Genomic DNA, 144,179 nt, shown 5'->3' on the forward strand with positions numbered 1-144,179 from the left:
CCCAAGAAACAGTCGCTTTTCCTTTCAATCACACCTGGAGAAGCAGCATGGAGCTTCCCAGAGTCCTCATCCTGCCCCAGTCACAGGAAAATGAAAGAGGAGGGGAGAAGGCCGAGAAAAACTATGAAGGTGAAGCAAGGGCCCAGAGAGGTGTCTGTTGTTCTTGAAGCGGCTCTTCTGTCAGATGAGACAACCACCAAAGGAAAGACAAGCTGTGCCATGAGCTGAGAGTATGGGGTGCCCACAGTCCTGCACGAGCCTGCTGCCTCCCAGGCAGTTATTTGGACTGCATCATGACTCCTGACACACATCCCTTCCCATCAAGAAGAACAAAAACATCCCCAGTTCTGAACAAGGTCTGTGATCCCGTGGTCCCAAGGACTGTCACTGAGAAATTCCCAACATTGCATCTCTATTTTAGGGACAACACTCATGGCTTATGGGATGCGTTTTCAGATGACCAGTAAGACTTTTTCAAGATTTGCATAATGTGAAGTCCAACACAGGCAAATAACTTTCAGGGAGTTTCATTTGACAAGAACTTTAGGGCTTTCATCCACAGCGTTGTTCGGAACTGTACACCAAAACTCATTATACATTTTGTGCAAACTCCTCCAAATGTCATGTTTTTCCAACTGTCTTGGGCTATGGCCCCCACTTCCTGACTCTGTGAACAGGATGTGACCCAACAGGATATAAAATTCCCTTGTTTTCTGCTCTGAAAGACTGATGTCTGAGTTTGAGGACTGGATTGTTGACCTCTGTCTGGTGAGCACAGACGACAAGAGGAAAATCCAACGACTTGGGCCAAAAAGCCTCTGCCAAGGCTAGACTTCCCCTTCCTTCTGACGTGAGTGGTCGTGTCCTTCCCTCTGATAGGTCCGTTCAGTGAGGGGTGGAGCCTCATAGCAGATCTGTCCTTCACCTCTGCCCAGTGAGCACTTTACGGTGGATAAGGTGGCCGGGGCTACAGGCCGCTGCCCTCACAGCGTATCCGCTGGGTCTTCTGAGAGCCTGGGTGTTGGTCCGCATGGATGTATGAGGGTGTCTCTTTCCAGCAGCCCTGTCATGTATGCAGTGCTGGGTCAGGACCCTCCGGTGTGCTGGCACTCGTCACTCCTACAATAATGTTGATGTTCTCACTATGAGCCGCCAGAGGTGTAAAAGGATAGCTCATTGGTCAAAGCGTTTTCTTCCTCATCACACATCTGAAGGAACCACAGCAGAGGAACCTGGAGGCTAAGGAATTGCCAGGTATGGCCCATAGCTGACTAAAGATAAATGCAGTGGAAATGCAGGAGTAGCCCCCTTCTACTCAACGCGAGGCCCACTGAGGCATACATCGTGCATCGATTTCCTCAATCCTTTTGCAGCTCATCTCCATCTGTCAGCTCTCCTGCTGCTTGAGATAGCCACTGGATGCAGACGGACTGCTCTGCTAGCTTTGCTTCTCCAGGACAGTCCTGTGACACACGCCAGTGCTCTGAGAGCCTCTGGTGACTGCCCCTCCTGTCCACACACAACAGTGAAGCAAAAAAAAAAAAAAAAAGGGAGAGGGAAAAATGAGCACTCTATTTCAAGTTGGTCTTCTTGAGCTTTGGGGACAGACGTCTCACAGGTCCGGCCAGCAGACCACTGCCCATCCCCACCCACATTCCCCAATTTCTTTTGTAATGTAAGCATTACACAGATCTCTAATTTACAATAACCATCTAGAACGTTTTTTTCTCAACTTTGGCCATGCATGGACTCATGATTTTAACCCAAGAATTTTGAGATACTGAGGCAAGAGATAGCATGTCTTTCACCTGAGCTATGTAGTGAGTTCAAAGCCAACCTGAGCTTTGCTACGAGCTGTTTTCTTTAAAGGGGGGAAGGGAAGGGGGGTAATCCAGGAGTAGTGATGGACACACCTTTAATCCCAGCACTCAGGAGGAAGAGGCAGACCGACCTTTGAGTTCAAGATCAGTCTGATCTACATAGTGAGTTCCTGGACAGCTAGAGCTACACACAGTGAGACTCTGTCTCAAAAGAAAGGACATGGAGGGGAGAAAGAAAGAAACAACACACACACACACACACACACACACACACACACACACACACACACACACGCGCGCGCACGCACACTAAAAAGGTGGGAGGGGTCTGGAGAAGTGGTTCATCAATTAAGAGCACTTTTTCCTGTAGCGGAGGACCTGGATTCAGGTCTCGGCACCCACACAGCTGCTCTCAACTGTGAAAGTAAAATCCCAGGAGATCTGACATCCCCTTCTGTTCTCTGCGTGTAACTGGCACACACGAGGTGTGTCTACATACATGCTTGCAGCCAAAACACTAATAGCATAAATATAAAAATAAATGGAAGGAAAAAAGCAAATAAAGTATCCATGTAACAAAATACAATGCAGTCATTTAAAAATCAAGATAGGTTTGTAGCTATTGCCTTAAATGACTGTCGGCTCAATTGAAGAGAAGAAGCCGGGACCAGATGGCCGTGCAGGGCAATCTCACCTCAGTGAATCCGTATTTGTGACTGTTTTGACATTGTGGAAAAAAGAGGTTAAGCCCTACCCCCTGAGCTCACATTGTTGAGGAATATTAGTTGAAGATGTGTTACATTCATTTATGCTGTGGAATATTTGTGTAATGATGCAAAGATGTGTTGCATTCTTTTATGTTACATTTGCTTAACTCTGTGAAGCTGTGTTACTTTGCTTGCCTAAAACACTTGATTGGTCTAATAAAGAGCTGGACGGCCAATAGTTAGGCAAGAGAGAGAAATAGGCGGGGCTGCCAGGCAGAGAAGATAAAATGAAGAACAAGAAGAGGAAGGATGCAGAAAAGGAGAAGGAGAGGAGGGTGCTAGGAGCCAGCTACAGAGTAGGAAGTAAAGAGAGGTGTACAGAAATAGAGAAAAGCAAAAGCAAAAACTCAGAGGCAAAAGGTAGACAGGATAATTTTAAGAAAAGCTGCCTAGAAACAAGCCAAGCTAAGGCCAGGCATTCAAAAGTAAAAATAAGTTTCCATGTATTTATTTGGGAGTTGGGTGGCGGGCCCCCAAAGAGTAAAGATAAACCAACTCTATCGCATGTCCTGACTTTGCCACTTTCCTTGGTAAAGAAACTTAAGTTCATCAGAAAATGATTTTTCTGAAACAAGCCAAGTTAACACATGTAAAATCTTCTCCAGAAATTGTAGCTCTAGCAACACCAGAGAGAGAGAGGAGAATTCCCATCACAAACGGCAGGCATGGGCACTCTGTGGAACCCAGGTCTTCCCTCATATAGTATAATAATAACAATAAAATCAGCCTTGCCGGGCGGTGGTGGCGCACGCCTTTAATCCCAGCACTCGGGAGGCAGAGCCAGGCGGATCTCTGTGAGTTCGAGGCCAGCCTGGGCTACCAAGTGAGTCCCAGGAAAGGCACAAAGCTACACAGAGAAACCCTGTCTCGAAAAAAACCAAAAATAAATAAATAAATAAATAAATAAATAAATAAATAAATAAATAAATAAAGTCAGCCTAAAATTTCAAAGTCTATGATTCTTTCTTAGGGTTCTAACATTGTTTTAATTTAGTCATTGAATGGCTTTGGGTTAAGACAAATAATACAAAATCAAGAATAACAGTAGAGGCCTATTCTAGCCAGATTTCACTCACTTCTTTAAAGAGATAAGGTCTGTGGGATTTTTGCCCGGTTAAATAGTGGCCTCTGCTCTGAAATCCATTGCCCTGATTCTGGAATTTCTGTGACCTTGGCAACTCCCACCAAGAGCCAGCTTCCCCTCTTCTCTGAGATGCTCTGTCTAAGGTGCTCTGTTTGCCCTCACTCTATCATCTAGGCTAGCACCAAGGCCCATCTACATTAAACTGTGCCCTTGCACAGGCTCAGAGCCACCCCGAGTGCTTGTATGAGACGTTACATGAATGATAATGACATTCTGTCCAAAGAAAACAGTTCAGACTGAGCTGTTCTGTTGATCTGTGAATTACAAACTGGGACCTTAGATGGCATTGTGTGTGGGTGGGGAGACTCATTATCAAAGATGACGGGGAATTACAGAAATGAATGGAGAAGGATTTTTAGATCTCCTATTGTTTCTCCATTCAGAATCCATTATTAACATGTTAGTAAGTTTCCTTCCAGGTTTTTTCTTATAGTGTTATTTTAGGTTGTGGTAGTCATGTTATAGACACAAGTGAGCAAGTTGTTATTTCACTGGTACTGGATCATAACCATGTATCATACTATCATATTTTCAAAAACATGGAAGTACCTAAATAACGTCTTTGTGAGTAACTTATATTTTTGAAGACGTTCATAGGGTTTTCAAGTTTTAGCTATCGTGACTAGAGATTTATAATTCTAAACATTTTATGAATAAAATCTGCCTGGTGTGTATGGAGGGGTTGGTGTGTACACAAGCACATACGTGTGGGCAGGCTGTGGAGGAGGACAGAGGTGAACCTCAAGCTTCCTAAGGGGGCTCGATGGACTGGCCAACACACCCCGAGACCCGGCTGCCTCCCTTCCCCGTGCCGTGACTGCAAGCGTGCGCTCTGGACCTGCTCTCCCATGTGGTCTGCGAACCAAACTCAGGTCTTGATGCTTGCAAGGCACTTTACTGATTGAGCAATCTCCTCAGCCCAAAATGTTTGTGCATATAAAATTACTTCAGCTTTTTCATGTGTAGAATTAAAAAAAAAAAAAAAGAAAGAAATGTGTCCAAAATCATTAAATGAATGTGGGGGTTTTTTACATTTATTTTATTCTATTTTTAGGTTTTTTTATAGATGAGTAATATATTTGGATCATTTCCATTGCACCATCTCCTCACTCCAATTCCTCCTGTGTACCCACCCAATTCCTTCTCAAGTTCATGACCTCTTGTTCTTACTATTATTGTTTCATGCGTGTCTGTGTGTCTGTGTGTCTGTGTGTGTGTGTGTGTGTGTGTGTGTGTGTGTGTGTGTGAGAGAGAGAGAGAGAGAGAGAGAGAGAGAGAGAGAGAGAGAGAGAGAGAGTAATACAACCTGATGAGTTCGTTTAGTGATGAGACGATTGTTGGTATGTATGTACATCTGACTCCATTTTGCAGTTATCTATCTCCACCGGGGCATCGTGAATTAATGTATTTTTATAATAATATTTGTATTAATTCTTTGAGAGTTTGGATGTATTGATGACATCTCCTCGCCCCCCAGCTCCCCGCAGAGCCCCTCCTGCTCCCCTAACCCCTCGACTTCACATTCTGTCTCTCACTCTGACTCTCTAGACCCATCGGGTCCAGTCTGCGTTGCTCAGACGCTCTTTGGTGTGCGGCCTGTGCTGTGGTGCCGCCAACTCCCCAGGGGCCACACCCTGAAAGAGAACTGACCCTTCCTCTCCCCTAAGCTAGCAAATGCCAGTAGCTCCCCAGCCAGGCGTGGACTTCACGCCCACTCACACTGTGTATTCATTCAGCTGTAGTCACATTCCAAAATGAGGTAAAGCGGTTTATAAGAATTATAAGCTAAATTTTATTTTGTGTTTATTTATAGCTTTATATATAACAAATAATGAGCCGGGCGTTGGTGGCGCACGCCTTTAATCCCAGCACTCGGGAGGCAGAGCCAGGCGGATCTCTGTGAGTTCGAGGCCAGCCTGGGCTACCAAGTGAGCTCCAGGAAAGGCGCAAAGCTACACAGAGAAACCCTGTCTCGAAAAACCAAAAAAAAAAAAAAAAAAAAAAAAAAAAAAAAAAAAAAAAAAAAAAAAAACAAATAATATAGAAATATTTTACATTTCTATTTGTAACTTATAATTTTACACATAAAAGTTACAAGTTAAATTATAAGTTAATTGTAAGTTAAACAATTATAATTAGAAAATTTAGGTTAGAATGGGAAAGTAAGAAAAACATCTACTGAACACTTGGTGTGTATCAGCAGTAAGTCCATTACAGATAACTTCATTTAACTCCCTCAGCAAAGCATTAGGTACTATTATATCAATTTATAGATAAGAAAACTGAGGACCAGAGAGCTAATTAGTGGTCGAATTTCATGAAACCAGTAAAGAACAGAGCAGATATTCCATCCTGTAGAGGTGAACTGCTTCCTACTGGTCTATGAGGAGAGAGAGGAAGTTGTGGAGACGCACATTATTTGTAAGAGAAACGAAACAGTCCCTTCCAGACTTCGGCATGCCTGTTCCTCACACTGTCTCCGACATTTGGATCACCTGGTTGGAAATGTCATGGTTAAAGTGTTTGTGTCAATGAGTGTGCTGTCCCTGTGATCTTCATTTAACATCTGGAGTTGAAGCCAGGGTGCAGTGGGGAACATCTGGAATCTCAGCTGCTTGCCCACTGAGGCAGGGAGATCTCACACTGGGGCCAGCCTGAGCAAACTAGCAAGATCCCATCTCCAAAATAAAGCGAACAAATCTGGGGTTGGGTGCTTCAATGCTTACAGCTTCTACAAGTTCATGTGTCTTTTGTGAAGTGGACAGTTACGTCTATTGCCCATTTTTCTGTCCCCCCCCACTACAGCTTTTGAAATCATACTTTAGAATAAAGATACAAGAATCTTGGAAATATTTATAGAAAATACAACAATATCTTACTTAATTTTGAACTCAGATGTATTAATGTCCCTGTGAATTTATGTCCCATAATCATGTGTTTCCTGTGAGGCTTCACGTCCTTGGGAAGCTCAGCCATGATCTTCTAGGAACTTAACAGACATTACTATTTATAGCCATGATGCTTTTCTTTGAATGAGTAATGCTTTGGGGGCTATGATTTGAACTGGAAATGTGTAGAGACTCTCTTTGTTTACAGCTGTTGTCTACAATTTATTTAATTTACTGTTTGCTATTAATTTATTCTACTTGTGTCTTTATGTGAAAATTGGCTCTAACAATAATGAATTTCATATCCTTTCACTTTTCAGCACATTCTGAATTCCTGCATGTGTGATACACAGTATCTCGAGGCCCCTGAATCGGCTCCCCCAAACTGTACCTTGTCCTCATTATAGCTCTAATAGAACTGCTGACCTAATATTCCCTTTCAGGTTTGATTATCCACACAACAGGTTGAGCTCTGAGCAAACACTTAGGGTGTCTGAAGCCATGGGTTCAATCCCCAGCACCAAAACAAGGAGACAAATCAATGAGGCTTTGCCTAAACACACTTAGAAACAGTTCAAGTTGCCAAGGCTTCTGCCCAACAGAATGCTCCATTCGATTTAGTTTGAAGCCAATAAATTAAATTTGAAAGAAGTCACACTTTGACAAGGCTCATCTTTCCGGGCCCGGTGGGGGCTTCTTTTTCCCAGAACTTGTTATAACCTGGAATTGCATTTCTACACATTGGTTCTCTCTTCCTTTACTCCTCCCGTGGTTTCTCTTTGGATCCCGTTTTCCTAGAGAAAACACTCTCAGACATAAGACAGGATGACTTTTATTTAGCGTTGCCGGGAAATGGCGGCTCAGCTCTCGTCAATCAAACAATCAGCAGCAGCTTTACCCAGGAGGCCGAGGGTTCTTGCTGGCAGGGCAGAGTTCACCAACCACTTACTTTATCTGATAAATAACTACTTAGAATATGAGGCCCCGTGTGCTCTGCTTAAAGTTATCTGGCTCCATCTTCTGGGTTAAACTGTAAGTATTTGGAGGAAGAACTGGGTCAAAGTCCACGGAGCAGGGCTGGGGGACTTCAGTGAGCGAAATCAGGAGCCTGGGGTCAGCGGTCCAGGATGCCTGGCTTCCTTTCCTGTCTCACCTGGGCCCAGCCCACCTGCGGAGACCTGCTGTCAGGTGCCAGCTAGTGCTGAGTGTGAAGCTGAGGGGGGGACTCCTCCCCACGACTTCCACCCGGAGCACTCAGCTTGGCCTGACAGAGCGCAACCCCTCCTTCCTTCTCTGGGATGCTTTTGCATTTGCAGACGATCTGCAAAGCTACAGCAGTCCTGGCAGCAAAAGGCCGTGCGGATGTCCCTACCGCCTCCCTAAAGCCAGCCTATGCCAACTGAAGGAAGAGTCTGTCTGTCTGTCCGATCAGTCAGTGGGATCATGACCTGCACCCTAGCTCTGCTGTTGTTCACTGCCAGACTTACAGTCCGCTGTCCTCCACCAGTTCAGAGGGGCCCACCAAAGCCTCAGCACAAGGGCCGTCACAGTATCCAGGAGGAGCTGAAAGTAACGGGGGAAAGCAACTGCCCCCAAAATAGACTACAAATCATTCATAGAGAAAAGGCTTCGCGTGCGCGAGATTTCATTCTAACATCTTTGTGTGCAATGCTAAGAGGCAGAGAAACTATTCTGTCTTTGTGCTGTTTATATTTAGGAGGTCTTTCGATATCTTGGTGTGTTTTTAAATTTCTAGATACAAGCTTTTAAAAACAAATCTACAAATCATCAAAATATGAAGAAAGGGTCGGGGTGGGGAGTCTGTTAATTGTCTCAGTTCACAGAAGGGGAGAGAGTGTCCCTGTTGAGAAATGGTTCTGAGGAGGCAAGAGAGATGCTGTGTGGGTAAAAGAACTTGCTTGATTCTCTTCCAGAGGACCCAAGGTCATTTATCAACACCCACATGGTGCCTCACAATCTTCTGTAACTCCAGTTCCAGAGGATCTGACCCCTTCTTCTGACCCTCAAGGTCACCAGGCATGCACACGGTGCATACACATACATACAGGCAAAATACTCTATATATGAGGCAAAAACAAACACTCAAAAAAATGAAATAGCTCAGCCAGGCATGGTGGCACACACCCTTAATCCCAGCACTCAGGAGGCAGAGGCAGGTGGATCTCTGTCAGTTCGAGGCCAGCCTGGTCTACAGAGTGAGTTCTGGAGCTCCACAGAAAAGCCCTGTCTCAAAAAACAAAAACAAAAAACTTATCTCCAAATGCTGAGGCGCTAGGGACTGGGATGTCTAAGTGTGAATTTCAGGGAGGGACATAATTCAGTTCCTAGACTTCAGTTATCTGGAATGGCTGCTCACCAGCCTGGAACTCTCACTATTCTGCACGGCACAGATGCACTTCCTCCCTGGCAATGGAGGTGGAAGCTACTGCAAAGGGAAGCTGTCTGGCAGTCTGGGAAGCAGAAAGGAAAGGACAGGTCTTTTTCCACGACCCAATAGCTAAAATCCACCACTTTACAAGCACTGCAGGACTGAGCCAACTAATGCAACCTCAAGCACAATTTAGAGGAAGCTATTTTAGATCAGAATTTTTCACATTGGTAAGTCTAGGTAGCCCTGGAATATTCCTATTTAATGTCATTCCAGAAGTCACAGCATTTAAAATGAAGAACAGGCCCTTTGGGGTCTGTGTGCCCCCAAAAAAGACTCATATGAACACAGCGTCCCACCAGTGAACAAGCTAATTCACTAAACAGCATAGACACACTTTCCCATTTACTATAAATTAAAAGTGTTTGTTTGCTATCTTAGTTAACCAAGTCTTTCAAAAAGTACTCAACCCCAGCAGGAAGTTGATGAACTTGCTTAGGGCCACTTACATAGTGGATGTAGACCGAGACTGTGGTGATATACCGTGTACCCTAATAAACTTTGCCTGAAGATCAGAGAACAGAAAAGCCACTAGATTAGACATAGAGGCCAGGCAGTGGTGGCACACACCTTTAATCCTAGTACTCAGGAGGCAGAGATCCATCTGGATCTCTGTGAGTTTAAAGCCACCCTGTACTACATGAGATTGACTAAGTCTAGAAGAGAAACAGAGCCAGGCAGTGGTGGCACACACCTTCAGTCCCAGTACTTGGGAGTCACACACCTTTAATCCCAGCGCTAGGAAGGAAGTAATATGGATGGGCAGAGAAATGTACATAAAGCGTGGGGAGACAGAAACTAAAGCCCTTTCAGCTAAAGGCTTTTCAGTTGGACCCCTTTCAGCTAAGGACTCAGAGGCTTTGAGTCAGAGGATTCGTGGAGTTGGCAAGGTGAGACATGGCAGCGGCTTGTTCCTTTGTCTCTCTGATCTTTCAGCATTGACCTCAATATCTGGCACCAGTTTTTTATTATAAGACCTATTAGAATTTGTGTTACATGAGACTCATCTAGTTGGCCATTTTAGGGACAAAGAAACAAGTGGATGAAAGCTTTCATGATGGTTGAATTTGCCTAAACTCATATCCTCCTAGACAATGAGGTAAGGCATCACTTCTCTAATCCCAAATAGTGCCGAGTGTCATAATATATTAAATATGCTAGACAACTTAAAGGATTTATAAGAAGTTACTATAATAGTCTATAATAGCTTTTGACAGAGCATTCAACATTGAAGTAAATAGCTATATACTATAAAAGCAGCCTCGATTGTTTTGAGTTATTAATATTTAATATGTAATTAACAGAAATATAGATATCTAGCTCAGAATCCATGAAAAAACTTAACGTTCCGGTTTTTTTTTTTTTTTAACACAGTCACTGGCTTATAGTGCCATCTGCTGTTAGGAAGTGGTAATTACATGAGCCCTCCCTGACAGGGTTTTCCAAGGCTCTCAGAGGATAGTGGATGCTAGTCTATGAAAAAAACCTGGCAGGGCGGTGGTGGCAGATCGGGGGCTCAGATGGAACAAAAGGGGAGGAGGAGAAAGCCCTGACTTTCTCTTGGCTCTCTGTCCAGCATAGAGAGCTCTTCTGCTCAATAAACCCTCCAGCCATGATGGATTGAAGCCTCTAAAACCATAAGTCCTAATAGATCTTTCCTACGCTAAGTTGATGTCTGTGTGGGTGTTTATCACGGCAATGAAAAGCTCACCAAAACATAACCAAATGCAAGAAAGCGTTAGGAAATAAAATGTGTGTTGTTTTTCTAGAAACATCTGCATATATTAATTAAGACTATTGAGACAAATGGTTTCTCAAGATCGGTGTGTACCATCACCAGCTTTGACCTGGAAGTTCCAACCCCCATTGAGGCTTAGGTAACTGTCACACCTACAAGGCGGGGCTGAGAGAGGACCCTGAAGACCCGAGATCCGGATGCACCAGCTCTCTTGGTTCCTGGACCCTGGACGCTGGAGGTAGACCGAGCAGAGTTCTCCAGAGAACACCGCTGGACTGTGCTACACTTTTCCCAGACCCTGTAACCTATCCCTTCACTTGTGAGTTACCCCACAAAATAAACCTCCCTTTTAACTACGTGGAGTGGCGGTAATAATTTCACCAATAATTGAGATTTATATGAGATATTTGGTAAGAAACAAAAGCAGATGGTATGCTTGTTTTTTAATAACCATCATGAAATGCAAATGTCTCACATTTCAGAGTAAACAAAGGGACTCTGCCAGCCATGACATTTATCTCACTGGACAAGGAAAGTACTGGCCTGAATTCAGCAAAAGCTGACGCTGGACCAGTAGATCTCAGTCCCGTCCTCTTGGCCGTTTCCCATCTTCAAAAACCCTGCTCTTCCTCCCCACCAAGGCCTCCGATTGGGATAGGGTCTGGGAGTGGACAGTCATAGCTAGTGATGGCATTGTCAGTCACGAGTCCTCTTTCAGGGTCATTTGTATTTTAGGTTTTCCTTCAATGTGGGTTCTTTGTCTGTTTAGGAAATTATAGACGGGGTTAATCAATGGGGAAGACACGGGGGGGGGGGGGGTCTCCACGTGACTTGGAGATTATTTCTCCCACTCTAACACTGCATATTTCATAAGAAAGGGCACTGAAGCTGTCCTCCAGTAGCACTTTCTAGTGTCAATAATTGTATTAGATGTGCCAAAATTAGATGTGTCTGCCACAGTGTGTGTTCTCTGGTAAGCATCTTCAGATCTAACGCCCCTCAGGACCAGGTCGCGGGAACCACTTTCTCAAGCTTTCTGTTAGAACTCTCAGTATACACTCAAGAAGAAACAAATGGTTTCTCAAGATCGGTGTGTACAATCAAAAACTTGAGTAAGAGACGTCTAAGAGACAGGTATAATTACTTGGTGAATGAAAGTAGGAAATTTCCTCAGGTCATTCATACATCCATAGGCCATTCATGTGTATGAGACAAGAGAGGTGATTGTAACACAAATACTGCATCTCCTCCAGTCAGCCACTCATCTTCAGCCTTATCTCTCCTACTGCTTCTTCCACACTGTTACTATATAGTGCCAATAAGCATTCATTCCAACCGCCACATTCTCCATGCCTAATAGAACTTTCTGTTCTGGTTTCATTATTTTTTTTTCCATCTTCATTGTTACTACCATACTCATCTCTGTAAATATAAATATACATATTGTGTGTATTTAAACCTCTCTGTATGGTGGTATTGTGTTTCCCAAAATATTGTGTACCTTAATAAACTTATCTGGGGTCAGAGAACAGAAAAACCACTAGTTAGGCAGAGATAGCACACGCCTTTAATCCTAGCATTCCAGAGGCAGAAATCCATCTGGGATCTCTGTGAGTTCAAGGCCACATTGGAAACAGACAGGCATGGTGACTCTCGCCTTTAATCCCAGGAAGCAAGCCTTTAATCCTAGGGAGTGATGGCAGAAAGCAGAAAGGTATATAAGGCGTGAGGACCAGAAACTAGAAGCATTTGGCTGGCTAAGCATTCAGGCTTTTAAGCAGCAGTTCAGCTGAGAGCCATTGGGATGAGGACACAGAAGCTTCCAGTCTGAGGAAACAGGACCAGCTGAGGAATTGGCAAGGTGAGATAGCTGTGGCTTGTTCTGTCTCTGATCTACCAGCATTGACCCCAATAACTGGCCTCGGGTTTGATTTTATTAATAAGAACTTTTAAGATTCCTGCTACATCTCTGTCCATCCGTTCTAGTCCTAATTTGTTTCGGATGCTGTGATTCAACTGTGGTCTTTCTGTAATTATACACTGTCTACTTGGGGAGTGCTGGGGGCGGGTAGTGAATTCAGGGTCCCCTGGAGTTCCAGCTACTCACTCTGAGAAGCATGCATTCAGGAAGATCCTGAGAGTTAGGAGGGTGATTAGCCTAGAAGGAATTCTACCCCCACACACCAGAGAGCCACTAACTGCTATTCCCCTGTACTCACCCCCTGGTTTTTTAAAATATAATATTTGTATTATTGTTTTAGATTTGTATGCATGCATGCAAAACATTTTGATGATATTCACCCCCAATTCTTCCTCCTAACTACTCCCACAAGGCTCAGGGAACATTCCGGAAGAGGAGTCAGGAAGACTGTGAGAGCCAGAGGTCAGGGAGGACTAGGGTAAAATATCTCCTGAAACATGGCGGGACCACTGCACTTAGGAATCAGAGTGGTTGTGCTTGCCTGCTCCTAACCTGCACAAGAACAGCCAACTGCCATCTGGACGGAAGAAAGACTCCCTAGCCCCAGTTGAGGAACTATTGACAATCGATGGCTTCTGGGCAGGAGAAAGAGTGTGGGTGAGCCCTGGTAGGTTGATCAGGCTTCGGTGGATGGCCTCACACCCATAAGCACACGCGATGTTCAAACTGTACTCGCTCCCCTTTCTATTGCTCAAATCCGGTTTCTACCCCTGGGGAGAAGCAGTGAGCTAGCAGCCTGAGGGCCTGGAGGGACAGCAGGTGAGCTGGAGCAGGGGAAGCAGACCGAGAAAGAGGGTCCTCTGCTGTTTTGTTTTGTTTTTTTCCTTCTTTTTTATTTTACAGTACCATTCAGTTCTACATATCAGCCACGGCTGTTGTTTTTTAACTCCTCACCTCAGCAGCGCTTTCGTACCCACCTGATTGTTGAAGATAAAACTGTTGTCACCTGGGACATACACACCCGGTGTGCTTCAAAGGATGCCCACTGTACAGTCAGGTGATGATGCACAGTAGGAGAGAAGTGAGCCAGCGCCCCCTCTTCCCCCGCCCGAGAGAGAGAGAGAGAGAGAGAGAGAGAGAGAGAGAGAGAGAGAGAGAGAGAGAGATTAAGTCAGTCCTTGGTCTCTGGGGGCTTTGTCCTTGTTGAGTTCCTGAGACTCAAGTTTCTGAAAGGTACTCTGTGGGCGAAAGGATGCAGTCTTGTAGAAATGGTAGCTGGAACGGTAGACACGGAACCCCTTGACAGCGTGTGTCCCCCTGAGCACCACTTCTGTCCCATGCCTCCATCTCCCTTGGTCAGTAGCTCAAGGACAATCACAACAGCTTGCCGCTTGATGCTTGTCGCGGAAAAGCTGGTGAAACTCTCGGGGCAGGATTCTGCACACCGAAAGCGCCAGTTACCTGTGTGTGACACACCCCTGCAAGCTCCCCGCCCTCCCTCGGGAGTGATCCCTGGGGCCTTACTTCCTACTCCTCCAGGCGCTGACAGCCCGCCGCCGCTGGCGCACAGTAGTCAGGTGCACTTCCTAGGAGCCGGGGACTGCGTGGGTGGCACCCCAGCTCCCAGGCGGCCAAAGCCACAGCGCAGAGGGCGGGCCTAGGGGATTAGCGCCCCCGGCCGCTAGGCGGCGCTGCGCCCTGCCCGCCCTGCCGGGGCCACCTGGGCCGGCCGCTGCACCTCTGGGCCCGTGTGCACGGCGGCCACCACGGCGGCTGCCAATCCCTGACCTCGCTACCGAGTGTACCATGCAGTGCCTGGGCGCCGAGTACTTGGTAAGGGCGACAACCTGGACCCTGAGGGAAGCGGCCTCTGCGGGCACCTGCACAGGCAGGACGCTTCCGCCTCCCATGTCCCTTGGCGATCAAGCCATCTGCTCCGCGACACCGCTCCTTTAAGGACACCTGGACCGACCGGAGGGAGTGTGTTGGGCCCAGGTCAGGAAGACGCAAGGGACTAGGGGGAGGAGGGTGCTCTTACCTCCAGTAAGAACTAGGCACCCAGAGGACTTCACATCCCACCCTGCAGAGAGCAGGTCTCCCCCAGGAGAAAGAGTCGGGTGACAAAGTTGAGTTACTTTAAGCAGCCTTTGGATAGGTTTGGGTTGGGCTGATTTCACCTGTTTTCTCCTTATTTTCTCAACTCTCCATTTTTATTTATTTATTTATTTTCCTGGAAGGTTTCTGAAGAGAAAACACCTAGACAGAGAGAGTGGCGACCCCAGATTTACAGGAAATGCACAGATACGGCGTGGCTAGCTCTGTTCTTTCTCTTTTGGACTGGTTTGGTAAGTACGGCCGCTTGGCAGGCACAAGGCCCCGTTGTGTGTGTCCAGACACAAATGTGTCTTAAATGTGAGTCGTTTAAAGTTTATGCTGCAAGGACATTGGCCCAGAAGGAGCCTGAGTTAGGAAATTCTTCTTCTGGGATTTCACAATCTCCTCAGCTCCCTGAGGAGGCTGTCTTCTTGCAGCAGACTGAGATTTATCGGGTCCCCATTAGGAAATGGAGAATCCGTGTCTTTCCTTTGGTAAGGGTGAGGTGAATTCCTTTACTATCCAAGCTCTCAGAGTAGAAGTCAAATACTCCTCAACAACAGCCTAGAGATTGCTTTTTTCCTGGGTGCATGCAGAGACACACACGTACACATGTGCACCTCCTTGGCCTGCTGTGTTTAGTAACGTGCTGCAAACCCTCTCCTTACATACTTGATTGGTGGTACACATGATTGGTGGTTATACCCCATCAGACCCTGGTGAGTCAACCCTGAGAGTCTCTTGGAACTGAATCTTGATTCTCTTAGTCCTGGAGCCTCAGTCACCCTTTTCAAAGGCTGTGCTAAGGAAGTCACCCATGCCAGCTGGGGCATGCTATGTGCTGCATAGTAAATGGTTAACTCACAGTGCCCTATATCGACCTAGTAGTAATTACCTTCGTTGAAAAGACTTTATTTGAACTCACCCTAAAATACCATGCTTGTTCTACCCAAGTAAAGAAGGCATGTATTCGATTTTTAATTGTCCAGCTTTGTGTAGATAGACTTGATAGGACACACAGTGGAAGGCTGGGCCTGGAGGGGATTGCTGCTGCTGCTGCTGCTGCTCTAGCTGAGGCCTCTCCTCAAGGAGCCCAAAGAAGTCTGCGTACCTACTATGTCTTATACCTCCCCTATCCACGGTCTGTTCTCCTCCACTTCCGCTGCTCTGTAAATCTAGGGAGCAGCTGTCCCTCCTGAGGACTCTGCAACTTTGACCTTGGGCTGTTACTGTCATTTAATGGTCCTCCCTGGCCCCTCCACCCCTCAAACTCTCAGGCGGGCAGCTGCCTAGGGAGCCGATCATAGATGGCCCTTCACAGCCTGAAGAATTATGAGCTGGCCGAGACACTGCACGCACTGAGCTGGAAACTGCAGAGAAAGCACACTTTGTTTGTAGGATAAATCTAAAGGTTTCCATATGCCCAGATTCTCTTCACTACATCTAGTCATAAGAGTTCTCTCTTAGCTGACTAGCATCTTTCCTCTTCTGCAAAATCTTTAGCTACAGATACCTATCCAAAGCAGAACAAAGTGTGTGTGTGTGTGTGTGTGTGTGTGTGTGTGTGTGTGTGTTTTCATCCACTGTTCCACTTCTGGGTCCTGTCATCACATCATAGACCAACTGTCCAAAGTGAAGGATTGATGTCGCTGCCCTCAGTCAGGGCTGGACAAAGCAGCTCGGTTGAGGATGCCAGACTTGTAAGCAGGGCTGGTCCCCTGCAAACAGAAAGAGCACCAGCCTGTGCTGATGCTTGTATTAAATACCTGAACAGAAAGCAAGCCTGAAGCTCTGAATGATCCCTGCCTCTCCTTGCCCACCAGTGTCCTCTCCCACATCACCCTTTCCTAGTTATCTTTCCAGACTCCCATTTCCCAGACCCAGCTTGGAGCAACTTCATTTGAAGCCACAGCACACTAACACGTACACTTCCTAGACTGCTGATACTGGAGTCTGGGCTCTGAGGCCCGGAGCTCACCAGCCTTACCTTGACAAAAGAAAATCAGGCCACAGGAGCTGGAGAAACGAAGTGCATTCATTTACAGTCTGGGGCAGAACTAGAGGCCAAAAAGTTGTTAGTTTTTCTCCACCTTTTCTGTTGGAGTCTTAAAATGAGGAAAACAAAGCCAGGAAATATTCCTGTTCCGACTGAGCTGTGTGATCGATATCAGTACTGTTTGCTGCCTCTTCTTGATGCATGTGGAATCCCTCCTCCCGTGGGAGGGAGTGTCTGGGACCCCTAGGAAAAGTTTAGTTCCCTGAGGTCTGTTTTTCAAGGGCCCTGTTACACTGCTCACCACCTCTCCTCATGTGGAATTAAAATTGTGGTGATGGTTCACAGTGGTGTGAAGGGAACCCAAGAAAACCAAATCCCTCACCTCCCCATGAACTTCCCAAGGGAGGCATCGCACAGGAAGTCGGGGCACAGAGAAACTATCATGTTGTGATTAGATAAGTCTCTGGTAAGACAGGCAAAAGCAGACACACACAAGTGCAGATGACATCAGGACTCACATCCCAAGCCAGGACAGAAGATGGACATGCCAAGGCCATTTAGGCACACAGACTCACCCTTTAGTGCCCTGCCTTGAAGAGAAGAAAGGGTGACCCTGACTGTTAGCAAAGGTGACCGATATATCCTAAAACTCTCATTAGCTAAACTGAGAAGGAACTTGGGAAGGGACAAGGGTCCCCTCCCCCACGCGGTCTGCAGTTGATAAGTCCTGTTCCTTTGGGGGCTGTGTCTTCCCCTAAGCCTCTTGGTCCAATCCCAGCCCAGGGCAGTGCCATCAATAATAATAATCCTGGGAAGTGAATTTCAAGGGTTGTCACCCGGCTTTGTTTGTCTTTGTGTCCTCTAGTGAAGTCTCTAGTATCCACTGAGCACTCGAATATTTAATACTTTGGTTTTGTCTTTTTGAGACAGGGTCTTGTGTAGCCTGGGGTTGGCCTTGAACCCATTTTGTCACCAAGGCTGGTCTTGAATTCCCCCTGATCCTCCATCCTCTGCCTCCTGAGAGCTGGGGTTTCAGGTATGCACCACCTGCTCAGATTATTACTTTTATTTCAAAACTGTCAATGAATGCAGAGCCTTGGAAGTTCACTGACTTCAAGGCAGGGTACCTTTGGAGCATATGGCTACCGCCATTAGTGGACAGTATCCCACAGCCTCTGTCCCTGAAGAAGCTTGCTAGCACCACATTCTTTTAGATGGCCTTCTGCATGTAGTAGATCGGGAGACTTACCCCAACCTAAGTGTGTATTATGAGAAGAAATCTCGGCAGTGGACAGACAGGTGTGTACGAGTGCAGTGGTTTGGGCTGAAGTTTCAAATGTTCCACATTCACTATAAAAGTGGATTTATGAAATAACAACAACAAAATAACAAAAAAAACACTGATTGACTGCAAGATGCCCTTGCAAAGCAGAATCCTGAGATCGTTTTTTTTTTTCCTCATAAGTTCTTTATTTTGTAGATTTTAAGCAAGTAGCCCAAATACTGCTTCAGACTTGTGTGTTGATACGTATCGACTGTGTAGCCTTGATAGAGTTCCCTATAAGTCATATGAAAAGCACATTTCTAAGGAAAGACGGGATGCCTGATAGCTCAGGCAGTAAGTGTTGGCATTGCAGGTGAAAGGACTGAATTTGACCGGAGGAGGAGACAGATGAAGACAGATAATGGTTGGGGCTCACTGGCTAGCCAGCCTAACCTACTTGGTGAGTTTCAAGCCTGGAGAGAAACTGTGTCTCAAAAAACCAACGTGGATGCTATTGGTGAAATTATTAAGGCCACTCCACGTAGTTAAAAGGAAGATTTATTTAGTGGGTGACTTACAAATGAAGGGATAGGTAGATCGAGGGGGCCTGGGGAAGGTGTATCGCAGTCCAGCGGTGTTCTCTGGAGCTCTGCTCAGTCAACCTCCACCTTCCAGGGTCCAGGAACAGAGACAGTGCTCGCCCATCCAGGTCTCGGGTCTCCAGACGCCTCCCTTGGCCCCGCCTCGTAGGCGTGACAGTTGCCAGAGTCTCAATGGGGTTTGGGTTGGAACTTCCAGATCCAAGCTGGAATGGCTACCCACTACAGGATGCTGTCTGCGGAGCAACAGCCAAAGTTGTCCTCTGACCTCCACGTATGCATACGTGCACACATGTGCACCCACACGTGAATACATGTGCACCCACACATGCACACGCAGGAAATATTATGTGCACTTGATACACTTAGATAACCCAGACGTGCTGAAGGGATGAAATGAAATTATCCCAGTCAAGTTTGGCTGAAAAAAATCACAAAGTGATGGCTTCTTGAAGAAGAGAAAGAAGAGGAGAGAGCAGAGCAGAATCTGAGAGCTCTAGGACCCACCCCACCCCACCCCCACCCCGCGCGCGCGCGCGCGCGTGCGCACCTGCTACACCAGCTTCACAAAGCTGGACCTTACCTGGGTAGGTGGAATTGCTAAGGGAGGGAAGGGCTGTGGAACATCCTTGTTCTTGTGTTTCACACCTTCCTCTTCGGGATGTGAGGGGCTGTGGTTTGCTCCCCGGCCAGGCAGTCATCCCATGCCCCTGGGTCTTGCCAGGTGTTCATCATGGGCTATTCGGTGGTGGCTGGAGCAGCGGGAAGACTCCTCTTCGGCTATGACAGCTTCGGCAATGTGTGTGGCAAGAGGAACTCCCCGGTGGAAGGGGCCCCCCTCTCAGGGCAGGACATGACTCTCAGAAAGTAAGTCTTGTGACTTAGGTCTCCAATCTACAGAGGGGCTGGGGCTGTATTTCAAAACCTCGCCTTCATCTAAGAGCTCAGCAACATTTCCTATCTGAAAAGGAGGCTGCGCGTGCCTGTAAGGGGGCAAGCAGCTGTAGAATCAACCAGTCCCGGGTTCACATTCAGCCTCCACTATTTCTCAGCTCTGTGACCTGGGGGCAGAGTCCCTAGCCTCTCTGAGGCCAGTTTTCGTCTTTTTAAACTGGTAATTATACCTCTCTTTCCAGGGTGTTTTAACGCTCCCCTGAGACTCTGCATGAACTAAGCTTAGCAGATGCTCAGTGTTCCTTCCCATGACAAGGTCTCAGAATCAGACAGGTAGTGTGCATTCTGCATTCTGCCTGGGGTGTGGAAGGGAGTGAACTGGCCGTTTCCTGGGTTGGGGGTGGGTGGGTGGGTGATGAGGAGCTTGTCTATTGGAACTGTTTCCACAGGCTGGTGATGGGGTCAGTTGTACAGATCTGTCCAGTGCCCTGAACTGTGTGCTGGAAATGATTCAGGAGGCAAACTGGATGTGTATTTTAACAGAATTTTGAATTTCTAAACAAAACGAGGTCTGCGTGTGTCGTTCACCCCGGGAAATGTGTCCCGCCGTTTCTCTCGCATCCTTCCTCCCATCCCCGGTGGAGGGAGAGAGGCTTCGAGACCCCTTTGCCAGGTGTTCCCCTCACAGTCAGCCCCCCAGGGCTCTTCCCCTGCGTTCCTGTGGCTTTGGCAGCCTGTATCAGCCTTGGGTTGGGGGGGGGAGGGCGCAGCTGCCCCTGACAGCGCATGACCAGCGCGCTGAGGGCGACAGCCTACTTTGGGGCCGAGTAGCTGAAGGCAGCCTGGCTGTCCTGGCTCTTAGGCTGCCTTAAATCCCCAACCTCAGCCCCTCCTCCCACTTGTCACCTCCCTGAGCTCCACTGTCCTCTGAAATTTAGAGCAGTCTCCATTACGTCGTTTATATGCCAGTTTGAAGCACATCATACACAGTTTGATCGGCCCTTCTCTTCCTCCGTGGCGTCTCGGGTAACTCTTGCTAGATCCCTCACTTCTCAGATGCAGACCCTAGAAAAAGGAGAGGCTTGTTCCCATTTGAATACGGTTCCAAGATGCCGCCAGTTGGTGTGATAAGTGTTCGGTTATTCGATGCATTTGGCTACAAAAGTTTGTCTTAGTCATTCCCCTTGTGATGGTACAGGATACATTTCCAGAGCCACAGTTAAACAATGAGTCTCCGTGGCTGCGATGGGCTTTGTTTCCCCCATCTATAGACACGTGTTCTTTATGAATGCTGCGATCTGGACGTCGAGGACAGGTGGCTTGGCCCCACGGCCTCTGTGTATCCAGCTGTCCTGAGAAGCAGCTGGACACCCTGGAAGAGTCCAGCACTTTGCCGACACCAATGGTAAGCGTTAAGGGCCTACTTTTCCCCCAGATCACCTGGTAGAGCAACCTGTAGGGTCCCAGATAGGTAGTGTAACTTACCCTGAAGCTACTTTCTTTGAAAAGGTAGGAAGTATGCCCCTTTGCGGGCGTCTCTTAGTGGAAAGGACCAGGAGTATTTTCTCAGGAACCTGTTCAGTGTCATTGAGGCTTTCTGCGCTTATTTGAACCCCCTGGGTGTGGTCCCTGCTCACAGGTCTACCTCAGAGGCTAAGAAGGGGACAGTAGACACAGGGCCCCGAGGTTCCCGTTCAAATCACCCACGTGGGGGGCTTTTTTAATGTTGTCAGAGACCTTGAATACTTTCACTGACAGAAAAAGGTCAGAAGTTGTACTAAAACCACCTGGTCCAGACAGTTCAGATGCACTTTAATTAAAAAAGGAAAGGAAAAAAAAATGAAGCAACTTGATGGTGAATTTTATCTGTCTGAAAAAAATAGAGTGTGAGATCTTAAAAAATATTTTCAAAGCTGGGTGAAAAATCTCAAGCTTCTACAATAAATCATCTTCAAATAACCTTCAAATCATTTTAATGACAATCCTGTGATTTATGATGTCAAATTTGGGGGTTTGGAAAGAAAGAGAACCCAAGTCATCCTCAGATGACACACCTGTTCTTTCTATGTGCAGGCCACCTGTTTTCCAAGGCTGGTAATACATTCTAATTCCTTCGTGATTTGGGAAAACAGCCGTGGCTTCTTTACTGGCTCCCCAAGGAAGATGGCTGCAATACATTTTTTTAAAAAAAAAAAATAGCCTAGTGTATGTGTGTTCTGCTTTCAGGGTCTTTCCTGTGTGTCTATAGTTTGAATTCCTTCAACTATACTCAGAGTCCAAATGCAGATACACTGTGTCCAGGCTCCCCGTTCCTCCAAGGTAAGAGCTTATGTACAAAAGGCATTTGGTGCTTGATGCTGTCTATACACTGCGAAAAATGAAAGGGAGATTCAGAGTGTAGCTCACAATCAGGGACAGAGAGGGACTGTTTCATATATATAATAGCCAATAGCTAAATATGGAGAAAAACATCAAACAATAAGAGTACACACACAGTCTTCAAACACCAGTGCTGGACTGGCGAGGTGGCCCACTTGAAAGCGCTTGCCACAAAGCCTGGTGCCCTGAGTTTCATGCCAGGACCCACATGATGTGAGGAGAGAACCCACTCCTGAAGATCACCCCCAGCTTCTACCTGTATACCAGGGTGCACATGCACATGCATACACACAATAAAGTGTGATAATTTTTTAGAGACAGTGAAAACAAACATATACACTGTTACCAAATGAATGGTTTTTATGAAGCGGCTCACATTCACTTTTCCTTCCCCAGTTCTTTGTTATCGTTAAGGAGAAATCATCAACATTCACTTTTTCACTACAACCAACATGGTTAGTTTTTATTGTTCAAGACTATGCCATAAGAAGTAGCCTGGGTGTCTGGAGAGATGTCTCAGAGGTTAAGGGCACTTGTTCTCTTGCAGAGGACCTGGGTTCTAGTCTCAGGATTCACATGGTGACCTGGACCAGCACCAGGCACACATGTGGTGCACATACATACAACAAGGCAAAACCCACAAATAATGCTTTAAAAAGTTCAGTGTAGGGACTGGAGAGATGGCTCAGCGGTTAAGAGCACTGACTGCTCTTCCAGAGGACCCAGGTTCGATTCCTGGCACCCGCATGCAGCTCACAACTGTCTGTAACCAGTTCCAGGAGATCCGACACCCTAATACAGACATAAATGCGGGCAAACACCAATGCAATGAAATAAAAGTAAATAAAAATTCATGTATTCAGATGAAATGTATTAGAATTTTACATAAAGTTGTACATTAAGCTTAAAAAGCTGACTATATATATTTTAAAGCAAGAACGAGGCTGGAAGGGGAAGGTCAAGCAGGCTCCACACTTGTCTTGTCCAGCCCAGGTCCTTCTGAACATCCTGGGTGAGCTCCTCGGGGTCTTTCTCACCCTGGCTTGCAGCCGGCAGCTTCTAAGCCCTTCCCGAGTGGCAGTGATGCAGTGCTGGCGTGGGTGGCCCACATTTGCCCCTTGGAAAAGGCCAAGGCCATGGCAGGGCGCTCTGCTGTGCTAAAGAAAGCTTGTTGACTTTGTATTGCCCTTCTTTTGGAAAAAATGAATAAGTACTCCTAAAAAGAATCCCTGAGGAACAGTAATTTAAGTAAAACAAGACATTGTCTTGAGCAACCCATACAGTGTGGATGAAACTTTTGCTTGGGACTCTCAAAATAAAGTCTATTCTGTCACAGCCTAGCACATACATACCTTCATATGTAGGTGTAAAATAGACAGAAATGTCACAAAAAGACCTCCTCTTATTATATATGAGTCATGTGATGGTTCCTATTCCAGTGAAGTTTTTAAATATATATATGCGCATGCATGGCTAGTCAGCATTCGAGCATGGAGAGGCGAGGTACTCAAAGGCCCCCACTCCTAGCTGGGAGCTGTTCACAACTGACAGCTTCTGGAAGAGGGAGAGTCGGTTTTCTTTAGGGGCGTGGCTCCTGGTAGATGGGCTACACTTCAGTGGGTGGTCCCATGCCTAGAAATACATGATCAGCACAAATTGAACCTGGAGGATTTTTTTTAAAAAAAAGGACACATAGTTAAGTATGGAGGTGGGGAACGGATCTTGGAGGAGCTGGAGGAGGAGTGGAGGGGATGTGACCAAATCCATCGTATGAAATCCATGAAGAATTAATAAAAATATTGTATTAAAAATAATCACTGCCAGGCGGTGGTGATGCATGCCTTTAATCCCAGCACTCAGAAGGCAGATGGCAGGTGGACCTCTGAGTTCAAGTCCAAGCTGGTCTGTAGAGTGAGTTCTAAAGGACAGCCAGGGCTATACAGAGAAACCCTGTCTCAGGAAAAAAAAAAATCAGCACAATCTGTAACTGGCTGTAAATACAACTTGAAAAAAATATCAATCTCTCAAGACCTAAAGGCAACAAGCAGGGTCGAACTTATAGGAGTCAGGGTGTAATCCATCATCTTATAGCACTCTTTTCTAAAATTTGCAATTTGAAAGCTTATTCAATCTGCTTTCCTACAGTATCTTATTTTTTTAATATGGTTATTCTTGCTTATCTTAATGAACTATAACTGAACAGGAAAAACAACTGGAACATTTGAGTGGGCTAAAGTAAGATTATGTAATGCTTGGACAGAGAATATTAGTGATTAGGAACAATATAAGTGTGCCTGCATAAAGAATAAAAAAAAGAGTGTGTGTGTGTGTGTGTGTGTGTGTGTGTGTGTGTGTGTGTGTGTGTACATGCATGTGCAAGTGAGCATGGGGAGGCCAGAGAACCCCTCTGGGCTTATACTGAGAAATACCATCGACCTTTTAGAGACAGAGTCCTGTTGGCTTGGAGCTCACCAGTTAGGCACTGTCTCTGTCTCTCCTGTGCTGGGATTACAAGGTGTGCCAACACACCAGCATTTTTGCACAAATCCGGGCAACCCAGCCTCTTACTTACAAGGCAAACTCTTTCCTGTAAACTAAGCATCTCCACTCCCACCCCTAGTCCTGAGAATGAAATTTTTTAAGGTTTCCATTTAAAGAGTCCAATCAACTGTCCTCTTTCTGTAACTGGGATGACAGCCATGATTCCATGGGAAATTTATATGGTGCTACTGAAAAACAGCACATTTGTGGGGCTCCTAGTCCGTTCCTTTTCTAAGCCTCTGACATGTACTCGCCCACTGGGGCTCACAGAGTGTCTGTGCTGTAGGTATCATTTTATAGACGAGAAAACCGATCAGAGAAAGGCTGAGCCATATGATGAGCATGTAGAAAAACAGGCATCCAACCAAGCAGCAGTGTCCATACTGGGTTCTGTAACCAGCGTATGCAATCAAGGCTAGATCGGACAACCTGGTAAATGACTCCTTAGGCTCACAGCAAGCTAGAAGGGGAAAAAAATATCTCATGATCACATGACCTGGAGCCACCACCTCTTCTACCTCTGAAGCCAGCCCCAACCTTTTCACCCTGCAGCTCAAATCTTGCCAATGCTAACTTTCAAGTGCAGACAGAAGTATTGATTGACTAGCCTTTTTTGGACAAAGCCAGGAGACAAAAATAGGCTTGAGGCACCATTTCCTTTCCTACACAAGAAAGCGTTTGTTTAAGATGGAAATTATCATATTTATCCTGGAAGAGCTGTGCCAAGCCTTAAAAGCTACAGAACATGAGAAGTGTGGCCGTAGAGCCAAAGAACATTTTCCAAATACTTCTTTTGACTACATCAATTGTTTCTTCTGCTTGTGGCGATCGCTTAAGGTATAACTCACCCTTTAGAGCAGTGGCTGAATTTCAAAAAGGCATGGGCACCTGTGCACGAGCTTTGATGAGCAATGAAAAAGTACTAAGGAAGATAATGCTCAAAACTGTCTTTTTTCCTTTGGTGCCTAGCACAGTACTTCATTTTGAGTCTCCCATGCATTTGAAATCTAAAAGGCCTGGGATTCTCCGCCACACTCTCACCTCCCACTCAATTCTAGTTCTGGCCTCCTGCTCGTCAACACTGTGTTGTTTACTTGGGTGAAATCCACATACAGATGTCTATACATCTTTCTTGCGGCCCTCCAGACTCCTTTCTGCAAGCTGGAATGGTTTTGCTAGTGGCGATGAAATGTAGACTGTGGAAGAAACCTCAGGCTGTGGACTAATGCACCTCTGGCCCAGTGAATGACGGGCATTTTCAGTGGACTGCTAGGCAGCCTGTCTCACCTGGAAAGTTAGTATTGGCAAGGTCTGCACTTGAGGTGAAAGGCTGGGGCTGGCTGCAGAGGCAGAGAGGAGGAGGAGGAGGAGGAGGAGGAGGAGAGGAGGAGGAGGCGGTGTCTCCAGGACACGTGGTATGGCATGTTTTCCCTTCCTAGCTCAGTGTGAGCCTAAGGAGGCCACTCATAGAGATCCAAACTTCACATGTTTCTCTGTGTCCCTTTCAGGGTAAGATGGGTCATTCTTGTCATTCTTTATCAGCACAGGATTAGTGAATCTCACACACACACACACACACACACTCACGCACACACACACACGCGCACACACGTTAGTAAAGCCACATGCATAAAATTACGAATAATGTTTAGATCAAAGGAATAAAAGAGCATTAAGTCTGTGTTTGCTCTTAGCTTTTAGAAACCCTGGTGAAACTTCAGAATACATTTGCTTTGAAAACACTTGCAATTTATTGGTGTTGTGAAACCGTTTAGTGTCAGAAAAGCAAAAGAAATTAGAGGTTTGGAAATCGGAAATCGGGAGCTAATTGCTGCTCAAGAAAGGTATGATTAATAGACGTGGAAGGCAGGATAAGTGCCTGGGAAGTCCTGTGTGCAATAAAGAGAACTCATGTAGGTGCGTGTGTGATCAGCTAGTATTTTGAAATCTGCCACATTCGTGGGTTTTAAAAAAAATACTTATTTACTACAGCAGGAACAAAGATCCCATATAAAGAACACCAAAATCAGTTTAAAAAGAACTATATGAGAACCAGGGAGGAAAACACCAGCGCCATTTTAGGTACAATGAAAAAACAAAAACAAATTCAAAGTTACTCTGGTGTTAACCATACAGTCCAGCATGAAAAGACTTTATTCCTCTCTATTGGTCTATTAAACTTATCATTATGGCAATGGGCAGATTCAACAGGATTAAATCCAAATATGGTAATGTATTGCATGATAAAAAGTGGCATTGTCAATCAATGGGGAAATGTGAATTATTTGATAAACTGGTTATTAGGCGCAACCAGGGAGACAGCCAATGATGGTTTTCATATAGAAAATGAAACCAGAAGGTATTTAGAAGCTTACAAGGATTCTTTCACATCCTGAAAGTGGGGAAGGCTTCTAACTCCTACTGAAATTCACTAAGACAAGCCCTCAGAAGGCTGAGAGCAGGGGAATTGCCAATGAATCTGAGACCAGCACAAAACAGATAAAAATGTGATTTGAAAAAACCTAAGAAATCTAGTTAATACTATAACTTGATGATAGCAGTTCACACTTTATAGCTAAGACTAGAAACAAGCAATATAGCAGGAATCCTAATTGATCCTAATAATAAAAACCTGAGCCAGATATCGAGGTAAATGCTCAAGAGATCAGTGAAAGGAGCCAGCAACTAGAGAGAATTTCTTACCTCTATCAAATCTTCAGCCTAAAGGGGGAGAATCCTGTCTTTTATGAATCCTCCCCGTGCTGGGTCCTAGGCTTGACCAGCAATTCTGAAGCTTTGCACTAGGGTTGAGGATGGAAGGGTCTAAATGAGTGACACCCCATCATCAGGGAGCAAATCCAACAACCAGCTCCTGGCTTCTAATTGACCTTTTACAAAGGATTCCTAGACAAATAGCTGGCTGATGAGGTCTCAGATGAGGAAAATGCCAGCTAATTCTGGTATCATCTTGTACAGCCAGAATATAAAGAAATGATGGAGAGAGGGAGAGAGAGGAAGAAGGGGGAGGAGGAGGAGGAAGTAGGCTGATAATATAAATACTTCTCTCCGTAAGAGATAGAGCCTGAGTTCCCTCCCCTTGATAGGAAGTGAGGCTCTGACTCATTTTTAAAATGTGTATTCTGGCCAGGTGGTGGTGGCACATGCCTTTAATCCAGCACTCGAGATGCAGAGGCAGAGACAGGTGGATCTCTGTGAGTTCGAGGCCAGCCTGGACTACAGAGGGAGTTCCAGGAAAGGCGCAAAGCTACACCACTCAAAGGAAGAATTTTCCTGTTGAGTTTCCATTAAATCACTACTGGGTCGACTCAGGGACTCTTTTTATAATATTGTGATCACCCAAGGAAGGTTCTTTCAGATGTCCATGTTGTACTTCAGTAGGAGTTTCAGAAGCAATTTCTTCTTTCTTCTCCATTTCCTCTTTAATACAGTTCACAAAATGGCGGCTGTCTGGCTTTCAACAGTTTTGTTAGATAATCCAGCCCTTCTTAAACTGGGAGTTTTAGCCCCACTGTTTGGAGCCCATGGAGTGATGGGAGACCCTGTGATGATATCTGTGGTTGTGAAGATTCTTTAGAATGTCTATTCCCGGGTGTGTTTACATTTTAGATAGGAGCCCAGAAAAGGTTAGCTTTCACACGGACTGACGGCAACAGTCACACAGCTTAGCTTCGCTTTCTGAGAGGACTGAAGAGAATCATTACTGTCATCAGTGCAGCTTCTGATCGACCCAGTCCATCCCCCCTACCTGTTCCTTAAAGAAATGTGATGCTTACTGGGTGGTGGTGGCAGATGACTTTAATCCCAGCATTTGGAAGGCAGAGGCAGGCAGATCTTTATGAGTCGAGGCCAACCTGGTCTATACAGCAAGATCCAGAACAGGCTCCAAAGCTACACAGAGAGACCCTGTCTTGAAAAAAAAGAAAAGAAAATTGAAAAGAAATGTGATTCTTGGTATGGGGAGAGGGTTCAGTATGAGTTCAAATCCCCAGCACCCATATAAAGGATGGCCACAGGGGTTGCATATATTATTACCCTGAGGTGGGAGACAAAGATCCTGCACTTACTGGCCAGCTAGTCAAGACAGTTGGTGAGCTCCAGGTTCAGTGAAGACACCCTGTCTCAAAAACAAGGTAGAATGAGAGGAGACAACTAGTACTGGCCACAGACCTACACACACATATGCACACATGTGTGCATGCCCATACACATGTGAACATACACACAACCATGTACAGACAACACAAACACACACACACATACACACAGAGAGAGGGAGGGAGGGAGAGAAGGAGAGAGAGAGATTTTATTTTTGTACTGGAGATGATAGTCTAAGGACCAAAACATAATCCAAAATGTTCCCATTTATTTACTTTTAAAAGGTGGTGTATAGATATTCCATGGGATGTCATTCAGCCTCTAAACAACCAAAAGGAAGAGCAGTTTCAAGAGTCTATTGTTTCCCTTAATCAGTTTCTCAACATGAGTATCAACTAAAATCACTGTAGCAGAGCAGGGTTGCCTATCTTTCTAAGGCATGCTTTGAAAGCAGGATGCTAAACTTTTTTTACTATTTAAATTGTGTGTGTGTGTGTGTGTGTGTGTGTGTGTGTGTGTGTGTGTGTGTGTGTGTTTGAGCATGTATAATTGGGTCAGGGGCTGATGCTATCACACAGATGTGGAGGTCAAGGGCCAACATCCAGATTGAACTCGGGTCATCAGGCTTTAGAAGCAGGTGTCTTTATCTGCGGAGCCATCTCATTGGTCATAAAGTCCTTTTTATAGATGCTGAGCTTCTGGTTTGGGGGTGTTGGAATTCTAAACATTTTTAAAGATAAATGACTGATCATTTCACCATTGACTCTGGCCTCTTCTTTTCAGCAAGTCCTTCCCCTTATTTAACCGGTGCATCGCCTCAGACCCCGAGTGCTATTCCTTATTTGCATCAGTCTTGATAAATGATGCTGACGCTCTCCATCGGATTCTAAGTGGAATAATGGCGGGAAGAGACACCATCCTCGGCTTGTGTGTCTTCACATTCGGGTAATTCTTGATTAATTTTATTTAGTAACTGTTTATGGTATGCCAAATTTCTCGACATTCGAGTACCTTGTGTAATGAAAACCAGCATCTTTGACTTAAATATAGAGCTTATGTATTTTCTTCACAGATTTGTTCAAAGGTTCAAGTGTGGACAGGGGCAGTAAGAATCGAGACTAGTTGGCTCTCAGCTGGGAAGCAGTCCTGCATAGAATTGAGTTAATATATTGGTCTGGCTCCTGTCTTTTGTTAACTCTGCATACAAGATGGGCAAATAAAACACTGCCACCTTTTGTATTGGCTATGAAAAATGTAAGCATCAGGGGCACCAGACCCCAGTTCTGCTCGTCAGTGTGCTTTCCTGGCACACTTATAGACTGGTCAGTCTATGCGATCAGAAGGCTGCTGGCTGGGGAAAGGAAGGAGTGTGTGTCATGATATTGTCCTAGTCCTGATGAGCCCTACCTGCTCTGAGCGAAGGCCTGCTCCCTCGTATCTTTGGGGAAGCAGCTGCCCATCCTTGAGCCTGTGGCTTCAATGCTGTGTTTCACCTTGCTAAGACTAAGCCAATTTTCTGTCTGAAGAGGTTAAGACATGCTGCTTTGGACAAATATTGTAGCTCACTGCTCTTTCCAGCAGCAGGCCTCCCACCTCCAAGCTGAAGGAGACTTTTTGGTCAGCCATCAACATATTTCTGCCTGTTTAAAAAAATTACGTATTAGCTGAGAAGTAGTGTTGCAGGCCTTTAATCCCCAGCACTTAGGAGGCTTGCAGAGCTGAGACCCTAACCCAGGTCTGATTCCAAACCCTGTGTTAGTACCCACTGTACTGGAACGTCTATAAGCAATCCCAGTTGCTTTATTTGTGAGAACTAGTGTTCCTAGTCACAGAAATATTCAGAAAAGTCACAATCCTAAAAACCCAAGTGTTAGAAAATAAAATGCAACATCTTACATATACAGTTTATTTAATAATTATAATAATTGATTTGTTGGATGTTGGTAGTGCATGCCTTTAATCCCAGCATTTGGAGACAGAGGCAGGCGGATCTCTGAGTTCAAGACCAATCTGGTCTATAGAGCAAGTTCCAGGACAGCCAGGGCTACACAGAGAAACCCTGTCTCAAAAAAAAAAAAAAAAAAAAAAAGTAAGTTTAATTGTTTTTCATTGTCAAGACATTATTCTTTGAGATTTCAAAGCATATCCAAGAACATTAAGAGTTAGAACTGGTCCAGCAGTGGTGGCGCACACCTTTAAGCCCAGCATCAGGAAGGCAGAGGCAGGCGAATCTCTGAGTATAAGACCAGCATGGTCTACAGAGTGAGTTCCAGGACAGCCAGGGCTACACAGGGAAACCCTGTCTTGAAAAACTAAACAACAACAACAAAAAAAAAAAGTTAGAACTTCACATAGCCCAGCATAAAAGACAAAAGACTTAAATATGGTAAAAATTTAAATAGTTAATTTGGACTTTTAAAAAAAGTATGATTTCTTTTTTTACATTTACATTTTACACTTATTTTAATACATTATTTATTTATTCATTACTCATCTATCGTTATATTTAAACTTGAGAAGAATGCTGGCATTTTCAGACCTCCTTACCACAGCTGACTTGTGTCGGAGGCCTAGGAGGGTATCCTGGGTATTTGTATTTAGTATTTGCTGTTTCCCAGGATGCTTGGAAATTGAGTAAACCCATCAGCCCTCACTTTGCTGGGCCTGACCAGCAATCACAGTTTTATGCTGACCACCCTTTCTACCCACTGCCCTCCCCTGCCGCCTTGTTGCCCTGGAGCATCATGTTTACCTCTGTTTACCTTTCCAGCCTTGTCTCTGGCCATGATGTTCACTTTCCGATTCATCTCCACACTTCTGGTCCACATCATCATTTCGCTGGTTATTTTGGGATGCTGTGTAAGTATTTCCATTCTTTTTGAGTAAATGGAACAACTTTCCAGTAAGCACAGAGTTTAAAGGTTGGGGGTTTGTTTTGGTTTGGTTTGTTTTTTAACTAACTGGAATCTTAGAAGGGGATGCAATCCAGCCCATCTTCTCACATATGAGGAAAACCAGGCCTAGGGAGGCCGTGGGAGTTGCTCCTGCCTCCCAAAGAAAGCTGATGTCCACTCTATCCTTGAGTCTACCTGTTGTGCAGCTTCTGAGACAAGCCTACCAACTGGGTGACCCTGGAGCCCTAACACTGGGCCGAGGACAGATCTCAGTGCTAGAGTCCTGCCAAGCCTGCACATGGCCCTACATTCAATCCCCTGCACGGCAAACAAGCAACAACACACAAAATTAAATTTTACTGATACTTAAATACATCATCAGGAAGAATTCCAGCTGGCCATGTTGGTGCACACCTTTAGTCCCAGCACTTGGGAGGCAGAGTCAGGTAGATGAACATCTGTGAGTTCAAGGCCTGCCTGGTCTACATAGCAAGTTCCAAGACAACCAGGGCTGCATAAAGAGACTTTGCCTCAAAGAAAAAAAAATTTTTTTAAAAGAAGAAAAAAGAAAGGAATTTCTATCTTTCTTTTTGTTCATTTTGAAGGATTTATTCTGTGTTACACTTACTCTGTGGGCCTGTGAGAACCTATGATTGTCACACAAAGGCTCTGGTCAGTCTGAAGAGCAAGGCTGAGAAGGAGCAGAGACCAGGGGAACCTGTGTTGACCCCTCTTTTCCTTACAATGGATTGTGACTATCCTAGGAGTTTTGAGGAAAGAGGTAGAGGCCTCGTTTTCCAACTGAAATAGGCCATTTTAATTTTGAATGATCAATGTGACTGTAATGTTTTATCCCTTTGAATATTTAATTCTGCTCTCAGGCAGCCACACAGAGGCCTGGTGTCAGTCACCTTTCTGACTCTGTGACAAAACGCCTGAGTAAATCACTTAGAGAGATTTACTGGCTTGGCTCACAGTTCCAGAGGCTTCACTCCACAGTCACTGGCTCCCTTGTTCTGAGCCTGTAGCGTTATTCTCCTGCCGGAAGCCTGTGATAGCCTAAGACTGATTACTACTACCTCATGGCCACTAAGATGCAGAGAGTTCAGGTCCCCGTAGGCCTTCCAAGCACATCTCCAGTAACCCACTTCCTTCAAGTAGATCCTACCTCCTACAGTTTCTTCTGCTTCCCAAGAATGCCAAGACTCGATCCAGCTGGGGATCTAGCCTTCAATACATGAGCTTCTAGGGAGCATTTCGGTTCTAAATCACAGCAAGCTCTGTATTGGAGAATGGCCATTGTGACCAGTGAAGGCTGTGGCATCCATCTCTCCATCTATGATCGGCAGACAACTATGACCTCCCTGGAGTTACAACAGTGATGGTTTATAGTCATGTTTTTATCTAGATGCAGAGTATTTGCAGTGCCGCTGTATCTTCCCAGTGCACCTCTGATAACGTGATCTCCGTGGGCTGTGTAAATGACCCACCTTTGTGGGTAAGAAGCCAACATCCAGCCAGACATAGTGGCACATGTTTTTAATCCCAGCACTCAGGAGGCAAAAGCAGGTGGATCTCTGTGAGTTCAAGGCCAACCTGGTCTACAGAGTGAGATCCAGTACAAGCAGGGATACACAAAGAAACCCTGTCTTAAAAAACCAAAAAAAAAAAAAAAAAAAAAAAAAAAAAAGAAGCAGCAGCCAACATCCAGTCCCCCACGCCCAGGAGCTATCACCAGCAGACCTTCTGTGAATACTTTAGACTTTAGACTCGAATGCTCTTCCTCTGCTCACACTCATCCTGTGGACTAGGTTCCTGTGTCTCCAGAGACCAGTAGCAAGATTGACAGGTTCTCTGCAGACCTGGCTTTGTCCAGATCACCCAGAGAGAAGTGATGGGCTCCAAAACATCTGGGAATTTAGAACCTACTGTTTGAACAGGATCACTGGGTCAGAAGTGGCTAGACTGTGTGTGTGTGTGTGTGTGTGTGTGTAAAAGAGGAGTGGGTAATCTCAGGACACATGCCAAGCCTCCTATCACTTTGTTTTCTAGTTGTCTGCGGAGTCTTATGGTGGTTGTATTATGACTACACCAACGACCTCAGCACAGAATTGGACACGGAAAGGGAGAACATGAAGTGCATGCTGGCCTTTGCCATCGTCGCTACGGTCACGACGGTAAGACAAGCCCTTCCGAACGCTGGTTGAGTAGCCACCATCAGCTCTGAATCCAAGTTTCTGAATTCCAGCCAAAAACAACTTGGATGTTCTAGAAGGCTTAACACTCCAGAGGTCACAAGATGCAGCCTTAGGGAGAACAGTGTCAGGAATGTTGAGGTCAAGGAGTTTGTAGTAGATAAAGAGATACTTAGATGTGGGAGATTGGCCGTAACAAAGACAAACCAAGATGCTTGACCAGGAAGAGAATATTGGAGAAGGCTGAATGGTATGGGGGTAAAGGATTCTGGTTTCCCTAATTTGGGAGACTTATAACTATTTCTATGTGGAGGAGAAACCCAGTCAAGAAGGCACAGCAAGTAGCTTTGAGACATTGTCATTTTACGGCACATTCATATTCTCTCGCCTGTTGGCAGCCCATCTCTGGTGTGTGGCATGGAGGTGGGAAAAAATAGAAGGTGTTTTCCTTGACCTTTCAAGAGCCTTATTCTCACCTTGAACTCTGACTTATGGTGATATTTTATTTTGTACTAAAATGTTAATTGTATGTTAATAAATCAAGTTGCCCGGGGGTCAGAGCTATTAGAGCCATAGCAAGAGCGTGGTGGTGGTGATGCACGCCTTTAATCTCAATACCATAGAAGACATGGAAGTCTCTACAGACAGGCAGTGACGAGGCAGTCATGTGTTTGGATTTACAGCCAATGAGAAGGCAGAACAGAAAGTCTAATATAAAGTCAAACAGACAGGAAGTAGCTCTCTTTCAAAGAGGTCTCTGGCGGAAGAGCTAGCTACAGCAGGAAGGGCAAGGCTCTTAGCTCTGATCTCTTGACTTTCTTCTTTGCATTGGTTCTGTGTTCATTATTTAACAAGACAGTTGGTTACATCTACACTGACTGGCTCCTTTAGGCAGGGACTCAGCCTTGTTCGCCATTGTGACTGTGGGATCTCACACAGAGGCCAGTACATAGTAAGGTCTGAGTCAGTGCTTGGGAGTTGATCTTTTCAGTTACAACAGAAGTAATAAGTATCTTCCAAGAGAGCGCTTGAGCCAGTTAGACACTTCCGTTTCCAGCCCCACCAGCCCTTCTCCGCTCTGCAGTGGTTTGCTCTGGCCTCTCTCTCAACAGGCGGTTCTCCTCGTCTTGATCTTCACACTCAGAAAAAGAATGAAATCGGCAGTGGAGCTTCTCCAGGTGACAAACAAAGCCATCAGCCGCTGTCCTTTCCTGCTCTTCCAACCACTGTGGACATTCGCCATCCTCATTTCCTTCTGGGTCCTCTGGGTGGCTGTGCTGCTGAGCCTGGGAACTGCCGGTAAGTGGCGCCGTTTTAGAACTGAGCCGGTTCCTGGGAGCCCCAAAGCTCTTCTGGAACCAGGGGCTCTGTCACGGGGGACACTTTTGACTGGCCTTGGGGAAGCTGGCTTTTATGAGTTAATGAATTCAGTCAGGCTTGAAAACTTAGGTGAAACTATAATATGAACCAAAGCTCACAGGGAGACGACTGTTAAATGTCTTCAGGTTTAAAGCTGGAGAATATAGCTCAGTGGGTCGAGACCTTCCCTAGCAAGCATAAAACCCTGAGTGAAATGGCACATGCTTATAATATCAGCATTACAGAAGTGGGGACAGGAAAATCACAAGTCCACAGTCATCCTTGGCTACTTAGTAAGTTTGAGCCAGCCTGGGCTGCATGAAACCCTGTCTCAAAACAAACAACAACAAAAAGTCTCCAGGTTTAAATCTTCTCCAAGGTAATTTGCCAGCTCCTGACAAATCAATACTTCACAGATGGCACAGACTCCAGGGAAGATTCTGCTAAGTGAGTTGATTCCAGTAAGGCCAGCTTAAGCTTAAAACAAGTACATGTGGCCGTTCAGATTGCTTTGGTTTTGAAAGGCCACGCTGTAGCCTTCATTCTCCTGGCGTATCCCAAGGCTGCGTCTCCACCAGGGGTCTTCCTCACAATCAGTTTCACTACTTTACCACACCCATATGTGGACCCCACCTGCAGGGATTCTGATCTTATTTGATTTGGGGGTAGGACAAAGTAGGTGGATGGATGGATGAATGGATGAATGGATGGATGGATGGATGGACGGACGGATAGATGAATGGATGGATGGACAGATTTGGTATGGATATTTTTTGCTGGGTGGTCATGGCATTCTCCATTAATCCTAGCACTTGGGAGGCAGAGGCATGCAGATCTCCATTTGAGGCAGCTTGGTCTACAGAGTGAGTTCCAGGATAGTTATGGCTATACAGAGAAAGCCTATCTTGAAAACAAACAAATATATAAACAATATATATATATATATTTATCATGCTAGTGGGGCATTAAGATTCTACATCAGTGTCATTCAAAGTGCTGTCTACAACGGTGCCGAAAGCCTAGGCCTAGGTATATCACCCCATTGGTGCCTTCACTGAGAACTTCCTGTTATGAGAAAAAAATGGAGGGGACCCTGAAAAGATAGTACTTTCTTGCAACCACAAGGACCTGAGTTTGATCACCAGAACCCAACAGGTAGAGAGAGTCAGATCAGAGGGTCACTGGTTGGGGGATAGCCTGGCCTACTGGTCAAGTTCTACTGGTCAATCCCAGACCAATGAGAGGCACTGTCTCAATAATGAATTAGATGCTGCCTGGAGAGTAACACCTGAGGTTGTCCTCTAGCTTCTACACACACCTGCACACATGAGCTCCTTCATAAACATGTATACACACACACACACACACACACACACACACACACACACACACACACACGTCAGCTGGAAGAAATAACATGCTCAGTGGTGACCTTCATTCAACTGAAGCCAACTGAAGTATCCTTGCAGAATGGTACCAACCAGTGTGAGGACCAGCAGCTGGTCGGCGGCCCACAGTCCTGAAAATGCTTTGACTTTGCTCTTTCGATTTGGTGATGGCCCAGATTCACACTCTGTGGCAAGTACAAGCAGTGAGTTACTTTACGAGACTGTTCCCAGGCAGACAAAAGCAGGAACAGACGTCACATCAATGAGGCTGGTGCAGTTCCCTAATACGTTATCAAGTGTATCTTCTCCATTCAGTGAGGCAAAAATACATGCTCTTGCATGATGTCTACAATACAGATGCAGGCCCACGTCACAGAACAACTTCAGAGTAGTAGCTTCTTCTAAACTCAGTCCCCTTCCCTCTCCTCTGGAATTAAGTGATCCTACAGAATTAAGATGCTCACAGGTCCTTGGAAGCCACAGCCCCGGGAGACCCACGTGTCCAGCTCTGGGGATGCTGGAGGAGCAGCCTCTTCTTCTGGAGGTCTCTGAAGGCCTCTAGGGAATGTCCAATAACCACCCAGAGAGGAACCTGGGTCAAGCAGATAGACTATGATCATCAGAATGAGCTTTGTCTAGAAAGGAAAGAAAACTGAAAGATGTAAGGTAACGTGCACAAGATCCCAATGCCTTCTTCCTCCACAACCTCTGCTCTTCCTTGCCATGTCATAGTTGAGAGGACCGCGTGGGCTCCCACCGTGGTGTCTCACTTCAGCCTTTAGAAAAGTGGCAGGAAGGAAGATGAGCACCCTTCCTCAGAAGTCACAGGCAGCACAGAACTCTACCCAACCCCAGGGGCCAGCCCCAAGGGACACGCTAACACCTACCTGCTAAGGAGGTCGGGAAATGAAGTTTCCATTTGCCCAGCCATGCATAGTGCAAAACTTAGAGGTCTATGACCCAGAAGGGAGGAGAACCTCTACTACAGTGGCACCTGAGAGGAATGCACACTGAGAGCCTTCCTCTAGCTCACTAGCTCAAGGTAGGCTCAGTGATGTCAGAAGACAGAGCAGGGGCTGTGTGTGTTGAAAGGCCCCCAGCTGTCTCCACACCAGGTGGTTCTCCTCCTCCAGCCCTACAGTCCCCTTGTAACTTGTCTGCCATTCTGGAGTTTAAAGCGAGAAAATTAAAGACCCAGAAAGTCACCTGTTGATCTTCATGCAGCGAGGATGAGCCACGGCTCTCTGCTTCAAAGCTCTCTCGAATGGCGTCTCCACACTTTCCACTACTGACCTCACTTTCCGAGTGAAGCACCGACCCCACGGTGCAAGTGGATAGGCTGGAAATTGCCAGAATATCTGAAACAGATGGAGCAAATATAGACTCAGTGCAGGTCGAGAGAATCCCAGGAGAAGGGCCTGGTCTCAGGCAAGAAGGAAACAACCCAGTCCTGAGAGTTGCCGGTGGCACTGTAGAGTTTCTGCTCCAAAGCTGACTTGAGATTGAACTGCTAACTTGGTGCCTTGTGACATTCTCCTCCTTGGATCCAACAACAGTGCATTGACAGCCTCGGTCACAAGGACCCAGAGCGAAGAAGGCAGGGAGGCAGGAGGCCATTTGGTTTGACTGTAGCCTGTTTTTCCACAGCCACCTCATAAGACCATGTGTCAGAGTGTGATAGTTCTCTGTTAGTGCAAGAGCTCAGGGGGCATGCATGAGAGGAGCCTGGGGAAAGAAAAAAATGAGCTGAGAGTCTAGAACCGAATGTAGCTCTCCGGGTAAGCTGGGCTTTGCCTTCCCAGCAGAGCAGGCACTACAAAGAGTTACCCTTGCCCTCACAGCTGTAGTCCAGGATCATGGACTCCCTCCGGCCACCTGACCCTCCTTTCTACACACTCATGGGCTGTCCAAGAGCACAAAGTCCCTTTTGTTCCCCAAGACCTCTTCATTCAGTGTCAGTGGCTTGGCTCTGGGCCAAGCAGGCCAGCAACTGCATCGATGTTTGACTCTAGGAAGATGCCCCCGCTGTGCCTGTGAGAACTGGGAGCAGCTTCCACGTCTTGGGAAAGGATGCTTTGCCAGAGGACGCAGGTGGATAGTGCCCGGTGTCTCTCTGTGTCATTTAATGTCCTCTCGGGCAGTGATATGAGAGGACAGGATCTCTCTGTGTGTCCTACAGTGAAGGTGTGTGTGTGTGTGTGTGTGTGTGTGTGTGTGTGTGTGTGTGTGTGTGTTGTGGGGGTATCCTCACCAGGTAAATATTTATGAGTTTTCTTTAGGGGCTGGTGGTTGAATAAGTTAATAATTTAATGTGCAAAAAATACAGTGAACTTTGGTGGGTCGTGTTTCCTCATGTGAGCTGTTTCTCTAGTGACTTCATTCATCTGTTCACTAGTTCACAAGTTGTGGCATTTTGGAGATCATCTCAGCAGAGCCTATGAACATCTTGACAGCAGTAACATCTCGTAGTCGTCTGTTAGGACCTGTCTTCTAACTAATCCAATGACGTAAAGAGCCTGCTGTGATGGTGCACACCTGTCACTCCAGGAGGGACACTCAGGAGGCTACAGCTGGGGGATCAGAAATTCAAGGCCTGGGCTATAAGGAGAGACCCTGCCTTTAAAAACCAAAGTCAAAACCAAACAAAAAGCAAAAGTCGTAGTTACCTTAGGAATCCAGCACACGCTGTTGGTGAGCAGAAAAGAGCCCAGATGATCTGGGTGGCAAGAGATCACTACGGTGACCTAGAAGTCCAGAGTGGAGAACAATAGAAAAGGGTGTGTGTGTGTGGGGGGGGTATTTCCAGGTCCACGCGGTGCCTGAAAGGGCAGTCACAGCCATGTACACAGTGCACTTGGAACAGGCACTCAGCTACGCTTGGAGAGGAGGCAGCAGGCTCAAACAGAGTTCCCATCAGAGGCGCCAGGGGCCAGGCTGCTTCAGATTTCCTGGGGAATCAGTTCTCTGTGCTATGTCCATGGGAGGCTGAGCTGGAGGAGAGCTTTGCCTTGCAATTGAAGGGCCGTATGTTGTGGCTGTTGTTGTTGTTGTTGTTGTTGTTGTTAGGAATTAACATTGACTAAGGAATATCTCACACTGGTCTCAGCCACACTCATTATTTGTTCCCCTCTGCTGTGCCTGGTGGATTTGAGAACACAGTATCTAAGAAAATTATCAGAGATCTAGAAGATGATTCAAGTTATTTCACTGAGCCTGCCGATGGCCAGCCTTGTCTTGGGAACAGAGCGAGGAAGAGAAGAGAGTCTGCAGGGGCTTCCAGAAGTTCAGGTCATTTCACTGCTGCAGAGAAAAGCCGTCCTCATGGGCCACTCTGTGCCTTGCTCCAGTGTGATCTGACCTAGAACCCACTCCCCTTCCCGACTCTCACCCCAGCTCCCCACCGCCAACTGCTTCAGAAGCTAGGCATTCTTAAATTTGTTTCCAGTGTTCTGTTTCGTGGATGATAGTCTACAAATTTCTTGGGCATGTAAACTTGAGTATTTCTTGTGTATTGTTTTCATATTCTTCCTTCTTTCAGCAAATACTGATTGTCTGCCTAGTATGTGCTCATCTCTGGAGATGTATTATGTGTGCCTACTATGTGCTTTGGGTACTTGAAATAGAGCAGTGAGTCAATAGTCCCTTTCTCCAGCAAGAGGAGTAAATATCGTGTGTCTCAAGGTGCTCGTTACTATGAAAAAGATGTGTTGTTGCCTTAGTTAAGGTGTCTATTGCTATGATAAAACCCATGACCAAAAGCAACTTAGGGAGGAAGGGGTTTATTTGGCTTATGCTTCCACATCACTGTCCAATATTGAAGGAAGTCAGGACAGGAACTCAAACAGGGCAGAAACCTGGAGCTGATACAGAGGCCGTGGAGGAGTGCTGCTTACTGGCTTATTCAGCCTGCTTTCCTAGAGTACCCTGGGTCACCCAGCCAGGGTGGTACCTCCCATGGTGAGGTAGACCCTCACACATGAATCATCGATCAAGAAAATGCACCCACAGGCCAATCTGGCGGGGGCATTTTCTCAGTTGAAATTCCCCTTTTAAGATGAGTCTATCTTGTCATCATCCACAAGATATAAGAACATTAAGGAGAGGGGAACTCTCTTACTACACATCTTACTAATGTGTAGTTGGCTTTTTTTTTTCTTTTGGGGGAGCCACACCCAGCTCCCAAATAAAGATTTAGAGGCTTCATATTCTTTGTTACAAATGCCTGTCCTCGCACTTAGGCTTGTTTCTAGCCAGCTTTTCTGACTTAACTAATTATCCTGTTTCTCTTTATCTATGTATTTCCCTTGGAACTTTTTATCTTTCTTTCCTTCTTTCTGCATGTCTTACTTCCTGCTTCCTCTGTGGCTGTTAGCTGGGTAGCTCAGTGGCTGGCCCTGGTGTCCCAGTCCTCATTTCCTTCTCCTTTTCTCCTCCACTCTTTCTTCTCCCTCATTCTTTCTCTTGCCTAGATTTCTCCTCCTATATTTATTCTCTCTGCCCACCAGCCCTGCCTATCCTTTCTCTGCCTAGCTATTGGCCATTCAGCTCTTTATTAGACCAATCAGGTGCCTTAGGCAGGCAAGGTGAAACAAATGCAACACATCTTTACATCATTAAACAAATGCCACGTGAACAAAAGTAACATACCTCTACACAGTTAAAATAACAGTCTGCAGCATAGACAAATACAACACATCTTTGCCTGGTTATAATATCCCACAGCAGACATGTTTGTTCTTTCTCTGTCTCTGGCTCAGTGTGCTACATCAGAATGGACATTAATGGACATTTTCCTCTTATTTTCCCTAATTTTCCTACAGCCAGAGCAGAGGCAGAAGCTAGGCTGGGGGGCTCAGAAGGCCACAGAGTCAGTAAGACCTGTAGGCCAGTTTTCTAGAAAAGCTGCAAGAAAAATACACAGAACATTTTAGAAAACTGAGCCTTTTGAATTGTGTCTGCTCCTTTGGGGAACCTGTCCTGTCTGGTTGTTGGTCTGTCTTTCTTACAAGTCTGCCATTTACAATGATCAGTTTACCACTACAGTCTCTTAAAATGCTTTAAAACTTGCCAATAACATCAAGGCTACAGCTAGGTATATAATGAATTCTACTCAGGTTATTCTAGTGTGTTGCAGAGAGATCTAGAAAGTTGCCTCAAACATCTTCAATAGAATATCTTGTGGATTGGAATAATGTCTCCGCTCTTCCAGAGGACCTAGGTTCAATTCCTAGCACCCAGATGTCAACTCACAGCCATCTGTAATTCAGTTGCAGGGGATATGATACCTTCTTGTGGCCTCCCATACCTTCTGTGTATACACACAGACACAAATGCAGGCAAGACACCCACACACATAAAATTGAAGTTAAAAAATAGAACATGTCCTTTGAAGAGTGTCCACCAATCTCTATGTCCATCCACTAATTCAACGTTTACTGTGAGCTAAAAATCCTGAGCTGAGCAGTGGTGGTGCACACCTTTAATCCCAGCCCTTGGGAGGCGGTGGCAGGCAGATCTTTGAGGTGTAAGCCAGCCTGGTCTACAAAGTAAGTTCCAGAACATCCAGGGCTATAGAGAGAGAAACTCTGTCTTGAAAAAAAATTCTATTAAAACATGTGGAAATGTAGCTTTCCTTCTCAGTTAGAAGACAGGAAAACACACAGTGAGTAAAGCAAGCAAATGACGGGATAATTGGTGAGAGGTATGGAGAAAAGCGAATCAGAGAAAAAAAACCGTAAATGCCTGAGGAGACAGGAGCTCATTTTTAATTTGGCCATAGGGTTAGGGTTAGGGTTAGGGTTGAGCAAAAGAACATACTTGAACAAAGACTGAAAGCAGTGTAGACAGGGCCACAAGGCAGACCTAGGGAAGGAAGAATGTCTCAAGTAGACGACCGTAAAGAAGACAGGTTCTGGGGCACAGGAAGGAAGCACATTCAGCTAGAATGGTGTCATTAAGACAGCAGACCGAAGTCAGAGAAGGCATGAGGTCAAATCCTGGGGATGTGTGGTGGGAAGTTCAGAGAACAGGAACATGACACGATGTTCTTTTTAATGCATTTACAGGATGGAGAGAGATGGCGGTGCCGGCTACCAGGTCTTTGTGTTGCAGTGTCACATACTGGGCTCTGCAACGACTTCAGAATGAGTAGCATTTGCTGGTGCAGTAGATGAAGGAGGAAGGCCAAAGAGCTGGCCATGGCTTTGTGTTGTTTTGTCTTTTCTCTAACTTTAGCCGCTGGAAGATGAGATGGGAATTAACAGAGATGGGGCAGAAAGTTCAGAGGGGCATTTCATAAGTAGAAATTAATTTAGGGAGTTATTTTTTTTAACAACTAGATGGATGTTTCTAATAAGCAATGAGTCTGAAGTTCAGAAGGAACGTACAAACAGTATTTGGGAGGAGATAGAGGATTGTGCTTTGAGACATTTCAGTGTTGAGACATCCTAGAAGGCTGGGGCTCAGCTCGGTGGTAGAGCACTTGCCTAGATTTGCTCTTGAAAATAAATAGCCAGGCGGTGGTGTCACATGCCTTTAATCCCAGCACTCGGGAAGCAGAGCCAGGCGGATCTCTGAGTTTGAGGCCAGCCTGGGCTACCAAGTGAGTTCTAGGAAAGGCTCAAAGCTACACAGAGAAACCCTGTCTTGAAAAACCAAAATAAATAAATAAATAAGTGGGTTCTGGAGAAAAGGAGGGACAGCAAGGGGGGCTGAAAGTGAAGGCTGGGGGTAGGTGACGAGAGTGGTATTCTGGAAAAAGGTTTCCAGGGCCTGTGAGTGGTTCCGTGTCTAAGCTAGGAATGGAGATCTCAGCATTGATTTCTTACAGCACCTCGGAGGTCAGTCTATTGTAATTGTTGTAGATAAGGGGGAAGGGGGCCATGATTGGAGCCTCATGAAGGGAGGATAGGAATTGGAAAGATCTAGTATATGGTCAGTCGGGACGGATTGGACTGTGAAAGAGCCAAGGAAGCAGTCCAGAGTTGATTTGTTTTCATGGAGAGGAGTTGAGAATGGCCCAGGAAAGGGAGTATTTTGATGGAGAAGAGCAGAATTGTGAAGATGACTTTTCAAGGGTGTGGGAAAGAGTAGGATCTAATGGCAGGGTTGGCCTCGGGCTCAAGGGCAGCTTGCCCTTTCAAGGGCCGAGGTTAAATTCTGGACATGTTGATAAGTATGCGTGGGGAGCAGGCAGGAGTGAGGTCTTCCGATTGCCTCATTTTTCTTAGAGCAACAGGAAGTGAAGTTATCGGCTCTGTGGCTGGAGGAGAGATTATAAAGCAGTTGTCGAGAAAACTAGATGAGCAAACCAACATGGCCACCTGTTAAGTCCTCAGAGTCTCAGAGGAGGCATCTTCTGGTTTTCTTTCGCATATTCCATTTTCCTGCTAATAGCTAATGTCCATCAAAATGCCAGCATGCGGTAGGTGTTCAATAAGTGTTTAATTTCAGCATTGAGATCATATTACCCATAACTCCTTTGTAGTTAACCATGCATCACACTTTATTCTTAGCACCTTATCAGTTTATTACATGTGCAGGTGGTGGCTACTTGTGTCACATTTAGATTCAGGAAGCGATGCAGTCAAGTCACGAGGGAATGCGAAGCAGCTATTGCAATCCTTAGTGATAAGTGAAAACACAGATTTGCTTGTGGTTGGTCAGCTCCCCAACAGGATCTTGCCCGCACCTCCAAGGCCCATCCAGGAGAGGGCAGTCCCGCATGCATAAGCATTCCTGCCCCACCCTCAGGCTCTGGAACACGGTGAAGGTTCCCAGGCTTTCAAGCCACAGTGCCTGATCCTTTGAGAGATTTATTTGCTTAAAGCAGTGGTTCTCTTGTAGTGATTTCCCCCCGAGTGGCATTTGGCATCATCTGGAGGTATTTTGAATCATCATAAATGGGGAGTAGAGCAAAGTGTACTCCTAAACACCCACAAATGGATCAAACAATCGCTACGCTCTACAGGGAGATAATCTGCTCCAAAGTGCCAGCCGGTGCACTGAGAAGCTGAATAATCCTCTCTCAATGAACATCTGTAAACAACTCAGTAAAACTGAGACAGAGGAAGAAATGAAAGGCACTCAGGGAGATGCAGAGATGGCTCCCTGGGTAAAAGCACTTGGTGTTTGAGCCTGACAACCTGTGTTTGGATCCCCAAAACCTCCATAAAAGCTGGACCTGGTAGTGCAAGCCTCCACAATCCCAGCACGCTATAGAGAAAGGGGAGACGGGTGGAGCTCCAGGATTTTGTCAGCCAGCTAACATGGCTTATGCAGCAGTAAAGAGACCGTCTCAAACAAGACGAGAAGGCAAAGACTAAAGCCTGAAGGCTGTCCTCTGATGGCCACATGCATGGCATGGCATGCATGCCCACACCCTCACACCTGAGCACGCCCAATTGCCGGCACACATGGGGTGAGTGGAGGAGATTCAGCACTTCGGCCCACAGAAATCTGTCAGAAAGACCCTCTGGACTTTGCTTCTTTGGAAGATATCAAGTCTTTGAGGGCCAAGTGGATCGATTTATCACTTCAGACGCTCCACGCTCCACGTGCTGGCTGTTGTCACCAGTGTGACAAGCTAGGAAATGGTAGCAGTGACCATGCAGGGTAGCCAAGAGGGCAGATTGTCTTCTTAGCATCCATATCTGTGTGAGAAAAGTGATGCCACAAACCCCCTTTATGTAAATATTCTCCACTTCCAAAACGTAATTTGCTGCTGGGACTCACGGTCTTGCTGCTTGTTCTCAGGCCCTGTGTGCTTCAGATGGCTCAGTGTGCTGTCCTCAAAGCCTGCCGGCCTGATTCATCTAAAGGACTTTGTCATCATGAGGGGCAACTTCCTTGCATTTTGGAACGCTTTTCTGAAACACACCAGCTTTGGAAAAAACATAGGCATATTTCTGAATATGTGCCTCACCGGAAACACATTTCTTTCCAAGCCATAACGAGCTCAGCATTCAGTAGCCCAGTGTGGCTGGATCTCTGTAAAGCAAGCTACCCCAGGGCCTCTCGCAGTAGGAATCTTGTTCGGCAGAATTTAGAGAGGAAGGAGTGAAGATCAATCTCCTTCTGTGATTTCGCTTCACGAGTGACTGTCTTCATCCTTCCCTTTGTGCATGAACTCTGTTGTGAATATCTAAAGGTGAAGGAATGGATGAACTGATCGTCTGTGTGTAGCTGTGACAAGAAGCACAAAGACATGTTTAAATCACAGGCAGGCTGCAGGTTTCACCAAAGACCAAAGTGCCTGCTTTCTTTATTTAGTAGTTTATTTAAAGAGCTTATGAGAGAACATATAGAAATCAAGCATGGTCACGGAGCTGGGAGCTAGTTTTCCAGTATCTGCAAAGCTAATCTAAAGGATTCTTTAGGTTGGAGGAGAAAGGAGCAGTGGAACATTATTAATACGCCCTTACTGAACTTAATTTAATACAGTATTATACTCCTGAAATACAAGATAACAATAATACGATATCAATGAAGATAATGATAATTGTTATCACCCATGAAGGATACTTCTGTGGACCAGGCTTTATCTCAGAAGCGATCTAAATTATATCACTTCATGCTCAAACTACCTAGAGGAAGTTAGTGCCCAGGCAAGACTAAGACTCCAAGAAACAACATGTGTCCCATCCTTCCAAACACTAAGCTCCAAATCAAGGACCTCAGGCATCTTACATGTGCTAAGAGAGTTTGCTCTTGCAACAAACTCTAAATGGAATCCCTTTGAGTAAAGGAAGGCTCTCCATAGTCTCTCTCATGGAGTCTAAGTTCTTTGGTGAAGAGTTCTATAATACAGCCATAATATTTTCGTGTGTTTTTGTCAATGTAACCTATTTGGCCCACATCATACACGGTGATGTAACAGAAAGTATACAGGGCAAGATGTCCTTCTATCAATCATAAGACACCCCTAAAGTTAGACTCTTTGGAACCCATTTTCACACCTTCAAAGTTAGAATGAATTTTAGAGTGTATGTCAAGTGTCTATCAAACTCCCCACAGTCACTGTCAATACTGCTGTTCGTTCTATTTAAATTCTCAAATTTTAGTGTTTGCTATATGAAATTAACTGTTACTTTGACATCTGCATTTTGCATAGTGCCAAAGACCAAGCATGAAGAAACATGGCCCGTTGACGCATCTTCCAAGATCAGGGAAATATTGGTGTAAAGCATGTTTGTATTTTAAATTTTAGGCACTGCCCAGGTGATGGAAGGCGGCCAAGTGGAATACAAGCCTCTTTCGGGCATTCGGTACATGTGGTGGTACCATCTAATTGGCCTCGTGTGGACTAGCGAATTCATCCTTGCATGCCAGCGGCTAACAATAGCGGGAGCAACTGTCACTTGCTATTTCAACAGGTGAGGCCAGTCCTTGACCCTGTGGTCTGTCTGCATGCTTCGGGTTGTATATGCATCTCTGAAGATATTTGGGAGTTTCCACTCAGCTCTTTAAAAGAGAGTAACAAGAATTAGAAAAACAAACCAACAAAAAGATTAAGCTAAAATTTGGCCTAAATGCTCACGGATGAGTCCGAAGAAGTAGTCGGCCTTAAATCTCACACATTCCCAGGCTCTTTTGCTTATACTAGAAACTATAGAAAGAAATCAAACAGCAAAGTAATCTTATCACCTAGAACTAACAAATACCTAAAAGAAAGGTTATATTCTCCGTTCCTACCAACTTCAGACTTTAAACATTATTGATCTATTTTAAATACACTCCAGTAGCTCTATCAACTATTTTACCTCTGTGAAATCAGAAGAATATTTACTGCAAACCATAATTCATTTCCTTAGCATTAAGTACTAGTGAATTGATTACTCACTTCTGTCTCTATATATAGGTAATACCTCCCACCCCACCCCCACCTCACATATACCTGAGCTCTTTGTATCTCTCGTGTTTAACTCTCCAGAGATTGTAGCCAGAAGAGCAGGCTCGGGACAATGACAGGGTTGGACTTGGAACAGGAAGTTTACTCCTGGTAGAGCTGACCCTCCTCTAGCCTCTCAGACCAAATGAGTAGATAAACATGAGCTTTTTGGGGTGAGAAAGCCAAGCAGCCATGATTCATGCCACTGAACAGTTGCCTCCGGACGATAAAGAGCACTGTGGGTTTTTAATTCGGTGGTACCCTTTGGGAACCACATCATTAGAGACTCTGAAGGATCCCAAAGGGGCTGCTGCCCTCGGTTGTCATTGAGAGCCTCCAGCAGTGGAGGTGGGAGCTGCTTGGCCTCCAGCAGGAAAACATATCTGTCCAGCCAAATTGGCCAGCAGGTAACATCTGTCTGACAGATTTATGTTATCATAGCATAAACCAGACGAAGGCATTTACAGTAAGGGCTTGGATGCAGAGGTCCAGCGGTTCACGGGCATTGATCCCAGCCCTCCCTTCTCTCCACACTCCATCATGAAAGAAGTACAAAGGAGTAAATACACAGACGGTGGAAATAGGCAAGCAATGGCAACAGATGAGAACCATCAGCCTTGAAACACGTGACTTTGGACGCTAACGTCAAAAAATGAAATTCAGTCACGTGATGAAAACTGAAGACAGGATCCGCCCCAGCGGGAAAAGCTAGGTCGGCTTGTGGGCTTGTGCGTGCAGGCTGTGTGCAGACACGCAAAGAAGATGCTGGCTGGACACAGAAGCCAGAGGCAGGAAGTCAAGTATGAAATGTGCTTCCAGCCCAGCCAGATGGCTCCGCCGGTGACAGCGCCTGCCGTGAAAGCCTGGTGACCTGAGTTTGATCCCCAGAATCCATGCTAGAAAGAGACACCTGACTTCCGGAAGCTGTCCTCCAACTTCTACCAGGACATTCCCCGGCCCTCACGCTTTCATGAACACAGCATGTGGATAGACGCACAACAATAATAAGTACAAATTTAAAAGCAAATAAATACACAATAAAATGTGCTTCCAAAGATGCTAAGTCTTCAACCCCTAGACGCTTCCTCCATAGAGAGAGAGGACGCCTTTACTGTCCAGGACTATAACCCAGAGAGGGTCTGCTCATGAGGTGTCCAGCACAGCTGAGGCTGGGGCAATGCTGTGTGCTGAACCAGGGAGAGCAAGTAGACGCCTATGCACTGATTAGTGAGGACCCCCTCACCATCACACCCCACATTCCACAGCTCAGTTCCCAGGATCTTGGCAGCCAGGTTGGTGCTCTAAAGGGGGGAAGCTTTCTAATCCAAGTCAGGAGCCACAGGAGCCCCTGGTGAAGCTGACTTCCAGACTCCTACCCCAGCACGGGCGCTCCCCCGGCGATAAGCAGTCTCTCTCGCACGGAGCATCCAAGGGGGTGTGAACTGCTTGTTAGTGCTTACGGTGCGTCCGAAGAACGTGAACAAGATTAGACACCAAACCAAAGGAATTTAGGGGAAACAGACACAGTGCAAGCTGCAAAGGAACCCGGGGACAGGGACCATAATACAGAGAACAAAGAATGTGAGCCCATTAACTAAGACTCCACACATAAAAATGAATATGGAGAGAACAAGGAAGACCTTTTGATAATCAGCTATTTCAAAACTAGGAATTTTCTATTGAATGCTTAAACTATGAAGCTGAAGAATTCTTCTAGAAAGTTGAACAAAAAGACAAATGGGAAAATAGGAGGAGGGATAACATGTTAGGGTTATTTAGGAGATCCACCACCTCACTAATACAGTTTTAAAAAGAGCAAACAAAAAAAATATTTTTGAGGCAGGGTCTCATGTAACCCAAACATCGAACTCGCTGTGTTACTGAGGGTCACGTTGATCTCCCAATCCTCTTGCCTGCTCCCCTGAAGGTCTGAGAATTTCAGGCATACACTACCACACTGAATTGTAGCATATGCCGGGTGTGGTGGCGCACGCCTTTAATCCCAACATTCGAGAGGCAGAGGCAGGCGGATCTCTGAGTTCCTGGCCAGCCTGGTCTACAGAGCTAGTTCCAGGACAGCCAGGGCAACACAGAGAAACCCTGTCTCAAGAAAACAGCAACTATTAAAGAATGAAATTTTCAAAGAAACTTGGTCAGAACTGAGGACATAAGTTAGATATCTCCAGAAGCTTCGCAAAGAGGGAAAAAAAGATCAGACAGGAACTTGAGCATCAGAATCAAATGTGACCTTTGACATTCAGCAGCAACTCTGAACCCAAAAACAGCAGAGCAGACCTGTCCAAACGTGTGTGCTCCCAAGTCCCTGACCTAGAGTTCTATACCCATTCCCACCATCGATCAATTAAAGGTCACAAAATCCCCAAAGATTTCCCCGGGCACATCCCTTCCAGGAAGGATGTTTCCACTGAATGTCATGAGTAAGCCAGGGTGGGAAAGGGGTTTCCGAAAATGAGCAGCCTGTAGAAAGAAGATGGGGGAGTGCCTGGGAAGGTAACAGTGTTGCAAGTGTTAAAACAAGAAGTCGAGCGGAAGGCTGAGTGGGAGACCAGTGACCTGCAAGAGGCTGTCTCTGGGCAAAGACAGGGCAGAGCGAGGAACAGATGTGCTTAGACACGTTGAGATTTACACTCTGGCTCAGTGTTGAGTGAAGCCCAAGGGAAACAGAGCAAATAAAAAAATGTCATACAAGTATGAACACCAGGAAAACCCTACAGTTGTACAGAAGAGGAAATAGAGCTGGACGGTGCTACTTGATCAGTTGGGAATATTCTTCACAGTACATTTATTTTATTTATGTACTAATGATATGAACGCTAAATATTAACTAAAAAAAGAAACAGTGCAATTGAGGAAGAGTGGGGGGATGAGGGCATGGAGCGGGGAGGTTAGGCTGAACAAGAAAAAAAAACTGAATCTGCTGCACGGGACATCAGTAGGCAATATACAAAGCTGAGAAATTAAGAGGGCCTGAATGGATGGCTCAATGGAAGAGCACTTGCCTGGCATCCCTAAGGCCTCAAGTTCAATCCTCAACACCAGAGAAGAAAATGGACAGGATGCCATAGGAAAAAAGCAAGTCTTAAGAACCTACAGTTTTAAATCAGGGAGGAATGTTCCAGAAGAAACAGCCAAACTAGCATCCCTAGGGAGGGAGGATTAAGGACAGGTGAAGCAAACGGCTGTTTTCTTTAAGCCTGCCAGCACTATTTAGTTTTTTAATTATTATTTTTATTAAAAACTAATTTAAAATGAAATATGTAAGTGAGTTGAAGACATGGCTGGGTGGTTATAAGAATTTGCTGCTCTTGCAGAGAACCCAGGTTTGACTCCCCAAGCTCACATCCAGCAGCTCACAACAGCCAGCCCTCTTTTATTCTCCAGTAGGCATCTACATACATGTGGCAGACATGCGTAGACATACGCATAAATTAAAAATACAAATCTAAAATAAAATGCATGATTTTTATTTTAGCACCACAGTTACTTAATTATTAGTCTTCTCAGCCAGGCATGGTGGCACACTCCGAAGGCAGAGGCAGGAGGATCACCACATCTGAGGCCAGCCTGGTTTACAGAACAAATTCTAGACCAACGTGGACTATATAGAGAAACCCTGTCTCAAAACAGACAGGAAGCGTGGACCGTCTGCTTCACTGTGACACCAACAGGTCTGTCCTCGTCGGCAGTTCACAGTTCTTCCAGGCTGTGTTTTGACTGACATAACCACTTGCATTGACGGTGGTCGTGTTTTCAGCTTCAAGTGGGCTGAAGAGTTTATAAAGGGGCCACTATGTACCAATCTGTGCACAACCCTAAAACCCACCTTTAAAGATCATTTTGTGGAATGTAGAAACAGCTTAGCGGTTAAGAGCACTTGTTGCTCTTGCAGAGGACCCAGGTTCGGTTCCCAGCACCCTCATGGCAGTTCACAATTGCCCGTAACTCCAGTTCCAGGAGATCCTACGCACTTTCTGGCCTCCTCCGGGCATACACTTGATAGGCGTGTATGCAGGCAAACACTCATACACATAAATAAACATAAATACATATTTGAAATACAAACAAACAAGCATTTGGGAAGCCAAGAGCACATGCCTGGGCTCTCAGCACTGGGCAAGATGGGGAGTTTACACCCTTAGTCAAGGAGGAGCTTGAGGCTGCATAGTTTGAGGCTCACCTGGGCACGAGACCCCGTTTCAGAGAAGGCAGTGGGTGGGAAGAGTGGGGAGCCAGGGAGACGACTCAGCAGATAAAGTGCTAGCTGGGCCTTCATGAGGACCTGAGTTTAAGCCCCAGGACCCACACAATAAAGGCAGACATGCCAGGTGGTGGTGGCATGCACCTTTAATCCCAGCACTTGGGAGGCAGAGGCAGGCGGATCTCTGTGAGTTCGAGGCCAGCCTGATCTCCAAAGCAAGTTCCAGGAAAGGCGCAAAGCTACACAGAAAAACCCTGTCTCAAAAAAAACAAACAAACAAAAAAAAAAGGCAGACATAGTGTCCCACCATTTGTTTTTTAATTTTAATGTTGTTTACATTTATTTGGGGGGTGTGCCTGTACACACCTGAGTGTGAAGGTCAGTTGATACTTTGCTGGGGTTTGTTCCTTCACTGTGGGTCCCAAGAGTGGAAGTCAGGTCATTAGCCTTGGCTGTAAGCACATTTACCCACTGACCTTCTCTCTAGTCCTGTGGTGTAGACTTGTGACCCAGTGCTAAGAAGGTACAGATAGGCAGATCCTTGGATTGCAGGTCAGCCAACCAAGCCACTGACAGACCCTGAGTCAGAAAACAAGGTTTGGATGGCACCTAAGAAACAATGTCCTACCCTGCAACCGCAGGTTGACCTCTGGATTCCACATGTAGGAACACAGACACACACACACACACACACACACACACACACACACACACACCCCTAATAAAGACAGTTTGTATTGCTTGTGGAATCGGAAAGAAGACCTTTACCACCACCTCACTGTCTTCTCATTCCATCCCGCAGGTTTTGCTAGACAAACACAAGGAAGGGACGAGGTCTTTGCAATGGCCACACTGTTCCCAGTCACTGACGGCTTTGTTGGGAGCCAGGCACCCCATGCAGCCCAGACTTTATTCAGGGACTACAGCACAAAATTGGCTTTGCATGACGTTGGAGGAGTTTCTAGAGAATGCCAGGCTGAACTGAACTATTGTTCTTAGAGCCCTGAGGTTGTTGGTGTGGCTGTTAAGCATTATACGTACCTTGACTTAAAGGTATTCTCCATCTTCCCCAGACTCCTATTAAAGATATCACTTGGTTACCCAGCACGCCTAGCACCACAATGTCAGTTCTCAAAACTGTGGTTAGGGGCAGAGATTAGTATTATTTTCTGCTTCCTGGGAAAATAATCAGATCCTCTTTCTAAAGGCAGGTTGTGCTGACTGGGAGGGAGGCTGAGCTGACGGCCCGGGCCACTTGTGCATTGGGGAGGGATGGCAGGCTGCTGTCCCTGGTGACTGTGGGAATGGGCGGTGACTCAGTGACTCTACTCAGCCTCATCTTTTGCAGGACTGTTTCTAGTCTGAAAGCAGGTATTGAGTGACGCTTGGCTTGGGTTAAAAGGGCCTTTGAAAGTCCCCTCGCCTGTCATGTGATAACCTAGCTTCTGGGGCCTCCGTATCTTCCTCCAGCCAAGGCCTGCAGAGCCCAGCACGGTGACTTGGGAGGGAAGGCAGGGCAGGCACGCCTCTGTCCCAAATGGTTTGTCCTGCTGCAGTAAGACCTGCCCAGAAATCTGATGCCTAAACCAGACTTCAGCACCTGGAGGGCCAAACCTGGAGGCCCCATTCGCAGTGGTCTGTGAGTCATTTCTCTCCCAAGCAGATGGGAAGCAGGTGTCCCCTCTGCAGCTTTCTCTTAAGTGGTAGAGTAAGTTCTAAGGCTTATAAATTTCAGTGGAAAAGTAAACATCCTTCCTTTAGAAAAAAAAATTTTTAAAAACAAGGAGATGGGGGAAAATGTGTCAGAATTTCCTGGCCTGCTCCACTCTTCAGTATCAGATCAAAATGACAAAATGGATTTCCATCAGTGAAAGCCCTGGTCTGTCCTCCAACACCACGGCCCCACCCCCTGGATCTCCGGTAGCCTTGGCTGGCTTCAGAGTCAGTGTCTAGGGCAGAAGGACACTGAAGTTTTGGCCCTCCTGCCTCTGCCTCCTTTTGAGTGCTGGAATTATAGACAGCACCACCACTCGGGGCTCATACATGGCGGGGGATTGAACCCAAGGCTTTGGGCATGCTAGGCAAGTACTCTACTGAGTGAGCCATGGTCAAACATACAGCACCTTTGGGTAAGCAACCAGGCTGCAGCTCTGCCTCAGTCTCCCTGCCACGCTCCCTTCTCCTCCTGGATGATTTAAGGGAGAGCAAATTGCAGCAGTTGCCAGCTCTTGAGACCTTGCTGGCCATGGGCCTCCTCCTCCCTTGGATCCCAGGCCATTGTCCAAACCTGAATTCATAGTGACTTAGCAGGCCAAGCCAGTAGTAGGGGAATGTTTTCTAAAGAAAGCAAGCTTCCCTTGGAGCCTGTGAAGTTACTTCTGGGAAAGTCGGCCTCCTTTTCTAGAATGGCATCCCTGAGAACTCAGGGTCACAGTCGGAAGGTCACCAGCCCGGGGGTGACATCAGCTCTCCTCTCTTCTAGCTTTCAGGTTTGGGGGAGAGGGAGGATCATTCCCATTCTGTCCTTTCTGTCTCTCTGTGAAGCTGACTGGCACACATTCCTGGGACCTGTGTCATTACAAGCCCAGTAAATGATTCACACTGAAGTGACCTCTAGGGAACACAGAAGAAATCAGCTGGTTTCGGGGAGCCCAAAACTGTCCAGAAGCCAGACGGCCCAACGCTGCTGTGTCTTCCTTTCAAACCTGAGCTCCACATTACCCTTGCTGGCCCTGGTCCTGATCATGTGACTTGATGATTGCTCTAATCACCAGGTTAATCACACATGTCCCTCTGCCACGTAAGCGGTGAGCACGGTGAAGGACTCAGTCTATTGCAAATGAAAATAATATCAACGGGCCCCTGGAAGGGTGGGTCAAAGGACCAAGAACAATAAGAAAGAAACGTGTGTATTTTGGCGCATAGATATTTTTTTCTGTTTTGCATTTCTTTACACATGAATGCCACCAAAAAAATGTAAAATTAGCCCAGGATGTAAGGTAACCTTGGCTACCAAGGAGGATAAAAAATCTTGCCCCGTGCCTAATGCGTCACCAGAGCCAATGAGGATCTGAACCAGAGAGAAGGTTCTTGTTGCTTTTTAAATAGTGAGTTTTGAATGTTCTTCTTCCCTCTTCCCAGGAATCAAAATGACCCTCCTGCCCATCCAATCCTTTCGTCTCTCTCCATACTATTCTGCTACCATCAAGGAACTGCGGTGAAAGGGTCATTTTTAATCACTGTGACAAGAATCCCAAGAGTCGTTCTCATGCACGCATATAATACTCTGAAAGAGCCGGTAAGACAACCCCCTAAAGCTGACGGGTTGAGGGCCGGCCCCCATGCAAGGACTCTGCAGCCCCGGCTCCCAAGCTCTGCTCTGTGTCGGGCTGAGGGAGGAGAGGCTCTGTGTTAGCTGGAGTCCTTCTAGTTAAAATGCGGAGCCAAGGGCTGGAGTCTGATGGTGGAGTTTCAGTTAGTGTTTGTGCCTCTGTCTCAGGTTTGTTTGTTGATACATTATAAAGTAGGAATAATAGTTGTTTTGTTTGGATGCCAGCATACTGCCTGCCCGCTGTGTTTCTAGAGGGTGCCATGGGAAGTGATTGGTGTGGGCCAGGAGGAAAAGTCAGAACGCCTGTGTGTGTGTGTGGGGGGGGGTCTGTCTGTCTGTCTGTTTATGTGTGTGCACAGGCACGCGTGTGTGCGCATGTGTACATGCTCACCCGCACTTGAGAGAGAGAAATGGATAAGCTGACCCACATCTCAGCTCCAAGGACAGAAAACTGTAGGGCTTTTGTGCCGAGAGGCTTCTCCTCCTCGGGTTTTATTTCCATGCGCATTTAGTTATGAAAGCCAGTGGAAACCAGAACACCAGGAAAACAGCTGTTCTCATGGTGTCTCTAAGCTGCCACACAAGGGAGGCTTGGACTTCCCCAACTTTCCTGTTCTCATACAATGCTGATCCTTCTCCGCCTCCGTTTCCACCTTGGGGGTTTGTGACTTGCTCTGAGTTTCACAAACCTACCTGATTCCAGCCCTTTGGGTCTGGTTACACGGCCTTAGTAAATCGGGAAGTTTCGTGCCCTGGTTCACGTTGTTCACAATTAATTGTGTTTGCTTTTAAAAACAGAACTCTAAATTGTCATTATTTTAAAATCCACAATCAAGGTTTCAGCTTGGCATACCAATTAGGAACAACAGAGTTGAACTGCACCTGGGATTATCTGGCTTTCTTATCTTGCCGCATTGAGCAGTTGACTATGAAATGTTTTCCTATGGCTCCTTGCCTGGCTGCATTTTGGACACTTAAAACAGGTGGTTGTACCTGGCCCAGGGCAAATCTAAGCTACTGCAGTATAAAAGGTTTCTCCCTCCCTCCCTCCCTCCCTCCCTCCCTCCCTTTCTTTCTCCCTCCCTCCCTCCCTTCCTTCCTAACATTTATTTGTTTGTTTTTTGTATATGTGTGAGCCTGCATGACTATGTACCAGAAGAGGGCATCAGATTCTGTGGAACTGAAGTTACAGGTAGTTGTGAGCTGCCATGTGGGTGCTGGGAATCGAACCTGGGTCCTCTTTAAGAGCAGCCAGTGTTTTTAACCACTGAGCTATCACTCCATCCCCAGTGCAGGGTTTCCTGAAGTACAGACTCGCTCTTGATTTTCAATATACTTAGTTCAGGTGAGTATTTTGTACCTATGCAGCACACATCTGAATATATGTTTTATTAATATGTATTTTACAGGCACGTATATGTACTAATATATTGGCCACACACACACACACACACATATATATATATGTAATTAATTAACATGTGAATTAGTTATTGATAATCATAAATCAATGAGCAGCTGAGAGCTTGCTGTCCCCTACTGAGCAAGGCATTTTAAGCCCTTTGGGAAAATAGCTTCCATAAACCCAAAGAGAAACTGGTGGAAGACAGAGGTCTCTCTGACTCCATCACTCCTCAGATTCCACAACGTGCCAGGAAACCAAACTCCCATTTAGTGATGCCACCAAGGTAAAATATGACCTCTCGTAGGTCTTCTGCCGCAGCCTTACAGCTCGGTCCTGTATCTACAGGGTCAGTCCACACCTCTCATAGCCGTGCGTGATCTCTCCTACATTAAACAGTCTCATTCCCAGCAGCCACCAAGCTAAAACCTGTCCAGCTCGAGTTTTATCCAGTTGAATTAACATTGGGATGAGAAAATGTCTCTATAAGGCCGAGTTGTTCAGGGGTCCATGAAATAGGCTAGTTGAGATTTGTTAGCTGGTTTGGAGTTTTTGTTTTGTTATCTCTGGGTGGTAGGTGGGATACGGCAGCTACCCCTTGCCCTGTTAGTTCATTCAGTTTTCATTTTTAAATCTTAAAAATGTTCTTTCTATTTACTTACTGGGATGTTTTTACAATAGGTGGTAGGTAGAACTCGGTCATCCACCCTTCCCCAGCCAGTTCATTCTCAAGTTACACACTCAAGTTAGATTTCAGAAGATCCACTGAATCTTTGAAATTTAGTCTGAAAACCTTACAATAGGATCTATTACCCCCCATGTTAAAGTTGATTAGTTATGTAGGCATGTGACTAGTCTCTACACTATATGGTTTGGATTTCTAGTCAGTGACAAAAACCTCACAAACTTCAAATTCAAAAGTCAAGGTGTTCAAGGCATGGTGCTATACGCCTATTGTCTCAGTGCTGGGGAGGTTGAAGCAGGGGAAATGGGAGCTTGGGGCTCGTCTGGGCTATGCAGCAACACCTTGTCTCAAAAATAAAAATAAAATAATCCAGCCAGGGCAGTGTGACCCATACCTGTAATACACACATTTGGGAAGCAGAAGCAGGAGAATCAGGAGGAGGGCAAGACTGGCCTCAGCTACATCATAAGTTTAAGGCCAGTATGGGCTACGAAAGACCCTGTCTTTAAAAAAAAAACAACACACACACAAATTGTGCATACCATTTGACACACTTAAACTAAAAGGTCAGCTTTTCCTTAGATGTTGAATACTGGTCACCCCATTTCTCTTTCTGCTGAGGTTAACTGAACCATGACAGTGAAGGCCATGAGTGAACGCTAATTCATCCGCAGTGGTAGCAATTAGTTGAGTTGCTGGTATAGGAACGAGAATCACTCCAGGGGTTCCCCCAGCACATAGATCTGCCAATGGAAACTATTCTCCCATCAGAGACAAGCTGCTTACCTTCTCTCTGTATCTCCCACTCTGTCTTTGTGGCCTGAACCTCCCTACCTGATCCCAGCAGCGCGGTACGTGGTCAAGAGGTGCGTTCAGATGCAGCTGCTGTGGGCGCTGGTGTCTCACCAGATACCTGTACCATCTCAACCAGGTATGTGCCTTTCCTGTACCCAGGAGTCTGAGGGTGGCTTCTGTCACGTAGATCATCAAATTCTTCAGGGCGGGTTGTGTGATTCCTTCAGTTTTCCAACCATGTAATGTGTCAAGTCCACTGAACTCCGCCATCAAATCCAGGAAAGCAGCCACAGACAAAATGTGAAGAAACGCACATGGCTGTGTTTCAATAAAACTTTACTGGTGGACTCTGAAATTCTAATTTCGTGTGATTTCACATGCCAAGAAGTATTTTTTCTTTTGCTTCTCCACTCATTTTAATGTTGTAGACATCATTCTTAGCTCCAGCCTGAGGAAGGCAGGGCAGGAGTCTGTCAGACTGACCACACCCCCTCAGCAGGGCTGTGGTTTGTAGACCCCTTACCTGGAAACTGTATTACTGCTATTACAACTGCTCTTCAAATTCTGCAGAAATGAGTTTCTTTCTTTCTTTTTTTTTCTAAAATGAAAAGTGGCACGCGTCTGTTCACGTTTGAGTATGATGACTAGCTGTCAGTGAGAGCAAATGTCAGTGCCGTAACAGGCTGCCATAACCGGCGTAGTTCTCCTACAGTAGGAGAATTTTCTACCACTTTTTTTTCCCTACATTTCCTCAGCCCTTTCTTTTCAAGCTACAAATATTCTCCTTAAAAATCTTTCAAATTGACAGAGGCTTAAATCAATGTGTTCTCTTTCTGTAGCTCGTTTAGGAAAGTTTAATAGCCCTTAGTCACATTTATACAAAGCAGTGTTTTTGTAAGGCAGCGGGCTGTTTTAGAATTGAAGTGTGTGCAGAGATCTCACTTAGAAAAGTCGTTCTTCTTATGGCCCATCTTTCTAGCAGATGCTCTGGAGAAGTGAAGGGGTTCATTAGGCCGTCCATGTTTGATGTCTCCTAAGTGGTATTTGAAATACCTTTCATTATTCAGGGAAAGTGTAGCATTCTTTTTTTTTTTTTTTCTTAAGCCCTGCTCTATTTTAAAGTCTGAATCTGGGTGTACATTTTAGAACATATTTAGATCTAAACACCACAATATATAAAACACAATAAGGCAATGTGGCATTTTTCAGAAAGGTGGGGCATATATCAAGCCAAGCCACGCCTTGTGGATACACTCCTAGACTAACACACCATGCTTCTCAGAGCTGTGTGTATGAGTCTTCACACCAGCTGCTGATATGAAAATTTTGAGATGTATTGGTACATTGATACACGGTGAGATATAGTTAGACTGGAGAGGCAAAGGCCATGGGGTCACTGACACAAACACACTAGCTAGATGGTCCTCCAAGGCTCCCAGCTGGAGCCAGAGCGTCTCTCTGTTTCGTGGGATTCGGGTTCTTTCTGTGTCCTTCCCTGTTTTACTCTTGGTATCAAACTACCCCCATGGGAACCTAGGACACCACCATATCAGGAGGGGAGAAAAGTCAGTGGGGAAGAGGCAAGATGAGGTCCATTCACGCCACCCCACCCCATCTTCCGTGCAGATAGCTCCACTATCTGTGACTTAGGTTTGGAGTCTACCACTGGGGGGGTGGGATGTCAGGACTCTGCCAGTCAGCACATTTGGAAACCACTGCCTGGTTTGGTTACATTTGTGGGTTTTTTTTCTACTCTGTTCCCCTCAGGGACATAGCCTCTGCCTTCTAAAATCTCACCTGCTAATATTAACTAAGAGCTTTTCTCTTGGGAACTGAGAGTAGTGCCGAGGTCGGGTGCAGTGTTCATATCAACCACACTGTGATTACCTTTACACCGGTGGTGAGTCCTGGGAACAGATATGCAGGGGGAGTGACTGTCCTGGGCAATAAGAGGAAGCTGGCCTTGCTCCAGCTCCGAGAGAGTCAGTGCGACAAGCAGGGGTGGTCTCTGGGATTCTGGCCTTGGGGTCTGTGCTGCAAGCCATGGCCTCCACTGGCTGTCATGGCCTCGTTGCACTAGGGCGACTCCTACAGGATTGGGCAATGTCATCTGGCATGAGAGCTGCTGACAGAGGGGGCTGGGAAAGAAGAGCTGAAGGGGAGGGATGGACAGGAAAGAAAAGACTGAGGAGAACGCTGGCAAGCAGAGAAGGGCCGGGAAGGGTCTGGCCCAAATGATGTCCTGGAAGCAACGTGAATGCCTGAGAAGGAAGACAGGCAGTGGGGATCCACCATCATGGGGTCGGGGGAGACAGAGTTACAGAGGGAGAAGAACAGAACGCCGGCCCGCTGAACGAGCCACACAGATACTGCTGTGGTTAACGGAGAAGGACTCGGCTTTCCTACAAATGGTGCCAAAGAAACGAAGAAAAAGGAAGCTCCACTCGAAAAGACAGCTCCACCATAAATTAAAAAAATAATAATTCAGAGAAACCCTGTCTCAAAAAACCAAAATAGTGATGATGATGGTGGCGGTGGTGGTGGTGATTCAAAATGGGGCAGAGACCCAATATAAATCCAAACTGTAACACTTCCAGGAGAGAAGCTCTTAGTAACCATGAGTTTGAGCAGAGGAGTTCTTAAACACGACACAGAAATCACGAACTATCAAAAAGAAGAATAGGCACAGAGGAGGCCGGGCTGCTAGGGGGCTTAACCTAGCGTGCATGTCCCATGCCCAGCAGCGCATACACCAGGTGTGGTGTACACCTGGAATCCCAGCGCTGGGGAGACGGATGCAGGAGTTCAGGGCTCGCCTCGGCTGCATAGAAAGTTCAAGGCTAGTCTGAGTTACGCAAGAGTGAGGAGAGAGGAGGGAGGAGGCGGGAAGGGGGGAGGATAATGATGGTAAAATGGTAGTCAGCACAGCTGTCCATCTCATCTGTCAAGAAACAAAGGAAAAGGAGTTCAAAGCGAAGAACTGAATTTGGATTAGACTGGCAAACAGCCTCCATTGGACTAGGTGTCTGCGGGGGTGGGGAAAGTTCGGGCATCTCTATGCCTGGAAATCAGATACAAAAAGGCCAAGGCCTGTTCTCTTTACTCCGTTTGATGGTAAGGAGGCTAGGGAAGCTGGAAGGCGACCAAATGTGCTTGTCCTGCTCAGAGCCCAGAGTACCTCCCTGCAGCTCGGCGGCGGCTGTGGGTCATCACTGCTTCCTAAAAGCCTCATCCATCTTCACTAAGACCCAGGACAGAGGCAGGGAGAGGTTTCTGCCTTTTGTAGTGGACACCCAGCCTAAGGCTGCGTGGTACTTCACTTGCAGAGTGGGGTAATACAACACCAAACCTCATCATTTCTCATTTCCTTCTCTCTGCTTCGTAAATACCGAATGTGTGTACAGCTGAAAAAAAATCGTGTCACCTCACACATTCATGAACACAAAAGTCATTTGTTTATGCTGTGTGCAACCATGTGAGCCTGGGATTCAGAGGCAAAGGGAACCAAGGGAATTTGAGATGTGTATGCAGAAGTAAGAAACACACGCGTGAGACATGTATACAACAGTAAGGAATTCAGAAAATGCCGACACTCAGAAAAGGACAGCCTTGATAACTGAGTGCCCATGGATATCACCAGCTGATAGAACAGGGACAGTGCGGGCTGTAGGCTGTTGGCGCCAGCCGCCAATCAATCCTGCAAGGTGAAGTAGCATCTCCAGCTTCCAGGCCAGGAGACGGAGGCTTGGAGGAGGCTCATAGTCGGTGTCAGAACCAGGAGCCAATCTCAGTCCATTTGCCCCCCACAACCAAGCCCTACCAGCCACAAACTCAGAACTACCACTAGGCCTGTCCCCAGCAGTTTTCAGATCCAGACAGGCTAGCTTACTTGACAGGGGAAGACTTGCTTATGGCAGACTTGGAAAGGACGAGAAGTACATAGAGGCCGCCAGAAGCCATGACTATGACTCCTGTGGTTTCAGGCCAGAGAAGCCTTGGCTGGGTGGTCTGACTCCCCTCCTCTCCTTAAGCAAGTCAGTGGTCCCGACTTCTGGTCCTGGAGGCTGGTTTGTGTCAGTGTGGCTGGCAAGGAAGTCTGGAGCCTCCTGCTCCCTACCAACACCTTTGAGGGACCCAGCTGAAGTCTTTCTTCCCAAGGGACCCTGACGCTAACCAACCTACCTTCTGTGTTTCTCACTGTCCTCACCCAGTTCCTCATGATAACGCCTCCCCACCCATGTGCAGGGCATCTGCCCCAGCTCTAATGGTGACTTTAGATCAGCGCCCTTCGAAGTACAAAATTCACTGGTGGACCTGCAGCACGCTAACAGACGCTTCTGCACTGATCTGAAGACATGCAGAATTTTTCTTTTCCAAACCTTAGAGGGAAATCACAAAATCCTATAGGTTTTTATTCTTGCACACGAGGACAGGCTTTTGACCAATCAGTAAAGTAGAACCTCTGGTTCTTAAAATGTGTTTTTTATGAACCCCAATAATTGTGTTACTCTGTTTCCTTAGACTTCATCTTCTCGAGTCTATTGTGACAGCTATCTGGATGGTACCTGGCAACTGTCTGGCCACACCCACTCCAGCAAAGCCACACCCCCTGATAGTGCCACTCCCTCTGGGATTATGGGTGCCAATTACATTCAGACTATCACTAGACCCTAGGTTGGCAGAGAGTTGGGATGGTGCAAATTGGGAAAAACACAACCAGTGTTGTTCAGTCACGGTTGTTCATTTAATGAACACACTTTGTCGAGTATTTGGTTCTAACTTACTTTTTTATTTTTGTTGTCATTTTAAGCATTGGCTTCCTTTTCCATTTTTTTTTTCCTCCCAGCAGAAGTAAAAATAGGTGTAGAAAGTGAGCTATAGGGTGATACCAATACCATTTGAAAACCACCAGTCTCCTGGGAGAATCTCCCAGAAAAGGTCAGCTCCTCCGTTGGGTGTCACAGCCGTTGGCCTCTGTGCCTTCCTTCTTTGTGTAACTCAAGCTGGCCACTCAACCCCAGGAGATTTACAGGTTGAAAGAGTAACCCCCACATCCACAGAGAGCCTTCTGACCCTTGTTGGACTAGCCAGCTCAGAGCAGAGGCTTGTAGATGCCAGCCGGCTCCATCATGTGCCTGACAAGTAAGTACGCTTGTGGCTCAGAAAGACAGAGAGCTGCCCGGGTTTCCATGAGAATGCCAGGAAGGTTCAGACAGTTTCATTCATTTGAGTGCAGAAAAGAAAGCTTGCTGCTTCCTGGAGATCGGCTCATCTCCTCTCCCCCACCTGCCTGCTAGTCATTTTTATTAGTGAACATAAAGTCCATCTGTCTTCCAAGGTTTTGTAGTCAACCTGACTTGTAAAATCTAAAGGCCTTCTGTCCCCAGGTCCTTGCAGTTAGCTCTGCCCCCAGTGACGGCCTTTCTTTCCATCCATGAATAGCGTCAGTACTCCGTGACTTTTCCATGTCAGGTTTGGGTTCCTCACAAGCCAGGGGTGGCAGATCACCACTGAAACTTCTTTTCCTTCCTCAGAGCAGTGTGTGCATCTCAGGGGAGGGATGCAATGAACTGTGGGAAATCCCTTTAGCAAGACTCTGAGAATGATGGAAAGAGGCTAAGAGAAAGTTCTTTTAGTCACCAAGGTGGCCCTAATAGTAACCCTGGTCATAGAGCACCCAGCAGCCTCTCTATCTATAGCAGAGGTGGCCCTGCCTCCTGCTTCCCTGCTAGCAGGCTCAGAGCTATCCCTGGGCAGCCAGCTGTTGCTGGAGCTCGAGAGATGCCTCCTGCTTGTGCATTTTAGAGGGAAGCGCGCATGTGTGACCATATCGACGGTTTGCATGAAGGCTCCTATATGAACGGTGATAATCCCTTTGCAGCTGTCTCCCAGCAAATGCTATTACCCCTGCTTTAGATAGAAAGGAATTAAGGCTCCTCTTTGTCAGAGGCCCCAGTCTGTCTGGAAGAAAACCAGCTGAATCCCCGTGCTTCCCGGTGTGTGTGTGGCTCAGGAGCTGCTGCTGGGTAAGAAGGGCTTTGTGTGCCTGCCCAGGCCCGGCTTACACCTGCTGTGAGCATACTGCAAGTGTCAGGGCTTCAGAGGGCGAGGCCCTAGTGCGCTCTTCGCTAAGTGGGCCCTGGTGCACCCTCAGGGAGCAGCAGCTGCCACCGTGGGCGAGACTCTGAGGTCCTTCCTGATTTGAGATTCCATTTTAAGGGGAAAACAATTGAAGTTCATTAAATGAAGGATTGCGTCACTCTCAGGAAGGGAGGGGAGTGATGCCGGGGTATTGGGGGAAGCAGGCACCTCTGCGGGGAAGTAGTGACTGTATTCAGCACAAATGGCTTTGACTCCCACCCCCCCACCCCAGGGTGCTGCTGCCAGACACAAGGATGCCTGCTGTGTGCTCGGTGCTTACCGATGCTGTGCTGGGTACTCTTGTTTCACCTGCATTAACTACAGCCTCACCCACGAGCCCTTGAGAGGTGCACTGTTATTATCCTCTTCCAAACAGATGATAACACTTTGACGCTAAGACGTTAAGACAGAAGGAAAGCGAGCGTTGCCTCTTGAGGTTCAGAAGACACAAAAGGCCTTTCTTCTTCCTTCTTATCAAAGTTGAGAGCGTCAAGCCTGAAAATATCACCTCGAATACCAAATCGGCTGGCTGGTAAATGGATCCCAGAAACAGCTTGTTAATGGTTCCCCCTAAATCAGAAGGGCCAAGCCACCTTCTTGCAGGCCTTACTCACAGAATGGGGAGCTGCAGCTGAAAAAGTGGTAGTTTTGTGACAGCAAGACCCCACCACCACCACAAGAGAGCCAGGAGAGGACTGAGCAAGCTGCGCTCTGCTCCCCATTCCACACACACTAGCTCCTGAAGTCTGCCTCCTCCCCATGGAGGAATGAGGTACGTTCTCCTAAAAGAGATTCTTGGCCATTTAACAACAAAAGCAGGATGACCTGGTTGACCTTGACCTTGACTCCAGGATGGAAACTTGGGTTTTCATCAGTCCTGGGGCACTCCTTCCGCAGGCTAGGTCCTCAGAACCTCAGCCTTTCAGACATCAGGAGAAACCTTCCCTTCATTATAGCAAAATCTGTAGGCCAGAGGACTTGTTACCCATCCAAGGGTACATGGTGAGCAGAGTTCTTTCATCCTCCTCCCTATCCTGTGTCTTCTCCTGCCTTCCACACTTCACTGGAGGCTAAGGATAGTCAAGTGTGTCCCACCAAAGAACTATATGCAGATTGTCCCCTTCACAGGGGCAACATGGAAGACAGACCTATGCTCCAAAGGCAGAAGGGTAGGAATGTTTGGGTCCTTGGAGGGCCAGGATCTCCTGTAATAATGGGACCAGACTCTCAGCTTCCTGCTCTAAGACCCTCCTATCCTCTTCTTCCTTCTTCTAGAAGATAGCTGCCCATCTACCAGTGTTCTCTCTTCCTTATCCCTTACCTCTCTTGGAATCTGCGTCCGTATTTCCATTTCCCCAGGACTGGGCTAGAACAAGAAGAATTCAGTTTGAGGCAGATAGTTCTGGATCTGAGTCATGTACTGTGGGACCTGAGATGGTTCCTTTCACCCCATTAGCCTCTGTTTCCTCACATATAAAGCAAAAGTCTCAATGGCTACCTCATGGACATGAGGGATGATTAAATAAGCTAACACACCAATATTTAAGTGTGCCGTCTTCCTCTACTTACGTGTTCTATACATGTTATTTGCTATAATGAAGGTAAGGTATCTCCCGAGGACCTAGTCCGTGGAAAGAATGCCCCCAGCGCACTAGTGAAAATCTAAGTTTGAATCCTGGAGTGGGGGGTCACCTGGATTCTCCTGGTTTTATTGCAAAAGGGGGGGGAGGGAGGGGAGGGTTTAGTTACTTTCACTTACTGATTCACCAAATATTAGAAGTCTGTGCGCCTGGAGAAGTTGATGGTTAAAGTGCCCGTTTCCCGGGTTAATTAAAGCACTTTTGCAAAGCTCTTAGTTCTGTGGCTGACATGTATAGATAAAACAGAAGGCATTAACATTGCCATCACCCACCCATCACTGAGTGTGGGAGCTCCTGGTTGTATCCTGTAGCATTCCAAGATTGCTGAGTTCACGAGGTTATTCATCAAATCCTCTCTGTTGAGGGGTGTCAGTATCCATGGAGGGCTTCTCCTACAAATGGTTTTCTCTTCCCCAACCCCAGCCTCTACCACTGTATTCACCACTCATTGAGAGAAGCAGAGCTGCTCAGAGGACCACTTTCGCTTCTCACATTCCTAAGCAGACTGATGTTTCCCCAACTCCAGGGTCCAGCACTTATATCCACATCTGAGATCAGGATACAGGGTGTGACTGTGGCTGGAGACTGAGAGAATCGGCCCACCTGACCCAGTAGTTCTAGGAGGCAGACTTGTCTGACCCTGTCTCCTCTGCATCAAGCCTTAGTCACCGCATCAATTTCTGGTCACTCTTCATTTTTTGTTTTTCAAGACAGAGTCTCACTATGTAGCCCTGGCTGTCCTGTAACTCGCTATGTAGACCTGGCTGGCCTTGAACTCACAGAGATCCACCTGCCTCTGCCTCCCGAGTGCTGGGATTAAAGGCGTGTGTCACTAGGAAACTTTGGTGACATGGCCTAGCAAGGGTCAAGGGTAGCTAGGACTGTTTTCAGAAACACAAGTCTAAGAAGTCACCTACTCAAGGGGCCATCAGTTCTTAATTATGACACACTCTGCACAATTCTGAGCTTCAAATGAAACACAAGGCCACCAATTTATGCTCTTTCCCATCAAAACTTGTCTTAGATATGCTGGAAGTAGCAGATGGGACCACTTGGGTTTTTAATATGATCTGATCTATGAAAACTACCCCTGAAGTCAGCAAAACCCAGTTTCCTCATAAATAAGGAGATGCTGTGACAAACACCGTTTGAATGTGGGGGATCTGGCAGCCAAAGAAGCAGATCTTCTCCTACATTCTTCCCATCAGCAGCTTTGTGTCTGTAGTAGGTGCCCTGATTGTCTGCATCCGAAGATAGACTATCTTCTGTGTTCACAGGTAGGGAGGAGGGAGGGTGCTCAGAATGCAAGAAGGATGTTTGACAGTCCGACACTACCTCAAAAAATGTAAAAACTATAAATTATTGTTGATGTCTCCCAAACTTGTTTAGCATGGGAAATGGAATTAAACAATTAAATAGCTCCTACCACAAATCTAATCTTCCTTGTAATAGGGAGCAGGTTTCTTCATACCATCTGCCTTTGAATCTTCTTCTGCAAAAATGCTACCATCAGGGGCTCCTTGAGACTCCTCCAAAGTTCTTACCTCCCCTCCTTCTCCCACCTTCTAAGCAAGGCATCAGCTGTGGGTAGGTTCCTCAGCTGTCCTTCCTCCGTTATCTCTGTCCTGGATATTGCAGGAAGTGCTTGGTCAGAGGCTAGAGAATGCACTCACAAGAAAAACAAATGAGAGGAGGTGTGAGGCAGCATGATTAGGAATACAAAAGTTTTGATTTGACAGTCACTAATTCATGAGGGAATCCCACGAGGCTCTCGCCTCCTGAGCTTCATATTTGAGTGATTTTCACATGATTTGTGAGTCAAATACCAAACTCAGATGTGTGAGAATCACTGTATCGTGTCTCATAACCCAAGTTCTTACATTGGGCTCCCATTTCATTGGATGGGCAGAAAAAATGAATTGCTATTCTTGGGCTTTTAAGCAAGGTTTCAGGTGTTCCCAGGCATCAGCTGGCTCAGGCTGCTCTTAGGAAAACCAAGTTCTTGCCTTCATGGCTCTTTGAGCCCTCTCTAGGAAATGGGATTCTTTCGAAAGCCACGACATATGGTCTTATGTGCCCAGATGTATGAGAGGTAGATTACCACCGTCCTGGTCATCTAAAAGAACACAATTCTGCAACTTCCTTCTTTCTTAGACAAATAGAGGCCCTAGAGGTAGTCATGGAAGGCCTTAACATTTTCTTGCTCTGCTAAGACAAAAACGACCTAAACCTCTCATCAGAACCCACCAACCTCTGTCCCCCAGCCCAGTGAGGTTTTTCCTTCTGCAGGTGGAGAAAGAGCAGATGCATCTGCTACTGTAAGACATTCAGACCATACTGGGAAGCTCTTCCCTTCGCTTTCCCCCATTGCAGGGAAGTGCTCAAATGGTTAAAAGCTGGGGGGGGGGGAGAAATGCTAGTAAAAGTGGTAGATGGATTATCTTCTTGCCCTCACTCTGCACTTAGCACCTGGGGGGGGGGGGGGGGGGTAGAGCCTGAGTCCTGCAGGGAGGAGAGAAAGGAGGAAATCATGGGAATGAGAGCAGTTAACAGGCACACCACTGGCTGAGACGGTGGGCGGCCCTTCTGCTCAGGGACTCATCTCTCTAGACATTAGGAAACAAATTCTCTGAAAAGCAGGCGAGGGGATGGTGTCGGTAAATTTAGTTCCATTGGATTCCTTAAGTAGGTGGGGCGAGGGAGTTTCTAAAAGCTCTGACAGTTGGAGCCAGGCTTGGAGGACAGTTGTGGTTTCACCCTCCCACTCCATTGCCTGTCTCAGAATGCTTCGGCTGGCACAGGGCTGGAGTAAGCGCCGCATCAGTGAGGTTGCATTAGCTGAGGAATGAGACAGCTGTGCTAAATGACTTCATCGCGATGCGTCCCAGCGTGAGTGGAGACGTGGTCTCGGCGTGTTCGCCATGCCACACTTCTCACCATAAGAGGGACACCAAAAAAGTGTGGGGAGGTCCAAGGAACGAGAAGCTGCTGCTCTCTCTGAAGCGCCCTATTCTAGTCTGTATCTGGGAGCTTGACCAAAGCAGACCTTCCACACCATGTCTATGGCCTAAAGGAGGCCCATGAGGCCCATGTGGTCCTCACACGGCCCCGGGTCCCTGCTGAATTCAGGTAGCAAAGACTAGCTGGGAATCTGAAAGGGGGTAAAGAGTACTAGTTCAAAAGAGCTACCCTTGTCTGGAACTGATGTTTTGAGAACAGTTTTCTGAGCAGATGTATCAATGGAAAGGGGAGGTTGACGTGGGAAGACCAGTAGCCAGGCTTTGGACGTTCAGAAAGAAAACATCTGTCATACAAAAAGCCATCATAATTAAATGCTACAGTACTAGCATAAACAAATATGGTAGATAGCTATATAGACTTTTGCAGCAGAATAGAGAGGCTAGAAATAAATTGTCTCATAGATGGCTAGAGACACCAAATTATATCATAGAGAGAGGACAATCTTTCCAAACAGATGTTCTTGAGAACACTGGGTATCTACATGCAGAAGACTCTCACTGTGTGACATTCAAAAACCAACTCATAATGAATTTTAACCTGAAAGACCTAAAACTATAAATCCCCAGGCTGGAGAGATGGCTCAGTGGTTAAGAGCACTGGCTCTCTTCGAGAGAACCTGGATTTGATTCCTAGAACCTACATCCCAGCTCATAACTACCTGCAATCCCAGATTGGAGATCCTTTGCTGGCCTCTTTGAACAGTGCACACATGTAAAGCACTAACATGCAGGACAAACACCCATACACATTCAATAACTGAAGTAGATTAAAATGTTTTAAAAACTGTAAAATGTTCTTCTTTCTGAAAGAAAACACAGGAAGGGAGTAGAAGGCATTGGATATGGCACCAGTTGTCTATATGTGACCCCACACAGGCAATAACATAATACAATATTATATATAAATAATAAAAATATACACATACATATCTACCTTAAACTCAAGAACTGACTGCACACCATAGGCAAACAATCTGCAAAGTGATCCACAGAGGAAAAGGCCATCTTGAAGGGAAAAAATGACCACAAGTCACATGTAACAAAGGATTAACATCACCAATGTATAAAAGAACTTCAGCTCAACTACAATGGACCAAAGAATTTAATTTTTTTTAAATGGGCAAAGGATTTGAAAAGACATATGTCCAAAGAATCTACAGAAATAGTCAATAAATGCACATAATATACTCAGCACCACGAATCATTAGGGAAACGTAAATCAAAGCCATGAGATGTCACCTCATGCTATGAGGTAGTTGACTCTTAATAGATCAAACAATTAAGAGTGTCACCAAGGAAGCGAAGTTGGAGCCTGTGTATACTATTGGAATATAAAATCATGGGAAACAACATGAAGTTTCCTCAAAAACATTAAAAACAGAATTATCATAACAATCCAGCACCCCTACTTCTGGAATCCATCCAAAGGAATCCAAAGCAGAATTCTCAAAGAGCTGTGTACACAACCATGCTCATCTCAGCATTACTCATAATAGCCAATGGCAGAGGAAAACAACATATTCGTGCATGGATGAATAGAAAAGGGGAATGATTATATACCTACAGAGGAATATTGTAAAGCCTTTAAGAAGAAAAGAAACACAGTCAAATGCTACAGCAAGGATGAACTTTGAGATTATACTAAATTAAATCATAGCAGGCCTTTTGGCTGTACTGCCCGCTTCCAAATAACAACACTGAGACTTATTAATTATGAAAGCTCGGCCTTAGCTTAGGCTTGTTTCTTTTTCTTTTCTTTTCTTTCTTTTTTTTTGTTTTGTTTGTTTGTTTGTTTTTTGAAACAGGGTTTCTCTGTGTAGCTTTGGAGCCTGTCCTGGAACTCTCTGTAGTTGGCTGGCCTCAAACTCACAGAGCTCCAGCTTAGACTTGTTCTAACTAGCTCTTATAACTTAACCAGTTTCTATTAATCTACGTGCTGCCGTGTGGCTCGTGGTTTTTACCTCTCCTCCTGTATGTCCTGCTTCCTCTGGCATCTCTCCCCCACCTAGATTCATCTCCTCTTCTCTCTCTGCCCGGAAGTCCCATCTAACCTCTTCCTGCCTGGCTACTGGCCATTCAGCTCTTCAGTAAACCAATCAGAAGGCCCCTTGGCAAAGACACATCTTCACAGTGTACAAAAAAGATTATTCCACAGCACTAAGTAATCCATTTCAAAAGGACGAATGTCATATCTTTCCGTCTGTGTTAGTCAGTCCTTCATCACTGTGACAAAATCCCAGAGAAGAGCATCTTAAAGGATGAAGGTTTTCTTTTGGCTCATGGTCTTCAGTCCATGCTAACTTGGCTCCTTTCCTTCTGGGTCCAAGCATGGTGAGGCAGAACATCATAGCGGGGAGTATATGAAAGTGTCACACTTTATGGTGGACAGAACACAGAGAGAAAAAAAAAGAGTAAGTGCTTAAGGACAATATAAGCACTTCCAAGACATGCACCCACCTCCTAGTACAACGTTTAGCCATGAACCCATCCGTTTCATGGATATTGAGTGTCTGCTGTAAAACGAAATGGTTCTAGAGATCTGTGCACAACCATTTATATGTACTGCTTACCTGATATCCAAAACTGTTTTGAGATGATAAACTTACTGTCATATGTTTTTACTACAATAAAAAGAAGGGGAGAGATATGCTATTATATATTTTTAGCCAATCCATTTTTCTTCTAAGAGTTTTTCCTGCAAGATTTGCCAAAGCCATGGTACAGAGCAGAACCAGGGTTCTAACTGTTGGCCCTTGTCCCTCAACCTAGCAGGTCAGCTGGTACTTTGCCAGCTCTTGTCAATCAGCAGTGTGCTTCCAGGTGGGTAGACACCCGACTTGAGACTATGTCCCCCTAACATATAGTATCCAGGAATACACACCATCCCCACTTCTATCTGCCTCTCGCTGCCCTGTTTCCTCAGTGCTCAGCTCCAAATTGGAGATGCTTGGTGTTAAATAAAGAACCAACTGTCCTAACATCTGTGAACACCATGATGTTCGTGGAGCTTTTATAGTATAACAGTCCCAGGGTAAACATCGCTTTTTTCATATTTATTTTTTTTTTGAGAGTCTCATACACGAGTACTGTCTTTACATCAGGGCTAAACATTTTGCACACTGCATCAAGGTTTAACCTCTTAAGGACTCTCTGAGTGTCAGGTAGCTGTCGGCCACACTGTACAAATGAAGAAACTGAGGCCCAGAGAGAGGCTAAGGAGCTTCCCCGGGATGACATTGACAGTGGTACTATGGAGTCATCGGTAACACTGCCAACAGCCATGGCATCACCTGGCTTAGTGGCCCTGGCCGAGTTTCTCGTCAGGGATGAGGGTGAGGAGGAGGAGACTGACGGTTCCAGTCACCAGGAGCAAGCCCATCTATTCCGTGTTTCTAACGAAGTCTGAAGTCAGCAGCCAGACCAGCCCTTTACCATTTTACACATCCACAGTTATATTTGTCCGTAACAAAAGACAGGCCCCTTCTGACTTGCTCATTTCCTCCACTGACTACGCACAGGTCAAAAGAGATCGGTGGCTGCCATCATTCTGTACAGGGGGAGGTAACAGTCCTGCAGCACTGACTCTGGACCCGCCTAGTCACCCAGAGCCACACAGTTGCATTGCAGGGCACAGAAGCTCTCCTACATCAGCCGAGGGTCAAGTTGAGCACGATGCGCTTGTCTGGCTGGCGTCTGCTGGATCTGAGAGAAGATGGGTACTCTCTCACAGAGCATGTGCTGTCTGCTCTCTGATTGTGGTCCGTGTCGGCCATCTCTCCCTGGCCACCGCCTACCGAGAATGCTTTATTCTCAGTAGAATTTGAAGATTTTCCTGGAGGACATCTGAAGGTGCCCTGAAATTTATGTCAGCACACTTATGTGTTTACTTGTTTATTATTTACTTGGTGAGCTACACACACGCACGGCACAAGTGTAGAGGTCAGAGACTCCCCTCGGAGAGTTGGCTCTCTTCTTCCTGTTGTGGGTCCAGGAATCGAACTCAGGTTGTCAAGCCTGGTGGGAAGTGCTTTTACCCATTGAGGCCATCCCATTGAGCCTTTTAATCCTAACACTCTACTAAAGAAATAAGCATGCCAACCAACCAAATTCAGGTTTAGTATGAAGGACGATTATGTGGAAGATGATCTTTGCCAAAAACCTCTTCATTTATCTAGTCAACAATCTGTGTTCCCTAAGTTTAAAACACAACGCTGAGAAAAGTGAGCCCTTTAAACCTGGGCAGTTTCCATGGGGCTGAACAGATAGCTCAGTGGTTACGAGCACTGGCTGCTCTTCCAAAGGACCTGGGTTCAAACACCAGCACCCTCACGGGGACTCACAACGGTCTGTGACTCCAGTTCCAGGGAAATCTAATGCCTTCTCTGAACTCCTAAAATGAATAAATCTACAAATATTTTTTAAAAGCAACAATTTTCATGCTGGTTTAATTCATGTGTGTTGAAGGTGTGTACACACATGTGTGCATAGTATGTGAGGCCAGAAGACGACGTTCTGTGTCATCCCTCAGTCACTGTCACACTTCAGAGACAGGGTCTCCTGGCTTAGAACTCACCAGGGTAGCAAGGCTGGCCAGCCAGCGAGTCCCAGGGAGCCTCCCGGCTCTCTGCTTCCCAGGGCTGTGACCAAAAGCAAGTGCCACTGACTGTTTGTTTGTTTTGCTTGCTTTGTTTTGTGAGACAAGGTCTCACTATATAACCCTGGCTGGCCCTGAACTCACCATGTAGACCAGGCATGCTTTGAACTCACAGAGATCTGCCTGCCTCCGCCTCTAGAGTGCTGGGATTGAAGCATGAGTGGCTAGGTAGGTCTGGCCCATTTTGCTTGTTTGGATTTCCAGCATGGGTTCTATGGATCTGACTTAGGTCTTTTCTTCGTGCCCCCAGGACAGGCACCTGACCCGCTGAGCTGTCTTTCTAGGCCCAGTTTTTCATGATTTTTTTTTTGTTGTTGTTGTTTTGTTTTCGAGACAGGGTTTCTCTGTGTAGCTTTGGAGCCTTTCCTAGAACTCACTCTGTAGACCAGGCTGGCCTCGAACTCACAGAGATCCTCCTGGCCCTGCCTCCTAAGTGCTGGGATTAAAGGCATGTGTCACTACCACCTGGCTCATGATTATTTTTTAGAAAGGGTTTTAGGGCCAGTGAGACGCTTAGTGGGTAAAACTGCGTGTTACCGAAGCCTTCTCACCCAAGTTCCAAGCCAGGAACTCACAGAGGAGAGAACTGACTCCCACACGCTGTCTTGAACCTCACACACAACGCCATAGGACTTGTTTCACACACCACACACACACACACACACTAATGACAAATAAAAATTTAAATAAGTTAAAATAAATAGAAAAGGGGTTTTAGGAAGCGAGTCCTTGTATGTGAAAGTATGATTTGTGACAAATTCAAATATTCCTTCAGTGTGGGTTGCTGTCACTTTCTTTACTGACAACATGTATACTTTCATGGAAACACCTTGTCGAATACAGTTCTGTTGCCCCTGGGCTGGTCTGTCCGTCTGTCTGTCCTTTCAGCTATGTATATTGCCAAGGGCTGTGGGGAGGGAAGGAAGCGTCCTTCCCAGGGGCTACTTGAGACTGATGGGTGGTTTTCCTTTCTTCTTGCTCTGAGCTGCTTGATTTTTTTTTATGATGAGCTGGGACAGAATCAGACCATCCTAAAAATTAAGCCTAAAAGCAAACCAAGTTCAGAAAAGCAAACAACGCTGCATTGCCTTGCTTCTGGCTTCTTGGCAGGAGTAGCTAACTTCAGCCACCACTCTCCAGCCCCCCCCCCCCCCCATCCTCACGGCAGGCTTCCCCATTCACGGTCTCTTTTGGTAGTGGTCTGCAGCCTGGTAAACAGTGAATTTCCTGAAGCGGCCAGTAAATGCCAGGCTGGAGTGTGTTTGCCGGGTGCCCTTGACTTCCTCCCCATGTGTTTGTGATAAAATCAGAGATGAAACTGGCTTGGGCTAGTTCCTGCAAGTTTTCCTCGGGGCCCTGAAGGCCGCCTGGGCTTCCCTGAGTTCTGAGGGAAGTGATGGTGTATTAGTTACTCGAGTTTGTTTTAGGAGTTCTGGCTTTATTTTGAGTGAATAAAATCAGAACTCAGTTAGGAAAGCCATTCCAGAAATAAAGCTAGCTATTCATGGCAGGGCTTTGGGGCGAATCCCTTCCTTCTCTGTGGAGGAAAATTCTATTTACTTTTTGAAGAGTCAACAGCAGCTCAAAGTCACCATTTCAGTTTGGGTGGAGGACAGACCGGTGTTCTCAGGGGACAGAGGACTAAGGGCCAGGCTGTGAAAGCTTCAGTTTTGATTTTAGGAGGGGGAGGGGACCCTGTCTATGTGTTAATATTCTTGGAGAATTTTCAAAATGAAGAGGTGATCTAGCCTTTTTGTTACCTAAAAGCAGAGTGATTTGAATTTTCTATTAAATGGGGATAATAGTGCCTGCAGTGATTATTTGACTGAGTTAAGGTCAAGTAATGTGATCAGGGTTCCTGGTGTGTGTGTGTGTGTGTGTGTGTGTGTGTGTGTGTGTGTGTGTGTGTGTATGTGTATGTGTATGTGTATGTATATGTGGTGTGGGGGGCAAGCATAGATATATATTCATGGAGGCCTGAGAAGGCCATCCGGGTCCTGCTTTATCACGCTCCATCATGTTCCCATGGGACAGGGAGGGTCTCTTACTGAACCTGGAGCTGTCTGGGAGCCAGCAAGGCCCGGGGACCCTCCTGTCTCTGCCCCTTCCCACACTAGGATTGCAGAAGTGTGTGACCAGCCTCAGCTTTCCTTTCTTCAAAGATTTGTTTGTGTGTAGGAATGTTTGCCTGCATACATGTATGTCTGGTGCCTGCAGAGGCCGGAAGAGAGCATCAGACTCCTGGAACTGGAGTCAGAGGTTTGTGGGTTGCCATGCATGTGTCAGGAACCAAAGCCAGGTCATATGTAAGAGCAGGCGAGTGCTCCGAACCACTGAGCCATCTTTCCAGGGCTTCACTCAGCTTTTAATTTGATTTAATTTAAAATTTAATTAAAATTTTAATTTGAGCTGAGGTCCTCACGCGGGCATAGCTGAACCCGCTGAACACTCTCCAAACAAACATGGTAGTCTTTAACACAGAACTTTAAAGCCAGCAGATGTCTCTTTACAAAGCCCCAAATGGGGTTCCTTAGAAGAGGCAAGACCTTGCAGAGATCACTCTGCAGGCTTTAGGAAGCAATCCTTTTCAGAACCCAATTCTTCACAATTGTCCTGCCATATTCACGAGGGAGATCTCACGAGAACCCCACACTGCTGCTTTGAAAGGCAACGCACACCTCAAAGTAAATATTTTCCTGCAGATGGGTCCGGCGAGTCGGAGGTCCTCTCCATGCAGGAGGGATGTAACATCGGTCTCCTTCGTGTGACTTGGCGTGCCATCTAGACTTTCTGTGCTTGGGTACTCTCTGCTATCTTACTGTCTTGGGGCTAGGATTAAATGAGTCAGTATGTTCCAGAGAGAGCCTAGAATGTGGTACACTTGGTGTACTGAATGGATATTTGTGACCGTACCTACTTTCACGTAGAAGTTGCACACACACCTACCTACAGAAGAAAACATTTGAAGGCCACAGATAAGAGATAAGAAGCTCTCTTCAGGTTTGTGCCAAGCTGTTTGGGGACAAACCACTAGGACATCTGCCGGCGTCAGGGTGTTCAGGAGTCGGCGTCTGAGAGGAGTCCACAGTTCCTAGTGCTGGCATTTGTGGCCAGGGGAGAGTTTCTTGGCTTTGGGCCAGGCTTTGGTTCATCACTGCCACTGGGCCAGTGTGCTTGGTGGATGTGTGGTCACACCACATTGACCCTAAGTGCAGCAGTGCCCTGTGGGCATTATGATTTGTCTGGGAATGTCTTGCAAACTTCTGATATGATGGTTTTCAGCCACAATTCATGCCTCCTTCTTCCACAGCCTTTGTTATTTCCTAGAAAACGTAAAATTAAACTCTCTCTAATTCTCTCTCATTTTACCTGCTTCTACTTTTTCGTTCTAAGGTACCCATCATAGAAAGTAATATCTTTTTAAATTTATTTATTTTTATTTTATATGTATTAGTGTTTTGCCATGAGTGTCAGGTCCCCCTGAAACTGGAGTTACAGACAGTTGTGAGCTGCCATGTGGTGCTGCGAATTGAACTTTTGGAAGAATAGTCAGTGTTCTTAACCACTGAGCCATCTCTCCAGCCCCCAGAAAGTAAAATCTTAAACCCTTGGCCTGAGCTAGAGAGGAAGCTACGCAGTTGGTAGAGTGCTTGCCTGAAAGCAGATGCTGTAAATCCCTGCAGGAGACAGGAGACCAGAAGTTCAAAGCCATTCTATTTATAAAGTAAGTTCGAGAACAGGTCCATGAGAGCCTATTTCACAAAAAGGAATAAAAGCAGCTCACCCTGGGATTTTATGTCGTCATCCACTTAAAGCGATTTAACCATTACCCTCTCTTTCCCTTGCTGAAAGGTTAGCCATGGTGTGTGTGTGGTGTGTGGGGGGGGGGTCCTCCCTAATCACTCATGATCGACATGATGTCCTCATCATAAGCCATCCTCTCCACACACCATCAAGCTCTGTCGCTGCCTTAGCACACAGCCCCGAAGCGGTCAGCTCAGGCATGATCACATACTGTGGACGGCCTGGTGGAAGTCCATCCTCCGGATGCCCGCTAAGGAAACCGCCTCTACTCAGCATGAGTGTGGGCCACTAGTGCTGAAACAGCAGAATGCTTAGTCTGCACCCTGTGTCTAGGGCGATGCTACCTCTCTTTCCATTCATTCAGTCCATTATTAATCTAGGCCTTGATGTGGCACTCAGGGTTGACTCTTGTGGTAAAATACAGTACTGTAGTCACTTCAGCAAGGCATATATAATTTCCCCGTCAATGTGGCTTTAATGTTGTCTTTCAGTGGCCATGAGACATTAAAGATAAGTGGTTATGAGCCCCTCGAAATTTGCGGGGTTGACGCAAGCATGAAAATGTACCGTTTACCCTTTAATCATCTTAGCCAGGGAAGACAGTCTATTTTTGTTGCTTATGAGTGATGGATAGCACTAAACTGACTGTGAGGAGTAGGGGGGGGCTCCCTCAGAAAACAAAACTACGCTTCCCCCATATGAGTCCGTATGTCCACTAGGAATCAGTTTAGAAAGGGAACGCGCTGGGCTAACACCTGAATGGAGAGAGGAATCAAAGATGGAGACCATGGTAACCACACTGAGCACTGGACGTGGTTGGAGACATGTGGTGGCCACGTCCCGGATCCTTGTGATGAAGCCTGAGGATGAAGACAACACAGGTCCTTCCTATGGCTCGAGAGCGTGAGGAGCTGATCCGTGCTCCCAGGGGTAAATGATGCCACCTTTGGAGAGCTCTAAGTGACATGCATGAGAGTGACCAGGCTTCATGCACGTGTCATTGCCAGATGCTGGGCTCAACAGCAATGTGTCTTCAATCCTCCAACAGTTGGTGCTCTGCCCCCCTTTACTGAGAAGAAAAGGGAGCTCAAGAGAGGCTGGTCACTGGCCCATGCCCAGTATCTCCTCTTCTCACTGAAAGATCTGAGCCCAGAGACAGTTGGACTACGGGGCTTGTGCTCCCGTAACCACCATGCTTTTGAATTGAGTTTTGGCCTAATGAAAACTGGTGAATGTAAAATCCAGACAGTTGGAATATAAAGAAAGGATGCTTTGTCTTACTGACTCATCAGGGGCTTTGGGAAAATGCCCTTCCTCTTGGTTTCCAGTCTACAAAAGAATGAGTCCGGGCTGGGGGTAACGGTTCAGCTGGTAGAGTGCTGGCCCAGCATACAAGAAGGCTGAAGTCAGTTCCAGGACCACACAAACTGAGTGTGAGTCTCCGAGCCTTTAAAACCAGCATTTGAGAAGATACAAGAGGCTCAGAAGGTCCAGGCTGTCCTTAATGATATCATAAGTTTGAGGCCAGTCTGTGATAGGTGAGCCTGTCTCAAACCAAAACAATTTACCATTCTACACACACACACACACACACACACACACACACACACACACACACACAACACTTACTTTGACTTAATAATCTCGTTTTTTGGAAGTTTAGCTTTAAGAAATCTAAAATCAGGAAATTAAGGTGTTCACTATGTATTTACAACAGCAAAATATTTTAAATAGCCAGTAGATCCATCTCACTTCTTGGCCTCTTGGCTAAGTTCAGGTGTGCCTTCCTGCATGTATATATACACATCCCCAGAGAACTGACAGTTACGGGAAATGAAAATTTAAGATGCCATGTAACAACATAAAATGCTTACATAGAGGCAAAAGTCAAATACATAATCTTTCACAATGTACTTTTTTTTTTTAATTATTGTTTTTCTACTCCGCCTCTTCCTCTTTCATACCATCCTGACCTGTGTTCCGTTTCCTCCGAGCGCCTTCAGCATGCTGCTTTCCTGACTGCGGCTTTCCCAGAGTAAAAAGTTCTGTAGGTTATGCATATTCCTGGGTCTGTCTTGTTCCTGGGAGCCGGCTTCTGTCAGGGCAAGTGTTTGCAGGGTTCCACCATCCCCTGGGGGATGACTTTGCTCTGCTCTTGCCCAGATTCCAGATAGTTTAACGACCTTCAACACATAGTAGAGTGTCTTTTCAAGCACTTTTCTGCATGGTTGGTCGATTTTGAACTGTGAATCCTAATTTGTACAGGAAACTCAGTTCTCTAGCAAGAACCAACACTATCTCTTAGGCCTAAGGGATCCTGATTCCTGAAAGCCCTCACTAATTCCATACCAGCTGCACCCTGGTGTTTGGCTCACAGGTCACGAGGGGCTGCTCTCTTTCTGGTCCTCAAACCCCCTTTCCTGCCCTCCAATGCTGCTGTGTATTAAAAATAACTTATGCTTACTCACTGTTTCCACATTTGTGGTGGGACCTTTAAGCTGCCATGTCGATAAGAGATAATTTTCCATTTACCACAACAGTATGCAAATATATTTGAATATAATCAGAACTGAAAGAGACTTTGAACTTATTTGTTTCGGGTGGAGATGCTCTGTTTACAGCTACAGATTGTATACGGTCCTTCTGTTGTCTTGAAATGGCAGCATATTTATGTTCATAACTACTTGCCTCTTGTTCTAGAATGCGTACACCCGCAACTGCCATTAATGGGACGGATTTTTGTACATCAGCGAAAGACGCACACAAAATCATGTCCAAGAATTCAGTCATCTCACGTCTGTTAACTGCTTTGGAAACTTCGTCATTTTCCTGGGAAAGGTGAGAATGTCTTGACTAAATAACAGAACCTGGAATTCAACAAATTAGACAACATGGAGGGCTGGCTTGAGAGGGAACTCGTGTTTGTTGCTCTGAGGGAGCTGACATGCTTCATTATCTCATTCATTCCTCAACCCTGTGAGGCTGCCTGTTCTGCCGGAGATCTAAGGTTTCATGTTTCCAGGGTCCCACAGCGTGTACAGACACTCTTTTAATCTTAGTTTATCTTTCTCACCTCTGGCCAATCCCACCATTTTGATCCTGGTTTTGTCTATCTAAAAATGAAAACGCTACTGACCTCAGAAATCAGGAAGTTTTGTAGATTGGTTTTTGTCTTAAAGCGTAGAAGTAAGCATTGATTTGATTAATTGGTACATTATTTAAGGGCAGTAAGTCTATATAATGGAATCTGAAACCCGCACATGGTAGTGGTGAATGCCTTTAAACCCAGCACTCAGATGCAGAGGCAGGCAGATCTCTAAGTTTGAGGCCAGCCTGGTCTACAGAGTGAATTCCAGAACAGCCAGGGCCACATAGCCAGAACTTGTCTAAAGAAAAGGAATCGGAGCAATCTGAGTGAAGTCAGCTCAGTTGTATTCTGATGTCACTTGACTATCTTTTTAAATGTCTTGTGTGGTGAAGAGGCTCCTTAGAGCTCCAGTGTCCTGTGGTGTAAAGGACAGAGCCCATAACTTGGAAACTCTGAACTTCAGGGTCTTGTGATACAGGTCTACAACCCTCCAGCTACTCAGGAGGCTGAGCCAGGAAGCTCTCAAGGCCAAGGCTAGCCTGGGCTATAGAGTGAGCTCAAGGCTAGACTGGACAACTTAGTGAGACCTAATTTTTTTATCTCCAAGATAAAGAGTTAAAAATGGGCTGGGTATGATGTTAGGTCAGTGGGAGAACACTAGTGTTGAATTGTGGGAGGCCCTTGGGTCAAGACCCAGTACTGTAACCAAATCAAAACAAATAATAACCTGTGCCTCTCCTGGGTGTAGGGATAACAACTGGAATGTTGAATGAACGGATGATATGCCAGCCTGGTGGGTCATGTCTCAAGTTCTCTCTGCCATGCCACATGCTGTACCTCTCTTTCCATGTACTTTTCAATCTTCTGGCCTCATTCTGCATAGCTCAGTTTGTCTGATTGCCACTTCCTCTTAAGGAGCTGTCTGTCTGTCTGTCTACCTACCCACCCACCCACCATCCATCCATCATCCATCCGTCCTAAGTACGGATCTGTGTTTATGGGCATCATGTGCACACAGGGGTGGACAGACGGTCCTCAGCGCCCCTGGAACTGGAGTTACAGTTTTGTGAGCAGCCTGATTTGGCCACAGGGATCAGAACCCATGTCCTCTGCAGAAGCAGCATGCACCCCAAACTGCTGAGCATCTCTCTAGCACCCCTACTTCCACTTAGATGCCGTTCCGATTCTTGACGCTGATCCTTCCCACCATGTCTTCCGTATTCAAAGCTATGCACTCCGTCTTCAAAACCATTCCTCCCTCCCTGATAGGAATTCCAGTTTTCAGCAACGCCCACAAGTGGACAAGGTCCTGGTCACCGACTGTGACATGGGCAATGAAAACATGGGGACTGTGCCCCATTAGGATTCTATGCTTCTGGGCTTCTGGTGTGCTATTTGGTGCATGGCCGTCATAGCTAGCTCCCAGCAGGTTAAGACATGCTTGGATCTCACGGGTGTGTGCTAATCACACATACATTCAAGGCTCACCTGGGCCCCAGAGATGTTTCCTGTGACAATAGTCACAGAAGCACAATATAATTATGCCTTTCAGAACAGCCAAGTAAGGTACAGTTGCGTGCAATTTGGTGATACTGTCACCGAGTCAGATTATGGGTGACAGATGCATTTTCTAATTCCAAAAATATTTTTGGTTAAGTTTCATAATTCTTAATGCACTTACATTTTCACTTTAAATATAAAATATAAATTCATTTTCTTAAGATTTCCCATAAGAAGCATACCATGCCTAATGAGCTTTCAAAAATATGGGATAATTAGTGACTCTAGGCTTCTGAAGGAAATAGCATTCTGAATTCCATATTTATCTTTGCAGGCATCCAGGGGTAATGGAGGCCCCCAGGTGGATTCTGTCACATCTTTTAAAAAACTGAGTATACCATAGCCTATAAGTGTGTCCCTGGAAATATAATAATTACATGTCACAAAAGCCTGGGAGAATCCAATTATCTTGCACACTAACAGTGGAAAGCCTTTTCACTTTAGTGCCTGGAGGGTAAAACCAATCACTTAGGAAATTAATAATTCACCTATTCAGTTGCTCGCAATATAAAAATGGGGTTAAAGCCAGGAGGCGCACTCCTTTAATCCCAGAAGTCAGGAGGCAAAAGCAGGGGGATCTCTGTGTTCGAGGCCAGCCTGGTCTACAGTGAGTCCCAGGACAGCCAGCGCTACACAGAGAAACCCTGTCTTGAAAAGCAAACAAACAAAAATGGGGTTTAAAGAAAAAAAGAAGAGGGCATGGTGGCACACATCTTCAATCCCAGAACTCAGGAGGCAGAGGCAGGTGATCTCTGAGTTCAAGGCCAGCCTGGTCTACAGAGTGAGTTCCAGGACAGCCAGGGCTACAGAGAAATCCTGTCTCAAAACCACCAAAAGATAAAGCAAAAGTTTTGAAGGGGCTGAGAGCCAATTGGTAAAGCGTCTGTGTAAGGTGAGGACCACCACCCATTAAAGATGGGCGTGGCGTTACATGTCTAACTTTAGTGCTGGGAGGTGGGGTGGGTAGAGATGGGGGGAGTCTCTGGAAGCCAAATGGATGAGCTCCAGGTTCAATGAGACCCTAACTCAAAAACTACAGTGGAGAGCAACAGAGGAAGGCACACACAGGCACACACATTATCACACACACCCCACACGTACACACGCATCCTCAAGTGAGGATCCTGATGATTTTGCCATACCGTGGTGAGAAAGAAGAAAAAGGTTTGTGCATTACATTTCCATGAAGGCAAAGGCAAACACAGATAAAAAGTTCAGGTCTGTCTTCTCATCCACTGGGCTTTTGTTTCTTCCGTCGGTTTTCCTTCTACTTCAGCCTGTCCCATTATCTTTAGCCACACACATACACAACAGTATTACTTGTAGTTGGGGGGCGGGGGAAATAAAACCCTCGGTAAAATAGCTGACTGACCATATTCATAAAGGTTTTCTTTCAGCGAGCCCCCTCCATTCATAAAGGTTTTCAACGCCCCCCCCCCGCCCCCCAGGTACTGGTGGTGTGCTTCACTGTTTTCGGAGGACTGATGGCGTTTAACTACAACCGCGCCCTCCAGGTGTGGGCCATCCCCCTGCTCCTAGTCGCCTTTTTTGCCTACCTAGTGGCTCACAGTTTCTTGTCTGTGTTTGAAACTGTGCTGGACATACTTTTCCTGTGCTTCGCTGTGGATCTGGAAACAAATGATGGATCGTCAGAGAAACCGTACTTCATGCACCCTGAATTTTTGGTAAGCACACATTTCATCTCCTGTTGTAATCTTCTTCCTCCTCACGACCTCCCAAAGCGCTGACCACTCACAGGCTGCGAGAGGCAACACAGGAGTCTCATTTCAGGTCCAGCGGGCTCCGTGAGTTTCTGCTTCCACCTGGCCCAAAATTCCAGAGGGGGAGGGGAGCTCAGCTTTCTGAGGGTGAACCACTTCCTTACAGAGATCCCCTCTCCAAAGAGAAGTGAGAAGAGAATGGGGCATGTAGGCTCTTCCTTCCACAGGACTCCAGTGGACACAGTAGTAGCTTGGTTTAACTTCAGCACTATCAGCTTGATCTTGCCTCCTGGAGAGTCTGGGAGTAGGAACAATTGTTTATGGGGAAGCATTTTGCATTTCCAAGCACCATTCATTCCCAGGAAGCTTTGGGTAGGGCGCATTGCTCTGTAGACTGCCCACCTTTTGTACCAATACTGACGCTGTGTCTGCAGCCCTCCCTCGGTCCGGCCCTTGCTAACTGGACACACCCTCTGCAATGCCCCATGCAGCTTGTATCTGGAGCTAGCAGGCAGTGGTTTCCAACAGCTTTTTGCAACACAATGAATTGCTCATCATTTTGTCTTATCCTCTTCAGACAGAAGACATTTCAACAACTGAGCTCTTTGGCTGCTGGGGGTCAAATGATATTTTAGTAATCTTCTTTCATTTTGTTGCCATAAACAGGAAGGTTTAAGTGCCTTTGGCCTTAAACAACATTCAAAGCACTGTCAGTTCAGCAGGTACTAGATTTCAGCACTTCTATGAATGTATGAATATTAATATGTACCCTCCATTCACAGAAACATAATGATACAATTACCTGTCTTTATGTACTCTGATGGTTGCATTAAAGCTAATTTGGTCTACCCTTCTTATAAGTTTCCAGTTAAAAGCCTACTTTGAAATCTATCCCACTATGCACACAAATATTTTCAAAACACTTGGGAAGCTTTTAAAGCTCAGTTCCCTAAAACTCTAGGGCCATGAGTAAACGGCTACCCAAGGAGCTTCCTGTCACCGGTGTCCGCCATTCTATCATTCTTTTGTTTTTCAGAGTTTTGTGAACCGGGCCAACAGCTTTAACAATGCACGGTCTCAAGGATGCAAGGACTCTTTACCAAACGAGGAGGGGACAGAACTTCGGCCCATTGTGAAATAGGGGCCCAGAGGCTTTTGCACTAGGAGAACCTGCGCCTGTTTTGATCACGCTGTGATACTGAAACAATGTCTACAGCTGTTTTCACAGGAACTAGAGCAAGAAAAATAATGTTAAAACTATGTTTGTACGCAACACTTTAAAGGGCACAATATATCTGGGCACAGTGACATGCATCTATAATCCCAACAATTAGGAGGCTTAAGTACAAAGACCACCAGTATAAGGCCAGCCTGTGCTACCCGGGAGTTTAAAGCCAACTGAATGCTATGTAGAGAACTTATCTCAACGTAAATAAACAAAAATAAAAAAATAAGAACGGCTCACTGGATAAAGGCAACTGCTGCCCAGCTTGAAGACCTGAATTGATCCCACCAGCCCCACGTGATAGAAGGAAAGAACCACTTCCCACAAGTTGTCCTCAGACCTCCACATGTGCTGTGGCACGCACACACACACACACACACACTAAATATAAGTAAATAAATAACGTACTATGTAAAAACTCACCTGAGTGTGTGAGGTCATAACCAGTTTATCTTTTGAGGAGGATTTTATTAGCAGAAATCTCTAGAATACTGCTCTTACATAGGGCAGGACTTTCTCTGATTCTTCCAACCCTGGACACATGCTAAGAATCCACATGAGCATCTCAAGTTACAGCTCTTACCCTTACTGTTGTAAGAAAGGCATGAACTCCTGTCCTGGAGCAGGCACACCCAGGACAGGCAGTTGCACAAGATGCCACGCAGCTGGATGCCAGCAGGTGGTACTTTCACAAATCAGCAAATCAGAAAAGGGTGATGCTCAAGCTCCACCTAAAATGAGACTTGCCTGGGAGCTTTTTAAAAAATCATTATTTTTGAAATACATCTGAACAGCACCTGAAAACGCAGATGGAGTGTAAAAGAGCTTTTCCTCTTTTAAAGCCCTAAAAAGAACTTTGAAGATGAGGACGGGTACCTCATCAGCCCAGATGCTATGTGGAACTCCCACCCTAACAGGAGGCTCCGTTTCACTGAATTGGCAGGCCAGCGTGTGTGATGTAATACAAGGCTTCCTCCCCTCCCCTTCCCTAGCTGCCTCTGCAACTTAACAAGAAACAGCCTGACAGTTCAGGTCCACTTTAAATGCAAATGCTTTCTGAAATGAGGCCATTTAGCTCCACACATGATGTACAGGGCACTCCCAGAAGCATTGGAGTGAGTCATTGCAGAATGTGTACATCATTTCTGTGGGTTCCAGCATCTCTTTATCTGTCTTGGCAAAAACTACTGCAGCCTAACAGCCAGCCCTATCAGAAGACATCACTTGGCTGAGATGAGGTCAGAAGGCGTGAGCGACTGACTTCCCTTGGTGATGGCACTGTTGGTGTTTAGATTTCTCTAAGGTGACAATGATGGCTTAGGTTTTTCTCAGTTTGCACACCCCATGTCCGCTTCGGGCATCATTCACATACACCCTCAATGCATACACAGTAATTCTCCCTTGCAGGTGGAAATGCTTTTAAGAGTACTCCAAATTGGATTTAAGATGAACCCAGGGCAGCCAAGTCATGAACAAGAGCCAGATCGTTCTTGGCTCTTACTTTACTCTACACAATGGGAATGTCTCTTCTTTTGGTTGTTCTTTTGTTTATGTCGCTCTAAAACAGGGTCTCTGGAGATCAAGCTGACCTCAAACTCACAGAAATCCTCCTGCTTCAGCTTCTCTAGTGCTGGGTTACGGATATTAGGTCATCACATCCGGTTTAGACTCAGTCTCCATGAGTGCCATGTTGTATGGATTAAATAACGTTGAAATACCGTCTTAGCATCCAAGGAATGAGGCCTCAGGTCTCTGGCCTGACTCTGCCTACAGAGAAGCTAGCCAAAAAATAACCAGCCTGTGGTTCATATGAATGTTCAAAAAAAATATTTATTTATAAAAAATACAATGGGATAAGTTTATGCTGAGAAATGCAGCAATAAATACAGTTGAAGGGAACAGAGAGACTGCAGTGATACATTGGCACAAATGAAGTCTGCGGGCACACCACCCGAACCTACGTGTCTGCGGCCATGTTGGTACACACGCCTTCAGGAGGAGCGCCACTCGGAAAAGACCTTGTCAGCTTAAGGAAGAGAATAAGTACACGTGTAATCACAGATGCACACTGATCATGACTTTATTTAAAACTCAGCAAGCAGTACTGCAGAAAAACATCCATGTGTCAGATTCTAAACGCTGCATCCTCGATTTAGTTGGCAAAGACCACATTTAGCAAATCAACATTTTAGTCTTCCATGTACAAGCCAGATACACACTACACTGTAAAAAAGGAAAAATAGTTTCCTATTGTTTGAAAATACCAGTTTAAAGTGTCAGACTGTAAAAAAAATGCATAGATCTTCAATAAAAGAACTGGCTGCCTTCCCACGGCATTCCTTTTTACTTCATACGCAAGTTATTGGTTATGCTGTAGGATTTAACTCTGACAGCACTAAAAGGCGACTATTTAGGAGGCAGAAAAGGAAAAGGGAATGTATGTAAGGCATTTTTTTTTTTAAGGTACAATAAGCATAATAGTGTCTGAGGAAGACGAGAGAAGAATTACTCAAGGCTAGCTCGGGTCTCACTGGATAACAACAATGGACTAAATACTGCGCTCCCATGTGTGACTCTAGTAGTCAATGCCCTGGTCGTCGCCATACTGGTATTCTCGGGGATAGTCATCAGTGTACTCGCCATGGTATTCATCGGGGTACTCTGCCTGGTAGTCGCTATCACTGATTTCTGACCCATTTGTTCCCGTGCCCTGGCTTCCGTTGTGAATGACAGGCTCCGTGGGGGCAGCACAGTACTTGGGGTCATACACTTGCCGCCCAAGCCCATACACGCTCATTCCTTTCTGGGAAGCGACTTTGTTGGTACCCATCTGAAGAGAGATGGTCGAGTTGTCCACGGGCTGTAATGTCAGCTTCTGGTCGTAGATGTCTCTTCTGGTACCCGGTGCCAACATCCCAGCCTGGCATTAGAGCACAACAGTACACAAGGTAAGACAACAGCGAAGGTCTAGACTTGTTAATGTTGTCTAAATTATGACAGTCACACGAATGTGAACATCAACGCAGTCACTTTCAATTGGTTTATGACGGGAGTCACTGAGTCCCAAGCCAGGCCATCTTTCACGTCTCTGCCCACCATCACCAGGTGGCCTCCGAACACGAACTTTGAGTTATTTCTTCCTATATGTAATACAGAAGCAATACTACCGACTACTAAGTAAAGAATTAGACACAAAGTATATAAAATCAAAGCCCAGGCCTGGAGATATGGCTCTATAGTTAAGAGCATTTGTCTGTCTTGCGGAGGATCCAGGGTCAGTCAGTTCCCAGCATCCACATGGTGGCTCACAACTATCTGTAACTCAGTTTCAGGGCATCCTATGCCCATTTCTGACTTGCAAGAGTACCAGGCATATACATGGTTCACATACATACATACATACATGCAAAATAGCCACACACACACAAGAAAACAAATAACTAATTTTTTTATATTTAAAAAAGTTCCACACTGGCATACCTAAAAGTTACACATGAGTGTCTATGAATGGCCACCAGTTTTAAACTAGCATATAATCATTCAACAAGAAGCATGCTGAACTGATCTAAGGGACTGCATCTTCTCAGGAGGCTGTCACCGAGAATCACTCGCTTCAGAACACAGCACAGTAACTCATGCCTCAGTTTCCCGGTCATGTCAAGCACACACTTTCAGATACAGAGTGGGTGAAAGGGCAAACGTGAGTAGCAGCTATGGCAAGCAACTGTCCGTGACAGGGCATGTTCCATAAGGGGGACATCACAGGTTTCACCAAAAAATAAAAAAAGGGTTCCCAAAACTACTTATTCTCACTATTTTTAGATATAAAACCCTGCTGCTCTCAAATGGTTATTTGTGTGTGTGTGTGTGTGTGTGTGTGTGTGTGTGTGTGTGTGTGACAAGGGGTCAGGGTGCACACGAGAAGGCTAGAGGACCAGTTCTCTCCGGCCATCTTCATGTGGGTCCCAAGAATCAAACTAAGGACACCAGACAAGCGCCTTTACCCCCAGGGCCATCTCATCCACTTAAAAACTCTTACACTAATGAGGGAATTACCTCTATCAGATTGGCCTGTCTGCACATCTATGGGGCATTTTTTGGATTGCTAATGAATGCAGGCAGGACCCCTGGGCAGGCAGGCTGTCTGAGAAAGGTGGCTGGGAAGCAAGGGAAGCCAGTGGGTGGCATTCCTTGCTGGTCTCTGCTTCAGCTCCTGCCTTCAGGTGGCTGCACTGGCCTCCCTGGATGATGGACTGGGACACGGAAATGTTAGCCAAATGAACTCTCTCCTCCCCAAGCTACTTTTAGTCAGTGTTGTACTGCAGTAACAGAACACTGACAGTTACAGAATTACTTAACTAGCATTTCACACAAATTCATTTCTCTGGTTACTTAATGTTACGTTTCAAACTAGGAACCAACAGCTGAGATGCCTCCAGGTTCTCCCAGCATCCTTCAGTCCCTACTTGTTACAAGGTATGGCTGGCACACCTGGCCCCCAGAGGCTCTTCCATATATAATCCAGACATTTTGGTTACCTGCCCTTTCGTCCCTTTGGCCTCCTGGCTGCTACACCTGGTTCCTCTTTCTCCCTTCCCCTCCCCCTCTCCCAACATGGCCCAGTTCAGTCTGGTCATGTCCACTCTGGACTCTTCCAGAAGTCGCTGCCTCTGGCTATGCTCTCCCTCTTTTCTACAATAAACTTTCTCCTCCACCATACCTAGGAGCAGTCACATCCTTTCCTGTTGCTGGGCGGTGGTGGTGCACGCCTTTAATCCCAGCACTGGGAGGCAGAGCCAGGTGGATCTCTGTGAGTTCGAGGCCAGCCTGGGCTACAGAGTGAGTTCCAGGAAAGGCGCAAAGCTACACAGAGAAACCCTGTCTCAAAAAAAACAAAACCCCACCCTTTCCTTTCATTTTTTTCATTCACTTAATATTTCATAAGAATGCTGACTAAAGAGCTCTTAGCAGAAATGCCAGATAATCTTACAGACCCATTTAAAAAGCCCCCTTTAAAAGCAGCAAAACCAAAAAGGGGTAAGGGAGAACCAACCATCTTTTACTTGGATTTTGGAGCAGGAACACTATAAACATCACTTTTTTCTTCTGGTTAGGCAGAAAGGCCAAGTGTTCTCACTGCCAACCAAAGCCATTAGTCACGCTACGCTTTTCAGGCTGGAGAAAGGGCCCTTTGATTCTTTTGCTTTCCCAGCAAAACCTACTTTCCTGAAGACTAAAAATACTATAGAAAAAATACCGCTGAGATTCTAGCTATGCATGGGTCAGTGCTCACTTAGCATGCCCTCTGTGCCCTCTGCTTTGAGAATTAAAAGACACTTGCTTACCTGGCTGGCTCCTTTGTTGGTGCCCATCTGCAGACTAATCGTGGTCTGGTCAAAAGGTTTGTCAGTCTGCATTTTGGGATCATAAAGATGCCTCCTTGTCCCATAGGCTGTCATACCTGCCTGGCTGGCACATTTGTTGGTTCCCATCTTTAAGTTAAAAGATCAGCATTCATTATCAGAAGTCAGTAACATATACACAATAAAATGTTCTGCATTATTGAGAAAATGTATAGTAGAGCTGGAATGTAACTCAGCACTCGAGTCTTCTGCCATGTACAAAGATCTGGGTTCAATTCCCAAGCACCAAAAAGGGGGTGAGGGGTGTTGGAGCGGGGGTAGCCAGGGACTTACAAGTTCCCAAGCTAAGGAGGCTCTAGGCAACTAGGTAAGAGCTCCCCTCTGGGCTTTTGAATGCAAACTGTAAAGGCTTTGAATTTTAAAGAAAAACTCCCAAACACTCTTAAATATACAGAACCTCACAGAACAATTAGCTGCATCTGCATATAAACTTGCAGAAAGAGATGTAACATTAAATAAGTAAGAAGTTACTGTGCTGGCAGAACTATGGATGAATTCGTCGTTCTTATCTATACTCCCTGTGGCACAGGCTCCAGACTGAAGTGTGCCCACTTCAGGCACGGAAACCAACAGTGAGTGTAGACCAGACGACAAGCCCTCCGTCTCCAGCCACTGGTGCAGCCAACCAACCTTTCTGCAGCTGTCATCCACAAAGCTCACCCTCCACAGCCACAGAATCAAGTCACAAGGAAAGGAAGGGAAAAAAAAACCAACCCACGTACAAAAACATCTTGTAATGTTTCGGGTAATTTTGTGCTGGGTTAAAACCCACAGCTACCTTTGCGGCATGTGCGGCCTGTGTGCTCAGAGTTAAAACGGGAAAGCAAAGGCCAGGTACTTAGACATCATCAACATTTTCGTGGAGGAAAAATGCATTTTATTCCTACGATACTCGTTCGGATACTGGCCAGAACCAGAACGAGGCAGTATGAGGAGCGTGAACTGAAGCAGGTTCAGAGGAATAATTAACTTCTGCGCCCAGCTGAGAACTAACCACCCAGGCCTTCTGTGGTGCTGGAGGAGGAAACCAGTTCCTACCACTGTAGAGAGTGTGGGCCTTGGCTTTTTTGAGTCTCACATAAACCCAGCCTTGCACTCGATAGGTAGGCAAGGATAATCTTAAACTCCCAATCCTCCACTTTTGAGTACTGGGGTCCCAGGTGCACACCAAACACTCAGGGAGCACTTACAAAAGAAAACTATTACTAAAAGCAAAACCCCTGCACAGGAAAAGATTCACACAACACATAGAAGCAAAGAAAAAAAATTGCTGCAATATTAACACTTGTAAGATGTAACTAGAGTTTGCATCTGTGAATAATACCCTTTGGGTTATATTTGCATGTGTTCCTGCATATGCCTAAAGCCACACTCACATAGAAACCCAAATTTTACAAAAATACACGTATCCCTTTAGAAGTCAATGGCATTTTATAACCTTATTTCCCCCTTAACTTGTCTTTTCAAACACTGCTGTCAATTCCTAGGCTGCAGGTCCAACTGCATGGGGTTCTAACTCACTGATCTGAACTTTCTTTCTAATGTCCCTCCATTTAAACACTGTTGCACTTTTTAAAATTGAGGCCACCCGACACAGACTCAGTCGGGGTCAGTTCACCAAGGAGGTCCTCGGCACTCACACCACTTGGCTGTGGTTTTGTGACACTCTCCAGGGAGACTGAACGTCACCTTAACCAAGCACTTCCCAAGCACTAACCTGGCCCAATCTGCTAGGCTCACTCAATCCCACACCTTGCTAATGGATAATGATTCTGGCATCATGGGCTTTGTATACATGTCCTTAGTCAATAAGATCTAAGACTTTATAAAGTGCATTTTCTTCCTTTTTAAAAGAAAATATGATTAGAAAAAACCACAACAAAAAACTTCAATTTCCTAGAGAAACAATGGTCAAGCTGGGTGACATACCTGAATTTTCTTTTAAAAATACCATCATTTTAGCTGGGCATGGTGGCACACACCTTTAATCCCAGCACTCAGGAGGCAGGGGATCTCTGTGAGTCTGAGGTCAGTCTGGTCTACAATGTGAGTTCCAGGATGGCCAGGACTGTTACAAAGAGAAACCCTTGTCTCAGGGGAAATCAAAACAAAAACAAACAAACAAACAAAAAAAAAATCGAAATACACCATCATTTTCTTTTGGTTCTTATTTAACTTTTTTGGGGGTCGGGGGTTGTTTCTTGAGACAGGGTCTCTGTGTGGCCCTGGCCACCCTGGAACTTGCTCTATAGACAAGACTGGCCTTGAATTCAGAGATCTGTCTCTTTGCCTCCCGAATGCTGAGATTAAAGACATGTGCCACCACCACCCGGCTTATTTTCTTTTTTTGAGACAAGATTGCATTTTGTAGATGAGGCTGGTTTTGAACTCCTATGTAGCCCAGGAGGGCTTCAAACTCAGAGCATCTTCCTGCTTCAGCCTGCTCAGTGCTGGGATTACAGGTGCAAACCACCACACCCCATCATCGGGGTTTAAACAGATCGGAACTGTATAAGCCATGTACACCTGTAAGCAATCCACATTACAGAACTTTCATGAACACTTCACTCATGAGAGGCACAACATTTTGTGTGGCAACAATTAATGACACCGTGTTAATGAATGAAACAATAACATCACACCACTTACCTGTAAACCAATTACACTTTGGCCAGCCTTTAACTTGCCTTCATCAAAACGTCTCGTTTGTTTTTCTGCATACTTAACTCCAATGTCAATGGTTGTATGGAACCCTTTTGTTTTCGCCTAGACATAAACACATTCACCAACTGAGTTGGAGCACAGATATTCATTCCACCACCAGCATTTTGAAGAGGACACAACAGAGAAGTGATGTCCACAGACAGGCTTCATGGGTGAGATCATACCATACCAGAGGGAGAAAACACACTTAGGGCTACTCAATGATAATACGGTACCCTTTGAAACGGGAGGGTTCTAATTAACCTATCTGGCACACGCTGATGTCAGCAGCCCTTTCACAAAGCTAGCAATTACAGAGGGCCGAGGCCCCTCCCCACTGGGGTTCTGCACCCCTGAGAGAACAATGATGTAATTCACCACCTATGTGCAGGGAAGTTTTGGTTTTTTTTTAACCAAGTGTAGAGCATGTACGTACCAGGCCTGCTAGGGCCACCAGCGTAGTCTGAACCTGGGTCATGTTGCCATTCTCAAAAAGATCATTTGCTTCAAATATGTCATGGGGCTTCATGCCATAAGCCTGAATGGCTTTAATAAAGTTGCCGATATTCTCCAACTAGAAACAGAAAGAGTCACATAAGGTTTGGAGCTAACTACAGACACACCAGGATTCTTCAGTCTGGTTACTAAGACTACAGACAGAAGTTATTTGGTTAGGATTCCCCATCAGATAGAGAGTAAGCACACAGCTCTTTCTGGCAAAGGAAGGGGGCTTATGGAACAGGCCTTTAAAGTAGATCTTTAAAAACAAACAAGCCGGGCGGTGGTGGCGTACGCCTTTAATCCCAGCATTCGGGAGGCAGAGCTAGGCGGATCTCTGTGAGTTCGAGGCCAGCCAAGGGTACCAAGTGAGTTCCAGGAAAGGCGCAAAGCTACACAGTTTTCTGTCTCGAAAAACCAAATAAATAAATAAAAACAAAAACAAACAAACAAACAAACAAGAAAAACCCCCAAACACGATTTGTTTGCTGCTCTTGTTGAAACCAAAAAAGACTCATGAAGCTCAAACTGGTTATAATCAAACAAAAATCTTTAATTTCTGAACCTTCTGCCTAGATCCCCACCCTCCAGACCTGGTGCTGGAATTAGAGGTGAGCCTATCACCCCCTATTTATGCTGTGCTGGGGATCAAACCCAAGACTTCCTGAATGCTAGACACTCTACAAACTGGGCCACATTCACATCCCCACATTCCCTGCTTTTTAAAGCTCTTTAAGGGCAAAATCAGCCATGTGTGAATGTGTGTGTGTGTGTGTGTGTGAATGTGTGTGTGTGTGTGTGTGTGTGTTATGCATGTGTGCATTGTGTGGGCGTTCAGGTGTCTATGTCCCATGTGTATACATGTACACATACGTGCATGCTAGAGACTGCATTAGATATTTTCTCCCATCACCCTCCACTTTACTGAGGCAAGGAGGGTCTTTCCATACACCCAGGGCTCACCTAACTAGCCAGTCTAGCTAGCCAGCCTGCCCTGGAGATTCAAGCTTTGTTCTGCCTCCCATGCAACTGGGACTATAGGCCCACCCAGTTTTTAAGTGGATCTGAACTCCAGTCCTTGGGCTTAGGCGGTGAACACTTTGTCCATGGTCCCCAGGTCCATCATCCTTACAAGTGCTTAAGAATTCTGTGTCAGAGTGATCCAGGCCTGAAGTTTTCTTTGCCAAAAGTTACACACATATATTAATAGTTCACCATGTGTTTTAATTTGAGTTTCAAAGCAAGCTGGTTACTAAATGATCACTGTCTCCCAAACCAACTTAAGATCAAATAAATAGCTAATGCCACTTCATGTGCACCAATGAAGCTGTGATGCAATGTTCCATCATAAACTAGGAGTCACTGCATTAAATGCCTTGCCTCCCCCACCCCCCTTTATTCTTATGGTCCAGATGGTATTTGTGTAAAACTGTATCAAATCCTTCAAAGCAGACTAACTAAATGCAGAAAATTTCTAAAACTAAACACAAGAAGAGACCAGTTCAGTAAACAACAATGCCATGTGTACAACTTTCTGTTTACACACTTACACACACACACACACACACACACACACACACACACACACACACCTGCAAACAATACAAAAATTTTGACCTTTTTCACCAAATAAAAAGGAAACCAACTGGGATACTGCAGCTTACTTGTAATTCTAGGCCTTGGAAGGCAGAGGCAGGAATACCCAGAGTTCTGTCCATCATGGAGTATATGATGAATGAAGCCAGCCTGGGCTACAAAGTGAAACCCTTGCCTCAAACAAGAGACGGAAAGGAGGGAAGGGGAACAAGAGAGAGCAGTGGAAGGGGACGGAAGGAGAAGGGAGGGAAGGAACAGAGGGAGGAGGGGGAGGGGCAGGAGGGAAGGGATGGATTGGAGGTTGCTCACTTGGCACTTACCTGAGGCCAGTTTAGTGAGGATTCATTGACTTTCTTCACAGAGCCTGGCTGTAGCTTGTTTATGAGTCTAAAAACAAAATTACAAGGACACTTTATGGGCCAAAAGCAAACACTAGAATATTAAGCTGACTCCCTGGATGTCAGCCAAGGAAAGTATTAAACACAGTGGTAGAATATCAAGGTCGATATCCTAGACGGGGACCCAGGAGTAGGGCAAACGCCCGTGGAGAGGATCAGAAGAGCAGAAACAAGCCCAGGAAGGCCCCTTACTCGCAGAGGATGATGCCGTCCTTGAGGCCCAGCTGGAAGTTGGTGCCAATGCCCATGCCCGTCACCTCTTCTATCCAGTTGCGCAGATCTTCCTCCGCCTGCTGGTCATACTTGGATGCAATCTGAAAGACAAGTTCCCTCACTTTAGAGGGGCTCAGTAACAGGGTGCGCCGCCCACCACTGACTCACAGTCCTTGGCTTTTGTTCATTACCCACTGAGCCCAGCTGTGGCCGGCAGTTGATCGCAGGCAGGAGAGTTCCAGGGGACCTTAACCGGCCGTCACAGCTTCAGTAACTACACACAGTTCATTGGTGAAGACAGTGTCCATTAAGGAGCAGGGAGAGAGAAGAAATGGGACCAAGAAGAGAACCCAACAAGACGGAGTCTGAGCCAGGACACCAGGAACAGGATTTAGCGGTGTTGCAAAACGGCATCAGCTGGACCTTGAACTTCAAAGACTAAGCTGCTCATCACCACATTCCAAAGGAAGATGGAGAGAGATTCCAACACGTGGGACTATGTTACACAGTATCTCAACCATCTAGGACATACCATTCCAGCGGTTTGTCCAGAAAGCTCTGGGATCTGCCTTCTATTACATCCAATACAAATTATACTACACATGCACACACGAGCACACACACACACACACCAGATAATAAATACACTTTAAAAAATACATTTAAAAGGCATTTCTCTGGGCTTAAAAAAAAACACTACATTCCAAAGATCCTTTCACAATAACACCACAAACCTAAACCTTCTGCCTTTTTTTTTTCTTTTAAGATTTTTGTTTTTTTATTTAATGTGTACGGGTGTTTTGCTTGTATAGAGGTCTATGAACCATGTAGTGCCTGTGGAGACCAGAAGGTAACAACTGGACCCCATGGAACTGGAGTTATAGAAGGATGTTAACCACCAGTGGGTGCTAGGAATTTAACCTGGGTCCTCTGGAACTCTGGAAGAGCAATCTGTACTTAACTGCTGAACCATCCCTCCAGCTCCCTAAACTTATTTAAAAATCAAACTTAAATATTAACAATGACATGTACCACACCTTTAACCCCAGCCCTCAGGAGGCAGAAGCAGATGGATCTCTTTAAGTTTCAGACTAGCCAGGTCTAAAAAGTGAGATCCTGTCTCAAAAAAAAGACATGTTCAAAAGTTCCCTTGCCCTAAGGTTCCTTAAAGAGGCTGGTCAATGAGGGTTAAGAACAGAGCAGGGTGGAGGTGGTACACACTTTTAATCCCAGCACTCGGGGGACAGAGGCAGGCAGATCTCCGAGCTCTCTGAGTTCTGGTCTACACAGCAAGTTCTAGGAGAGTCAGGGCTACACAGAGAACCCGTCTCGAGAACCAAAAAAGGAGGCTGCAGTAGCGTCCGCGGCTGCGGCTGGGAACAAGGCAAGATCCTGTACCCTTCCTCTTTCCTCCAGCACAGTTAAATGTGCCAACTAAACACACTTAGGCAGAGCCCAGGGGCTGGGCTAGGGCCTTCGGCATCAATTACAGCACAGTCAGAAATGAAGAGCAGCGATGTCTGCTGACCACAAACACGATCAGGCTCACGCACAGAGAGATGCAGATCACTACATTGCTCAGAAGGAGGTCCTTAGAGTGCAGATCTAACTCGCCCCGCAGGAGTGAAGCACCGCTATGTGGAACTCTAGGCTGCCTGTGTGCCCTTTCTAGGAGAGATTCATGGGTCAGCAGGGTCAGGGTGGACAGCTAAGAAGCTGGCGAGGTTACTGCGAACACCCCACAATGAAAGTCAGCGCCAAGCTGGGCGGTGGTGGCGCACGCCTTTAATCCCAGCACTCGGGAGGCAAAGCCAGGCGGATCTCTGTGAGTTCGAGGCCAGCCTGGGCTACCAAGTGAAAAGGCGCAAAGCTACACAGAGAAACCCTGTCTCAAAAAACCAAAAAAAAAAAAAAAAAAAAAAAAAAAGAAAGAAAGAAAGAAAGTCAGCGCCGCATCTTAAAAACAAATGGCCACAACTGACTGCACTTGACTACAGTTCCTCTTCAGGTGACAGCGATGGCTTTATATTTTTTTTCCAAGGTGGAAAAAGATGTCATTTCTCACGTCAAATAAACGAAAGAGTCGCATCCTCCTCTGGCAGGCTCATCAGAGCTCGCAGATAGCCTTGGAACAGCCTCGGAGAGCGGCTGAGGTTGGCAGGTGCCTCCCCTCACCCATCACCAAGGGGAGGCTCCACTGAAGTAAACAGATGATTCAGGGATTGCTGTGTCCTCTTCACACTCCATTACCCATAATTAGAGAAACGGGGACTGGATAATGGATAATTGACTTCAACTGCGTGTTTGCTTAACCAAGATTACAAAAGGAAATCCAGCAAGTTTCGATAGTCAGGTTAAGATAGCGCCGTGGGGCCTCATGGATCAAACCCCGCCCACCAGTAAGTTAGTTTACAGAAGACAGTTGCTTCATGTGCGGCACGGTGCCCTCCCTCGCAGCCTCATCCCCTGCCAGCCTGGGTGACTCTGGGGGCCAGTTACGGGAGCATGAAGGAGGCACCAGTGAGGGACAAGAAGAAAGTGGCGGCCACTCTCTTACCCCCGATAAACGTTCGTGGATAATTTACCTCCTCCAACACAGCAAACAGGTCCATTTATGTATGACACCCATACAAAGTAGAATAAACCACACACACTGTTGGGGGGGGGGGGGGAGGGAAGGAAAAGGGCAAAAAGAGAAGTCAGTCCTCCCTGGGTCCAGCTCTGGAAAGCAAATCCGAACTGAGCTGATTTTTTTAAGTGATGGGCAGTCAACTGTGCGATGTTTCAACAGACCCGAGGAGTGACCCCCTCAGCTGCTATAAGAAGCCTGTCTTCGCTCTGTCTTTCTGTCTTCACTGGAGCCCATCGTCAGTTCCTCTTCTGATCCAGTTCCTGTCTCCACAGCAGCAAGACTGACTTCAATGAGTTCCCTAAGTTCCTTCTAGTTGTCTACAAACTTGGTCAAGCATTAAGAACTGTAGACATGTGGTGCACAGATATACATGCAAAACACCCATACACATTTAAAAAAAAAATCTTTAAAAAAAGAGTAAAGAGGTATTGCATACTTGTAATCCCAATGCAACAAGACAGAGGAGGCAGGTGGGGTGTAAAACCAGTGCGGGATACACGGCGAGAACATGTTTGGGGGTGGGGTGGAAAATCATTCTCTTGATTTTTCCAATACAGAGATGAAATTGTTACAGAGGGTTTTTTCGCAGGACAGTGGTGATGATTTTTAAAAATAGTCTTTTATGAGAGAGAGAGAGAGAGAGAGAGAGAGAGAGAGAGAGAGAGAGAATGTGTGAGATGTAAGTGTAGGGAGAGTCAGAGAACAACTTTCAGGTGTTGGCTGTCTCCTTGCACCTTGTTTATGAAGCAGGGTCTCTTGTTTCTATGGATAGTATACAGTTCAAATGGAGCTGCTCTATAACACAGGGATAACGCCGCTTCTGGGTAACACAAGCTATTAAAAAGCCTAGCATGGGATATCTTTTTTGAGAGGTATAAAACCCCTCAAACATTATATGCTATTGCCGGTCTTCTTTGTTAACTCCCAGAATTGGATGGTAAGGCCCTAAAGACACCACATCCATATACACAGAAAACAGAAAGAAATCCTCAAAGTCAGTCTTCCTACTGGGAGAGAAAAGTAAACAACAGCTATGAATCTCAAAAGCTATGACTGTCCTGGCAAGATATGATCACTGGTGAAACAGAGGTGTGGAGATTATAAGAATAACCAATTGAGCCGGGCGGTGGTGGCGCACGCCTTTAATTCCAGCACTCTGGAGACAGAGCCAGTAGGATCTCTGTGAGTTCGAGGCCATCCTGTTCTACAGAGTGAGGTCCAGGACAGGCACCAAAACTACACAGAGAAACCCTGTCTCAAAAAAACAAAACAAAACAAAAAGAGAATAACCAATTGCACTGGGCAGTGGTGGTGCATGCCCTTAACCCCAGCACTCGGGAGGCAGAGGCAGGTGGATCTCTGTGAGTTCAAGGCCAGCCTGGTCTACAAAGTGAGTTCCAAGACAGGCTCCAAAAGTTACACACAGAAACCCTGTCTCAGGGGGGGGGGGGGACACGACACACGGACCAATTGCTTTCTGATTGCACTTAAGGGTCACTCACTGTTAACAGGACCAAAAACCCATGACTGCCTAAGTCATAGACAAGAACCTACTACTCTAACGTTGCTAAATGGACACAGTAATAAACTGCATCCTAAGTTCTTATCTAATACCCATAGACTAGTGCATGGTTCAACCCTCATCAGAGAAGCTTCTTTTTGCAGCGGCTGGCGATTCAAACAGAGACCCACCCACAACTGGTCAACACGCACAGAATAAAGAACTACGAAGTGCTCAACTCTCAATGGGACATCTATATCCCAGGTCCTGCCCACGAGGTTCAGAGGTCACTGTTGAAAGAGGTGGTGGAAAAGTTGTAGAAACAGAGGTAGTGGACATCTGCAGCAAAAACGTAGCTGCCTGGCATGGCAAAGCTGTGGCACACATTAACTCACAGCTGCAGCCACATGCTCAAGACTTGCACGAGAGCAAGCCGGTCAAAATTCCCGCATGGAAGGCTCCATGACGCCCCGCTCCTGCTTGAGGCGCTGTTGGCGAATGATGGATACTGGTGGACTGAGAGTTTTCTTCAGGGATGCGATCCTGGAGAGGGCGCCCACGCTCTAGCCTGTGGTCCTACACCCTGCCCGTGCAGGCAGCACTGAGCAGACTTGGTGGGCTAACCTGAGCGCATGACGTTGGGAGGGAAGTGCTGGCAGAATGGGTGATGGGTCTGATCAAAACACATATGCATTATGGAATTCCCAAAACTAAATAAAAAAAAAAAGCAAATACCCTTTGGGCAATACAATTTATTCATTATTTTCACCTTAAAAGCTTCAATTGCTGAACGTAAGGCTATAACGGCATTCTTTCTTATGACAAAGCAAAAACTAAACCAAACCAAACCCAAAAACCCAATAAGCCTAATGTCAGAATAAAGAGACAGCCCACACTGGACCTCCCTGGACTGAGTCTAACAAGATGACCACAGTCCTCGGGGGAGGACTTGTCCTGGAGGAGGTGGGAATGGAGGGTGGGCTGGGGGTAAGGGAGGGGGTGGGAGGGGGAGAATAGGGGAACCCATGGCTGATATGTAGAACTGAATGGTATTGTAAAATAAAAAATATATATCACAAAAAAAAAACAAAACAAAAAAAAAAAAAAAAAAAGAGACAGCCCACAGAAAGGAGGAACCACTCTGCTGGGTCAAGTGTGGTGGCACACGCCTTCAGTCCCAGCACTTGAGAAGCAGAGACAAGTGGATCTTTTGAGTTCAAGGGCAGTCTGGTGAGTTCTAGGCCAGGAACTAGTTCCAGGTCAGGGCTATCTAGTGAAACACTGTCTCAAAAACCAACCAACCAAACAACAAATTACCAATTATACAGAAGGATATTCATATCTAGAATATATAAATAATTTCAAATAATGAAACATCAAGACAAAAAATCATCCAATTTATAAACAGGCTATGAAACTGAGAAACAAAGTTCTCAAGCAGAATACAAATGGTCAATAAATACTTTTTTGTTAAATTGCTCAAAAGCCCTCAGCACCAGGGAAATGTAGATTAAAACTGCTTTGAAATTCCACATTACTCCATTTAGAATAGTGTTGTGGGATGTTCTGTATGGCAAATGTGTTGCTCTGACTGGTCAATAAATAAAATACTGACTGGCTAGTGGCTAGGCAGGAAGTATAGGCGGGACTAACAGAGAGGATAAATAAAAGAATAGGAAGGCAGAAGGAGTCACTGCCAGCCACTGCCAGGACAAGCAGCATGTGAAGATGTCGGTAAGCCACAAGCCACGTGGCAAGGTATACATTTATGGAAATGGACTAATTTAAGATATAAGAACTAGTCCAGGATAGGCTCCAAAGCTACAGAGAAACCCTGTCTCAAAAAACCAAAAAAAAGAAAAAGATGAAAAAAACTCATGAAAATGTTGCTCTATAATTTGTTGGGAGAAAATAACTCACTCTTTCGAGTTGTTTATAAACATCATTATCCTTCTTCAAAATTTATCTTTCTTTCCCAAGCTCTTTTCTCAGACTTTCTGCCTCAAGAAACCCTCTCCTTGCTGGCACCTGAGGAGCAGAACCTCCGCCGCCACCACCCCATCTTTTCCATATCAAAATTCAAGTGAACTGTGCCTGGGCACAGCTGATGGAGCCTCCCCATCGATGGCCACCAACATCTTCCTGCAAACACCGTTAAGGATGAAGACCAAGAAAAAGGCCCGCCAGGGTGTTAGATGGTGTCTTAGTTGGGGTTTCTACCACATGAAGAGGCACCATGACCACTGCTGTATTTTAAAGATGGCGCATGGTGAGTGGGAGCTGCGGAGAGAGATACACCTTGCAGACCGCACTCACATGGAAAGTTTTATTGGGGGGGGCGGGGAGGAGAGAAGGGAGCTGAGGAGAGAAGAGGAAGAAGAACAGAAAAAGAAACGGGAAAGGCGGGGAGAGAGGAGGTGCAGACATGACCTTGTGGGAATAGAGAGGGAGAGAGAGATACAGAGGGAGGAGAGACAGAGAGAGGGAGAGAGAGGGAGAGGGAGAGGAATAGACAAGGAGAAAGAGGAAGAGAGAGAGAAATAGGGAGAGAGAGGGAAAGAGGGAGGGAGAGAGAGGAAGAAGGAAAGATGGAGGGAGAGAGAAGGAGAGAGGGAAGGAGGGGGGAGAGGTAGGCGGGGCCCACCTCTTAAAGGGGGACTTGGCACATGCACAAACATGGCTAGGCAAACCTGCCTATGCAGAAAGATGTTGTCAGGACCTTGAGCTGGTCAAGGCACTGCCTGCTTACTGGGAAGATTTCCAAGGGGCCAGCCAGGTAATGCTTAAATGCTGACAACCACAGCAACTCTTAGAAAGGAAAACATTTAACTGGGGCTGGCTCACAGTTCAGAGGCTTAGGCTGCTACTGTCATGGTGGGGAACACAGGAGCATGAAGGCAGACATGGTGCTGGAGAGGTAGCTGAGAGTTCTACATCTGGATCAGCAGGCAGCAGGAAGAGAGAGTGAATCACTGGGCATGGCTTGAGCATCAGAGACCTCAAATCCCACCCCCCAGTGACACACTTCCTCCAACAACAGCACACCAACTCCAACAAGGCCACGCCTCCTAACAGTGCCACTCCCCATGGGCCTATGGGGGCCATTTTTACTCAAACCTCCACAAATGGGTGGGCCATCCTCCACCGCCAGCCAACACTCTGTTCTGTTCTCATTCCCCCTGAACACCAACCTTATTTTCTTCCTTCCTCCCTTCCTTCCTTCCTCCCTCCCTCCCTCCCTCCCTCCCTCCCTCCCTCCCTCCCTCCTTTCAGTGCTAAGAACCCAACTAAGAGCACCAGGTTGAGTCACCCAACCTGTGTTTCTCCTGTGTGGAGCTTCAGCCATCTGCTCTCCAGCCTAGGCAGCTCAGAGAATCCATCTGGAGTTGTTCTTCAGTCAAGTGCAGGCCAGTCCTGCATGGCCAGTCTTTAGTCCTCACTTTAGATGTCTACAGAACAGTATTTATTTACAAAAATCAAAGAATGTAAGTATGCAGAGCACACAGAGGGTCTTGTAGGCGACACAGAACAAAATCTTAAACTTAGGGCCCTCCAAAAGCTCAGCCCACTCAAAACAGTTCCACGCCTTTGTACTAAGTCTGGCAGAGATGGAAGACGTTAGGAAAAAGGTCACTAGGACAAAGTGACGATGACAGATAGCAAGCGTAGGAAATGCCAGATGAACTACGATATACAAATCTCTTTTTGTCGCCCCTCCCAATCTCACCCCCTTCGTCAAAGTGTCATCCTCTGTCAAATAAAACATGAAACAGCACAGGAAGTGGATTCTCTTCAAAAGCCACAAGCCCCAAGGGCCTGCACTTCCTAATTGTAGGAGACACTACGTCAGATATAAAAAGCCTTCCAGTCGCTAAGAAGCAGCCAAGCCCGGGCGCTGTGGAGAGATGTTTCACTGGAAGTCGTCAACAGGGAGGCAAAGTAACTAGGGAGACAGAAGGCCTCAAAGACATCTCAGCAACGGGCTAGAAACAAAGCCAGGGCTACGCTGTGGTGCCGGTTTGGGTGTAAGCAGCAAGTACTCAAGAAGAAGCTACTAGGGAACCTAGAGGCAGAGGGTTCATGGGAAAAGAACTGCCTGATGGCCACACTTGCAGGCACACTGCAGAGTCCCCTGAAGAGTGAAGAGCACTTGGCTTTTATTCCTATATCTACAATAGGGCTCTGATTCAGGACTTGTAGAGACACCGAAATCCCCAGCTACTATAGTCCTTTACATACAACAGCACAGTATGTACACAGAGCCCATGCACAGCCAAGTCTACTTTAAGTCACCTGCAGCCTTACCTTAGCCAGCACAATGTAAACACTGTATATAGAATATGCTGGAGTTCAGGGCATAATGACAATGAAAATACATGCTTGGCAAACACACAATTTTTCTTCTAGTATTTTTGACATGGCTGATTGAATCTGCAGATGCTTGGCCCATGCATATAGAGAACCAATCCGTTTTCCTCCCTACCATAAATCATCACAGAGGCTGTTCAAACAATAGTCCAGGTTATTGTTTCTGGTGCTGACAACAATCTCCTGATTTTCAGCCATGCCTGAATTCTCTCGGGGCTGCTTTTGAGCCACTCAGACAATTCAGCATGACCCCAAAACTACACTCATGTTAGTCCCCGTGGTTGTTTAAATGTGAACGGCCCCCAAAAGGCTTGTGTCTGAATGCTTAGTCCCTAGTCAGTGAAGTGTTTGGGAAGGATTAGGAGGTGTGGCCTTGTTGGAGGAGTGTGTCACTGAGAGTGGGCTTTGAGGTTTCAAAAGCTCATGCCAGGCCCTGCCTCTCTCGTTCTGCCTGTGGATTAGGAATATAAAGCTATACTGCTCCAGCACCATGCCTCTCTGTTCCCACCATGACAATCATGGACTAGTTCTTCAACACTGTAAGCAAGGCCCCCGGATGAACTGTCTTGGTCACGGTGTCTCTTCACAGCAATAGGACAGTAATGAAACAGCATCTGTCGTGGTTTCTGGATTTTTTGTTTTGTTTTGGTTTTCCGAGACAGGGTTTCTCTGTGTAGTTTTTGGTGCCTGTCCTGGATCTCGCTCTGTAGACCAGGCTGGCCTCGAACTCACAGAGATCCGCCTGGCTCTGCCTCCCGAGTGCTGGGATTAAAGGCGTGCGCCACCACCGCCCGGCTATAGATTCTTCTTTCAGTTTCTCTTCTGGTCCTCTCCTCTGCGCTCTGCTCAAACAGCTACGAAGCACACTTCAGAGACAGATCCTGCCCCAAGAGATCTTATTCTAGTAGTACAGAATCCAAACTTCTACGGCGTGAACTTGCTAAGGAAATCTGAAAGTCAAGGACAACCACATCTGCAGCAGGTTATCACAGTGGGGTCAAGGGCATTCAAAGGTCTGGTACAGCCAGACCTTCAGACCAAGGTATCCTCCCATACAGACCGTGTTAGTTTCCTGCTGTTGAGACAAAATATCTGAAGCCAGGTAACTTTGGATCGGAAGTTTCAGTCGGAAAGGGGCTAGGATCCAAGACACCTTTAAGGGGGAAGCCTCCCAATGACGTCACTTCCTTTCAGTAAGCCCCGCCTCCTGTTTCCTCCACATCCCACCAGCCATGGCTGGACAACCAAGCTTTCAACGCAAGCCTTGCCAGATTCGAACTCTCCCAGTCAGATAAACACAAAGACCCTAAGGCTCGATGACGTGAACGCTGTGAAACTGATAAGAAAACCCCAAGAGAAACGGGCCTAGTGCCTAATCCAAGCAGCAACACAGAGAGAAGAAAGAGCAAAGAACAAGGCCAACTTTAGCCTCTCTAGAAAAGTCATCTTCAGATTCTCATGTGTAGAACATACACAGCTAAAAGTGCAATCTTAAATGAGGCAGGGGGAGCACACACGCATTGGCTTCCCCAAACACACTAAAACTCAAAAAACGTCAGCTAATAAGGATGGAAACACCTCACTTGGTGAGCAACTGTGAACAAAATCCTGGAGGCAGGTCTGTCCACTTCCTACTCCCACCCCCCAAAACAAGGCGCTCTATCACTGGTAGGGGAGGATGGCTGTCCTGGAGGGGACCTGGAACTTCTGACGAGTATGTGCAAGCACCTGGCAGGTGCCTGGGTAGATATCACCCGCAGCCAGCAAGGTTCAAAGTCACATCAAGGACAGCTGCCCAGGTCTCTCCTCCCGTGAGGTAAAACCGGCACTTCACCTCTGTGGCTCTCAACGTCACGCCTGGAACAAAATAGTACTTAAAAAGTGGCATTCATCTACGGCTCATGTCGCCAGCCGAAGGCCTCTGATTGAGAAAGGTCTATCTTGTTCCGAAAGACATCTGCATCTGAATGCTGCTGTGGTCACCACAGGCGTCACCCCTTCATCAGCCAATCTAGTAATCTTAGATGGACTGCTAGGGACATAGTCCCAGTCTGTAGCAGTCCTGGAAGGTCGGCCAGGAGCAGTCACCAGGCACTCTGTGAGTATGCAAGGCGAGGCAGGAGGAGCTCGCAGTGATGAGTTCCTGGAGGCTTATGCTCAGTTCCCTTACGCTCTGGTCATGAGTGATCTAGGAGCCGTGGAGTGTGCTTATGAAACTTAAACTGGGAATCGGAAACATCTTCTTTTGTACAATAAACAAATTATTCAAGATACATCTAAAACCTTGCCCTGAAGGTCTAGAACTAACAGTGCTTCCTCAGTGAGCTGACCGAGTCAAACTGATGTTCTCTTTGTGCAGCGATATAATTAATGTTTGTTTGAATCACAACAGCCCGAGGAGATACCCAAGGAAAGCATTAGCTATAAGAAGTAAGTGGGAAATAAGTATGTGAACTATTAAACCGTCTGCCGCTATTCTCACCTAACTTTACAGAAAGGGAAAATCCATTTGCCAAAGTATGGTCTAGACTCTTGTCTACAGAGAGATGCCTTTTCCACATCACTGGGTTATCATCCTGATTGAAACAGGAGGTGGTTGAGAATCAAATACACAGAATGCTGGGTAATCATTCAACTGTACCCTGGTGAAACCACATCACGCCAATACTGTGATCCAGACGCATTCTGAAAGAGGACATGACAAACTGGTTATCAGGCTCTAGAACAGTGGTTCTCAGCCTGTGGGTCGCAACCCCTTTCGGGAATTGAATGACTCTTTCATAAGGGTCGCCTAAGACCATCAGAAAACACCAATGTTTACATCACGATTCATAGCAGTAGCAAAATCACAGTTATGAAGTAGCAGCAAAAATAATTTTATGGTTGGGAGGTCACAACATGAGGAACTGTATTAAAGTCACAACATCAGGAAGGTCGAGAACCACTGCTCTAGAAAGAGCCAACTGGGTGGTGAAAAATTAAAGAATTCAGATACAGCCAAGCATAGTGGCCCGTGTTTATAACCCCAGCATTTAGGAGACAGAGGCAGGATTACAAGTTAGAAGCTAGCCTGTCTCAATGACTAAATGTTTAAGCAATCAATCATACACAGCCTATTATGAAGAACTGGGCAGCCACCAGTGACTATACACACCCTAGAAGGGGCCTGAGAGAGAGGACAGCCATGATCTGAACATTAACTGAAAGTTTTACAGGCGAGAGCCAATTTATTCTGAGGCCCATGGAGGTTAGGCCCAGGATAAATAAACAGAAATCCCAAGGAAACGGACTAGAAGCCAAATGGAAAAAATACCTTGTTAGTACCAATGAAGTGTAAGCAAGAAGCCCACTTGGAAGAAAGGCAGCTGGAGAAGAGTCTCTGATAAAGAAAGGGCTTCCTTGTCCATGTGAGAGCTCGGTAGAGATTCTGCTGACATGGAATCCCAGCTGAAGCTGCAGCGAAGGGAAATGGGGCTGCTTCTCCAGTTTACGCATTTCCTCTGCTCCCGTGGAACACACACGCATCTCCACAGCGCCCGATGGTGCCAGCTCTTCGCTGCTGTCCAGATTCAGGACTGTGGCTGCCTCCAAAACCTTCGAGCCGCCCGCAGGCAGCGCTGAAGTCTATGTGGGCTGTGCTGGCTGCATCACCTTCTGCAGCCTTGGGATACATCCGTGTGTACTCACTCCTCGCCGGATAATTTCAAGTTTACCTTAGAGGATGCAACTCGAGATCTACTGTGGTTTGAGGAATTCTCAAAAGCCACTTCGCCATCGCAGTCCCCAAAGCAAGGCACCAGAAGTTCCTCGGTACTGACCTCAGAAGCCCAGGTGAGCATCCCATCCCCCACGAGTCACCGTGAGCCATGTGACTCCCTATCCACTACTGAGCTGGAGGATCATGGCAGGTAGGAGGCAGCGGTCAGTCAGCACTTCAGTAGGCCCCAATTGTGGAACTAACTGTCTGGGGCTCAGATCTGTTATCTCCAACTACAAGCGCCTTTACGACAATGGCGTCCTGTCCATTTCACAGTGATGGCCTAACACAAACCAGCTACACCTGGACTGCTAAACTTGAAATGAGAGGGCACAAAGTTTCCATGAACTAACAGGACGGAATTTCCCATTTCCCCCTTAACAAAAAGCTCCCCTGTGCCTCATGAAATGGAATGGGAAGTGACCTCTAGGGAGGGAAGTCCTGAGTGAGCATGTGGGGTTGACATGGGCATGGCCAGGTGAAGCTCAGAGGCAAAGCCTCTTTCTGGTCTGAGTGCAAACGTTGACAGTGTTTACAGAAAATACCCACCATAGCTTCCCTGCCCCACATTTACAGCCCGAAGACAGCTCCCCTACAGGGACTGCGCCTCAAGATCAGCTAACTCTGTCTCCTTGCTCAGCTGTATTTAATACTCATGAATCCTTCTCTATCTTCTTATAATAGCCCTGCTTTCCCGTTCAGCTGTATGAAATAACCCCACCTCTCTCTTCGACTACATATACTAAACATACCGAGCATCCAGGATACTGTGGCTTCTCCATCAAGAGAGCCCAGTCCACTCCATCCCTGTACATGTGTCTGTACGTGTGTCTGTCCTTTGTTCGTTCCCTCACGGGCCCTAGTCCCCAGACCCAAGCTGTGCAAGGACTTGGTAGAGACCCTAAGTTAAAAGCCTGAGTTCATTTTTTTTTTAAATGTGAACAATAATAAACTCGGGTGTTAGGGTCACATACCTACATTCCACCATGACCTACACAAGAGCCACTGAAGGCAGGTTAGATGCACACTGGAGTTCAAACTTCTCACTCACCACAACAAAGAAGGAAATAATCAGTTCCAAGATCAGAGTCTTCACACACACACACACACACACACACACACACACACACACACACAAATGAAGAAATAAATAAAACTTGAACACAGCTTCCTTTTCCTCTTTCCAGCTAGGACCTGGTTATGAGGCCCCAGGATACCCCCGAATAACAGTAAAGACAGCTTCCCACCGTATGTGACTGTCTCGGAGTTTGAATACACAGAGAGGAACAAAGTCAGCCTTCATGAACTGGAGTGTCCATCAGTCTTCTGCCCTAGCACAAAGGTCTCCCAGAGGTGATGTGACAGACACATACGCACAGAATCCAAAACGGAAACCCTACTTCCCATCCCCTCCAGGTCAAGGGCCAAGGGAATGGGTGGAGGGAACAAGCGCCCGGGCAGCAAAGGGGCCCTGCAGGACTCAGCAGAGACAAGCAGCAGAATGCAGAGTATTCCACATACAGGCCCAACCCCTTCACTCTGTGGCCTATGCTACCAGCTCAGGAGCTCCAGGCCAGGCCAGGGCCAAAGTGACACCTCACTCCACCCACGTAAGAGCAACAAACACTCCTGGCTCAAGAGACGTCCACATCACCTCTGCTTTCAGGGTCCTCCACTTTCTTCCCACCTCTGCTAACCCTCAACTCCACTCTCTGCCCCCAGCCTTCCCCTCACTGGCCCTTCAATGGGCACAGGCTTCCACCTCAACCGAAACAAGCAAACCTTTGAACGATCCTGATGCCGGTCTCAAGCACTGACCTGCTTCTCTTGAGTGTCTGGCCAGCTCTCTCCATTTCCTCTCTTAGTGCTCCCACCTCCGGGAAAAATGCTCCACTGAAGACAATCTCTCCAAAGGTTAGCAAAAAGGGCTCAGCAGCCCAGTCCCTGGCCTGTTCCCAGCCCTCCTCCTGCAGGAGACCGGCCTTCCCGGACCCCTGACTTTCCTCCTCTGCCTGTTGCCAAAGGTCCCTCCCTGTCTCGGGGCTCCTCACCCTGGCCTGCCCTCACCAGGCTTGGCACCTTTCTTCTTTGCCCCTTGAAAGATGTTGGTTCTCTCAGAACTCTAGCCTAGGACTGAAATGGTTGGTCTGGAAACCGCTAGGGCATCATCTCCACATGTGCGCGTCTTCTGTTGCAAACTGGAGATCCTCGGTGGCTCTCACATCACCCAGCTGCTGAGAACCGCCCCAAGTTCATTCATGCACATCGCAGGAACTCCCTGAATGTCCCCCTTCTTCGCCGGCGATTCCCACTCAGATAGCGGAAGACAGTTCACACTCAGCAGGTGTCCCTTGGTATCCACAGGAACTGGTTCCAGGGCCTTCCCTCCTCACCACAAACACCAAGAGAGCCAGTGCTCAGGCCCCTGGTATAAAATGGTATTTTAAGTAGTGCATGCAAGTAACCTCCACACATCCTTCCACGACTTCTTATGTGTGTAGTGCTGGAGATGACCCCCAGGGCTTCCCGCCTGCTAAGAAGGCACTCACTCCACCACCAAGTTACAACTCCATCGCCCCCACCCACCCTACTTAAAATCATCTCGAGATGACTTACACTGTCTAACAGAAATGCAAATGCTTTGTACACAGGTACTATACTGTACTGTTCAGAGAACAGGTGGGAAAGTCTGTGTACACGTTCAATACAGCCGTGACCATTGGGGGGGTATTTTCAGCCCACGGTTGGCTGCCTCCACATCGTTACAATCAATTAACTGATGCCATTTAATATGAGATCTTTCTGATGCCACTTAAGCTTTTTACTTTAAGAATTATTTACCGGCCGGGCGGTGGTGGCGCTCGCCTTTAATCCCAGCACTCGGGAGGCAGAGGCAGGCGGATCTCTGTGAGTTCGAGGCCAGCCTGGTCTACAGAGCAAGATCCAGGAAAGGCACAAAACTACACAGAGAAACCCTGTCTCAAAACACCAAAAAAAAAAAAAATTTACCAAGTAACTTTTAATGGACGTGTCCTCACCCCACCCCACCCTCCACTGTCTGGTCCCCATGTCTGAAAGGGGGAACAGTGAAATGGGGGATTACAGATGTTGGGGACTCAACATAGAATCATAAAGAGCTAACACATGTGGCTTGAGCCTCAGCAAGGAGACTTACACAGTTTTGTTGTTTGGTTTTTCGCTTGTCTGGCTGTTAATTTCTTTTGAGACATGGATGGTCCGAGGGTGAACGTATGTTCAGAAAAAAGGGCCACCGGTGTCCTCTTCTCTCACCCCCACTGATAGGTCTGAGACAGGGTCTCTCCCTGAACCTGGGGCTCATGTTTTCTCATACAGGCTGGAAGCCAGCACACCCCAAAGATCTTCCTGTCTCATCCTCCTCAGAGCTGGGGTTACAGGCATGGACTGCTGCATGGGAACTAAGATCTGAACTCCAATTCTTATGATCGCAGAGCAAGCACTCTTAACCGATGGATGGGCCATGTCTCCAGGCCCCGCTGGCTGATTTTTTGAGGCAGGGTCTCATGTAGCCCAGAGTCCCGGATCGGCCTTGGAACTTACTATGTAGCTGTAGATAGCCATGTATTCCTGATCCTTCTTTCTCTATCTTCCAAGTATTGGCTTTCAGTTGATTTTAAAAAAAAATTAAAGTGATCTTCTTCCTATTTCATACCACTGGCTAGGAGTATAAACTGATTTTTCAAAATGAACAACTGCTAAATACTTAATATACACTTACGTACTGGGTCCAGAGCTATGCACTTTCCCACACGAGCATCTGTAAGGAAAGTTTCCCAGTACGGAAGTAGTGAGCCAATCATGGAAATCCATACAACAGACTACAGTTAGGTTTGTGGAACATCTGAGTGACACTCGGGGTGACTGAGCCATGGCAATGAGGGGGAGGGAGGGATACAGGGTTCTTTCAGCGCAGCGCTCTTACATTTTGGCACTGTTCCCACTCTTCACAATTATTTCATTCACCAAACAACGATTAAAGAGTTGGAGAGGTTCTCATGAGCAAGGAAGTAAGCAGAGATGGCCTATCCAAGGACTGAGTACCAAGCAGAAGTCTGGACCCAGGTCTGCCCAGAGTCTAACGCCTTTTCTACCTCCTCTCCTCTGCTCTCTCCAGTTCATAGCTAGTTCATCTCAAAGTAGCAAGAGAAGAGGGTGGAGTATGCCTGGACTCCCAAGGCAGTGAGAAGAGCTGAGCAAAGAGGACTGCTTGGGTCCAGGAGTTAAGAGACCCCACACACACTATCCCTGTCCCCCTGATCACTTTATCACAGGATACACTAGAGCCTGCTGCCAGCCAAGAGCTCTGCTTCCAATAGCCAGAGGACTCTGCAGTCTCGGGGGGCAGTGCCAACCTGGTTCAAAAGTTCATAAGAAGGTATCTGGCAAAGAGATCTCAGACTGAAAACTATTCTACTGGCCTCTCTGGAAAGTAGCCTCTCGCCCCGGGTGTTTTGGAAGGTACTAGAAAATCAACTGCAGGAAAGTATCTAAAACCGAATCCCTGGCCACTAAGAGGAAAGAAAAAGGATAAACAGATGGAGCCAGGAGAGGAAAAAAACTAGAAATGAAAACGGAACTGGCAAGTTAAATGTCTAAGTGTATCTGGCCAGGGGGAGGGTCATGAGGGTTCCCAAACAACAGCATCCAGGTTCTCTGCAAAAACGTGAAGCAAATGCCCAGGCTCAGAACAGCCCGAGGGATGCCGTTTTGCTGCTAATGGCCACGGGCTCCAACAAGCTCCCAGGAGGAGGTTCATGTACATACAGTTTCTATGGAAAGTATAACATGACTATTGTTGTTTTTCTTTTAGGGGAATGTGAATATATATGTGTGTAGAACACAGGGGACAACTTGGGGTGCCATTCCTCAAGCACCATCTAGCCCCTCCACCCCGGAGACAGAGTCTCTTACTGCCCTGGGACTTGCTGAATAGGCTAGGCTGGGCTACTTCGGCTGGAGAGCCAGGGATCTATCCGCCTCAGTGCTGGGATTACAAGCACAAGCACATGCTGCCATACCCAGGTGTTTCTTTTCTCCCCCATGGCTTCTTGGGAATCAAATTCAGGTCTTCAGGGCAAGCATTTTAACGACTAAATTATTCCCCACCCCCCTTTTTTTTTTGTTTTTGTTTTTTTTTGGTTTTTTTTTTTTTTTTTTTTTTTTGAGACAGGGTTTCTCTGTGTAGCTTTACACCTTTCTTGGAACTCACTCTGTAGACCAGGCTGGCCTCGAACTCACAAAGATCCACCTAGCTCTGCCTCCCGAGTGCTGGGATTAAAGGTGTGCGCCACCACCGCCCGGCTTCCCCACCCCCTTTTTTTTAGGACAACTTCTCTCATGTGGCTCAAGCTGTCCTCAAACTAACCATCCAGCCAAGGATGGCTTTGAACTCTTGATCTTCCTGCCTGCACCTCCCAAGTGCTAGGATTACAGGCTCCTGTGAGCATGCTGGGTTTATACAGTGCTGTGATTGAACCCGGGGCTTTGTGTGCGCTAGGCAAGCAGCCCAGCAGCCGAGCTACAGCCCCTGGCCTGCTGCTGCTTTTTAAATAGAATCAGATGTCGGAATTAACCAAGAGCAAGAAAGGGAGACGTGCTGCACATGGTATTAATTATTTTCTCTCAGATTGCCTCCCACATGAAGCAGAAGAGAGGGAGAAAAGTGTAACAATGAAGCTCGTACCCTACCCACTGGCTGAGCCTGTAAGGAGCAAGGGGCTAGGATGAAAAAGGAAGGACAGACCTGAGAGGAAGAGGGGGAAAAAAATGGGTCTCTTTGCTGCATCCTCCTTCCCGGTTCTCTGGCTTTGCCAGTGCAGATGCCCCGCCCAAGGGGCACACCCACTCCCTCCAGCTTCCCAGTTCCTGCTCAGAAAGCAGAGACACAGAGGAGTCCTCCCTTTACCTCACGGGAGAAACTAGGCCAGAAAAGAACAGAGGACCTAGGCCTTGGGGGGGGGGGGGGAGAAAGAGGCATCACCCAGGACGCTATGGGAGTTCTGGACAACAATCCAGACACCAACACATTCCTGATGAAAAAGGGAAACAGAGTAGGGATGCTCGGTGTCCTGGTCCCCTTCCTATCAGAAGCCTCAGACACAGATGAAACCTCAGCTTTTAGAGACAGTATCAACATCTACAAGACAAATACAGCTCAGAAGCCAGCAGCAAAATGCTTACATCATCTGTCCTGAGTGCGCTTTGGGCTAATCCTGAACACTTGACATGAACGATCTCCGTCAGATTTCTCTAACAACCTTGTAAAGCTGACTGTTACATCTTCACTGCGCAGGTGAGATGCAAACAGGTTAAGTCACTTGCCCAAAGTCACTGAGATTCCACAGAGAATCTCAAAGAAACTGGGTTCAAATCCAGGGTGCCCATTCTTCACCGACAGGAACCAGAAACGGTGCTACCAGGAGAGGGGGCCTTTCTGCATTCAGAAATGTGTGTTTATAAAACTTGCAAAATATGTTTTTATTACTTACCATGAAGACTAGGCATGAATCCCCACAAGCAACCCGATGCACACCCCCTTTCCAGAAAGGCTTACCAAAAATGGAGGACACAAGAAGACAGACATTAAAAGTTAAGATCCCATGAGGGTGAATCTAGATAGAGCCAAAGAACCAATGCACACACAGTAGATGGTCAATGCCAAGAAGAACATGGGACCTGCCCCCAAAACTAAGGACAAGCTTCACACAACCACCATCTCATCATGAAAAGGAAGTTAATTAAGATGGCCACAACAGCCAAACAGTGGTGGCACAAGCTTTCAATCCTAGCACTCGGGAGGCAGAGGCAGGCGGATCTCTGTGAGTTCGAGGCTAGCCTGGTCTACAGAGCGAGTTCCAGGACAGCCAGGGTTACACACAGAAACCTTGTCTTGAACCCCCTCCCCCGAAAAAAAAAATGGCTACAATGATGGTGAAAGAAGCCAAAACAAAACCATCCAAATGTGCTTTAAAAGAGAAAAATATAGTCACAAATAATATTAGCCATCTTAGCCACGATATACAGTGAATGGAGTGCAGAGGGGAAAAAACGCATTAAACCACATGCAGTCAAAACACTCATTCATATAAAAGAGGGGGGAAAAAACCTCATTAATCCTCCTGTCCTAATCGGGAAGGGAAACAGTCATAAGAGAAAACACACTCACACACACATACACACATACACACACACACACACACACACACACACACCCTCTAGTTACTGGAAGTACTGACAATGTTTTCCCTGTTCAGCCTATTTCTGAAATCTAAAACTGTAGGCTAACAATATAATGTGTTCTCAGACTGTGGAAGGCTACAGGCCACAGAGGCCAGTACCATGATAAGGAAGTGTTCCAGAGTGGGTGTGGTCCCTCTCATCCTTTCCAAGTGCATCTTTATGATGTGGTCAAGATGAGGGGCTGGGGTAAAGAAAAGAAAGGTGAGTTGGCAGACAAACCTCAATCATCAGTCCCTTCCAGCATCAAAGACCCTGACCTGGCTGGACAGCCACCCTGTCCCACTTCTGGGAGGCTAGCATCAGAGTAGCCTTTTCAGATGGGATCTCTACATTTCTCTCTAACTGGGAGTCCAAGAAAGTTTTCCCAAATCAGCAACGAGAAGGAATTATTTTAGTGGTTTTTAAGTTTTAAGACACAGAACAAGTTACTTTACAAAACAACCACACATGGCTGGTGTTAGGACACATTTCTTTATAAAGACCCAACACCTGAGAGGCAGAAGCAGGTGGATCTTTGAGAGTTCAAGGCCACCCTAGTCTACACAGCCAGTTTGAGGGCTACAGTCAGAACCTATCTCAACCACAACTAAACAAAACCATCTAAGCACTTTTCAAACATCAGACCTGAGAAACAGAATTCTCTTATGGTGTGTGTGAGTGTGTGTGTGTGTGTGTGTGTGTGTGTGTGTGTGTGCACGCGCGCGCGCGCGCACTTGGCAGATAGATTTCCAGCTGTTGAGACAGCAAAATCTATTCCTGATGGACGAACTCATTAAATCGATAAATATTTACTACAACTTGCAAGATATGTTTCCATTTCTTATAATGAGGATTGTATTAGTTACACAGCAACTCTTTTATTGTGCTCCAAACCACAGCCTAATAGAGACCTTGAACTGCATCCCAGAGTAAGACCTGGATCTTTATCTCTGATGAGCAGAGACAGACAATATCAAGTTTTTAATGAGAAATTGCTTAACCCCAGTACTTTAAAAATAAAATAAAATAAAATAAACCCTTCTACACATTTTTTGCAGTGATTCTGCTACCTTAAGTGATTTCATTATTTTTATTTATTTATCTATTTATTTTGGAGACAGGATCTCACTACATAGCCATGGCTAGCCACAAACTCACAGAAATCCACCTGCCTCTACTTCCCCAGTGCTGGGATTAAAGAGTGCACCGTCAAGCCTGGCTTCAGTGATAATTTATGCTGGAGTCACCTGGGGAGTACCCTGATCCAGGCCACCCTGAAAAGCAGCTGTTGTTCCAAACACAGGAGAGAGACAGCTGCAAGCAAGGATGTCATGGGTCCTGGTCCTCATTTTAGTATAGGATGGTTTAATTTACTGTGAAGTGATTTAAAATTTTAGTACTGTCTTCCAAAGCGGCTTTTAGATATTTGGGAATACCACTGGGTGACCAAAAAGATTCTCCAAGAAACCAGTTTGCTCAAACCAGACTTTCCTATGGGAACAGAAGGCTGTGAGAACACACATTCCAATCACACGTTCCAATCTCATTCTTAACACTCAGCCTCCACCAAGAAAACACACTGTTGTAAAACCAGTGGGGGGGGGGGCACCAACCCTTTGCACTCCTGTTGATTTCTGTGAGGTCCTGCAACATCTGTCCCAAGCCAGCTTTTACTAGCTCCAACCTTTAGACCCAACTGTCAGGAAATGTTGCTCTTCCTTAGAGGATCTGTGGGTTTTATTATATTTTCGTTTTCCTTTTCTCCTTTTAGTTCCCACAGAGCCTGTTCAACCTGTACAACCCACAGGACATCATCACTTATGGTAAGTTCCATCTTCCCTCAAGGGTCTAATACTGATTCTACTTCTTCCCGGGCCCATTGGGATTTTATGCAGATCAGTTACTGGTCCTTTTGTAGTTTCCCTCTTTTATTGTCATTTAAAGACAGGCCAGAAATGGTGGGTGCATGTCTGTAATCCCAGCACTCAACTGGGAGGTGGAGGCAGGAATAAGGAGTTCAAGATCGTTCTTGGCTACATAGTGAATTCAGGATCAGCCTCAACTCCACAAGAGCCTGTGTCAAAAAAAAGCAGAAACACTTGATCCACAATGCAGACTGAAGGGAATCTTTTCTTTTTTTTTAATCCTGGTTTCCACATTTTCTTGCCCTCTTTTTTTTTTTTTTTTTTTTTTAAGATGTTTGTGTGTTCTGTTCTATATTGCCATCTCACCAACTAAATGTTTCATTTCAAAGATGTTGCCCTGGAATTGTACTGACTCAAAGTATTTAAGATCAAAGATACTGTCAATTCACTGGTGGGGGGCTTTGATACAAAGTGAATCCTTAAAAGAGCAGGGCAGACAACTGCAAGAAATAAAATAGACATAAATCCTAAATCAGACAGATGTCAAAGGACCCGCCCACATCATCCAAAGCCGGAACTAGCCAAGCCGGCAGGACCTAGAATTTACATCTGCTGGACTCAAACTCCACTCCACACTACCTACCAAGACGTTAAATGATATTTTAAGAAAGGAAAATTCTGGGGAACTGCAGCTACAGCTAAATGCTTACGAGTAGTGGTTGCTCTCGCAGAGAACCGGGGTTCGAACCCCAGGACCCACTTGGTAGGTAGCTCACAATCATCTGTAACTCCAGTTCCAGGGGACCCAAACCCCTCCTCTGGCCTCCAGAGGCACTGTAGGTACAAGGTGCACAGGCATACATACAGAGAAACCCCCCCCCCACACACACACAGTAATAAACAAAATTCTGGTAGTTGATCAACACATACATTATATAACACCTGAGGGGGAAAAGGAGTGAATGAAAAGTTGCAGTGTGAAGCTCATGTTTCCCTATGCCCACTCTTTATCCAACAGTCCTACTCCTTCACTCAAAAATCAACACCTCATTCAAGCATGTAGATTTGGTTACTAAGCCCAGAACAGATGAGTACCAGGACAGGAATAATTACAATGTCAAGTAGTAACAGGTGGATGACTAAAATAGGGTGGGCGGGGCAGACAACAGTGTCCTGTGGTTGAACACATCTAAGTACTTAACCAAGACACCAATTGTTGAAATTCTTAGAATACTCCAAGTTTCTTCTATGACCCTGGGCCAAACACACCCTTCTTGAGCCCAGCATCCTAACCAGAAAAAATGATGCTGGAATCCAGTATTCCAGTGACCCTCCCCACCTCACAGGGTACCTCTTCTGCTGAGATCAAAAGGATTTTTATAAAAGGGTCCTGTGTGACAGCCCCGCATAAATAAAGGGTTTATTTTTTTTAATGGGCTTGGTGTTTAATTTCCAAAGGTTCTTTAAAAAAAAAAAAAAAAAAAAAAAAAAAAAAAAAAAAAAAAAAAAAACTGAGGATTTACTGTTTCCAACACTTGCAGTAATAGTGATCCGGCCGAGTCTCTGCATTTCCTGGGTTATTGGCTCAATTAGAACGACATGGGGAGAAGCTATTATACCAGTCAGCAAAAAGAAAACCAGCTTGGAAACTAAGAACCAGGAAAAGTCAAGTCACTTGAAGGGCTGCCAACGTCACCAGCACCTCATTTACAATGCAAAGGTAAAGAGACTCAGAGGGCGCCAGAATCCCAGAGGGAATTACAATTCGTGCGCCGCCAAGCCGCGCCAGGGCACAAACCACCCAGTTCTCACCCGCCAACGCCCTCGGCTCCCAAAAGCTAGGGCTATAAACTTGGAAGGACCGCTATTTTACAACCAAGTTTTCAGTCGGTGAGTGCTGTACTCCAAACAAACTTTTCTGCCTCTTCGGGAAAACTTTAATTCAGACCAAACATTTGAAAAGGTTAAACCTTGAAGATTTCAATTTTAGAACAAGGGCGAAAAGTAACCCCTTGCTTCAAAGACTGTTCAGAATTCATCTTCTAGATGAACTGCAAAGGGGTGCGCTAGCTACAACAGCGGGAGAGAATAAGCCGCACTCTCACTAGCGTCTGACAACGGTGCGCTTCGTTACTTCCACGGGATTCCCTTCACACCGCACACACCCGCAGCTCCGGGGTGTTAACAGCCCTGACAACGCCACTGTATGCTACCAGGGGTGGGACAGCGCGGTGACAATCCTGACATGCTTTGGCTCCCGGGAGGTTAATGAGAATTAAACCACAGCAGCCCTCCTTTGTGGCGCTTTGGCCGGAACAGCAAAAAGGAGACAATGAGCGGTCTGTGCGCAGTTCCACGCGATTGGCTGGTCCCCCCCCCCCCCGAAACCCCTGATGTCATGGACTTGGAATGCAAGCAGGGAGGAAGGAAGGAGAGGATTTGGGGAGGGGGACGCCTCTCATCTCTTTCCCAGGCCAAAAGTCCGAAAGATAAACCCCGATGCATTCTTGAGATGAGTACTCGGCAAAACAGCGTCGCCAGATTCCAATCACTCCAAAAATACAGCCCGCCACAGGAAACAAACCCCGAACAAAAGCGACCCTGCCGAGATATCGTGACAATTCAACGCGCTGCAAACTTCTCAGGATTGCATTTCTAACTCTTCCCATCTACAGCTGAACCGGCTCGCAGGCGGCGCGTTCAGGCTTTGTCTGGGTTTCCCGCACCAGCGGCAATTACACCAAGGCACCACCGACGGGCTCCCTTTCCGCCCGCGGGTCCCAGGGGTCGGCGGGACACTCGGCGTCCCCTCCCATGGAGAAGGAGAGGAACAATGAGGGGCCCGGTTTGGCCACGTAGCCGCCCAACTTCGTTTGTGGGAGGAGGGGGGGCCAGGATGGGAGGAGACGCAGGGTCCCACGGCAGCCCCGACCCAGGCGGATGGCGGGGGCGGCAACTCCCGGAGTCCCAGCCGCGAGGCAAGGCCCCGCCTAAGGGCCAAAAGACCACTCTGGAGCGCCCTCTTCCCGGAGGGGAGCATCCTACAGCCTTCGAGCGGGCCCCGCGGCGCTGCGGGACTCCAGGCGTCCGGGAACCCACCGCCCGCCAGGGCCGCGGCGCGGGAACAAAGCCAGGGCCAGCGCGTGCGAGCCGGCTGCGGGAGCTGCGGAGCGCGCACCTCTCCGGCAGCCTCGACGTCTCCCCGCGGCAGACCCCAGACCGCTCGCTCGCTCGCGCGCGCGCGCGTACCTTGTTCTTGACCTCGGCGGAGAGCCCGTAGGAAGGGCCCTTGTTGAAGTGGGTCATGGCGGTCCCGACGATGGGAAGGGGCTGCTGCGCTCGGGCTCGGGGGTGGGGGTGATCTGTGGCCCTCGGTGTCCCTACTCCTAGCCCCAGCGGCGGCCGCACGGGAGATGCTCGAGCTCGCGCCTCTGCGCGGCGCGAGAGAATCCGGAGCGCGGCTGGGGGACGTGGACGAGGCTTCGAGGGTCGGGTCGGACTCGGGTCCCGCCGAGACTCTGGGTCACTCTGGAGTGGGGCTGGCTGCCCGGCTGGCTGCCCGCTCCGCGGTTCCGCACGCTCTGCCCCCAGCCTGGTCCCCCCCAGACCTCCGGGGATTGGCCGGCGAGCCCGACCAATGGAGCGCCGCCTCCTCCCCCTCTCCTGCTCCGGGCTTCGCGGCCAATGGCAGCACGGCGGGCGCGGCGCTCCCTCCGCGGGTCCCAGCCCCGGCCCCGCCCTCACGCCACCGAGGACCTCAGCGCCCCTCCTCCCGGTTTGGTCAGCCGGCTGCGGCCGCCCCGCCCGGCGCCTGGGGGCTTCCCAGCCGCCGCGGTTCTCATCAACTCCCAGGCATCCGTGGCGCTCCGACGGTGGAGGGGACAGGAAGCTCCCCGAGCTGGCCGTCGCTAACCGGCCACTCCTCCCGGACCACAGCGCGCCCAGATGCTGCGCTGGAAACCCTGGGAGCAGCCTCCGAGCCACACGTCTGGCACAGGGAGGCCTGCATCAGCACCGGCCAGGTCCTCCTCCCCGCGCAGCTGCCGCACCTGTGGGTCTGACCTCTGCCTCGGTCAAGGTTCTTTGCCAAATTCCTGCTCGCTCTGTTTAAACTTTAAAAGCAGTGCGAAAGAAATTGGGAAAGTGCTGTGGCAAAGCCTTGGGGCTTTTCGGGTCCTTTTCTGGATTCGCACCAGTTGCCCTCTTGCAAGCAACTTTACAGGGAGTTCAGCCGCCCAAAAGTCTAAGAGACTGTCGCTCTGCCTAGTTTTTGTTTGTTCCTTTATTTTTAATTAGAGGACTGCCTTGAATAAGGAGTCTACCTGCTTTTGTTTGTTAATCAGAGATCTCTTTGAATCAGCCCTCTGTATTCTCTACTGTCCCCTTCCTTTCTTCTGATCTCAAAGGCAAACTGATAGAGGAAGGTGAGAACAGAACATTGTCCCTTGCCTGTGCTCATGGGACCACACTGGACTGTAGGTCTTCCAAAGGTTAACCCATCTACTTACCCAGAACTACTAGGTAGACTCCGTTTCCGTTTTAGTGGCTTGAAGGCAGCAACTCGGATTCCTAATACTGACCAAGGTCACCACCTCCACAGAGTCACCTCATGCCTTGGCATTCTGGATCTCACCTAGGGTAGGTTTCTGCCCTCTGGGTCCTAAAAGGAGAGTTTTATTTCCCAAATACAAGCTGAGGTTCCAGATGAGACCACAGAACAAGGGGCGGCAGCCTGCTTCAAAAGAGCCCAGACAGCCCAAGTTGAACCTCTCCGTGATAGATACAAGGAAGTATGGCGCGGTATCCCAACCTTGCAATCCCAGCACGGAAAGGATTGCTGTGAGTTTGAGTTGGAGGTCCTACAGCCGGAGCTATGTAGAAAAGAAAAAGACACAAAATTTCTGTCAGCTGAAAGAATTTTGTCGTCGAATCTGTAAGGTAGTGTGATGGAGCAGGGAAGAGTCGAATAGGCGGAAATGTGACATGACTTTATGATTGACGGATCGATACTGAAGGCACTAGGACTAATTAGGGCATTCTCTCTCCGCAAAAAGATGATGCAACTGACCCACGATGATGGGACAAGTGGTTGGGGCTGTTTTTCCAGTCCTGTGATGGTGGCCCTGTGTCATCCACCAGACCAAACCCATTTTTTTTAGATCCAATACTTGAAACCTGGCAGCCAGATTTGAAATAGAAATTACAGCCTCAGCCCCAGCTCCCCTGCAGAACCCCAAGCCTTGGGGCTTCTGTTTGGACACAGTGGGTAAGGAAAGTGTGGTCAATGCCAATTTAATCTCCTAAATCGTATTTGGTAGGATGCTTGGGAATTTTATTTTATTTTATTTTTTTGCCGCCAAAGGCCTGGATTCTAGTGCTTACCAAGTTATTGTTAAAGACTACAGAGTTTCAAAGGGTTGTGACATGAAATGGCAGCAGTCACAGCTGTGGGAATTGAACTCTCCTGTCCCTCCCCCACCCTACCCCCCCATGTGGCTTCACCATGAACATTAGCATTTGCTCCGTTCCTCTAGTCAACTATTATCTTCCCCCCAAGCACATCTGTTCTGGGCTCTGCCACCAACACCAAAGTACTGTTGGTCCCAGTGGGTGCTCTCAGTGCAACTGGGTTCCTCTTCTCATTTAACTCACTGCCAGGAGGAAGTAAAGCTGCGTCAGGAATGAAATGTGGAGGCAGGTATGGTGAGGCACTCCTTTAGTCCCAGCTCAGGAGGTAGAGGCAGGTGGATCTCTGTGAGTTCAAGACCAGCCAGAGCTACCCAGTGGGACCCTGTTTCCTAAAGAAGGAAAGAGAGGGCAGGGGTGTAAAAGACTGTTAGCACTGGGGATAACTGGGCCATAGAGATGCCTCAGTGGGTAAAGGTGCTTGCTGCATAGCCTGATGACCTGACTTTGGTTTCCAGGACCCATATGGAGGAAGAAGAGTGCCAACTCCAGCAAGACACCTCTGCCCTCCACTGAAAGATGTGGCACACATACACACACTTGCATACAGAACAAATAAAATGAAATTTGAAAAAAATTAAAAATTGAGAGTAAGCCAGCCAGTGATGGTGCACACCTTTAATCCCAGTATTCAGGAGAGGCAGGTGAATCTGTATGAGTTCGAGGCCAACCTGGTCTACAGAGTGAGATCCAGGACAGCCAAGGCTACACAGAGAAACCCTGCCTCTGACCTCCATGTACATGCTAAGGCATACACGCATGCCCACACTCATATGTACATCATACACATACTCTCAGAATAATAAAAAACAAAATTCTCAATCTTGACATTCACTCACATTGTAAGGTATACCATGAGCACATTCCTTTTTATTATTTCATAGTAGTTCAGCACAGGGATTCACTTCCCTTGCTGATGAATCTTTTAATTAAAGTTTGGGGCTATTACAAATAAATATGTACTTTGATTTCTAATGAAGTTTGCTGTGGATATCGCTCTGTATAAATAAACACTGATTGGCCAATAGCCAGACAGGAAGTATAGGTGGGACGATCAGGAGAATTGAGGAAACAGGAAGGCAGAAGGAGACTGCCTGGAGCCGCCGCCACGACAAGGAAGATGTAAGATACCGGTAAGCCACGAGCCACGTGGCAAAGTATAGATTAATAGAAATGGGCTAAATACAAGAGTAAAAGCTAGACAATGCTAGGCCTGAGCTAATGGCCAAGCAGTTTAAATAATGTAAGAGTCTGTGTGTTTATTTTATAAGTGGGCTCCAGGACTGGTGGGACTTGGCGGGAGCTGGAGAGAAATTCTCCAGCTACAGAAGTTCCATTCCAATAAACCCATAGTAAATTAAAAATATAAGTTGAAACAAAATTAACACACCTGTCTTAGAGTTCCTATTACTGTGAAGAGATACCATGACCATGACATTTAATTGGGGTGGCTCACTTACAGTTTCCCAGGTTCAGTCCAATATCATCATGGCAGGGAGCATGGCAGCATGCAGGCAGATGTGCTGGAGGAGTAACTGAGAGTTCTACATCTTGCAGGCAACAGGAAGTCAACTGAGACACTGGGCAGTATCCTGAGCATAGGAAACCTCAAAGCCAGCCCCCACAGTGATACACTTCCACCACCAAGGCCACACCCACTCCAACAAAGCCACACCTCCTAATAGTGCCCCTCCCTATGAGATTATGAGGGCCGATTGCATTCAAACTACCCCAACACCTAACCTACCGAACACCATAGCTTAACCACCCCCAGTACACCTTAGATCATCTTCACTTGTTCTCTGGAGCACTCTCGATCTCATTTCAGTTTTATTTTTGACTGGGTCTTATCCTGTAGCCTAAACTAACTCACCATGTAGCCCAGGCTGGCCTCTAACTTGCAACAATCCTCCTGTGTCAGCTCAGTGCTAGGATTACAGGTGTGAACTACCATGCCTGAGTGATTGTTTACCCTGTGACCACCTGGTTGACTGGAGCTGCTTGATTCCCTGCTGCTGCTGCTCAAGATCAGGGGAAGGCCTCAGGCCACACAGCACGTTCCTAGGAGAAGATAAGAATTTGTAATTTGGTTGGGCATGATAGTATAACCATTTAATCCCAGCACTGGGGAGGCAGAGGCAGGCAGGTCTCTGTGAATTCAAGGCCAGCTGGTCCACATAGCAAGTTCCAGGAAGCCAGAGCTATGTAGAGAGACTCTATCTTAAGAAGAAAAAAAAAAAACATGCAGACAGGAATTTGTAATTTGAAGTGCGGTTCCTCCTGGATGCATCGCATTTTCACAATACCGTGAGTTGAGAAATCGTAAACCACTGTCTTCGGTCAGGGACCACCTGGAAAGCTGCTGCAGTCATTCCCGACCATGCCATTAACATAGACATGCTTTCATTTCTCTTCAATACAAACCTCCAAGTCCAAGGGCTGGCAGGTGAAAGGGATGTGTTTAACTTTTTAAGAAATAGCTGAGTGAGTGAGAGGGTTCAAACAGTAAAGACACTTGCTTCCAAGCCTGGTGACCTGTGTGACCCTTAGAATTCACATTATGGAAGGAGGGAACCAGCTCCCTTACACTTGCCTCTGACTTCCACCTGGAAGTATGGCATGTGCACACACACCCACTCCCCACACACTCGCAAATAATTGTAATTTAAAAGTTTATTTTAAAGAAACAACCTCTCTTTTTCCAAAATGGTTGTGATCTTTTATGGTCCCACCCGCCAGCATGGGAGTTTTGGGTCTCTTGTGCCTCTGTCAACACTCGGTGTGTTTGTATGGGGTGGTAGCTCATTGTTTTAACTTCAGTTTCTGTCATAAGTACATTGGACATCTTCTCATGTACTCTTTGCTACCTATATTTTTTCCCCACTTCGAGATAAGGTCTCTCTATGTCACCCTGGTTATCTAGAACTCAATATGTCAGGAGTTCTCAAACTTCGAGTCTCGACCCCTTTGGGGTCATGTATTAGGTATCCTGCATATCATATATTTACATTATGGTTCATAATAGTAGCAAAAATTACAGTTATGAAGTATAGCAATGATATAATTTTTTTTTTGAGGCAGAGTTTCTCTGTGTAGCCCTGGCTGTCAACAGAACTCACTCTGTAGACCAGGCTGGCCTCGAACTCACAGAGATCCACCTGCCTCTGCCTCTCAAGTGCTGGGATTAAAGGTGTGCACCACTACCGCCCAGCATCAAGGATATAATTTTATGGTTAGGGGTCACAACATGAGGAATTGCATTAAAGAGTCGGAGCATTAGGAAGGCTGAGGACCACTGCGATATATCAACTAGGCTGGCCTTGAACTCATGGAAATCTGCCTGCCTTTGCCTAGGGTTAAAGGCATGCACTGGCATGCCCAGATCTTTTATATTTATTTATTTTAAGAGACAGTGTTGGGGTTGGGGATTTAGCTCAGTGGTAGAGCGCTTGCCTGGCAAGCGCAAGGCCCTGGGTTTGGTCCTCAGCTCTGGAAAAAAAAAAAGAGTGTCTTACTGTGTAGCCCATACTGGCTTCAAACTCATGGCAATTCTCCTGCCTCAGCCTCTCAGATTACTGGCATTGTAGACATGAGTCACCATGCCCAGCCATCTGCTTTCTTTTCACAGTGTGCCTTTCACTTATTGTCAAGATAAACTCAGAAAACCCTGACCAAATTCTAACAAGAATGTCACCAGGGAGGGCCTGACAATCTTGAGCATCTTCCCTGAAACTTTTTAAATGTGAAGAACACTTTGGTAAGCACTCTTACTGTAATGCGACATTTCAAAAACCTATGAATTGGAAAGCTGTAAAGGGGGCGGGGTTGTTTTTTTTGTTTTAGAAAGTATTCTTCCAGGCTGGGATGGTAGCTCAGTTGGTAAAGTGCTTGAAACACACGGACCTGAGTTCGAATCCTAGATCTCACCTTTTAAAAGCTGTAAAAGGTGGGTGAGGTCTAGTCTTTCTCCCCAGGAAAGGAAAAGAGAAATAAATCTCTGGAGTTCACCGCAGGGCGGCCTGGTCAAATTACTGAGCTCCAGGTCAGTGAGAGGCCAAGATAGTTGGCACCTGAGCACCAACAGCTGGGGTTGTCCTCAGATCTCCATGGACATGCCTTAAAACCAGGCCTGGTGTAGGATAATTTTCTAAAAATGACTCAAGTCCCTGGAGAATTTAAATAATTTTTTTTTAAACAGTCAGGGGGAGAAAGCTTTTCTGAGAAAAAAAATACAACAAATTCCAGAGTGCATGGTTTAAGCCCACCTCATAACCCTGCTAGCAGTGAGGACATAACACTCCTTGCTTACTACAGTCCCTGTCTCAGGAAGGAAGTGCGGTAGCTGGCATCTGGTCTGAGCTGCTAGGAAGGGGTCAGTTAAAAAAATTTTATAGGTGATGTTTCATGGAATATGTTATTAAAATATCCCATTTCCATTTTTTTAAAACAGGTCCTGCCTCAAGTTTATTTGTAAAAACAGCATGGGGTCCTGATCATCTGCAAGTAGCGTGTAGGTGTGTCACACCAGTCCATCTGTCTGGCAGACAGAAACCTTTTCTATGGGGCCTTCACAGGGCCTGGGCACCTTTGGGAGCCTGAGCTGGAGCTGAGGCCTCTGCCTTGGTTTGAGCCTTGGGTTTTGGCTGGCAGAGCCTATGACCCTTGGCCATGTAGCTTCTAATCTGCTTCCTGAGCTTGGGGTGAGCCATGAAAGCGAGACGGCTGAGCTTGCTGCTGGGGCCCTTTGGCATCTTGGGCTTAATGGCCTTGGGCTTCACAAGGGCCTTGGTGGCCTCTGCATGCGCACTCACTGCCTTTGCATTGCTGGCCTGCATCTTCTTCAGGCTTTTCTTGTGCTTCTTGGCAAAGCGCATGTTCCTCAGAAACTTGGGGTCCACCCCCTTAAGAGATTCGTATCTTTGTGACTGGGGTTTCTTGATACCATTTCTGTGCCATTTTCGAGACTGGTTGTGTGTGGTGTGGTTCTTGGACTTGGCCATGTCGGAACGGTAACCCGCGGCTCCCGAAGCGCGCCTCCCCCATTTTCATTTTTAAAAATTTTGTTTATTTTTGTTTATTTTGGGCTCAAGGTTTTTGTTGTCCAGGCTGGCCTCTAACTCACAGATATCCTCCTGCTTCAACCTCTCTAGTGTTGAGGATTTAAAACATCCACTTTGTGCCCAGCTCAACTTCATGTACAATTGAGTTTCCTGAAAGAGGAGCATCCCAGTAAAAGGCATGCACAGGGTGAGACATGCAAGAGGGACACAGGGTTCAGCCATGCTTTAGGCACCCCATCCTGTAGGAACCTCTATGGTGCTTCTCAACCTTCCTAATGCTGGGACCCTTTAATACAGTTCCTCATGTTGCGGTGACCCCCAACAATTAAGTTATTTTCATTGCTACTTCATAACTGTAATTTTGCTATGATTACGAATTGTAATGTAAATATCTGTGTTTTCTGACCCACGGGTTGAGAACCACTGCTCTACAAGTTCAAGTACTCAGAAACCCTATGAAGTCCCTTTTGTGTGTGGGTGTGGGGTGGGGGTTTGGGGGTGGAGTGGAATATTTTTTTTTTATTTGGGGGATGTTGTTGATTTGAAATAGATCTTCACTCTGTAGATCGAACTAGCCTCAAAATGAAGTCATTCTCCTGCCCCAGCCTCCCAAGTACTGGGATCACAGGTGTGACACCCAACTACCAGCTGAAATCACTCTTGTGAGACACTTTTCTTTCTGTGCCCCTTGGGGAATGTTCATCCCTTACTTGAGGTGATGCTGTTGATATAACCAACTACCTAACCCCCCTGGCATGGATTCCAAGACCCTCAGAGGTGCAAACAACCCAGCATAGCACTGGACCCTGAATGGACTGTACTGGTTTTTCTTTTTCCCATATGGATAACAATGATAACGTTTGATTTACACATTAGGTACAGTAAGAGAATAACAACAACTGTGCTCTTTATGAACATCGTCTCCCCTGCACTCTAGTCACCCTGCTTTGTGATGATGTGATATTCATGTTTATATTTGAAGGAAGAACTCAGGGCTGGGGATGGCTCTAAGAACACACACTGCTCTTCCAGAGGACCTGAGTTGGGTTCACCAGCATCTGCTTCAGGAAGCTCACAACCACTGAGAACTCCAGCTCCTGGGGGAACTGGCACCCGCACTTACACGTGTATGCCTACACACACATAATTAAAAACAGTAACAATGCATTATTTATTTATTTATTTAGTTAGTTTTTTTGAGACAGGGTTTCTCTGTGTAGCTTTGTGCCTTTCCTGGAACTCACTTGGTAGCCCAGGCTGGCCTCGAACTCACAGAAATCCGCCTGGCTCTGCCTCCCGAGTGCTGGGATTAAAGGCGTGCGCCACCACTGCCCGGCAACAATGCATTTATAAAGGAAGCACTTTCCACCTCCTCTTTGGCGCAGTGAGATTACTGCCACCGCTACAGTCCTTGCACTTTAGGGCTGTTACGAAATAAAAGGACGCTTATTTGAATGCAGCTTATTGAATGTAGTATTTGATCTGATAACCAGGCTCAACAGTGAGTGATGGGCAGGTGGTGTGCTAGTGTGCCTGTTACTGTCGTGTGGTGATATTTTATTTGTGCTCTAATAAATAAAGCTTGCATGGAGATCAATGGGAAAAGCCAGCCACTATAGTAAACATAGAAGTCGGGCAATGGTTGCACAGGCCTTTAATCCTAGCATTCAGGAGGCAGAGATTCATCTGGATCTCTGTGAGTTCAAGGCCACACTGGAAGAGAGCCAAGCCTGGTGGCACACGCCTTTCAATTTCAACACTAGTCAACCATAAAGGTCTGGAGGTCTGTACAGACAGACAGGAAGTGATAGAACTGGGCAGAAAGAGGAAGTGATGTAGCTGGGCGGAGAGAGGAAGTGAGATGGCAGGGCACAGAAAGGATTTAGGCGTGGGTGTACAGGAAGTAGCTCTCTCATGAGGCTGAGGAGTTGGTGAGGTGAGGTTGGCTGTGGCTTGTCCTATTCCCTGATCTCTCAGTTTTCACCCCAATATCTGGCTCCGTTTTTTTTATTAATAAGACCGTTTAGCCATTTGCCTTACACTGTCATAAGACTGAAGAAAGGCATCTTGAGGAGGGAAGGGTTAGTTTCACCTTACATGTTCAGGAAACTGTTCACCACTGAAGGGAGTCAGGGCAGGGAATCTAGGGGAGGACCTGGAGGTGGGAACGAAGCTGACACCATGGCGGAGTGCTCTTACTGGCTGGCTCAGCTACTTTCCTTATATAGAGAACTAGAGGACTGCCTACCCAGGAGTGGCTGGGCCCTCCTCCATCAATTAACAATTAAGAAAATGCCTCATGCACGGTGGCACACGCCTTTAATTCCAGCACTTAGGAGGCAGAGGCAGGTGGATCTCTGTGAGTTCAAGGCCAGCCTGATCTACAAAGAGAGTTCCAGCATAGCCAGGCCTATACAGAGAACCCCTGTGTGTGTGTGTGTGTGTGTGTGTGTGTGTGTGTGTGTGTGTGTGTTGCCCATAATTCATTCATTTCCCCTCAGGGCCAATCATGAACAAGTATATACCCTGACGTATTTCCTGCCTACATACTGTTCTGGTGGAAGCTTCACCTCAAACCCCCCCCCCTCTCTCTCCCCCAAACCCACCCCCTCAAAGCCAGCCAAACAGCAGCCCCTTCCCTAGAACTGTCCTTCAGACCCCTGCCCCAGAGGAAGCCCGCCCAAAGCCAGCCCCTCCCTGGGGCTACTCAAGACCACGCCTACTGAGTACTTAAGGCCCGGTAGCCACATTTGCCATGTGACTCTACTCCTGTGATCCTTCCGCTGCCTTCCCAAGGGTCACCCAGGATTGCTTTGCTCATTAAACCTGGATTTATTAATTTGGTTTGATTTGGCTTATTACATCAGCCATGGCAGCAGGAACCCAACAAGCGGGGATTCAAAACGTATCACTTACCTCTTGCCCTCATGTGATCAAGCACATCCGGTGCAGATGGGTCAAACAAACTTGTTTAGGGGAATGAAAACATGTGGCTTGTTATCTCCCATAAAGAATAGCCTCCAGCATTTCAGGAGCTATCTGTCCTTGAGCAAGTGGCTTGCAGATCAGAGACATTTCGATTCACGGATCTCTAAGGCATAGTAGTAATTCAAACTTGAAATGTGACTTTGGCTCTCACACAGGGGAAACTACAGAGGAGGGTGACTACATTCTCCATAGACAGCCCATGGTGTTAGTTACTATTAGGCGGTGCTGTGTTATTCATTAAGCGGCACTGTTCACCACACGAGGAAAGCCAGGAGGCACAACAAAACCCACTATAAGAGTTTATTAGGAGAAGGAACAGAGGGGAATGTGCTTAGGCCTATGGAAGATTGTGCATGGAGAGAGAGGAAGAAGAGGGGGGAGGAGTCTGTGACGGCTTTTTATGGATTCTCCTCCACCGACCCCCATTCCCACCCCTGCACATGCGCATATGGGTTTACGTAGCTATGCCATGCATGCGCATAGATTATGTGATCACGCTGCACGCAAATTGCATGACCTCTCAGCGCACAGATTATGTAGGACGTAAGGCCCCAGGGTGACTAAGCCTCTTGCTTGACTACTGGACAGCATATGTGCGGTCATCTAGCTGGGGGAGTGGCCAGGAATCCCAACTCATGGCACACTTAAGAAAGTGAGGGCACTAGCCTCCAAACCCAGTTACCACTCAGAACTCACCCGAGTTCTTTACTAACGGGGGGGGGGGGGGGGGGGGAGCTGCTGGCCAGCAAGATGACACCTGCTGTGCTAGCTCCTCCCCTGCGATCTGTCTGCCCACTTCCAGTCTTTCAGAGTCCTATACCCCAATTCTAGGAGTGATGAGCCATGTGTATAACCCCAGAACTTGGGGTTCAAGGTTGCCCTCAGCTACTTAGTGAGTTCAAGGCCAACCTGGCCTCCTTGAGATACTGTCCTAATAAACCAAAACCAAACAAACAAAGCCCCTCGCCATTCTATACTTCCGTTCATCCTTTTCCTACAGAACAGTCTTAAGCTTGTATAAGCTTCAGCCCCACCCCCAGTCTGGCACTACCCTCCAAGGGAGTCCCCCAAAATGCCTACATCCTCTCTCTAACAGCCAAGCCAGCAGCAGCTACTTGACCAGCACACCACCCACAACAGCTGGAAAGTCAGCTGCTAAGTGTGTCTTGCCACAGTGTTCTCTTTCTAGATCCATCTCTAGAAGGCTTGCATCCCTAGGGGGAGTTCAAAGATAGAATGACCAGATGATCCAGCCATTTCACTTTGGTTTTAGACCCAAAATAATGGAGAGCATCCTAAAGAGATGTGTGTATACCTCTGGTCCCAGCAGTGCCATTCACAACCTGTTTGAATTGATGGGTGACAGAGATAATAAGAGAGTTCAGTAGATAGCTGAGGATGACTTCGAACTGAGATCCTCATGCCTTCATCTCCATGAGGGTTTCGGTGTGTGTGTGTGTGTGTGTGTGTTTCCTCCCCCGCCCCACTTTCTTTTTTTGAGACAGCATTTCTCTGTGTAGCCCTGGCTGTCAACAGAACTCCCTCTGTAGCCCAGGCTGGCCTGGAACTCACAGAGATCCACCTGCCTCTGCTTTCCAAGTGCTAGGATTAAAGCTGTGTGCCACCACCACCACCTGGCTCAAAACCCATTTTTTATCTGTTTGTGTGATTTAATTTTTTTTAATTTGGTCACACTGTATTACATCACCATAATCAATAGTTCCTTCAGGCAGGTTGCATAAAGAAAACAAAAAAGTGAAAGCTAAATTCTGGAACTACTCAGATTTGGAGAAAGACAACCAAAGCAACCAGAACCGTAAACATGTGAAATCACAGAAATGAACTCAGAAAGACAAAGGGGTGTTAAGTAACCAGGCAGGGTCAATGACAGAACAAAAGGTCATGTCGTTCTGAGTGCCGTTCTCATTGAGAAGCCAGCCACAGGGCCATGAGTCTAGCAGATTCAAATGAAGCTTCCAGTTAGCACAGTGACTCACACCTGTAATCCTAGCACTAGAGAAGCTGGGGCAGGAGGATTGCTGAGAGTTCAAGGCTAGTCTGGCTACAGTATAAGACTTGGGGCGGAGAGCAAACTAGACATGGTGATGCCCACACTAGACATGATGGTGCCCACCCTAGACATGGTGATGCCCTCACTAGACAAGGTGATGCCCTCACTAGACATGGTGATGCCCTCACTAGACATGGGGATGCCTGCACTAAACAAGGTGATGCCTGCACATATTTAACTCTAGCACTTGGGAGGCAGAGTTCAATGTCATCCTCAGCTACATGGCTAACTAGGCTGCAGGAAACCTTGTCTCAACCAAAACAGAGCAAACACACTAAAACTGAAATCAGACTCTTGGTTAAGGTAGGAAGGGAAGAGTTGGAGGCGGAGACTCTAGAGGCCATCAGTGTGCAGGGCCGCAGGAAAGGTCAGGTCCTTAGGAAGGCATGAGGGGCAGAGGCGCCTGGAGGACTAGAGGTGAGCCCAGGGAGTCAGGGGCGGTGGGGGTGGGGAAGTACGATTCTGGGAATCCTAAGGGGGAGGACACACCACTCCTCTCTCCCTCTTCATCTCCTTCCTGTAACTCCTTCATTTTCCTCCCTTCTGGATGACCCTCCCCTCCCCCTCCTTCCCTCCAATCTCTTTAGTTTTATCTTAATACTCCACTAATTTCACTGATTGTCATTCAAGATCAAAGGTGGCTGACTTCTAGGTTAGGTGTGGACCACTGCCAGACTGCCTTCGGGTTTAGTAGCCTGGAATTGAACAAAAGAGCCAGGCTATATGGTCTGGGATTTAAATCTTACTGGAGACTTCCCATGCTTGTTTTGTGTATAGTGTGCTCATGTACAGTGTGGGGTTTTTGTTTTGGTTTTTTTCAAGACAGTGTTTCTCAAGGTAGCCCTGGCTGTCCTGGAACTCCATCTGTAGATCAGGCTGGCCTTGAACTCATAGATCCACCTGCCTTTGCCTTGGAGCTCTGGAATTAAAGACTTGTGCCACCATGCCTAGCCCATTGTGTGTTTTAGAAAGATTCTGATTCTCAGGCAATGAGGATCACAACCCCTGGGCCCTCCACCTTACCCCATCCCACACACTTGCTCCATTTCGGCTTCTTATGCTCATTTAAGCCCTTGAGTTTGATGTAGCTTAAAGACTTCTGCCTATAAAGAGTAGGGCAAACACCGAGATTCTCCACCAAGCAAACTTTCTGAAGTAAAGCCCACATTCCAGTGCCACATTCCAGTCCTCATTATTACTTACCAAAAACCTTAGATAATTTGATTTAAGAAGGGATCAGAATACTAATGCAGTTTAATTCCTTTGTAAACTTGTTTACACTGAAATATGAAAGCCAGCCACCTTTCTGAAACACAATTCCTTTAGCACTGCGGCAAGGGAGAAGCTCTGGTCTGTTCAAAGTTTCTGGGCACCTGTTTCTTCAATAATTATGTTTAGTTGCATCTCTAATGCACGCACACACATACACACACATGCATGCACACACAAACATGTAATGAAAATGGTAATGAAAATGCTTGAATTGATTCAATGATATTTAAAGCATTCATATAGGAAACTGAAGCCCTTGCTCCTGTGGAATAATCTTTTTCTATATTATGAATATGTATTACTCTCACTGGTTAATAAAAAGCTGACAGGCTGGTAGCTGGGCAGGAAGTTAGGCAGGAAAGCCAAACTGAAAATGATGGGAAGGAGAAAGGCAGAGTCAGGAGTCGCCAGCCAGACTCAGAGGAAACAAGATGAGAATGCTGTACTGAAAAAAGGTACCAAGCCATGTGGCTAAACTTAGATAAGAATTAAGAGTTAATTTAAGTGTAAGAGCTAGTCAGTAGGCCAGGCAGTGGAGGCACACGCCTTTAATCCCAGCACTCGGAAGGCAGAGCCAGGCGGATCTCTGTGAGTTCAAGTCCAGCCTGGTATACAGAGTGAGATACAGGACAGGCTCCAAAGCTACACAGAGAAAACCCTGTCTCAAAAGAAAAAAAACACAAAAAAACACAAAACAAACAAGCTAGTTAGTAATAAGCCTGAGCTACCAGCTGAGCATTTATAATTAATATAAGCCTCTGTGTGGTAATTTGGGAAGTGGCTGTTGAGTACTTGGGAGTTATTGGCAGGACAGAAACTTCTGCCTACACCCTGTTAACCCAAATTTTTGTTTTCCTTCCCATTAGATTATAAGCTTCAAGAAGGCAAGAATCATTCTATCCAACAGTGTATATCTCCTGATAACCCACACAAGGTGACCACTAATAAATATTCATCTTGTTAGAACAATCAGTTGTGGGCCAGGAGCTGAATTGTAAGGCAGGAACACTGTTTAACATGTGTGGGGCCCTGGGTTGCCTCTCAGCAAGGCCACGACTACAACAGCAATAAATCTAAATCAGGACGCTGTTGAAACGAAACTTTGTATTACAAGGAAACTTCAGCTTAGCCAATCAGAAACCACCAGCTAACCTCTTATTGGAGCTTTCTGATTTAACCAATGAGATGTTTCCTTTGCCTTGTTTCTGCAAACAGCCCACAAAGCCCGGCTTCTCTTCACTGCCTCTGTATGGAACTGCACTGGTCGGGGTCCAGTTCTGCCTGATTCATGAGTCAGGTCTGCTTTGCTGTTTCTGAGTCTTGGTCTCGCAGCCCAGAATGGACCGTGTGGCTGAGGACGACCTCAAACGACTGATCACCGCTGCTGCTGCCTCAAGCCCTGGCTAAAGACAGTTTCTAATTTTGTTTTAATGTTTGACAGTGCCTGGGATTAGCCATATCTGGGGCCCCCATGTTAATATTAGGACCCACCTCTTGAAATCCCACCCCCTTGGTGCCACCCTGCGTCCTGACAGAAAAGTCTCATTCTAAGGAAAAGCTCCTCCCCTTCCTCTCTCTCTCCTCTTCCCCCTTTCCTCCCACAGGCTGTGCACCCTTGACATCTCCTTCCATCTCTCTCTTCTTCTCTGTCTTTCTGTCTCTCTCTTTCCTATCTTTCTCTTCAACTCTCTATTATAATAAACTCTCCACGTGGACGCAGTGTCTGGGTTGGTTGTGAATTACTGGCTGCTGCTGCCGATGCCATGCCTGCATGGCGGGCATCTGCCCAGCCTGCCGCTGCATCTGCCCAGCATGTTTCCCTGCACGTGCAGGATACTCTCACGGGTCCCCCCTGCACAACAATTCATAACACCTAATAACTTTTAATTATTTATACTAAATAAATTATTATGGAATAATTAAATTAAATATTAAATATATTTCTGATATTTAATAAATGAATAGGAGAAAAGCTGATAAAGAATGCAGTTTACAGAATCCTATTATCTGGTGAATCCATTTCATTCAATTCAGTTATTGTTTGTTGAGTGCCAACCCTGACCAGACTTTTCTAGGCTCTGGAATTCCTGGGAAATGAGACAGGTAAGATCTTTCAGGCCTTCCGATCTAGGAGGCAGCAGGGTGCAGGAGACAGTCAGTCCAGTACTAGGTAGTGGGAACGAATGTGTTAGCGCTAGCAAGTACTAACATGTGCTCAAACAACATTGCACTAGAGGCTGGGTGTGTGCTATGGGAGAGTGGTCTGGGGAAGAAGGATGGACGTTCAATGGAGATGCGGGTGTTGATAAGATAAAGGGAGAATGCATTCCTGGAGAGGATGGCCTGGAAACCCAGAGAAAGGAGAGAAGTCGCTGGAGGCGTTGAGTGGGATGGGGGTGGGGATAGGATGGTGAAGTAGGAGGGTCAGGCAGAGGTCAGAACAAGAGGGCTTTGAAGGTTGTGAGGAGTTTGGCCTTGAAGGGGTAACGTGATGGCTTGGATGGATGTGGGTTGTGTTCCAAAGGTCCATGTGCCAGAGGCCTGGTCTCTAGTGTGGCAGCGGTGTTAGTAGACTCTGTAGGAGGGTTGGGCTTAGGTAGGCAGATGACCCCATTGTAAAGTACTTACAGTAAGCATAAGGACCTGAGTTTGAACTCTAGAACCAATATAAAGCCAGATGTGGGGATGCACATGTAATGTGCACCGGGGAGGTGAAGGGATCAGACCAAACAGCCTAGTAAGTGCCACGATAAAGCAAGATACTCCTGCAAGGCCCTGGGTTTGGTCCTCAGCTCCGGGGTGGGGGGTGGGGACGGTGAGTGAGTTACTCAAAAGGAACACAGGTGAGTCCTGAGGCTGGCTCCCGGCCTTCACATGCACTGCATACATATGAATTCACACATAAACACATACATTACACACACTGAGGTGGTTCGAATGAAAATGGCCCCCAGAGGGAGTGGCACTGTGAGGGGGTGTGGCTTTGTTGGAGTGGGCGTGGCCTTTGTTGGAGGAAGTGGGTCACTGTGGGGCGGCTGTGAGGTCTCACATATGCTGAAGCCACACCCAGTATCTCAGTCCACTTCTGCTGCCTGTGCATCAAGCCGTAAACCTCTCAGCTCTTCCTCCAGCACCGTGTCTGCCTGCACGCCGCCAAGAAGATAACGGACTATAAACTTCTGAAACTGTGAGCCAGCCCCAATTAATCATTTTCCTTTAGAAGATTTGCCGTGGTCATGGTGTCTCTTCACAGCAATAAAAACCCTAACTGAGACATGCACAAAGAAGTAGGCCTAGTTGGAGGTGGTTAAATCATTAGCGCACTGCCCTCAGGAAGGATTAATGCAGTTCTCTCCCGGCCTTAGTTAGTTCTCACAAGAATGGATTGTTACAAAAAGAGAAAGATCCCACCGGTCCCTCCCAGCTTCTGGCCTCCAGTCTCAATGTGTGATCTCTCCCTGTGCACAGGTTCCTGCCATGATGCCATCTGCCATGCTGAAATACAGCTCAAAGGGTCCCCGCCAGGAGTTGCATGATTTTGTATTTTTAGCTTCCAAAACTTAGATTTAAGGAACACATTGCCCCTCCTCCTGCTCCTTGTTTGTGTAACAGAGTCTCATATAGCCCAGGCTGGCCTTGAACTTGCTATCTAGTTGAGGATGACTTGAACTTCTGGTTTTCCAGCCTCTACCTCCCAAACACTAGGATTACAGGCATTCCTGACCATGTTAATTTTATGCAGGGCTGCGCCTTGAACCCAGGCCTTGTGCTTGCTAGGTGAGCACTGTACTTATTGAGCCAAATCCCAGCCCAAGCTTTTATGTAAACCAACATCAGATGTATTTTAACAACAGGAAACAGACTACTACAACCAGCAATGAAGACAAGGAAGTAAAAACAACAACAACAACAAAAACTCCAAATAAACACAAAAATCCCAACAACCCTCTGTGTGTGTTGCTGAATTAAAGGATTCAAATAAGCCCAAATGAGTTAGGCATTGAGGTGATTTTTAAAATGGAGTCTTGAATAGTGAGTGTATCTGGTAACTCAGCCCCAAACTGGAATGAAGGAGGCAGGTGATTCAGGCCTGTAATTCCAGCTGCTTGGGAGGCTGAGGTGGCTGGACCCTAAGTTCACATCCTGCCTGGGCTAGAGTTCAAGGGCAGCCTCGGCAGTTCCATTATATCTGGACTAGAAAGTGAGGCGGGCCTTGTTTGCAGCGCAATGGTGGAGCCCTCCTAGCAGGCAGGAGGCCCTGCATCCAACCCCCAGTGCTGAAGAAAGGAAGGAGGTGGACCCATTGTCCAGCCATCCTGGATAAAAACACGCCTGTTATATTATAATACTGCTTCAGCTGGGAGCTTATGTTTCAGGAGAGGAATGTGGTCAGCATAATAGGAAAGAATTTTTCCACTCCCTTTGTGCTCAGAACTGGCCTCCACATTCGTTTCCACTGCTCTCTCCAACTTTGCGTTTTAAATTGTTTGGATTGTGAGCATAGATTTAAAAAAAAAAAAATTAGCCTCACCTAAATTTTTTTCCTCCCCCTCCCCAAAAAAATGTTTTCAAGGAAATTGCTTTGTAAAGGGATCTGAATACTTTTTTGCTTGTAGCTCTCAGCTAGAAGAGTGTATGGGTGTGATTTATAGGCATTATTCCAAATACGACCCTACTCTGCCTCCACCCCCACCAAAAAAAAAAAAATCCATTTCATCTGTTGAAATGTGCGTCTGATTGCCTGGGTTCGATATCTCGCCAATGGTTCAGTGGTCTGACTGTGTCCTAACTCACTGTGCAGTGGTCTCACTGTGTCCCTAACTCACTGTGCAGTGGTCTCACCGTGTCCTAACTCACTGTGCAGTGGTCTCACTGTGTCCCTAACTCACTGTGCAGTGGTCTCACTGTGTCCCTGACTCACTCTGCCATGGTCTCACTGTGTCCCTAACTCACTGTGCAGTGGTCTCACTGTGTCCCTAACTCACTCTGCAGTGGTCTCACTGTGTCCCTAACTCACTCTGCAGTGGTCTCACCGTGTCGCTGACTCACTGTGCAGTGGTCTCACTGTGTCCCTGACTCACTCTGCAGTGGTCTGACCGTGTCCCTGACTCACTCTGCAGTGGTCTGACCGTGTCCCTGACTCACTCTGCAGTGGTCTGACCGTGTCCCTGACTCACTCTGCAGTGGTCTGACCGTGTCCCTGACTCACTCTGCAGTGGTCTGACCGTGTCCCTGACTCACTCTGCAGTGGTCTGACCGTGTCCCTGACTCACTCTGCAGTGGTCTGACCGTGTCCCTGACTCACTCTGCAGTGGTCTGACCGTGTCCCTGACTCACTGTGCAGTGGTCTGACTGTGTCCCCTAACTCACTCTGCAGTGGTCTCACTGTGTCCCCTAACATTCTCTGTAATGTGATAGTGTTCAGAGCTCAGACCTGCAGGGAGTCAAAGGTCTTGAGGGCCCCTCCCTTGGGGTGAGATGAAGGACCTTAGAAAGGAGGCTTCAGAGGACAACTGGCCCCTTCCTTCTTCTGTCTCGTGCAGTGTGAGGGTGCAGCATCAGGACACCCAGCAGCCCTGTGTAGCCATGAAGGCCACAGGCTTCCCAGCCTTCAGGACAGTGGGGAATCATTGTCATGACGGCACAAACAGATGCAGAGTCAGAGCAAGGGAAGTCCAAAAAATGTAACTACCGGTTGGGCATGGGAGCACATCATTTCAGTTACTTGGGAGGCTGAGGCAAGAGGATCATTTGAGTTCAGGGATCCAAGCAAGACCAGCCTGGGCAACATAGCAAGACCCTGTGAAAAAAAAAGAAAGAACTAAATTTTATTCTCTTTTGAAAATGTGATTTTCTTTTTTATTCAACTGATTTGCTTTTCCTTGACATCAGTCAAGTATTTTTGGAGCCAATTCCTAGTTAGCGTTTTTAAATAAAGTGAGACTTGCAGGGCAGATGTTAGGAGAGCAGCCTGGAGAGATGTTACACAGATGATTTATCTGACCTTTCTAAGCTTTTATCTGTCTGGTTTGTAAGATGAGGCAGATGTGAGAGAAATAAACAGCTCCATCATTTCCAGTTACAAGTCCCTAAGGCCTGGGGTGCTACAGGAAGTGGAATTTTGAGGAGGCATGACCTAGACGAAGAAAGTAAGGTCACTGGCAGCCCTGGGACCTTAGCCTCTTTCTCGCTCTCCTTGGCTTTCCGGCCATGAAGAAGTGACCAGTTTTGGCTCGGCTCCACCATGTGCTCCTTGCTCTGAAGTATCTGCTTGGCACGGGCCCAAAGGCAGTGGGCTAACTGACCATGACAGACTTAAATCTCTGAAAGAGTGAACCAAAACCAAACCTTCCCGCCATGTAAATTGATCTTCATCTGGTATTTTGTCATAGTGATGGAAAGCTAACAAGAAGACTATTCATTTTGTCCAGATTCTCTTTTCAATTAAAGCTTCAATGTTACCTCTTGAAGACTGCTTTACCATTTACATAACCATTCAGAAGCCTAGTTAATATACAACTTAAAAAAAAAAAAAACTTGTTGTCTCTTTCAGACAGAGCCAAAAATGCTGTTGCAATCAGGGCCAACCCAAAAAGGATGAACAAAGGTCGCCAAACAGTGCTCTTAGAACACACACATCTTTTCTGCTAGCTCACTTACTCATTTAACAAATGATGATTGAGTGCCTCCTGTGTGTCAGGCTCTGTCCTGGACTTGGAGAAGTAAACTATAAGCAATACTTTTAAAATCCATGCCTTGAAAAGCATGGCTTACATTACTGGGGACTTATCATCCAAACTTATTTATGGAAACTCAAGAGGTTTCTTTCTTTCTTTGAGACGGGGTCATGTGTACCCGAGGCTGGCCTCCACCTTACTATGTAGCCAAGGATAGACCTGAACTTAGCATACTGCCTCCACCTTCTGACTGTAATGTGTTACCAGGATTGAACATAAGGTTTTGTGTATGTTAGGCAAATGCTCCACCCACTGAGTTACACCTCGAGCCCTATTTTCAGATTTAACCAAATCTGCATGTGCCCAAGGACAGCTGCATAACCAACCTGGTCCCTCCAGTGGGCGACTCAACTGTGCTTGGAGGACAGCTCCAAGCATCTTAGAGTTTAGAACGCTCTGTTTTTGAGACAGGATCTTATTATGCAGCTATGACTGGCATGCAATTTACAGCCATCCTTTTACCTTAGTTCCCCAAGTGCCTGCATTACTGGTAAGCCCCATCATGGACAACTCTACACAGACCTCTTCTCATGAACCATCTCACTGGCAGCCTGGAATAAATGGGTCTCTGAGCTTTGTAGTTGCCATGTTACTAAGCTGTGTTCCAGTGACCTGCTTTCAGTCACCAAGCAGCACATCTGTGTCTGGAGGCCTCTTCCATGTCCTCCTGTTCTTTTTGTGACTTATCGCTCCAACTTCATCCCATCTGTCATCTTCTCCAGGAAGCCTTTCTTGTCTCCTTCTGCCCATGTTGGTTCAGTAGCTACTGCTAGCTTCCTATAGCTTAGTTTTGTGTTTGTTTCAGATGGGGTCTCTCTACACAGCCCTGACTGTCCTGGAACCAGCTCTGTAGACCAGGCTGGTCTAGAACTCACAGAGATCTGCCTGCCTCTGCCTCCCAAGTGCTGGGATCAAAGGTGTGTGCCACCAAACCTGGCTCCGTGACTTAGTTTTTAACATGTCCTAGGATCCAATGCATCATAATTGACTAGTTGCTCTTTTCACCAAACTACGTGCTAATGCAAGAAATCCACGGAGTCTGCTCGAAGGGCAAAGGAATTTATTAGGGGAGAAAAACTCAATGTACAGAACAGAATTGTCACAGGTCTGGAACATTGTTCTGGCTGGCTGAATCAGTCCCACAAGGGAACGAAGAGGGAGTGTGCCCTACGTGCATCTCAGGTGAGAGGCCACACCCTAGGGGCATGTATTTCAAGGTCATAGACAGGTAGAGCAGTAACCTGCTGCATCTCTAGGGCCAATGTTTCAAGGTCATAGAACAGCTACCCACTACATCGTGCTTCTTAAATTTAGAGACTATTGTGTTTTCTTTTGTGGGAACTATATTAAACAAAGAGAAGAAGGAGCAGGAGGTGGTAGAAGAAGAGAAAGGAAGGATGTGTTCTCGATAAGAATTCTCCCTAGAGGCTGGGGAGATGCTTGAGCAGGTAAAGCTGAATGCCCCCAAGATTGACAGTTGGGTTTGATCCCTGGAGAGAATGGACTCCTACAAGTTGTCATCTGATTTCCATGCATGGGTCAGGACAGACAGACAGACAGACACAGACACACACACACACAGAGAAAGAGAGAGAGAGAGAGAGAGAGAGAGAGAGAGAGAGAGAGAGAGAGAGAGAGAGAATTGGGGTAGGAGGAAGAAGATACTTCTTCCCAGTACCTGCTTTTTTAGAGTTGTACCCAGGTGTAGATGTCACGGTCTTATTAAATAAGAAACACAGAGCCAAATGCAGAGTTAAAAGACCAAGAGGTCACAGCAGTAGCTGAGAGCTGATACTAAAACCGCCTTCTTACCCGCCTTGTTACCCTTTGCTGCCACTGCCGTCCTTCCCCTGAAAAAGAGGCCTACTTCCTGTGTGTCTGTTTTTTTATTGACTTCCTGTTCTGCTTTCTCATTGGTTGTAAGCCCAACCACATGACCTCCTCATCACTGCCTGTCTATACAGACCTCCAGGTCTCTATGGTTGGTATTGAGATTAAAGGCGTGTATCTCCAAGATGGCTATGTCCTTGAACACACAGACTCTGCCTGCCATGTGATCAAATTAAAGGCATGTGCTGCCACCACCCAGCTTCTGCTATAGCTTGTTATTAGCTCTGACCCCCAGGCAACTTTATTTATTAACATACAAATAAAATCACATTTTAGCACAAATATCACCATACCCAGGAGAGTGATTAGTTGTGGGGTTGCTAAATTATTTAACTCAGATGGCCCCTATTCCTGGCAGTAAGCAGGGCTTAATAAGCGTGTGCCCTTGAAACAATAATTATTATTAGACCTTTAAATTTTTTTGTTTGCTTTTTATATTTTTGGTTGTGAGCCTAGCCTTTAACAGCTGAGCCATCTCTCCAGCCCTTGTTTGCTTTTTAAAGACACAGTCTTGCTCTGTAGCCCAGGCTGGCCTCAAATTTGCAACATCCGCCTGCTTCAACCTCCCAAGATGCTAGGAATACAGGTGTAAGCAACCATACCCTACTCTAGAGACTTAATCTCAACGAAGGTTAGCACACAGCATTTACTGTTTCCATATTTTTATTCTGAATTCCAATATAGCCCTGTGGCTATATTCTTTCGGTATATGGAAGTGAAGAAAGGGCAATCCTGAGAGGGTGATACCTACAGGGCCACTGTTGGGAAGGGGGCTCCAGAGTCCATTCATTCACAAATCCTGCTTGGCTGCTTGGAGCAGGAGAGTGCCAAACACAAAGAATCCCCGCCGTCATTCACAAAACCGTTCTTCACCACTCTTTTCTCCAGTTACTACTGTGACTGGAGATTCTCCAGCATGCCCATCTGCAGTTTATTATAGTCTGTCTGTTACTGACTGTTAGTGTTCCCCCTAAATTCATGTTGAAATCAAACCCATAAGATGGTGGTCAAGGAGGTGGCATCTTTGGGAGGTGACTGGTCATGAAGGCAGAGCTCTTGAATAGGATTAGTGCCCTTGCATGAAGAAGCAGGAGAACTAGTTCCCTCCCTCTGTGAGTGAGTGAGTGTGTGTGTGTGTGTGTGTGTGTGTGCGTGCGCGCGTGTGTGTGCATATATATGGGTGTTTACTAATCTAGTTGGCAGCATGAACCTGGGACAGAGGGGCTGAAAATGAGGGGGACTCAAGTCTCATGCAATAGCAAACTTTATTCAGTGCCAAGCCACACATGGTAGAAGCAGGTTTTTCCATAGAGGCCTATGAGTAACAACAGCTGAAGTCAACTCACTCCTGTCCGATACACCTGGGGAGGAGCACAAAAACACAGTCCAAGAACAGTTCCGTGAAACAGACGTCACAAGACTCTTTTTTGTTGTTTGGTTGTTTTTTTTTTTTTTTGGTTTGTGTTGTTTTGTTTTTCAAGACAGGGTTTCTTTGTGTAGCCCTGGCTGTCCTGGAACTCACCCTGTAGATCAGCTGGCCTTGAACTCACAGAGATCCACCTGCTGAGTGCTGAAATGAAAGGTGTATGGTGCCTGCAAGACACTTGTCTTGTTTTCTTGGAGTTTTCCCACAAGCACTCAGAATTCTCACACAACTCCATTCTTGGGCTGTGTTCCAACATGTGTATATATTAATTTTACAAAATACCATATTTCATTATGACAGTTTCATGTACATATAATGTTTTGATTGGGTTTGCCTTCCCATACCCCTCTAACTGGCCTCCTTCCCCTTTTAAAACAGCCTCCCTTCCATTTGCGTGCCTTTTTTGTTGCTGCTAAATCTAGATTACTCATATGAGAGA

At 46.5% G+C, this 144,179-nt stretch overlaps 2 protein-coding genes and 1 pseudogene across 3 annotated transcripts; 1 reads left to right on the forward strand and 2 right to left on the reverse strand.

The window, feature by feature from the left end:
* Window positions 1-14,431: 14,431 nt before the first annotated feature.
* On the forward strand, window positions 14,432-85,041 carry LOC114701362 (annotated as a pseudogene).
* Window positions 85,042-86,431: 1,390 nt separating this feature from the next.
* LOC114701361 (calponin-3) lies at window positions 86,432-120,433 on the reverse strand. 2 transcript variants are annotated; one of them, XM_028881444.2, is made up of 7 exons: window positions 120,080-120,433; window positions 95,430-95,551; window positions 95,160-95,226; window positions 93,182-93,319; window positions 92,692-92,808; window positions 89,965-90,111; window positions 86,432-87,539 (listed from the first exon to the last, which is right to left on the reverse strand). In XM_028881444.2, exons 1-7 carry the CDS (start codon window positions 120,134-120,136, stop codon window positions 87,195-87,197), a joined length of 993 nt encoding a protein of 330 aa, XP_028737277.1. In that variant the 5' UTR covers window positions 120,137-120,433; the 3' UTR covers window positions 86,432-87,194. The 2 variants fall into 2 exon arrangements, with proteins under 2 accessions (XP_028737277.1, XP_037063162.1); XM_037207267.1 differs by lacking the exon at window positions 120,080-120,433 and adding an exon at window positions 95,642-95,660 and having other exon boundaries at window positions 86,682-87,539.
* A 6,306-nt stretch (window positions 120,434-126,739) lies between these two features.
* LOC114701356 (60S ribosomal protein L29-like) lies at window positions 126,740-127,323 on the reverse strand. The gene has a single exon (XM_037206493.1). The coding sequence runs from the start codon at window positions 127,294-127,296 to the stop codon at window positions 126,865-126,867; it is 432 nt and encodes a 143-aa protein (XP_037062388.1). The 5' UTR covers window positions 127,297-127,323; the 3' UTR covers window positions 126,740-126,864.
* Between the last annotated feature and the right edge of the window lie 16,856 nt (window positions 127,324-144,179).

This window comes from Peromyscus leucopus, chromosome 6 (assembly GCF_004664715.2).
Source record: "Peromyscus leucopus breed LL Stock chromosome 6, UCI_PerLeu_2.1, whole genome shotgun sequence".
Classification (NCBI taxonomy): domain Eukaryota; kingdom Metazoa; phylum Chordata; class Mammalia; order Rodentia; family Cricetidae; genus Peromyscus; species Peromyscus leucopus.

What these genes read in the sequence shown, in the direction of transcription:
- LOC114701361 (XM_028881444.2), bottom strand. Translation starts at nt 120,136, where the DNA reads ATGACCCACTTCAACAAGGGCCCTTCCTACGGGCTCTCCGCCGAGGTC. An exon ending in CCTCACTAAACTGGCCTCAG is followed by an intron (nt 93,320 to 95,159) that starts GTAAGTGCCAAG and finishes TTCTGTTTCTAG; the next exon opens with TTGGAGAATATCGGCAACTT. An exon ending in CCAACAAAGGAGCCAGCCAG is followed by an intron (nt 87,540 to 89,964) that starts GTAAGCAAGTGT and finishes CTCTAATGCCAG; the next exon opens with GCTGGGATGTTGGCACCGGG.
- LOC114701356 (XM_037206493.1), bottom strand. Translation starts at nt 127,296, where the DNA reads ATGGCCAAGTCCAAGAACCACACCACACACAACCAGTCTCGAAAATGG.